The following is a 144,179-nucleotide window of genomic DNA, read 5'->3' as shown; positions in this document are numbered from 1 at the left end:
AATAAATTTCAGGTGATTATTTAAAATTGACACTTAAACAACTCCAACAAAAATTATTTAATATTTTCATCATATTTAAAAAAATGTATTTCTTAAAAATTTGGTTATTAACATATATGTTATCATATATCATTTTAAAGAGGATGTTTTAAGCTTTAATTTATGACAGAAGTCGTTTCTTAATTCCTAGAAATAAACTTCAAGTGATTATTCAAAGTTGACACTTAAACAACTCCATCAAATATTATTTAATATTTTCATCCTATTTAAAAAAAAATGTATTTCTTAAAAATTTGGTTATTAACATATATGTTATCATATATCATTTTAAAGAGGATGTTTTAAGCTTTAATTTATGATATAAATCGTTTCTTAATTCCTAGAAATAAACTTCAAGTGATTATTCAAAGTTGACACTTAAACAACTCTAGCATCAATTATTTAATATTTCATCACATTTAGAAAAATGTATATCTTAAAAATTTGATCATTAACATATATGTTACTATACATCATTTTAAAGAGGATGTTTTAAGCTTTAATTTATGATATAAATCGTTTCATAACTCCTAGAAATAAACTTCAAGTGATTATTTAAAGTTGACACTTAAACAACTCTAGCATCAATTATTTAATATTTCATCACATTTAGAAAAATGTATATCTTAAAAATTTGATCATTAACATATATGTTACTATACATCATTTTAAACAGGATGCTTTAAGCTTTAATTTATGATATAAATCGTTTCATAACTCCTAGAAATAAATTTCAGGTGATTATTTAAAATTGACACTTAAACAACTCCAACAAAAATTATTTAATATTTTCACCATATTTAAAAAAATGTATTTCTTAAAAATTTGGTTATTAACATATATGTTATCATATATCATTTTAAAGAGGATGTTTTAAGCTTTAATTTATGACAGAAGTCGTTTCTTAATTCCTAGAAATAAACTTCAAGTGATTATTCAAAGTTGACACTTAAACAACTCCAACAAATATTATTTAATATTTTCATCCTATTTAAAAAAAAATGTATTTCTTAAAAATTTGGTTATTAACATATATGTTATCATATATCATTTTAAAGAGGATGTTTTAAGCTTTAATTTATGATATAAATCGTTTCTTAATTCCTAGAAATAAACTTCAAGTGATTATTCAAAGTTGACACTTAAACAACTCCAGCATCAATTATTTAATATTTCATCACATTTAGAAAAATGTATATCTTAAAAATTTGATCATTAACATATATGTTACTATACATCATTTTAAACAGGATGTTTTAAGCTTTAATTTATGATATAAATCGTTTCTTAACTTCTAGAAATAAACTTCAAGTGATTATTTAAAGTTGATACTTAAACAACTCTAGCATCAATTATTTAATATTTCATCACATTTAGAAAAATGTATATCTTAAAAATTTGATCATTAACATATATGTTACTATACATCATTTTAAACAGGATGTTTTAAGCTTTAATTTATGATATAAATCGTTTCTTAACTTCTAGAAATAAACTTCAAGTGATTATTTAAAGTTGACACTTAAACAACTCTAGCATCAATTATTTAATATTTCATCACATTTAGAAAAATGTATATCTTAAAAATTTGATCATTAACATATATGTTACTATACATCATTTTAAACAGGATGTTTTAAGCTTTAATTTATGATATAAATCGTTTCATAACTCCTAGAAATAAACTTCAAGTGATTATTTAAAGTCGACACTTAAACAACTCTAGCATCAATTATTTAATATTTCATCACATTTAGAAAAATGTATATCTTAAAAATTTGATCATTAACATATATGTTACTATACATCATTTTAAACAGGATGTTTTAAGCTTTAATTTATGATATAAATCGTTTCATAACTCCTAGAAATAAACTTCAAGTGATTATTTAAAGTTGACACTTAAACAACTCTAGCATCAATTATTTAATATTTCATCACATTTAGAAAAATGTATATCTTAAAAATTTGATCATTAACATATATGTTACTATACATCATTTTAAACAGGATGTTTTAAGCTTTAATTTATGATATAAATCGTTTCATAACTCCTAGAAATAAATTTCAGGTGATTATTTAAAATTGACACTTAAACAACTCCAACAAAAATTATTTAATATTTTCATCATATTTAAAAAAATGTATTTCTTAAAAATTTGGTTATTAACATATATATTATCATATATCATTTTAAAGAGGATGTTTTAAGCTTTAATTTATGACAGAAGTCGTTTCTTAATTCCTAGAAATAAACTTCAAGTGATTATTCAAAGTTGACACTTAAACAACTCCAACAAATATTATTTAATATTTTCATCATATTTAAAAAAAAATGTATTTCTTAAAAATTTGGTTATTAACATATATGTTATTATATATCATTTTAAAGAGGATGTTTTAAGCTTTAATTTATGATATAAATCGTTTCTTAATTCCTAGAAATAAACTTCAAGTGATTATTCAAAGTTGACACTTAAACAACTCTAGCATCAATTATTTAATATTTCATCACATTTAGAAAAATGTATATCTTAAAAATTTGATCATTAACATATATGTTACTATACATCACTTTAAACAGGATGTTTTAAGCTTTAATTTATGATATAAATCGTTTCATAACTCCTAGAAATAAACTTCAGGTGATTATTTAAAGTTGACACTTAAACAACTCCAACAAAAATTATTTAATATTTTCGTCATATTTAAAAAAAATGTATTTCTTAAAAATTTGGTTATTAACATATATGTTATAATATATCATTTGAAAGAGGATGTTTTAAGCTTTCATTTATGATATAAATAGTTTCTTAATTCCTAAAAATAAACTTCATATAATTATTCAAAGTTGACACTTAAACAACTCTAGCATCAATTATTTAATATTTCATCACATTTAGAAAAATGTATATCTTAAAAATTTGATCATTAACATATATGTTACTATACATCATTTTAAACAGGATGTTTTAAGCTTTAATTTATGATATAAATCGTTTCATAACTCCTAGAAATAAACTTCAAGTGATTATTTAAAGTAGACACTTAAACAACTCCAACAAAAATTATTTAATATTTTCGTCATGTTTAAAAAAAATGTATTTTTTAAAAATTTGGTTATTAACATATATGTTAACATACATCATTTTAAAGAGGATGTTTTAAGCTTTAATTTATGATATAAATCGTTTCTTAATTCCTAAAAATAAAGTTGAAGTGATTATTCAAAGATGACACTTAGACAACACCAACAAAAATGATTTAATATTCCATCATATTTAAAAGATGTATTTCTTAAAAATTTGGTTATTAACATATATGTTATCCTATATCATTTTAAAGAGGATGTTTTAAGCTTTCATTTATGATATAAAAAGTTTCTTAATTCCTAAAAATAAACTTCATATAATTATTCAAAGTTGACAGTTAAACAACTCTAGCACCAATTATTTAATATTTCATCACATTTAGAAAAATGTATATCTTAAAAATTTGATCATTAACATATATGTTACTATACATCATTTTAAACAGGATGTTTTAAGCTTTAATTTATGATATAAATCGTTTCATAACTCCTAGAAATAAACTTCAGGTGATTATTTAAAGTTGACACTTAAACAACTCCAACAAAAATTATTTAATATTTTCATCATATTTAAAAAAATGTATTTCTTAAAAATTTGGTTATTAACATATATGTTACCATACATCATTTTAAAGAGGATGTTTTAAGCTTTAATTTATGATATAAATCGTTTCTTATTTCCTAGAAATAAAGTTGAAGTGATTATTCAAAGATGACACTTAGACAACACCAACAAAAATGATTTAATATTTTATCATATTTAAAAAAATGTATTTCTTAAAAATTTGGTTATTATCATATATGTTATCATATATCATTTTAAAGAGGATGTTTTAAGCTTTAATTTATGATATGAATCGTTTCTTAATTCCTTGAAATAAACTTCAAGTGATTATTTAAAGTTGACACTTAAACAACTCTAGCATCAATTATTTAATATTTCATCATATTTAAAAAAATGTATTTCTTAAAAATTTGGTTATTAACATATATGTTATCATATATCATTTTAAAGAGGATGTTTTAAGCTTTAATTTATGATATGAATCGTTTCTTAATTCCTAGAAATAAACTTCAAGTGATTATTTAAAGTTGACACTTAAACAACTCTAGCATCAATTATTTAATATTTTATGATATTTAAAAAAATGTATATCTTAAAAATTTGATCATTAACATATATGTTACCATACATCATTTTAAAGAGGATGTTTTAACCTTTAATTTATGATATAAATCGTTTTTTAATTCCTAGAAATAAACTTGAAGTGATTATTCAAAGATGACACTTAAACAATTCAAACAAAAATGATTTAATATTTCAACATATTTAAGAAAATGTATTTCTTAAAAATTTGGTTATTAACACATATGTTACCATACATCATTTTAAACAGCATATTTTAAGCTTTAATTTATAATATAAATCGTTTCTTAATTCCTAGAAATAAATTTCAAATGATTGTTCAAAGTTGAATATTTAAAGTTATTCACAATGATCAGCTGATAACATGAAATTGAAATGTTTAATGAAACATTTAATAAAAAAATTGCATTCATGATCTTCACGTCAATGAGATTAGATAAAATCAAGCCGGTATAATCATTTTAAAGTGTTTTGCATCGTTTTAATATATAAGTGCATTAAAACAAAGTCATATATCGATTCGAAATCAATCGAAATGAGAGTTTTTGTCGTTTCAATAATTTCTTTGTGTTATTTTTTGACCGCTTATGCAGTCGAAGAAGAATGCAAACGTAAGATTTCTTAATTAATTTAGAAGAAAATCTTAAATCCAAGTTTTAGCCGTGCTAACAAATCTTTGGATTCACGATAATTACCTGGTTGGTGTTGAGTTTAACACATGTTCTAATGCGCATAGCACAAAAATTAAATGCGTTGTTGGTGAAGATATTATTTATGGAAATACAACCTATACTGAAGGAGCGATTGAATTAAATAAACCGATTTCTTGTGAAGATGATGTTAAAATATCAGTTGTGGCTTATGATGAAGATGGTTTAAAACTTGGTGAATCAAAAATTGCGGATGTTCTTCCTTGTGGGGATTGTAAAGGTAAAGAAATTTTATTTTAAATATAAAACGATGTTTTTTGAAACATATTTTAGCAATTCGACAGGTTAGTTATGATGACGATTTAAAAATAACTGTTCTTATGACTCCGCAACAACCAGAATGCATCGCTAAAAAGTTTAAAATAAAATTATCTATATATAACGAAATAAAATACATAGATACATATCCTGACGAGTTAAACAATGTCATTAAATTATCGAGTGCGTTACCATGTAAAGCTGAAGTATCTATTGTAGGATATACCGACAATGGCGTACAACTTGTGGAATCACCAATAACAATCGTTCGAAAATCCGATTGTAAGAGGTAATGGTGTAAGCAGTGTCGGATTAATCCTATTTTAAACTTTTTATATCATTACTTTAACCCCTTAACTTATGTATTAGTTAAGTTTAACTCGGGAACATAAAAATTACGAAATTATGCACGCCCAAATAGTTATATCTTTTAAAATCAAAATCAGGGATCAAATGATCAAACCGCAGATGAAGATGAATACAGCTTGAACACAGTTCCGGTGTTTTTGGACCATGAGAATGATTCATCACTATTCACCATTCTTGACAAACTTGACATGACGAACATTGAGCAAATTTATAAAACATATAGCTGCTTGATGATGATGATGATTGATGTAATGTGAATAGCAATGCTGTCAAAAAGCAGCCTTCGTAGCCAAGCATAATACCAGAAGATCACTACAAAAGTCAAATAAATTTGCAACTATTATCGAAAAATAACTTATTATGGAAAACTTTGTTACACTTATGAGGAAAAGGCAGAAAATTTCGCAGATCATCAAACTCAAGCATTCACTACCTTCAAGAAGTGAATACCAAATCATTCCCAACATGTACCATATCACTTATCAAACAAGCTAGAAACGTATCATAAATATATAAAAAAATCATCAATAAGTAGATAGTCCAGACGCCATATAGGAAAGAAAAAAAAATTGGAAAACGAGATCAACCTTTCTGATGAAGCGATGAATATTGCTGCTCTCGGTGATGTCAAAGTTGTTTCAAAGACATCTCCTGTACGATATAGAAACTCTGACAATTGTCAAAAGACAAAAGACAAGAATTCCTAAGAGTTATAATGAAAGGTAAAGTTGAGAAGTTCGCGATCGCTGCCAAATGCAGCACAGGACAAAAAACGGTTTGCCAAACTTGTAACCAACCTTCTATGAAGATGGCATCATAAGCAAAAGAAGATAAACATGTTCGGTTGTTGGCTTAAAGAGCTGCCTGCAGTTCATATTTCTTTTCTGTAATGATAACTGCATTGATTACTGGTTGTAAATTTCGGTGACTTCACAAGCTGTCCAAGATGTGTTTTAAAATCGTATCTCAAGAACGAATGGAGATATCATCATGAAATAACCAACATTTTAAAGGTAATTTGATGAAGACTTAATGTGCCATAAACAATCTCTTATTTTCCATAAACATCGCTGTTATGATTTTTTAAATCCAAGTTGCTTGTTGGATTGTTATAGATATGAAATATAAATTTTGACAAATCGTATCTCAAGAACAAATTGAGATATCATCATGAAATAACCAACATTTTAAAGGCAATTTGATGAAGATTTAATGTGCCATAAATAATCTCTTACTTTCCATAAACATAGTTGTTATGATTTTTTAAATCCAAATCTGCATGTTTGATAGTTACAGATGTGAAATATAAATTTTGAAAAATCGTATCTCAAGAACGAATTGAGATATCACCATGAAATAAAGAACAATTTACAGCAAATTTGATGAAGATTTAACGCGCCATAAATAATTTATTATTATACATAAATATCGTTGTTATGGCTTTTTAGATCCAACTCTGCATGTTTGATTGTTATAATTTGAAATATAAAATTAAAGATATCGTATCTCAAGAAAGAATTGAGATATCATCATGAGATAAAAAGCAATTTAAAGCAGATTTGCTGAGGATTCTTAAGATTCTCGGATTCTATTATTCTCTGCATGTTTGATTCTTATAGATATGAAGTATAAACTTTAAAAAATTGTATCTCAAGAACAAATTGAGATATCATCATGAAATAACCAATATTGTAAAGGTAATTTGATGAAGATTTAATGTGCCATAAATAGTTTCTTATTTTCCAAAAACATCGTTGTTATGATTTTTTTAATCCAACTCTGCATGTTTGATGTTATAGATATGAAATATAAATTTTGAAAAATCGTATCTCAAGAACAAATTGAGATATCATCATGAAACAACCAACAGTTTAAAGGTGGTTTGATGAAGATTTAATGTGCCATAAATAATCTCTTATTTTCCATAAACATCGTTGTTATGATTTTTTAAATCCAAGTCTGCACGTTTGATTGTTATCGATATGAAATATAAACTTTGAAAAATCGTATCTCAAGAACGAATTGAGATATCATCATGAAATAAAGAACAATTTACAGCAAATTTGATGAAGATTTAACGCGCCATAAATAATTTATTATTATACATAAATATCGTTGTTATGGCTTTTTAGATCCAACTCTGCATGTTTGATTGTTATAATTTGAAATATAAAATTAAAGATATCGTATCTCAAGAAAGAATTGAGATATCATCATGAGATAAAAAGCAATTTAAAGCAGATTTGCTGAGGATTCTTAAGATTCTCGGATTCTATTATTCTCTGCATGTTTGATTCTTATAGATATGAAGTGTAAACTTTAAAAAATTGTATCTCAAGAACAAATTGAGATATCATCATGAAATAACCAATATTGTAAAGGTAATTTGATGAAGATTTAATGTGCCATAAATAGTTTCTTATTTTCCATAAACATCGTTGTTATGATTTTTTTAATCCAACTCTGCATGTTTGATGTTATAAATATGAAATATAAATTTTGAAAAATCGTATCTCAAGAACAAATTGAGATATCATCATGAAACAACCAACATTTTAAAGGTGGTTTGATGAAGATTTAATGTGCCATAAATAATCTCTTATTTTCCATAAACATAGTTGTTATGATTTTTTAAATCCAACTCTGCATGTTTGATAGTTATAGATGTGAAATATAAATTTTGAAAAATCGTATCTCAAATTGAGATATTATCATGAAATAAAGAACAATTTACAGCAAATTTGATGAAGATTTAACGCGCCATAAATAATTTATTATTATACATAAATATCGTTGTTATGGCCTTTTAAATCCAACTCTGCATGTTTGATTGTTATAGATTTGAAATAAGAACTTTAAAAAATTGTATCTCAAGAACAAATTGAGATATCATCATGAAATAACCAAAATTTTAAAGCTAATTTGATGAAGATTTAATGTGCCATAAATAATCTCTTATTTTCCATAAACATCGTTGTTATGATTTTTTAAATCCAAGTCTGCTTGTTGGATTGTTATAGATATGAAATATAAATTTTGACAAATCGTATCTCAAGAACAAATTGAGATATCATCATGAAATAACCAACATTTTAAAGGTAATTTGATGAAGATTTGATGTGCCATAAATAGTCTCTTATTTTCCATAAACATTGTTGTTATGATTTTTTAAATCCAACTCTGCATGTTTGATTGTTATAATATGAAATATAAACAAATCGTATCTCAAGAACAAATTGAGATATCATCATGGAATAAAGAACAATTTACAGCAAATTTGATGAAGATTTGACGCACCATAAATAATTTATTATTATAGATAAACATCGTTGTTATGACTTTTTAAATCGAACTCTGCATGTTTGATTGTTATAGATTTGAAATAAGAACTTTAAAAAATTGTATCTCAAGAACAAATTAAGATATCATCATGAAATAACCAACATTTTAAAGGTGATTTGATGAAGATTTAATGTGCCATAAATAGTCTCTTATTTTCCATAAACATCGTTGTTATGATTTCTTAAATCCAAGTCTGCATGTTTGATTGTTATAGATGTGAAATATAAATTTTGAAAAATCGTATCTCAAGAACGAATTGAGATATCACCATGAAATAAAGAACAATTTACAGCAAATTTGATGAAGATTTAACGCGCCATAAATAATTTATTGTTATACATAAATATCGTTGTTATGGCCTTTTAAATCCAACTCTGCATGTTTGATTGTTATAATTTGAAATATAAAATTAAAAAAATCGTATCTCAAGAACAAATTGAGATATCATCATGAAATAACCAACATTTTAAAGGTGATTTGATGAAGATTTAATGTGCCATAAATAGTCTTTTATTTTCCATAAACATCGTTGTTATGATTTTTTAAATCCAAGTCTGCATGTTTGATTGTTATCGATATAAAATATAAATTTTGAAAAATCGTATGTCAAGAACGAATTGAGATATCATCATGAAATAAAGAACAATTTAAAGCAAATTTGATGAAGATTTGACGCACCATAAATAATTTATTATTACACATAAACATCGTTGCTATGACTTTTTAAATCCAACTCTGCATGTTTGATTGTTATAGATATGAAATATAAAATTAAAAAATCGTATCTCAAGATTGAATTGAGATATCGTTGTGAAACAAAAAGCAATTTAAAGCAAATTTGATTAAGATTTAATGTGCCATAAATAATTTTAAATAATTCAAATAAAAATATTTTAAAGCAAGTTAATTAAATAATTTCTTATTTTCGTATTTGTTGTTAAGCGGTTAAAGATAAAGTTTGATCCGACTCTGATTATACTTCTCATAATTATTTAATATAACAATTTAAAACATTTTCTTTTTCGGATAATTTCAACATTTAAAGGCGAAGATTGCACCGGTAAGAAAAATAATATTAATTATTTTCGATGTAACACTAAATTAAAAATCATTTCTATTTTTTTATGTCAGCTACAATTGTATCAGTAGATTATGACGATGACTCACAAGAAATAATCGTTTCGTTGATTCCCCCAACATCGGATTGCACAACGGCTTTAAATTTTAAACTTAAAGTGAGATGTTCCATTCAAGGTAAAATAGTTGAGGGCGAAGTATTTGCTGATAATACAGTGGGAATCGTAAGATTATCTTCACAGTTATCTTGTGCGGATGCTAAAATATCTATTGTATCTTACCAAGAGATTTGGTATGACGCAATTCTTGGTGAATCAGATAGTGTTGATTTATTGCAATGTGAAGAATGTAAACGTAAGAAGATTTAATATGATTCTTAAATCATTAATTAATTATATTGTTTATATTTTAGCCAAGATTGCAGGTGTTACACCTGACATAGATTCAATTGTATATGTTTCGATAATCCCTCCATCATCAGATTGCCCCGCAACACGATTTAGTCTTGAAATGGAAGGTGATTGCAATATAATTTTTAACAACACATTGGGAATTTGTGTCTTAGATGACAGAGTACTTGATACAGATGTCCTCACCGCATACATCAATGTTTATAACGAAGACACGCTTGTAGGGCAGTCAGATTACGTCGATTTCAATTTATGTAAGACTTAGCACCCATAATTACAACCAAAACAACTAATTGAGTTATTTTTTTTTTCATAGGCAAAGAAAACTGCAAAGGTAAAAAATCAAAATATATTTATAAACAAATAACTTATTGTGTTTTCAGCGAAAATTGTGGGTACACGATATGATGGCGTCTCAAGAATATACGCTAAAATAACTATTCCAGAAGAAGAGAAATGCAAAAACGCTGCAGTATTCAACTTAAAATATACTATTGATGGCGAAACAAATTATGTGGATATAATTGATATAAACACGGGAATGATTCAACTTGCAAAGCCTATAACTAACGAAGATATTAAATTATCCGTGGTAACTTACGATGAGGACGGTATTGTACTTGCGGAATCGGATGTGATTAGTTCGCAAATACGACAATGTTTAAATTAATAAAATGTGATCTAAATTTGATGTAAATTTAATTTAGTAAAGTTAGTAATAAATACTTGCATCACAAAAATATTTTCGGTAGGAGGTGTTAACACCTCCTTCCAAACTTGCCTATCTCGATTACTAGATTTCTGTCATCTCTAAATGTAAGGAGAGGTTGGGACATAACTAGCTTCTTTATTGATATTAATAAATGATTTTTATAAGAAATTAAAGTTCTTGAAAATGACGTAACTGATTATGAGTTAAATAAGAAAATAGTTGAGTAAAAGAATTAATATAAATTATGTTAGGACAAGTTAGGACATTATTATTAAAAGTTTATTGTATACAGTAATTGTTTACAATTCTTTACATTATTCAAATATTACTTTCACTCTCTACCCTCTTCCTCCATTTCCATGCCCTCGGCTCCTCGGCCCAATCATCCCCTCACCCATCCCTTTGTCTCCTCACCCCCATCACCATTCTCATCCATCGTTTCCCCTCTCCCCTCTCTCCTAAGATCTGCCTTCGGTCCATCTCCTCCTCCCTCAACTCACTACACCCATTCAGCATGTGTTCTAACGTTTCCCATTCCTCCCTGCACAGCCTACACCACCTCTCCTCATCGGCCATCCAGTATTTGTTGGCTCTCTCCTCGTTTCCACAACGGAACCTAGCCACCAACTTTTTCCCTTCCTCATCTCTTTCCAATAACAAGTATCTAGGCAGCCCCTCCGTAATTATGTCCCTGTATCTTTCGTTATACCTTCCCTCTTTTATTTGTGTCCTTCTTTCCTGTCTCTGCACATTTCGGTTCCTGTCTCTCAACTCCCTCCACATCTCCCTACCCACCCTTCGTCTACTATTTATCTCCGTTACCGAGTAGCCCGCTCGTCTATAATAGTTGTCTCTGTGTCCTTTCCCATATCTGACCTTTCCCTCTCTAATTTCCCTCCAACACTCCCCCAGGATCCCGCAGCTTGGCCTCCCTTCTATTCTTTCTTCATATTTCACTGCCCTCCTGCCCGCCTCCACCCTGACCTTATCCACCTTTACCTCTTCCCTCACTATATACCCCGGTGTTTCTCTCGCCACCCCAAGCACCCATCTCCAATATCTAGCCTGCACGTCCTCCAGCGGTCCCTGCTCCCTCCATCCCCATACCTCTGCCCCATACATTATCACACTGCTAACCAGACCTTCAAACATAATCTTCCTCGCTGCCACATTTCTTCCAAAGACTCTCTTCCCCCAACCCCATACTTGTCGCATCACCTTATTCGCCTTTTTTGCCATATCTATCACATGCGACCCCTCCCTGTTATCCTCCCTAAACACATACCCCAAGTAAGTATACTCCCTAACCTCCTCGATCTCCTTTCCCTCCCATCTCCAGTTTTCTGTTCTTTTTCTCCCGCCCTTACAAAACTTCATCATCCTTGTCTTCCCCACATTCACTTCCAGCCCCTTCCCCCTAAAATATCTTTCCAATGTCTTTATCATCTCCTTCATCTCCACCGCTTCTCTCGCCATGACCACGATGTCATCCGCGTATGCTAACATATGCACCTTTCTACCTCCCACCACCAATCCTCCCATCTGCCCCTTCCCCAATCTTTCCTCCAGGTCCGCCGTATACAGTGCAAACAGACTTGGGCTCAGCGGACATCCCTGCCTCAGTCCCTTCATCGTCCAGAACACGTCGCTCAGCTTATCTCCCACTTTTATCCTAGCCATCGTCTCCATGTATATTTCCTTCACTCTCGCAATTAGGTGTTCCGTTATCCCCCTCTTCCCCATCTCCTCCCACAACTTCCCCCTATCCACCTTATCAAAAGCCGCCTTCAAATCTATAAACAGGGCGTACAATTTCCCTCCCTTCTTATCCAGCTCTCTATCTGCCAAATGCTTCAACACATACACGTTGTCGATTGCTCCCCTTCCCTTCCGAAAGCCTGCCTGCCCATCCGGCAAAATTCCCCCCAACTCCATCTCCTCCTCCAATCTTCCCAGCAGTATCTTCGTGTATACCTTGTATGCCGAGTCTAGTAGGTTAATTCCCTAGTAGGTTCTAGTAGGTATAAGGGAAGTGTAGAGAGCTACAGTCTCTACACTTCCCTTATTACCCTTTTTATATACTGGGCAAATTACCCCCACTTTCCATCCCTCCGGAATCCTACCCCCTGTCCATACGATATTCATCCCCTCCAACAACTTCACTCGCACCACCCTTGATGCTTCCAACCATGCTTCGTTATGTATCCCATCTTCACCAGGCGCCTTTCCCTTCTTCAATCTCCTAAGCAACGCCCCCATCTCCTCTTCTGCTATCTCCTCTCCCCCATCTCCCTCATATCCTTCCAACCCCGTTAGCCTCGATTCAACCCCTCCCAATAATCCCATAAAGTAACTCTTCCATTCTGTCATGTGTATTTTGCTGGTTATCGTCTCCCTTTCCTTTTTTCAGATACCTCCAGACCTCCCCTTCCCTTGTTATCCCCCTAATCTCTGCCGCCTCCTTCTCCCTCAATTCTGTTTTCTTTCTACTGCATAACTCTCTGTATTCTCTCATGGCTTCCCTATATCTATCCACCCCTATCTTCCCCCGTCTCCACAGCCTCAACCTCCTTCTCGCCTCCCTCTTCGCCTTCTTGCACTCGCCATCATACCAGTCGTTCCTCCCCACTTTGTCCCCCCTACGTACACACTCCCTTTTCAGTGTTGCCTCCCGCACTACCTGGGTAAGCTCTTCCAACCCGTTGATCTCTTGTATCCTCTGTTGCCAAGTGTCGAGGATTCCCCTGTAGAATGCTACCCCTTCTTCCGACCAATCTGTCCTGATGAACTTGCTACCCAGTTCCGCTCGCCTTCTGCCGCCCACCCCCTTTACCTCCACCTCCAACGATTGGTGATCCGACTCTACCGCTTCTCCCACTTTAAAGCTTTCCACCCTCTCCCACATTTCCTGATCCACCAATACATAATCAATCACAGATGTCCCCCTCGCCCCGATGTAAGTATACTCCCCTTCCTCTTTATTCCCATTCAGTATCTCCCATCCGTTCACCTCCACCCATCTCAGCATTTCTGTTCCTTCTCCATTCCGCACAGTATCCTTCGACCGCCGTCGTCCCTCCTCTCCCCATATCTCAACCCTTCCCCCCTCCTCGCCCACTCTAGCATTGAAATCCCCTCCCATTATTATATATCCCTCCGTCCCATCCTCTGCCATCTCATCCCATTGCTTTCTCGTCTCTTTCATTGACTTGCTATACACAGTAACTATCTGCCAAGTTAGGACATTAAAACTCTCAAACTTTAAACTATTGTATCTACTTCATCATCATCGTGCTTCGCTTTATAACTCGTTGTGAACCTTGGCCTGTCTTAACAGATATGGCCTATTGTTGATTTCTTCTTTCGGAAGGCGTTCCATTATGTGTTGTCCAATTGTGTCTAATTTAGTACTGGTATGGCTTTAATTGCAGCATATTAGACAACACATATTAGGCGGCAAGCAATCTCGGTCAAAATCAAGAGAGAGGATGTTATTGATTAAGAAGCCGAGGTCGCTCGCATGTAGCTCCATACCGATATTAGATGCATAACATCTGGAGGAAGCATAACATATAGTAGAACCTCGGCCGCAAGTGACCTCGGCATAATAAACACATATTATTCGCTCTTATTCGAGCCAAGAAACTTCATTACACAAAAAAAAAGGAAGATGAGGAAGAACACCCAACCAAAACTGAATATACTCCTCGCAAACCTTTATCACGAACAATTTTTATTAATACCATTCTCACTTAACTTTTTTAATTCTCTAGCTACAAACCGTTCTGTTGTTAATTGTAAAATTTGAAATTTTCGAACATTAAAGGCTTTAGATTAGTCATTTTAGTAACTACAAAGAACTTCGTAACTTTACTAATGTTAGCACTGAACGGGAAAGAAGGCATATCTTGCTCAGGTGGCTAGTAGCGGTAATAGTCGTGATCTTTGGAAAAGTTTTCGAAATATGGGAATAATTAGTTGGAACCAGCGATCAATACCTGATGGTCTTGGTAATGAGAATGTTATAAATGAATATTTTCTTTCAACTCAAGTTGAATCGTTGAGTGATGCCGATATGATAAATTGCTTTGAGACTCATACTGTACCATCATGATGGTATTAGTATCAAAATGCTAATTCTCTGTTGCCCAATGATATTACCATATATATGTCATATAATTAATTATTGTTTGGAAACGTCGATATTCCCTGATGCATGGAAGGTAGCTCTTGTTACTCCAGTGCCTAAACTAGCTAACCCTTTACATCTCAAGGACCTTAGGCCTATCAGTATTTTATCTTCCTTATCTAAAATCTTCGAAAAATTTATTGCAGGACAGCTGTTTGAGCACCTTGAAAATTTTAATGTTTTACCGACGCGTCAATCTGGTTTTCGCCCAGGGTATAGCTGTACAACGGCCCTTTTGGGCGTGACTGATGATCTTTTCCGGTGTATGGATGATGGTGATGTCATTGTACTTGTGCTGTTGGATTTTTCAAAAGCGTTCGATACATTGCATCATGAAACCCTTCTGTCAATTCTGAAATTTTCAGGACTTTCGGAACAAGGTACTCGAATGTGGGTATGATTTTCTCAGGGTTCTGTCCTTCGCCCTATTCTGTACCTAGTTTATAGTGCGTATCTACATAAAGTTTTACGATATTGCAAAGTTCATATGTATGCTGATGATACCCAATTGTACTCCCCATTTGATATCACGGATATGTTGGATTCACAAAATAAAATCAATTCTGACCTTAACAGATTAATTTCTGAGGCTGCTAAATTAAGTTTGTCTATTAACGCAGCGAAGTCGTCAGTCATGATCTTTGGGCATAGGAATGCTGTTACCATGCTAAAGGCAAACTTAATGGTTGAGATTGGTGGGGTGCAATTAAATATTGTTGATGATGCTCGGAATCTAGGTATAACATTGGACTCAACTTTAAGGTTCCGTAAACATATAATACATTAAACTAAAATTAGAATTAACACTAGAAACTTTCGGGTTTTGCCGTGCGTCTTTTAATAAAAGGTTTGACGTTTCGGATGCCATGTTGCAACCTTCTTCAGAAACTGGTTCGAAGTGACGAGATCAAAAATCGGTAACTATATATAAGTCGGAAAAACTAATTAATAATCAGTTAACGCTAATTACAAGCTAATTAATAACTAATTGCGTCGCGTCCGGTGTGAGGCGGGAAGAGGTCTTCGTGTTCACCACCATCTTCCATGTTCTGCTAAGCTCCCAGCCATCCTCTCTGTTAACGTTATTTTTATGTCGGTGGATCTCTATGGCTTCTCTTGTCAGTCTTTGGTAGTATCTGTTGTCCCTAGCCAGCACCTTTGTTTGTTCGAAGTCTATTCGGTGCCCCTCTGCATGGCAATATTCCGCAACCGCCGACTGCAGGATCTTCTTCAGCCTTACGTCCCTCTCATGCTACTTGATGCGGCACTCGACGTTGCGTCCAGTTTGGCCAACATAAACCTTCCCACAACTACACGATAGTCGATAGACTCCCGCTCCTTTTAATGGAGTTAGTTTGTCCTTGGCTATCGGGGGTGTGTTCCGAATTTTGCTGACCGTGCCGTACCGCACTACGATGTCGTTCTTCTTGAGGTGCCTAGCAATTCGTTCCGTTACACCTGAAACATAGGGAAGACAGATAAATCCAAGTGGTTTTGTACTTACCGTGTCCTCTTTCTGCTTTCGCTGCTTGATGGCCTGGTTGATGTCCCTCGAAGTGTATCCATTCTTCTGCAGCACGCCTCGTAGAAAGTGTTGCTCCTTCTTCAAGTTCTCTCCTTCACATAGTCTCGCTGCTCGCTGAAATAATGTACGGATCACGGACCTCTTCTGTTGGGGATGATGATGTGAACATGCCTGTAAATACCTGTTGGTATGGGTCTTCTTTCGGTATACACCAAGTTCTATATCTCCATTTGTCGTCCTGGTGACCAATACATCTAGGAAAGGTAGTTTTTTGGCAGTTTCTGTTTCCATGGTGAACTTAATCATAGGATGTTAAGAGTTCAAGTGATCCAAGAACTCTTGGAGCCGTTTTTGACCATGTTGCCATATCACAAACGTGTCATCCACATATCGTAGCCATAGTTTTGGTTTCCACTGGCTCTTCTTCAAACCGTCCTCTTCGAATAATTCCATGTAGAAATTAGCTATAACTGGCGATAGTGGAGATCCCATGGCTGCCCCTTCGAACTGCTCATAAAATTCTCCTTTCCAGCTGAAATACGTCGACGATAAGCAATACTCCACCAGATCTGGCACGTATTCTGGTAAACCCTCCGGAATGAGTTTTCGGCGAAGACCCTCTACAGCATCCTTAACTGGTACCCTAGTAAAAAGGGAGTCCACATCGAAACTTACCAACATATCCCCAGCCTCCAGCTTTACACCTTTTACCGATTCCACAAAATGTGTAGAATCCCTGACATACGATTCCGTGTTACCTGTAAAGGGAGACAGAATCTTTGCAAGATGTTTGGCCAGCTGGTATGTTGGGGAGTTGATGGCGCTGACGATAGGGCGGAGGGGGACGTCTGGTTTGTGAATCTTCGGTAGTCCGTAGATTCTTGGTGGTACCGGCGCCTGCACAAACAAACCTTTCTGCTGTTCTGCTGGAATTCCTGTGGTTTTTATCAGTTCCTTCATTTTTCTTACGATTTTGTCTGTGGGGTCCTTCTTGATCTTCCTGTAGGTGGCTGGGTCCAGTAGGTTCATCATTTTGTCGTCGTATTCTTTCCTGTCCATAACAACGGTGGCATTCCCCTTGTCTGCTGGTAACACGACGATTTCTGACTTTTCTTTTATAGATCGGAGTGCCTTCTTTTTACCAACCGTCAAGTTGGATTTTGGTGGTTTTGCTGACTTCAATACTCTTGCAACTATATAATACATCTTCTTCAACGTGCGTACTCCACATTTAAACTATTGTACAGCAGCAAGCACTTACTGAATCAGCGTATACGATCTCATCTTTGTGATGCTTTGGTGTTATCCATTTTTAATTACGGGGATGCTGTTTATAACTCGTAAAAAGAAGAAGAATATCTCATGCACTGCAGTGAGTTGGCTGGTTGTACATGTCTCGCCGGAGATTGTTACATTCAACCTGTCTATATCATCGAGTCATAAAGCTTATGAAACCACTCTATCTCTATCAAAAAATTAGATTTCGGTGTGACGTTCACAACATTAATATTCGCCGATATGCCCTATTTATACCGAAACATAACTTACACATTTTTAAGCGCCATTTCCATTTCACATTGTAAGGCGCACTTTTACGCAGACAACACTCAGCTGTACTATTCCTTCCTTCCGTCTGAGGTGGTTGATCTCTGACCGCCATGGGCTTCATATAAATCAGAGTAAGTCTCCTGCCATTATTTTCGACCCGAAGGGCCTCAGACAGCAAGTTGCAGACAATCTCCATCTATTTGTGAACAATGAACCGCTGCAATTTCATAAAACAATAAGGAATTTGGGTGACTTATTAGATGAGAATTTGAGTTTTAATGATCACATCAACAAATACATACAAAGGGCGTATGGGAGTTTGAAGGTTATCTACTCGAACAGACATTATTTGAACCGTAACACAAGAAAATGTCTCTGTGAAAGTCTGGTCCTGTCACTTTTTAACTATGCAGATGTCCTGTACTCTCCTTTTTTGTCCTATGTCTTAAAAGCAAAAATTCAAAAAAAGGAAAATTCATGTATGCGTTTACTGTTTGGTCTTCACCGAAGTGATCATGTAAGTGATAAGTTGCCGGAATTAAAATGGTGTGTATGTCTCTACCACCGAATCCTCCATCTTTATAAGCCATCTTACCTTTATAACATGATAAGCTTTCGCGGGGATGTACACACTGTAAATACTAGATTTAAAGGGAGATTATCTCCACCTCCTTTTCATACTGCTTTTTTCAAAAATTCATTTTCCTATCAGATCACTAAGACAATGAATGAACTTCCTCTTGAATGGACAGTGTGTGCATCATCAATAACTTTTAAAAGACACATCCTAAATTATTTGCATAGGCGGCAGTGACCTTCACGTTTGTAAAAATGGCTTTGTATCTGCATTATGTTTTTTCTTTTTGTTGTATGTTACAGTTAATGCGCATACTATTAATGTTTAAATTCTCTAGGGTATGGTGGAAGAACAACATGGGTTGAACCATGCCATAAGATTGTTCTCATGTATGATTTATTTAAATTAATATATTTTTTTGTATGCCATGAGAACAATAAAGCAATTTTTATTATTATTAAGTACTGAGATCTTCTTAATACATTGACTCGGTCCAAGTTGATGACACTAAACTGTTCTTTCTTCTCTTATTTACTTTGCTTTATTTGTATTTCTGTAAATGTCATCAATAAATAAATAATCATAGGCGGGTAATATAACGTTTCGTTGGTTTATTATAAACAATTTTCGTCCTCAACATTTTCTTGCATTATTTTTAGTATTAGTATTAAAACTATAATTTTGAGATTTTTGAGATTTTATGGTTTATTACTAAAAATTTTAAATGGTTGGAAGGAAATTATTTATACATTCTGTTTTTATACTTTATCACGAACAATTTTTATTAATACCATTCTCACCTACCTTTTTTAATTCTCTTGCTCCAAACCGTTCAGTTGTTAGTTGTCAAATTTGAAATATTTGACATATTAAGTGCTTTAGGTTGGTACTAATCATAGGCGGGTAATAACCGTTTGCGAATAACGTTTCGTTGGTTTATTATAAACAATTTTCATCCTCAATATTTTCTCGTATTATTTTCAGTATTCCAGTTATAACAAACATTATTATTCAAAAACTATAATTTCAAGAATTTTGAGATTTTATAGTTTATTACTAAAAATTCGAAATGATTGGTAAGAAATTATTTATACATTATGTTTTTGTACTTTACCACGAACAATTTTTATTAATACCATTCTCAGCTAACTTTTTTAATTTTCTAGCTACAAACCGTTTAGTTATTAATTGTGTCAAATTTGAAATTGTTGACATATTAAAGGCTTTAGGTTGGTGTTACGTTCTACAACCAGTAACATCTTCGTTAATTACTTTATCATAATTCTAGGCACATTTTTGACTCATTTTGTGGTTTTTACGTAAAAAAGTACTGTTAGTAAAAAATTTTAACAAGAACCGTTTTTGAAATAAATTATATTTTGTGGTAAGAAACCCACAAAACTTAATTGTATCTTCATTCAATAGTCTGTGGCATCCACGGCACTCATTAAATAATAATTCTGAGTATATTTTTGGATTCCTTGATGTATTTTTTGCAAAAAAGTACTCTTAGTTAAAAGATCTAACTCGAACCGTTCTCGAGATAAAAAGGTTTTTTGAAAAAAACACCCAAAATTATAACATTCTAAGACGTTTACGTTCTACAACCAGTAACATCTTCGTAACTTACTTTATTATAATTCTGGATACATTTCTAAATTATTTTGTGATTTTTACGTAAAAAAGTACTGTTAGTAAAAAATTTTAACAAAAACCGTTTTTGAAATAAATTATATTTTGTGGTAAGCAACATTAAAACCCACAAAACTTAATTGTATCTTCATTCAATAGCCTGTAACACCTACGTCACTCAATAAATAATAATTTTCAGTACATTTTTGGATTCCTTGATGCATTTTAAGCAAAAATGTACTGTTAGTTAAAAGATCTAACTCGAACCGTTCTCGAGATAAAAATGTTTTTTGCTAGAAACACCAAAAATTACAACATTCTAAGATGTTACGATCTACAACCAGTAACATCTTCGTTACTTACTTTATCATAATTCTGGATACATTTCTGAACTATTTTGTGATTTTTACTTAAAAAAGTACTGTTAGTAAAAAATTGTAACAAGAATCGTTTTTGAAATAAATTATATTTTGTGGTAAGCAACATTAAAACCCACAAAACTTAATAGTATCTTCATTCAATAGCCTGTCGCACCTATAGCACACATTAAAAAGTAATTTTGAGTAGATTTTTGGATTCCTTGATGAATTTTATGCAAAAAAGTACTCTTAGTTAAAAAATCTTACTCAAATCGTTGTCGAGATAAAGAGGTTTTTTACTAAAAACACCAAAAATTATAACATTCTAAGATGTTACGTTCTACAACCAGTAACATCTTCGTTACTTACTTTATTATAATTCTGGATACATTTTCTAATTATTTTATGGTTTTTACGTAAAAAAGTACTGTTAGTAAACAATTTTAACAAGAACCGTTTTTGAAATAAATTATATTTTGTGATAAGAAACATGAAAACCTACAAAACTCAATTCAATAGTCTGTGGCATCCACGGCACTCATTAAATAATAAATAAAACAAAGAAAAACTTCTTACTTGCTTAGTTTAATTAAATTTACTGTCGTACCGGTTTCGGGAACATTATCCCATCATCAGCGACAAGCTATATATTATAAAAATACAAAAAAAAAACAAAAAAACACACATTAAAATATTGCAGGCATATAAATATTTAATAACTTACAGTCAAAAGAAGCGTACGATAATTCGGAAAAGCACAAACATTAAAAAAGTATACATATCAAACGTGAAGCGTTAGGATATGTGATAAGACAAATGAATTAAAAATTTTTTTTTTTTTTTTTCCTTTGCAAATGTTCGGACGTTATATAATATGGTGGAGCGAAAACTCAGAAACGAGTTACGCTTGGAAGAGATGAGATGCGACCACAGTATATATAACAGACAGTACTCTCACTCAGTGGCGGCACGTTTGATGTGGCGAATTGATTTTCAATGACCTCGAAGCCATTATTCTGGCATAAAACACAACAGGTCCGCATTAAAAATATTTAAAACGTCGAAAATATTAAATTAAAAAAGTTATTCGCAATTAAATTTCTGAACTGATAAAAACATTAGTTATTGAGTTATATATTATATAAGTAATAACGTCATTATTTATAATATTTGATATTTTATTTTAATCTTTACACTTGTCGTTACGGCTCTGCACAAAAACAAACCTCACAGACACACTGGCGATTAGCAAGATTTAAACCAGCGTAATGGCCGCTCGCCTGCGTAATGAGGGCTGCGCATATCTTCCCGCCAAACCGAGTGAGAGTACTGTCTGTTATTTATACTGTGATGCGACTGAACAACTGTTGGGAGAACGAAGAAAACGGGGGGGTGTGAAAAGAAAAGAGCATGATTCCTATATAATAAATCAAAATATTAAAATAAACCAAAATAAACTAAATAAAAAAAATAAAAATTAATCAAAGATAAATACAAAATCCCCTGGAAAAAATATCACTCATTTTCGTAAATAAGTAAAAAGCGGTTTATAATTGTAAAAAACTTGATCATTTAATAAAGAGTATTCGTTGTTATTCTTGATCTTATGTATCTCAAGCTGTTCTAGAAGGTCAAGTCTATAACCCTTTTGACAATTATGAATGAGAGCAGCGTTATCAAAATCAATGTTATGACCAGTGTCAACTATATGTTTATTTATGTTAGATTGTGATTTAATTTTATGTTCGTGTAAACGAGTTTCCAATTTTCGACCCGTTTGTCCAATATAGATGGCGTTACAGTCAGTACAATTAACAGAATACACTCCGTTCCTTTTTAATTTATCATTGTTTTTGTAGTGATAATTTGATAATAAATTCAGTATGGAATTTCTGTTGGAATATGCCAAGGTTATATTAAATTTTTTAAAAATTCCTCTAGATTGCAAGGAAATGGGATTATAGGGAATAGGTTTATAAATTTGGTTGTTAATAGGTTTAGTAAATAATGGGTCTTTCTGTTGTTTAATTTTGTTCGTTAAATTATTCAGGACCTTCTTAGGGAAATTGTTCTGTATGGCTAAGTTTTGAATATAGTTAAATTCTTTTATTTTATTCTCATTTGAAATGGGATAGTTAAAAATTCTATTGACAAGAAAACGAAAATTAGCTAATTTGTGAGCTATTGGATGAGCTGAATCATATGGAATAGTAGTTGATATTGTTGTGGGCTTTCTATATATATTGTAAGTTAAAAATTCCGTTTGATCATGTGTAACAGATAAATCTAGAAAATTTAAGGTTTTGTCCTGTTCGATTTCTACGGTAAATTTAAGTTTAGGGTGTAAAGAATTAAGATATTTGTGAAAACCGTCAAGAGAAAACAATTCCCCATCCCAAACACAAAAAATATCGTCCACATACCGGATCCACTCATTAATATTATTATTGAAAGGGTTATTTTTATTAACAATGAAATCATTCTCAATATGGTCAAGAAAAATGTCAGAAAGAAGTCCAGAAAGAGGCATACCCATAGGTAGCCCTTCATTAATGATAAAGTTTTCATTATTGAAAGTACAATAATTCTGAGTTATAACATGTTTTAAAATAGTGTTCAAATGTTTTATAGTAGTATCATTATCAAAGAAGTTCTTGAATATATTTGAAGCTAATTGGAGTGTTAGATCTAGAGGGACGTTTGAATATAAGTTGGTAACATCGAAAGAGACAAGTAGTTTATTCTTGCAATTAAGATTCTTAGTCAGATTTATAAAATTGAATGTGTTTTTAATGGAATATCTTGGTTTGAAGTCAATACTCTTGAAAATATTCAGCATAAAGTTTGCTAATTTGTATGTAGAAGAACCATTAAATGAAGTGATGGGACGAATGGGCATGTTTTCCTTGTGCAGCTTGGGAAGAGAGTACAGCCTCGGGATGACGGGGTTCATATGTATAAAAAATGAACTGTTGAAAAACCTACTGTTTGAGTTTTTAAGAAAAGGAGTGTACTCTATCAGAGTTTCTTTGCATTGATTAATTATTTCTCTTGTTTTTCTAATAGTTCTCTCCAATGGACTATCATTAAGTTTAATATAATTGTTCGCTGACATGAATTCATATGTTTTTTCTAGGTACAAATCTTTTTGAATTACAACGACACCGGCACCTTTGTCGGCCTTCACAAAAATAGCATTACCTTCAGCAAGTTTTTTGCGTATAGACTTTATCAGTTTCCAGGAAAAGGAATTTATGTTTTTGCAGTTATTATGGTTTTGTTTTTCAAATTTTTTTAAAAAAGGAATAAGTTCATTTTTCAAATTATTTTCGTCAGGATGATTTTTTATAATGACATCAAAATCTATTGCGATTTCATTTAAAGCAGTATATGAACAAAGTGCAAATTTATGACCTTTATTGAGAAAGTCTACCTCATCCTTGCTGAAGACAACGCCAGTAAGGTTTTTAAATTGATCTTGTTCACCCTCTTCTGATGTCGTGGCAGGTTTGGTGTTGTGGCTTTTCTTGAGGATCTTCAATTTTCTTCTTTTCTTGTTAAGATCTTCTTGCTTTATATATTCGGATTCATACCTTGCATTCATAATTAATGAATCCATTTCCAAATGGTGAAGGTGAAAGTTTAATGATCTTTGGGTTTTGGCAAGCCTTTCATAAATGTCGTTTAGTATTTTAAAATGTCGTCTCTTCTCATTTCGTATATATTTCGTATATATTTCACACTTGCAACATGGAACAAAATCATCATTAAATAATAATTCTGAGTACATTGCTGGATTCCTTGATGTATTTTATGCAAAAAAGTACTGTTAGTTAAAAGATCTAACTCGAACCGTTCTCGAGATAAAAAGGTTTTTTGCTAAAAACACCCAAAATTAAAACATTCTAATATATTTACGTTCTACAATCAGTAACATCTTCGTTACTATCTTTATCATAATTCCAGATACATTAATGCCACTAGCAGGCATAATGTTAAGCCATACTGCTGAAGACTAGAAATCCATGGCTGAAAGCAGATATTACTAATGAAACGTTAGATACTGCTTGCAAATATTAATGGCAGAAGACTAAATGTTGATGGCAGACACTAGATATTGTTACTGAAAGGCTAGATACTACTGTTAGTAACAAAATATTACTAAAGGGAACCTTGATACTGTTGCCAGAAGACTAGATATTGATTGCAGAATATGACTAATGGAAGACTGAATAATGTGGGCAGAAAACGAAATATTGATGACAGAAACTAAATATTCTTAATGAAAGGGTAGATAAAGCTTGAAGATGACCAAATATTGATGGTAGAAATTAAATATATTATTATTATTATCATTATGATGATTAATTAACTTTTCTATTTCTTCGTATCCTTAAAATACCTTCAAAAATGTCAGAATTAATTTTTTTAATTATTTCAAGCTCGTCAAGTATTTTAGAGATGTCACTTTGATGTACATCAATTAGCTTTTCTCGTTGTCTAAACATGTTGAATGTTTTTACAATGCATTTAATGCTAAATAGGCTCTACTAGCCAGAATGGACTCGATTCCGACTGCAAAAAGTGGTATCGTTTCTTTGGTTAGGTTGCAATCGTTGTTTCAGAATATGTGGAATTCTGTGGTAGTTTTATAATGAAAGTTTTATCCCCTTTTTGTATATGAGACAAACTTTACCTGCACCAAGAGATGGTCCAATCCGCAGCAGGCTCCTTTTTTTGCTTTCACGTCTATGATACTTGTTGGAAATCTTTTATCATTAACACATGGTTTATTTGGTTCTTAGTGAAATAAGCTATTTGTATTTGTTTTTTCGTACTTTCCAGTTTTGAATATTCTGGAAAACAATCTCTTCAATGTCATTGACCTATCCTATTTAGCCTCTCTGAAATAACCATGAAGTGTTTCCGATTCAATTTGTGCCATTTGATACACACCAACAGCCCTTTTGTGTTTTCTTTCTTGCAAACTTGTGACGTATTTTAGAGTTGTTTCTAGTTGATTTTGATTTACACCAATTAGCTTTTTTTGTTATCATAAATTTTTTATTGTTCTACAAAACATCGAGTGTAATGTCACAAACTTATCTAACGCCTCTGAAATAACCACAAAGTGTTCCTGATACGATTCGTACCATTTTGATACACACCAATAAGCGATTTGTATTTTGAGGCAAATTTGAAGTATGTTCAAAAAACATTATAATCAATTTTTTTAAATTATTCAATCTTGTTAAGTATTTTTGAGATGTTTCTAGTCAATTAGTACTAGAATAAAATGAAAAATATGAAATTAGTGTTTATAATTTTTGTTTCTTTTTGTTTTTTCAGGTAAGAAAAAGCTTATTTCCAAGAAATTGAAAAAATTCATCCAAAATGGTATGTAAAACTTACATTTTACCACCGCTTCTCTTTTAATTATTCAATCCATCTTAATTTTGAGTGAAAAGTTTTAAAGATCGATACAATAAAAAATTCTCTCAAAACTTTTACCTGAAATATCACATTTCTTAAGAAACTTATTGAAACTTGATTACAGGGAGGTAAATCGATATTGCCTTACTTTCATCAACGACACAAAGCGGCTTTCTAAACTTTACCGTCTTTATACTTAGACTGATTGGGAGTTTAACGTTAAAGTTATCACACAACTTAAAATTAAGAGAGAACAACTTGCCCAGGTTGAAGGGGAACTAACGTAATAACACGATCATAACAACATTACAACTGAATATGGACGTTCTCCGTCTTGCTAGGCGAAGAAGACTTTGTAGCCCGGTAGTTTACAACACAGTAATGAGTTAATGGAGTACTTTCAAGCGAAATTTTCTACATTATCGTCTTTATTAAGAACAGTATAAGTGATAATTAAATTTCTTATGTAGAATTACATTTTTTTCTTTATAACAAAATTTGAATCTACAAAGTAAGCTTTTTATTCGAAAGCGTTGTACACGGCTTATGTACAGTCGAAATTATTCTACTCCACTCTTGAAAGTTTACCAACCTTAATGAATCAACTTTGTGCATACTTTGAGTAGGTAGAGGAAGTTCGTTTCTGTTTCTCGCGTTCCCTTCGCGAATTGAGAAAATATTCTCTTTTACAGAGTGGTTAATACGAATTCCAACTTTTCAGTTTCGTTAAATATTCATATTTTATTTTGTCGCAATAAAAATAGAACTAAAATCCTTATAACCCTTATAAGAGATGAAAACGAATGAGGTGTTATAAAACGACCTGTTGCGTTGTCATCGTCAATATGAAAACATTATGAATATTTATTGCTATTTTCAAAGTCCACGTCGGCCTCCCTCCGTTGAGACGGGATTTTACCTGCCGCTAAGGGTTGAAAGGTGTTATTGCTATTTGGAGAGGATTTGGCCGGGTATTGTGCGAGAAATTTGTGTTTGCTTAGGATCCTTCTTATCGTCACGACGCAGAACTTATCGGAAATGCTTCTCGTAAATATTCGCTGTTTGTGTTTAATCAATTTTATCGGAAAGTAACGCAAAAAAAATTGTCAATAACTTAACTTCTTAAGATAATTCAAAGTATTTATCAAATTATAAAAATAGAGAGTCGTATACAGATGACTAAATATTGATGGCAAAAACTAAGTATTGCTGTTGTGAGGCTAGATATTGCTTGCAGATGACTAAGTGGTGATGGCAGAAACTATATGTTATTAAGATAAGGCTAGATACTGTTGCGAGAAGACTAGATATTGTTGACACAAACTAAATATTATTACTGGAAGGCTAGGTATTGCTTGCAGATGACTAAATATTGATGGCAGAAATTAAACGTTACCTTGGGAACGCTAGATACTGTTGGGGGAAAACTAGATATAGATGACACAAACTAAATATTACTAAGGGAAGGGTAGATACTGTTGGGAAAAGATTTAACATTTATTTAGTTACTAAAATATAGAGTCATATACAGATGATGTGCAGTACAAGATGTGAAGGTAATAAGAGGAGCAGAACTAGGTACGCACCACCGACTATTGATAACTGATACCAACCCAAAAGCACCTTCGAAAGAAACAACAACAATATATGAAAGACTAAAACTGGAAAAATTGGAAAACCAGGAAAGAAGGAGGAATTAAGAAGGCTGGAAGAACAAGAAGTAGAATCAGAGGAACAGTGGAGTCTCAACGATAGATGGAAAAAGTTGAGAGAAACGATACTAGGGACAGCTACCAGAGCATGCGGAACTAAAATAATTAAAACAGGCCAAACTTCAAAGAGATGAAGATAGATAGAATAAGATAAAACAGAAGAAGCAAGCGTGGAGGGACTTTAGGAGAACGGGAGAGGCAATAGACAAGCAAAAGTACGGACAAAAAAGACAAGAAGTAAAAGAAGCTGTAAAGAGAGCAAAGCTGGAATCTTGCGAAGAATTCGGAAGGAACTTAAAAGATAATTATAGGGAAAATCAGAACGTAGTCAAGAAGTTAAAGGGGGCAAAAGTAAAACTTATACGGAACACAATGAATCAGAATAGGGCTCTACAGACGACCAGTGATAACATATTAAAAACATGGAAAATCCACTATGAGGAAAAATTTAAACAAGAAGATACAGAAGAGGGGGAGGAGAGTTGAGATAGTGGAAAAATTAATTTGTACCTAAAGGTAAATATACATTTAATATACACTTAATTATGGATCAGAAACTTGGACGATGTTGGACAAGCACAAATCGAAAATAACAGTATTGGGAAAGACTAGAAGAGGCAGGGTACGGAAGAAGAACGTCAGAGAAGATCTAAGGTTAAACCCCCTGGTACAGAAAATAGAGGGAACACAACTATATTGGTATGGTCATCTAGTTCGAATGAAAGTAGATATAATACATAAAAAAATGTTCAACATGACGCCAGAAGGAAAGAGAAAGCGTGGTAAACCAAGAGCCCAATGAGAGGGAGAGATTGAGAAGATGTATAGAAGATGGATCCAAAACGCAACACTGTAAGGTATAAATGGGAGCAAGAGACAGAAGAAGAAGATACAGGTGACTAAATATACATGGCAAAAACTAGATGTTACTAAGAGAAGACTTGATATTGTTGCGAGATGATTAGATGTTGATGACAGAAACTAATTATTACCAATGGAAGGCGATATACTTATTAGATATTATTGATGGAAGGCTAGAGATACTGCTAGCAGATGACAAAATATTGATGGTAGAAAGTAAACTTTACTAAAGGACGGGTAAATACTGTTGAAGAAGACTAGATTTTACTGGCAGAAATTAAGTATTACTAAAGGAAGCTAGATACTGCTGGTGGAAAATAGATATTATTGATGGAGGGTTAGATACTGCTTGTAGAGGACCAGGAATTGCTTGCAAAAGACTAGATATTGATGGCAGAAACTTTTCTTGTTCTTCAAATGCACATTTGCTAGTCATAGAAGATCAACTTAATGAAACTTCAAATATAATCTCCAATTACAAATAATGTATGTGTTAAATAATGTATGTCTGAGGTTGAAACTTTAAAACATCGTATCTCAAGAGCTAATCGAGATATAACGATGAAATAACTAGCATTATAAAGCAAATTTGATTTAGTTTCAGCACCTACATAAGAAACTATTTCTTAGTCTCTATGAAATTCGTTATTAGCATTCTCGAGATCCATGTCTGCATGTTAAATAAAGAAAGTCTACAAATTGAAACTTTAAAGCGTCGTATCTTAAGAATTAATTGCGATACAACGATGAAATAAACAGCATTTTAAAGCAAATTTAATTTAGTTATAGCACCTAAGAAATTGATTCTAACATTATATGAACCTCTTTGATAGCAATTGTTAAATACAAATCTGCGTGTTAAATAATGAATATCTAAGGTAGAAACTTTAAAACATCGTATCTCAAGAACTAATTGAGATACAACCATAAAATAAACAGCAAATTTAATTTAGTTTCAGCATCTAAGAAATTATTTCTGATACTGTATAAAACTCGTTGGTAGTATTTTTTAAATCAATCTCCGTGAGTTAAATAATGAATGTCTAAGTTTGAAACTTTAAAGCATCGTATCTCAAGAACTAATTGAGATATATCGATGAAATAACCAACATTTTAAAGCAAATTTAATTTAGTTTCGGTACCTAAGAAATTAGTTCTAATACTGTATGAACCTCGATGTTAGCAATTGCTAAATATAACTCTGCGTGTTAAATAATGAATATCTAAGGTTGAAACTATTAAACATCGTATCTCAAGAAGTAATTGAGATACAACGATAAAATAAACAGCATTTTAAAGCAAATTTAATTTTGTTTCAGTACCTAAAACAATAATTCTTATGCGTTTTGAATCTCGTTGGTAGCATTTTAAAAAAAAAATGAATATCTAAGGTAGAAACTTTAAAGCATCGTATCTTAAGAACTAATTGAGATATAACGATAAAATAAACAGCATTTAACAGCAAATTTAATTTAGTTTCAGCATCTCAGAAATTATTTTTGATACTGTATGAATCTCGTTGGTAGCATTTTTTAAATTAATTTCCGTGTGCTAAATAATGAATATCTAAGGTTGAAACTTTAAAGCATCGTATCTTAAGAACTAATTGAGATATAACGATAAAATAAACAGCATTTAACAGCAAATTTAATTTAGTTTCAGCATCTAAGAAATTATTTTTGATACTGTATGAATCTCGTTGGTAGCATTTTTTAAATTAATTTCCGTGTGCTAAATAATGAATATCTAAGGTTGAAACTTTAAAGCATCGTGTCTTAAGAACTAATTGAGATACAACGATGAAATAAACAGCATTTAACAGCAAATTTAATTTGGTTTCAGCACCTAAGAAATTATTTGTTATACTCTATAAATCTCGTCATTAGTATTTTTTTAAAAACAACTCTACATGTTAAATGATAAATATCTGCAATTGAAACTTTAAAGCATCGTATCCCAAGAACTAATTGAGATATATCGATGAAATAATCAACATTTTAAAGCCAATTTAATTTAGTTTCAGTACCTAAGAAATTAATTCTAATACTGTATGAACCTCGTTGTTAGCAATTGCTAAATACAACTCTGCATGTTAAATAATGAATATCTGCAATTGAAACTTTAAAGCATCGTATCCCAAGAACTAATTGAGATATATCGATGAAATAACCAACATTTTAAAGCAAATTTAATTTAATTTCAGTACCTAAGATATTAATTCTAGTACTGTATGAACCTCGTTGTTAGCAATTGTTAAATACAACTTTGCGTGTTAAATAATGAATATCTAAGGTTGAAACTTTTAAACATCGTATCTCAAGAACTAATTGAGATACAACGATAAAATAAACGACATTTTAAAGCAAATTTAATCTACTTTCAGCACCTAAGAAATTAATTCAAGTACTGTAAGAATCTCGTTGTTAGCAATTTTTAAATACAACTCTGCGTGTTAAATATTGAAAAGCTACAAATTGAAACTTTAAGCATCGTATCTCAAGAACTAATTGAGATATAACGATGAAATAACCAACATTTTAAAGCAAATTTAACTTAGTTTCAGCAGATACCTACGAAATTATTTTTTATACTCTATGAATACCGTTTTTAACATTTTTTAAATACAACTCTTCCTGTTAAATAATGAATATCTAAGGTTGAAACTTCAAAACATCGTATCTCAAAAACTAATTGAGATATAAAGATCAAAAACCAGCATTATAAAGCAAATTTAATCTACTTTCAGCACCAAAGAAATTAATTCAAATACTGTATGAATCTCGTTGTTAGCAATTTTTAAATACTAATCGTATCTCAAGAACCAATTGAGATCTAACGATGAAATAACCAACATTTTAAAGCAAATTTAACTTAGTTTCAGTATCTAAGAAATTATTTTTTATACTCTATGAATACCGCTGTTAGTATTTTTTGAATACAACTCTGTGTGTTAAATAATTAATATGTAAGGTTGAAACTTGAAATCATCGTATCTCAAGAACTATTTGAGATACAATGATGAAATGACCACCATTATAAAGCAAATTTAATCTACTTTCAGCACCTAAGAAATTAATGCATATACTGTATGAATCTCGTTGCTAGCAATTTTGAAATACAACTCTGCGTGTTAAATAATAAAAATCTACAAATTGAAACTTTAAAGCATCGTATCTCAAGAACTAATTGAGATATAACGATGAAATAACCAACATTTTAAAGCAAATTTCATTTAGTTTCAGGACTTGAGAAATTATTTTTTATACTCTATGAATACCGTTGTTAGCATTTTTTTAATACAACTCTGTGTGTTAAATAATGCATATCTAAGGTTGAAACTTTAAAGCATTGTATCTCAAGAACTAATTGAGATATAAAGATGAAATAACCAGCATTATAAAGCGAATTTAATCTACTTTCAGCACCTAAGAAATTAATTCTAATACCTTATGAAGCTCGTGGTTAGCAATTGTTAAATACAACACTGCGTGTTAAATAATGAATATCTAAGGTTGAAACTTTAAAGCATCGTATCTCAAGAACTAATTGAGATACAATGATGAAATGACCACCATTATAAAGCAAATTTTATCTACTTTCAACACCTAAGAAATTAATGCAAATACTGTATGAATCTCGTTGTTAGCAATTTTTAAATACAACTCTGAATGTTAAATAAAGAAAGTCTACATATTGAGACTTCAAAGCGTCGTATCTCAAGAACTAATTAAGATACAACGATGAAATAAACAGCACTTTAAAGCAAACTTAAGTTAGTTTTAGCACCTAAGAAATTAATTCTAATACATTATGAAGTCCGTTGTTAGCAATTGTTAAATACAACACTGCGTGTTAAATAATGAATATCTAAGGTTGAAACTTTAAAGCATCGTATCTCAAGAACTAATTGAGATATTACGATGAAATAACCAGCATTATAAAGCAAATTTAATCTACTTTCAGCACCTAAGAAGTTAATTCAAATACTGTATGAATCTCGTTGTTAGCAATTTTTAAATACAACTCTGAATGTTAAATAATGATAATCTATAAATTGAAACTTAAAACATCGTATCTCAAGAACTAATTGAGATATAACGATGAAATAACCAACATGTTAAAGCAAATTTAACTTAGTTTCAGTACCTACGAAATTATTTTTTATACTCTATGAATACCGTTGTTAACATTTTTTGAATGCAACTCTGTGTGTTAAATAATAAATATCTAAGGTTGAAACTTTAAAACATCGTATTTCAAGAACTAATTGAGATATAAAGATGAAATAACCATCATTATAAAGTAAATTTAATCTCTAAAGGAAATTATTTCATGTACTCTATGAATCTCGTTATTAGCAATTTTTAAAGAAAATTCTCGAAAATGAAGTGAGATGAAATTTTAAAATCAAGTAAAAATATTTTTGGTTTTGTATTATGTGGAGAAGAGATATTTGGCGTTGAAGTCATAAAAATTCCGACCACGTGTATAAAACTCTCTGTGTATGGTTTTTCTTTTTCTTACGTGGATTGGAGTTTCCTGGGTTTTATGTAAAGCAATAAAATCTCCGGAGCAGATTTACTCGGAAATGTTCCCGATTCATCTTTAAAATTTAAATATATTTAAATTAACCCAAAAGATATCTTCCAAATCTTTTCTGTATGATAATGTTAATAATTTCATTAATTGCTTAATTGTTGCTGAACATTCAACAATGACAAACAGACCAAAAAAGGATGGCTGTTTTCATAAAAACAATAGGTGATCAAACCGGTGTTGAAAAAGATCGATCATTTTCCCTTTATAGGTATAATGACTGACGAGGGATTGGGAAATAAAAGAAAAGCTGAAAATAAAGAGAAAGAGTGTGTATGCGGGGAAGTATCGTTCGCGAAAAATACAAAAAGGGACACAATTACTATCTACCGTTACACACGGAAATTTGCAGGACACAATGGGCAAAAAACCCCATGGAAGTACACCTACAGTTCGTGAACGCATTGTTCGCATCCAGGGCCGTAACACCTCCGGTTCGTAATTATAGGGGGGTTTTACAATTTTTCCCTGGCTTTTTTTTGTAGGCACACTCTTTTTATTCGTCGTCGTTTTTCGCGTCCGAACAGCACGCGAAATAAAAATTCCGCTCGAAACCGGCGTAGAAAACAAAAGGGGGCCCTGCGCTATTTATCGTCGAGTTGCGTTCTTTTACGGGAAATCGCCTTTTATTATCACTTTTTTTTTTGGCAATTTACTACTGGTCCCCGGAAACATTATAAATGACCTCAAACAATGTTTTACATAATTTTTATTTTTATAAGCAAAAAATTTTATAATAAACGATCCAATCTAGAGAAACACAAATGATTTAGATATCGGAAAGTTCGTACCTAAATCTTAGACTCGGCCGGAATTAATGCAAACATAGCGGGGATTAATTCGAAAGTTTTGACCAACTTCGTGTTTCAGGGAGTTTCAGCACCGAAAGGGTTGGTTCGGTCTGATTAGGTGTTATTGAGAAGTTCTTATCAGCCGAAAGAGCGCTTCCTCTTTAGAGAACCTCGTTACTCATACAACGTTACTCCATCCCTGATGAAAATCTTTCATGGTATTTGTATTACAACTTTTATTTCCTAAAAAAAAATCTCGCTTCGTTTATTGTTCTTACCCCGCGTTGATTTGAATATTTGATTCCGAAACGGCACAATGTTTGCTAATCCGAAGGCTCTCGGGAAGAATAAAAAAAATGTAAATTCTCGTTTTGTATTCAAGAACGGTAGTCGCCGACGGCGGCGACGACGGCAGCTTTCGTTTTAACTACAATGCACGCAATTAAGAATTCGCGCGGCAAAGATCGAAGTTTCTTCTTCGCCTGGGATCTCTTCCCTCGAGGGGTCCGAGGAGAGTTTGTGAAGGAAAATTAGTTCGCGAACCACCGGCTTCAAAGTTCTTAAGCTTCGCCGAAAAGCGCCTTTTCGAAATTTCAATGTCGGTACTCTATGAAATAATAAGAATTATTTGAATCAAAACATGGTGTTTTGATATAATTTTATTTTGGTATGAACATTCTTATAGGCTATGTTTCTTTACGTAATATGCAACACTTTTTATACAAAACATTTCCTCCCATCTCTCTTAATTAATAATAAATTAAATGATTTTGTTGAGAAAATAACAAATTTAATAAATTCACTTTCCAGGATGGCTTGGGTTGGTAGCAATGAGCGATGGGTTAAAATCCTTTTTAGGTTATGTTACTTTTTATGCAAAATATTTCCGTCATTTCTCTTAATTAATAAAAAAATAAGATGATTTTGTTGAGAAAATGAAAAATTTAATAAATTCACTTTCCAAGATGGCTTGGAGTGGTAACAATGAGCGATGGGTTAAAATCCTTTTTAGGTTATGTTTCTTCACTTAGTAAGCAACACTTTTTATTCAAAATATTTCTCCCCAACTCTCTTAATTAATAAGAAATAAATTGGTTTTGTTGAGAAAATGATAAATTAAATGAATCTACATTTCAAGATGGCTTGGGTTGGTAACAATGAGTGATGGTTTAAAATCCCTCTCAGGTTATGTTTCTTCACTTAGTAAGCAACACTTTTTATAGAAAAGATTTCCTCCCATCTCTCTTAATTAATAAGAAATTAAATGATTTTGTTGAGAAAATAACAAATTTAATAAATTCACTTTCCAGGATGGTTTGGATTGGTAACAATGAGCGATGAGTTAAAATTGTTTTTAGGTTATGTTTCTTCACTTAATAAGCAACACATTTTATAGACAACATTTTCCCCCATCTCTCTTAATTAATAAAAAATTAATTGATTTTGTTGAGAAAATGGCAAATTTAATTAATACTTTTCAAGATGGATTGGGTTGGAACAATGAGCGATGGTTTAAAATCCCTCTCAGATTATGTTTCTTCACTTAGTAAGCAACACTTTTTATGCAAAATATTTCCCTTATCTCTCTTAATTAATAAAAAATAAGATGATTTTGTTGAGAAAATGGCAATTTAATAAATTCACTTTCCAAGATGGCTTGGATTAGTAACAATGAGCGATTATTAAAAATCCTTTTTAGGTTATGTTTCTTCACTTAATAAGCACCACTTTTTATAGAAAATATTTTCCCCACATCTCTCTTAATTAATAAGAAATAAAACGGTTTTGTTGAGAAAATGACAAATATAATAAATTTACTTTCCAAGATGGCTTGGATTGGTATCAATGAGCGATGATTTAAAATCTTTTTAGGTTATGTTTCTTCACTTAAGCAACACTACTTATGCAAAAAAAAATTCCCCCATTTCTCTTAGTTAATATGAAATTAAATGATTTTGTTGAGAAAATGACAAATTTAATAGATTTACTTTTCAAAATCGCTTGGGTTGGTTACAATGAGCGATGGGTTAAAATTCTTTTTAGGTTACGTTTTTTCACTTAATAAGCAACACTTTTTATACAAAACATTTCCCCCATCTCTCTTAATTAATAAGAAAGTAAATAACTTTGTTGAGAAAATGACAAATTTAATGAATCTACATTTCAAGATGGCTTGTGTTGGTAACAATGAGCGATAGTTTAAAATCCTTTATAGGTTATGTTTCTTCACTTAGTAAGCAACACTTTGTATGTAAAAAATTTCCACCCATTTCTCTTAGTTAATATGAAATTAAAGGATTTTATTGAAAAAATGACAAATTTAATAAATTTACTTCTCAAGATCGCTTGGGTTGGTTACAATGAACGATGGGTTAAAATTCTTTTCAGGTTATGTTTCTTCACTTAATAAGCAACACATTTTATAGAAAACATTTTCGCCCATCTCTCTTAATTAATAAAAAATTAAATGATTTTGTTGAGAAAATGGTAAATTTAATTAATACCTTTCAAGATGGCTTGGGTTGGTAACAATGAGCGATGGTTTAAAATCCTTTTTAGGTTATGTTTATTCACTTAATAAGCAACACTTTTTATTCAAAATATTTCTCCCCATCTCTCTAAATTAATAAAAAATTAAATGATTTTGTTGAGAAAATAACAAATTTAATAAATTCAGTTTCCAAGATGGCTTGGATTGGTAACAATGAGCGATGGATTAAAATCCTTTTTAGGTTATGTTTCTTCACTTAGTAAGCAACAGTTACTATTCAAAATATTTCTCCCCAACTCTCTTAATTAATAAGAAACAAAATGGTTTTGTTGAGAAAATGATAAATTAAATGAATCTACATTTCAAGATGGTTTGGGTTGGTAGCAATGAGAGATGGGTTAAAATTCTTTTTAGGTTACGTTTTTTCACTTAGTAAGCAACACTTTTTATGTAAAATATTTTCCCCCATCTCTCTTAACTAATAAGAAATTAAATGATTTTGTTGAAAAAATGAAAAATTTAGTAAATTCACTTTTCAAGATGTTTTGGTTTGGTGACAATGAGCAATGGGTTAAAATTCTTTTCAGGTTATGTTTCTTCACTTAATAAGCAACACTTTTTATACAAGACATTTCCTCCCATCTCCCTTAATTAATAAGAAATAAGATGATTTTGTTGAGAAAATGACAAATTTAATTAATTTAGTTTTCAAGATGGCTTGGATTGGTAACAATGAACAATGAGCGATGGTTTAAAATCCTTTTTAGGTTAAGTTTCTTCACTTACTAAGCAACACTTTTTATGCAAAATATTTTCCCCCATCTCTCGTAATTAATAAGAAATTAAATAATTTTGTTGAGGAAATGACAAATTTAATAAATTTCCAAGATGACTTGGGTTGGCAACAATGAGCGACGGTTTAAAAAAATCCTTTTTAGGTTATTCTTCTTCACTTAATAAGCAACACTTTCTATAGAAAACATTTTCCCCATTTCTCTTAATTAATAAGAAATTAAATGATTTTGTTGAGAAAATGACAAATTTAATAAATTTACTTTTTGAGATGGATTGGGTTGGTAACAATGAGTGACAGGTTAAACATTTTTCTAGGTTGTGATTTTCACTAATAAGCAAGATTTTTTATAGAAGCCATTTTCACTCAGCCCTCTTAATTATTAAAAAATAAAATAATTTTGTTGAGAAAATGACAAATTTAATAAATTTATTTTTCAAGATGGCTTGGGTTGGTAACCATGAGCGATTGGTTAAAATTCTTTTAGGTTATGTTTCTTTACATAATAAGCAACACTTTTTATTGAAAACATTTCTTCCCATCTCTCTTAATTAATAAGAAATTAAATGATTTTGTTGAGAAAATGACAAATTTAATAAATTTACTGTTTAAGATTGTTTGAGTTGGTAACAATGAGCGATGGGCGAAAATTTTTTTAGCTTATGTTTTTTCCCTTAATAAGCAACACATTTTATGCAAAATATTTCCCCCATCTCTGTTAATTAATAAGAAATAAAATGAGTTTGTTGAGAAAATAACAAATTTAATAAATTCACTTTTCAAGATGGCTTAGATTGGTAACAATGAGCGATGGGTTGAAATTCCTTTTAGGTTATGTTTTTTCACTTAATAAGCAACACATTTTATAGAAAACATTTCCCTGCATCTCTCGTAATTAATAAGAAATTAAATAACTTTGTTGAGAAAATGACAAATTTAATGAATCCACATTTCAAGTTGACTTGGGTTGGTAACAATGAGCGATAGTTTAAAATCTTTTGTAGGTTATGTTTCTTCACTTAGTAAGCAACACTTTGTATGTAAAAAATTTCCCCCCGTCTCTCTCAGTTAATATGAAATTAAATGATTTTGTTGAAAAAATGACAAATTTAATAAATTTCCTTTTCAAGATCGCTTGGGTTGGTAACAATGCGCGATGGGTTAAAATTCCTTTTAGGTTATATTTCTTCACTTAATAAGCAACACATTTTATAGAAAACATTTCCCCCCATCTCTCGTAATTAATAAGAAATTAAATAACTTTTTTGAGAAAATGACAAATTTAATGAATCTACATTTCAAGATGGCTTGTGTTGGTAACAATGAGCGATAGTTTAAAATCCTTTATAGGTTATGTTTCTTCACTTAGTAAGCAACACTTTGTATGTAAAAAATTTCCCCCCATCTCTCTCAGTTAATATGAAATTAAATGATTTTGTTGAAAAAATGACAAATTTAATAAATTTCCTTTTCAAGATCGCTTGGGTTGGTAACAATGAGCGGTTGGTTAAAATTCCTTTTAGGTTATGTTTTTCCACTTAGTAAGCAACACTTTTTATGCAAAACATTTTCCCCATCTCTCTTAATTATTAAGAAATAAAATAATTTTGTTGGCAAAATGGCAAATTTAATAAATTTACTATTCAAGATGACTTGCGATCTGCATAACAGTTGCCATGCAGATAAATTAATTAGTGTCATCGCTACCGTTAGGGGCTGTGATCAGATTGGAATATCCGGGGAGCAGATCTTTATGGCAGTTCTTTCAGCCCAACACAATAGCAGTTCACTGAAGATGAAAAGTAATAATCGGGGCACACCCTGGTGGAACGAATCTCTTAAGGCAAAAAGAGATTCTTGGAGGAGCTTCTGTGATGGAGTGAAAGACACACCCAGCAGTGCAAAAATCTACAAGGTCCTCGCTAGAGATCCGGCATTCTCCCTTGGCTCACTCACACAAATGGCAGTTTTATGGACTTCAGCGGAGCGTCGTTAGAGCTTCTTATTCTTCTTGAAATTCAAGAGAAGGTTATCATTAAAACTATATCTATCTCTGAAAGCCATCAAAAACCTAAAATTGTTGCGACTTCTAGTGGTATTACTGCTTGTTTTTGGCAAGATACAAGGGATGGAAGGGATGGATTTATCAGATAATCTCACAAGCCTATATGATTTCGATAGGAAATCAAGAGATGGTGGCGAAAGGCATTTCAGAAGCTCCAAATGACCACAGTTGATTAACGCTCACATAACACACAATGAAATTCAGCACAAGAATTCTGCCCTCAACCTAGCAATTTTGGATGAATGCTAGGTTGATTTGATTGTTCATAAAGTTAAAAATATAAAAGTCGGGCCGATAGGGTTAAAGGGCCCAAAGGTAGTGTTTTCTAATCGAATTATACCGATGTTTGCTTTGTGCAGGTCTTCAATCAGGTTTACCAAATGACTTAGAACTCCGATTTCTAAGAGAATATTCCAGAGGTAGCTCCATCTTACACAGACGACCGCCATTTTATAATCGATGAGGCCTATTATGCATTAGGGAGTTAAATTCTAATGATTTTTCTATCAGATATCGCATACCTATTGAAGATCTGATCTCTAGTTCCTCTATCTTTAACAATGCTTCTAATTGGGAATTGACTCTGGAGGGATTTGTCTTTCTAAGAAACTAATTAATCTTTGATAAACCTTTGATCGATTATTCTTAACAGGATTTTGGCAGTCTTCAATCACGCTAAAGCTGAAATTGAGTTTTATCATTTGCCTCCAACACTACTGAGCCAGATCTACTCTCTTCCATCAGATTCTGACAATCATGAGTCATTGTGCGTCCTCCATCATTTCGTCCTCCCATCGTTTTGGTTTCTTACCTTGCATCCTGTTGTTTAAGAGCCTTTTTTTGGCATTCTATCTGCGCTTATGCGTACCACATGAGCAGCTCACTGTAATCGTTCCAGCCTGACGAATTCGAAGATAAACTTCTTTGAACAAACTCTCTCCCTTTTCGTCTTATTGTCTATTTTCCGCATTGTCGTTTCTGACATTTCGACTTTGAGCTTAATTCAGTGCTTCTTAATCCTTGCTTCTCCCATACCTTCTCAATGTCCAGCCGTTGAACTGTCTGAGTATCGGATGGGAGGAAAAAATGATGGAGGACGCACAATGACTCATGATTGTCAGAATCTGATTTCTTTCCACACAACGAATTGTGTGGAAAGAAATTGATTAGGAATTCTCAATTTTCATTGGTATTCTCGTTAAGTCTACTGATAACGCTACAATAATTAATATTACAATTTATCACAATAATTAATATTTATTCACTCAATTAGAGGTTCTAAAATTGGACAAATTTGTTTTGGAATGGGTTTTATCCAATTATTCCGGTATCCTAACCGCGTTTCGTTAATTCGGGAACGTTAACCGCCGGTTCGTTACAGAGTTCAGGGTTTTGTGGAAGTACCACTGAATAGCGTAGGTACTCTGAAATTTTCAAACGCGGACGACCCGACGAAACGAAAAACAATCCCCAGGTAATATAATTAATCCTATGACCGTTTCGGCTCGCAAAACCTACGCTAAACCAATTACGTAGGAACCGAACCGGACTCCGAACCCAAAAATAAACGAAAATGCAAAACGTACACATATTTAGATAAACTTTATTTTCACTCCGCGGGCGGTGGCGAATTTAAATCTATTAACGAGATACGGTCCGGGATGGATACGTTTCAATTAGGACGCGTGTTGTTCGGTTATAAGTTCGTATGAACGCAATGAACCTTGGCCGAACGCGGAGTAAATCCGTTTTAGAGTTTGCTAAAACTAATTTACCGTGCGTACAACTGTAAATGTGCTCGTGATTATTCTCCGAAACACGAATAAAACTATTGCGGACAATTTACGAATTGAATGGGCGCAAACTGATTTTGCGTGATTACGATAAATTAGGAATGCGGATATAATGGGGAGAATGTGGAACACTTCGATTGTCAATAATCATATATTTTACGTTTGTGTTATGTTGATTTTGTGTTCATTTTAAAGCATAATCAATGTTGTATAAACTTGATTTAAATCATTTTTATTTTTATATTTGATTATTGGAATGTTTCCAAGAAGCTTATCAATTACACTAGTCTACAAAAAAAATGTATAAAATGTACATTTGACGCCACTGTATTTTTCTTATGTAGTTTGGTTCCCTAAACCCAAAAATCATATTTAAAATTTTTTCTATGGATACGTTTTGGAGCTATGATTTTTTTTAGGGGTAATTTGACTATTTGCAGCATATCTCGAGTTAGAGATGACCGATCTGGTCGTGCTATTCATCAAATTAAAGAGTATTGTATAGCCAATAAATGGTATTAATACTTATTCCAATCGGTTCGGTAGTTTTAAAACAATGGCCAATTTTTAGATAAAATGTGAACCAAAAATTCATTCAATATCCTTTTTTTTGCTCTTTTAAGAAGACAACAAGGAACGCAGGATAAGAATCTATGGAGAAATTACCAAAAATTATGATTTTCTATATGTGAAAGCACAGCTTTTTCCTGTACATAAAATTCCGCGCAACTAGACCGTTAGAAATTTGTAGGTTTCATGTTTCGTACGTTTCTGTTGTTTTATACAATAGGTGGCTTTCTGAAAATGCCCTTAGGGCGAAACCGGTAAAAGCTAAATAATAAAGGATTTTCCATTGCAAAAGTGCTAAATTGTTTTAATTTCATCCAACACAGTGGTAAGAATGAAGATTTCAAATATTAATAAAATAGTATGCACAAGTCTTAGAAATAACTTTGCTCCCCGCTTTGCCTTCTGTTTCTTTGAGAATCCTCAGCCTCTCTTATGAGGAACCAGATATAGTCTCCCATCATTCTTTCATCCCAAATTCCTTGATAACGCCGCTCAATGTTCTTCATTTGTTGGAACCTTTCGCCATGTTCGTCACTTACGTCACCAAGATTCTCCGGGAAGAAATTTAAGTGTGAGTGTAAAAAATGAATTTTTAGAGACATATTTACACCTGTTGGAAAAAATTAAAATAAAATTAAACATATAACTGAAAATAATGTAATAACGTGTATTTGTAAACTGCCTGCATCCCCGTGGCTTTTGAAATGTACATCAAAATTAAATTCAGAATAAAAAACGTCTCATTCCTTCATTGTTTTTTTGTTCTGAATCTAAATGTCTCTTAACTCGGAACCTGCTGGGATGCCGGTACTTTACGGATACCCGGAATAATAATGATAATGATCCATACCCATTTTTGCATAATTCTGAAGCAAATTTTCAACAATTGTCTCATAATTCGGGCTTTTATTGTTTCCAAGAAAATCAGAAACAGTTAACTGAAACGAATTCCAAGCTGCAGCTTCAACGGATGATAAATAGGTTTGAAATTTGTCATCTTTTAAAAGTTTTTTTATTTGTGGACCGTTGAAAACACCTTCCTTGATTTTTGCGAATGAAAGATTTTCAAATAAGGTTCTTAAATAAGCAAACGCTTGGCCTTCTATATCCAGCGCTTTCACAAAATTCTTGAAGAGTCCAAGTTTAATATGTTATGGTGGTAGAAGGATATTTTCTTTTTTAATAAGAGGCAACTATTTAATGTTGAAACAACAATATTTCGTGTAGCCGCTTTGTAAACCACACAACATGCCTGTGACTTTTAAATCGGCACAAACTTTCCATTCATGGTCTTCGTAATTAAGAGATTTTAATAGCTTAACCATTATTTCGTACGATTCTTTGGTATTTACAGCATGCGCGATGGGAATTCATGGTTCTCATTTCCATTATGCAAGAGAACTGCTTTCAAACTACTTTTATTGCTATTAATAAATAACCGCTACTCTTGTGCATTATGAGGCTGGCCAAGTTCCTCGAACAAACCGGGAATGTCTTTGCAAAAGCATATGTTATCAGTTGACTTATAATACTTTGTGAAAGGCCTGTCACGGTCTCTATAATATGTTACTTTAACACTCGTATCTAAAAAGTGATATATTGATTCATACGAGATGCATGTAATTCTGCTTTCTCTTTTGAAAGCTCCAAGTCTCTCACCCAATCATTCAGTTCTTCCTGTGTTGGAAGATGCTGTTCATGCTGTCCTTGACATTCAGTTAAATCACTTTGGAAATCTGACGTATCAGTACTTGAGGACTGAGATAAATCAGGGCAGTTGGGGATGGGACGTGTATCGGAATGCGGAATTGGAAACGTGACAGATGGTACATTTGCATAAACCCATCGCATATTTTTTCCAATTACACGATACTATATTACACGATACAATTTGTGAACAACTGTTTAACGCTGAATATGGAACTCGAATGAATAACTTTAGCAATCTTACTCTCCACGAAACCTTCCCTTACGGTACAGTGGGGGTTTTTATGATGCTCACTTTTTTCTTAACATTCCGGGAAAAAACCTTTTCATTTGTCCACGAGAAATATATTTATTTTAATATTGTTCAAGTAGGTAAAAAAAGATGGGAGAAACCTGTATGCAAAGATCCTTTGTTCTAAAACCGATAATTTTCCAAGAATAACAAAATGCACTGGTGCCTCAAATATCCTTTTTCAGGTAAACTTAATTCACTGGGTAAAACGGCAATATACTTTAGGAATACCGAAAAATATAGAAACAGGAAAAACCTGGGCATCTTCCTAAAAGTACAAACCCTATATAAAAAGTAAGACGGAATTTTTGCGGCTCTCCAAGGCGTTTGAGTGAATTTTGTATTGTGATGTTTGATGAAAAACTGTTTTACAATTCAAATATCCAATAAAAATTGCAGCATTCCGTTTAAAATAACGAAGTTGTAGGCTACTTCCGGTACACTGGATGTGGCAGCCATCTTGAAATTATTTTAAATCGAAAGATTGGGATGAATACCTCCTACACGTAAAATTTCAGAAACGTACGAAACATGAAACCTCAAAATTTTTATCGGTCTAGTTGCGCGGAATTTCATGTACAAAAAAAAGCTGTGCTCTCACATATAGAAGATCATAATTTTTGGTAATTTCTCCACCGATTCTCATCCTGCGTACCTTGTTGTCTTCTAAAAAGAGCAAACTTTACGTAGAAGGTAAAAAGAATTGTTCTGCGATTCTCCACGGATATTGAATGAATTTTTGTTTCACATTTTGTCTAAAAAAATCTCTTTTTCACATATTATGGGCCATTGTTTTAAAACTACCGAACCGATTGGAATAAATACTAATAACATTTAGTGGCTATACAATACTCTTTAATTTGATGAATAGCACGACCAGATCGGTCATCTCTAACTCGAGATATGCTGCAAACAGTCAAATTACCCCTAAAAAAAATCATAGCTCCAAAACGTATCCATAGAAAAAATTTTAAATGAGATTTTTGGGACCAAACTACATAAGAAAAATGCAGTGGCGTCAAATGTACATTTTATGATTTTTTTTGTAGACTAGTGTTAGTTGCTATCCTGGTTTTGCAAAACTACATCTCTTACTCCTACAACTCAGAAATTAATAGTGCTGGTTGAGAATGGTGTTAATAAAAATTGTTCATAATTAATCACAGAAATATAATCCATAAACGATTTCATATCAATTATTTCGTTTAATAATAATAATAATGTTTATTGCCTCAAAAACAAATATTTACATAAATATATACATTCATAACAAATATAGACATCAAGGCAAAAATAAGCGATATCTTCCAAGAGACCCAACTGATAACAGTGTATATGTAATTTTAAATAAATAAATTATGGCTACCAAAAAAGTAATACTAAATGCTGTGCCAATAAAAATGAGCGAATGAGCATATTTGAGTTATGTAACGGATCGACAGTCAGTTACTACAAGAAAGGAAATAGATACAAAAAAAAGTACAGTAAAAGATAGATGAAAGGCAGACTAGAAAAGAAAACAAACACGTATAGGTCAAGAAGAAGATAGTTGAAGAGGTAGCAGATGGCGCCTCAAGGCATTTTTAAAACTTATTAAACTAGCTGCATTGCGAACAGCGGCAAGCAAATCGTTCCACAACGCAATCGAGTGCACTGTAAAAGATCTGTGGTAGATTTCAGTACCATGGACTGGAATGAGCGAGAGAAAGAACATGAGCATAGAGCCCGACATTGATCGAGTGGGCAAGTCATGTGATGTTAAAAAGTGAAAGGCATCAGACAAATAAGCAGGAGTGCGGGTTTGGACAATTTTGTACAACATAGTAAGCACACGAAATGATCTCCGACTATGGCAAGTCATCATCTGCCGATTGTGGCCGCCAAGACATCGCCGAATCCATTACCACACCAAGATTTTTGACTGTATTAGAAAACGGAATAACGGTGTCGCCAAGCCTCAGGTAGTGAAGGAATTAAATTGTGGCAGCAAGGGCGATTGCAAAATGCAATGACTTGCGTTTTACCTGGATTCAGGTTAAGTCCATGACGTCTAGACCACTCAGCACGCTAGAGAGATCGTTGTTAAGATGCAACAAATCATCTGAAAGGTTGTTAACAGTTGACGAATTATAAAGTTGAACACATTGATGATTGACACATTTGATGTCAACCGGAGAAGAGAGTACAGAGTCCACGCGGACACGTAAAGACCGATAGGAAAGGTAGGACTGGAACCAAGAAACACAAGAAGAGGTAAAACCAATAGCAGAAAGTCTAGTTAACAAGAGGGTATGGTCCACAGAATCAAAGGCCTTACTAAAATCAAGTAACACTAGCAAGGTAACACAACGCTTATCACAAGCAGATCTAATATCATCGGTGATCTTAATCAGTGCTGTAGTAGTACCATGCCCTTCACGAAAACTAGACTGGAACTTGTTAATCAGATTAAACTCCACAAGATATTTCTAAATCTGTAAATAAGCTAAACATTCAATGCTTTTGACAACGTAGATAGAATAGAAATGGGTCGAAAGTCGCGAACATGGGACGGAGATTTAATTTTTGGGATAGGAATAACATGGGCGATTCGCTAGATTGACGGAAATATAGACCGTTCAAAAGAACAGTTGAAAATATGTGTTAGGGGAGTAATTACTATATCCAGAATGGGTAAGAGGAATCTGAGTCCAATACCATCTGCTCCGACACTAGTGGACTTGGAGTAAGTTAAATCATCCCGGACCTCAGCATCTACTATAACCAAGCTGAATGAAAAGGAAAGCACGTTGGTAGATGCAAGGATTTCATTAATAGTATTATGTTACTGCCTAGTTATGTTACCAACCACCACAGGAGGATCCACAAATTACTCTGCTAGAGTAGCAGCATCAATGAGTGGATAACACCAAATGATCGCATTATTTTCCAATATGTCTTATGAGTCGCTCCAGACAACCTCTGACAGTAGTGCAATCTTTTAGCGATTTTGCATCGATGATTACTTCACACCACAATTACTTCGTTTCTTTAGTTACGAACCATAAAATTCGCAAATTTTTATTTTGGCGTTTTTGGAAAGCAATTTTTGTATAACATGTAGACTAATAATACAGCAAAAAGTGCTTTATACAAAAATTGTTAATAATGAATCAACAAGTCGTAATCCATAAGCGGATGTAACCCACTCGCGATTGTTACCAACTTAAAGAATTTAAATCGCAAATATTTCAAATTATTCGAATTTAAAACCAAATTGGTGTGTAACTCAAAAATTAAAAGTGCTGGTTGAGAATGGTATTAATAAAAATTGCTCATTATTAATCACAAAAACATAATCCATAAACGATTTTATTTCAACTATTTTGTATCTTTAGTTATGATCCATAAAGATCCATAAATTAAAAGTGCTGGTTGAGAATGGTATTTGTAGTGTGCTAAAAAAGAATTCCAGCAAATGGTCGCTATGGGCATCTGTCGACCATCCTCTTCATCTACCAAAAAAAGATTCTGATGACTGGAGACCATGTGGAGATTACCGCCAATTGAACAATGTTACTGTTCCAGATCGCTATCCGCTACCTCATATACATGATTTCAACATTCATTTGCACGGATGCAAAATATTTTCTAAAATCGACTTGGTCAGAGCGTATCATCAGATATCCGTAGATGAAGAGGACATAACAAAGACAGCTATAACAACCCCTTTCGGTCTTTTCGAATTCGTTCGCATCCCTTTTGGCCTTCGAAATGCAGTCCAAACATTCCAAAGGTTCATCAATGAAGTACTTTCAGGACTAACCTTAATTTTTGTATATTTTGATGATATTCTTGTAGCAAGTCGAAATGAAGAAGAACACATACTTCATTTAAAACAATTATTTCACACATTAACTTTCTACAATATCAATTATGTAGCCATAACACATTTTGCAAAGCCAACAACTCTAAAAGAGTTACAAAGATTTTTGGGAATGTTAAACTTCTACCATAGATTCTTACCTAACATTTCAAATATTTTTGATCCCTTATACACACTTTCAAAATTACTTCACTATCAAAAACAAAAAACAATTTTATCAACTTCTTGGACACTGCAACACGGCAACGTTTTTTCTTCAGCCAAAGATCTTCTATCAAAATCTATCTTTCTAGGTCATTCCTCTTCACATGCTACCCTATCATTGTCAATTCATGCATCTAACACAGGTATGGGAGCTGTTTTAACGCAAACCATCAATGGATAATCTCAACCATTAGCATTCTTTTCTAAAAAATTTACTTCATGCCAAACCAAATATTCAACTTTTGATAGAGAACTATTAGCAATCTACCCTGCTATCAAATTTTTCAAAAATTCGTAACATGGAAATCAATTTACTGTGTATACAGATCACAAACCTATTGTCACATCAATTTTTTCGTCTACAGACAAAATTCCTCGTCAAACCCGATATCTAAGTTATATTGCACAATTTACTTCAGATATCAAATACATCAGAGGAAATTCAAATATTGTTGCAGATACTCTAACCAGAACAAACATCGGATCTCTAAATTCATCTTATCCAGATTTTCTAACCCTTAGCAACGCTCAACTTGCTGACACAAAATTGTCAAACTTACTGAATAAGCAATTTTCCAACAATCCTTCAAAATCTTATCGTTTGGCACATCAAACAATATCACAATCCGATATCAAACTGTGGTGTGAAACCTCTTCATCATCTCCAAGAATTTATATTCTGCAACAATTCAGACAAGCAATTTTTGACAAAATTCATAGCTTATCTCATCCAAAAATACGTTCCACCATTCATGCAATCAAAACAAGATTCTTTTGGCCACACATGTCGATGCAAATTCATGTTTCGACCAAAACTTGCTTAAAATGTCAACAAGCAAAAATCCAAAAGCATTCAAAATCGCCAATCATAAACATAAAAATTCCTAAAATTAGATTTGATCACTTGATGGCCAGAAGCTTTTCCGCTGAAAGATATCACATCTTCTACTATAGCGCACACACTCTTCCGGCATTATTTTAGTCGATTTGGTATACCTACCACAATAACACATGATCAGGGATGGCAATTCGTATCAAACCTTTTTTCAAAATTTAACACATTACTCGGCACACGACAAATACACACATCATCTTTCCATCCTCAAACAAATGGAATGTTAGAACGATTTTATCGATCATTGAAGACGGCTATCATCACTAAAGGAGACACTACCAGATGGAACAACAATCTACTCCTCATCCTACTAGGATTAAGAACATCACTTAAGGAAGATCTAGGTTGCTCCTCAGCAGAACTGCTTTACGGGCAACCACAAAGACTTCGTGGAGAGTTCTTCATACTTACTAATCCGTCTATTGACTATGAGCCTTTCCTCTCCAGTTTAAGAGACACTTTTTCAAAATTAAAACCAGTAAATACGTCTTTTCACTCTATTCAAAAACCTTTTATTCATGAAGACTTGCACAAATCAAATTTCGTTTTCATTAGAATTGAATGTTTGAAACCATCGTTATCTCCTAAAACTTGCGAATTTTGTGGATAATAACCATAAAATTCGCAAGTTTTTGTTTTGACGTTTTTGGAAAACAATTGTTGTTATAACTTGGACACTAATAATCACAGCAAAAAAGTGCTTTAGACAGAAATTGTTAATAATTAATCTGCAAGTCGTAATCCGTAAGCGGATGTAACCCACTCGGGATTGTTACCAACCTAAAGAATTTAAATCGCAAACATATCAAATTAGGCGAATTTAAAACCAAATTGGTGTATAACTGAAAAATTAAAAATGCTGCTTAAGAATGGCATTAATAAAAATTGTTCATTATTAATCACAAAAATATAATCCATAAACGATTTTATTTCAACTATTTTGTATCTTCAATTATGATCCATAAATTTCACAAAGTTCTGTTTTGGCGTTTATGGATAACAATTTTTGTTATAACTTGGAGACCAATAATCACAGCAGAAAGTGCTTCAGACAAGAATTGTTAATAATGAATCAGCAAGTCGTAATCTATAAGCTGATGTAACCCATTCGCAATTGTTACCAACCTAAAGGTTTTAAATCGCAAACATTTCAAATTAGGCGAATTTAAAACCAAAATGGTGTGTAACTGGAAAATTAAAAGTGCAGCTTGGGAATGACATTAATAAAAATTGTTAATTATTAATCACAAAAATATAATCCATAAACGATTTTATTTCAACTATTTTGTATCTTCAATTATGATCCATAAATTTCACAAAGTTCTGTTTTGGCGTTTTTGGATAACAATTTTTGTTATAACTTGGAGAATAATAATCACAGCAGAAAGTGCTTCAGACAAAAATTGTTAATAATGAATCAGCAAGTCGTAATCTATAAGCTGATATAACCCATTCGCAATTGTTACCAACCTAAAGGTTTTAAATCGCAAACATTTCAAATTAGGCGAATTTAAAACCAAATTGGTGTAGCTCAAAAATTAAAAGTGCTGGTTGAGAATGGTATCCATAAAAATTGTTCTTAATAAATCATAACAACATAATCTATAAACGATTTCATTTCAACTATTTCGCTTCTTTAGCTATGATCCATAAAATTCGCAAATTTCTGTTTTGACGTATTTGGATAACATTTTTTGTTATAACTTGGAGATTAATAATCTCGGCAGAATGTGTTGTAGACAAAAATTGTTAATAATGAACCTGCAGATTTTAGTCCATAAACGGATACAACCCATTCGCGACTGTTGCCAACCTAAAGGATTTCAAATTATAGGAATTTAAAACCAAAATAATAAGTCGTCTTATAAATAACGAGCCGAATACGATGTCGTTCTGAGAGCTGTTACAAGGTTAATGGTAAAAATTGAGAAGGATTAAGCTTTCGAATGAGATATTGTCACCAAAATCAGTGGAAACGTTCTCTTGTTATAATCAAATTACTATTAGTACACGTAAAATCCTGGTATAGGTTAAAAACTCCAATAAATTTGAATTAAGAAATATACAATTATATAAATAAATTGAGCCCTTATTAAGCCACCTTAACCCTTTCATTTTCCCCAATTTAATTCAACCCTCGTTTAATTTTACGGAAGTTAATACGAAAACGGTAGGAAAAAGAAACGACACGGAAACGTGGGGGGAGGGATCCAAAGCGCAACGAGCCGTCACAAAGCTACGACTCTTACACAAGCACTTGAAAGCTCGGCACGGTGCACTACGCCGGATACTTTCGTTGAGCTTTAGAGCCAGTTCCTCTCTCTACTACGAGAAGAGAACTACACCTTACTTGTATCAATCTTGCGCTTATCTGACACCATCTAATTCCAGTTTAGTTATTGTGGGTTTATATTTGAAACGGTTTCTAAAAGCTCTACTCTCAGTTTTTCTCGGATACTTTTTCATCCTAAACTTATTTTTTTTATAATTTTCGTTTAAGTTAAGATATATTCGTGTTTAAAATACGGCTTCATAACGTGCTGGTCTTCCATCAACCTTCCGGTTTGACCTAGTTTTTCGCACTCTCGCCAGACAATCGTTATCGATTCTTCTCTTGGCACCTTAAGAAAATAAAGAAAAAGAGTACGTTTTTGTTAAAAATATACAAAGTAATTATTTTTAGTGGAGAATGTGATTCAAAGAGTTTTAGTGGGGCGTTCGGTCAGAATCAATTTAGTAAAACAGGGTGCATTGCACATATTAAGTGGTTAGTATAATATTCAATCTGGGCATCCGGCAGATTGGTTTTAGCGTTCGGAAATGGACCAACGTTGAAATGCAATAAACGGAACGCTGTAATTGACATATCGTTGTAGCTGAATGTTAGTAACCGAGAACATAATTGCGCTGTCAGAGAGATTAAACTGGCGATAAAAGACAAATAAATATTCTAGTTAACTTCATTCATATCAATTTTTTATTGTGTTAATGTTATCAGTATCATATTTAACTCTAAAATGAGGTAGGAACTTTCTCCGATTGAAGTGTAGAGTTGGCCCAGAAAGGGGGCAGAGAGAATTAGACCTCCAAGTCTGCACAAAGCGGAAACAGAAGGGATGATGGGGTGAAAGGGGGCGAAGGTTGGATGGCCTGGTTGAAGCAAGGGTGTGGAGAGTTGGGGGATTTAGGGGGTAAGAGGAGGTTGGATGAGTTGACGGGAACCTCCCCGTGTCGAGCGTTAAGTGGCTACGAAGGTGTGAACAGCCCCTCGTGTCACACTAGTCATAATAACGGGGTCTACACACTTGAGTAAAGAACGTGTACAAAAAAAACGTTATCCTAGATATACAGTGTCTTAATTAATTATCGTACCCGACGTCATCATTACAAGTATGCAACCCAATACGCAAATCGCGTATTGCAATACCGATACTGTGATATTGGTTGCATAATGATAACGTCGAGTAAGATAATTAATTAACACTGTGTACTTGTATATCCAAAGACTGAAAATTAATAATATTAAAATAAATAATTAAACAGGAAATTAATTTGAGGGATGAGGCGATAAAAAAAAATAAATGGGTGAGCGTCAGAATACCTGCACCTAATGAAGTAATTAAGGGAAACAAAACGAGTCCATCCATTCTAGTGAACACCCCGCGGCCACAACGATACAATTAACCTTAGCCCTTCTGACTCTGTTTTCCGTTGAAATTAAAAGGGGAGTGACTTTATTAAACGTCTCTGGGCTTCCACGTAAAGTATGACTCTTATAATTTACTCTATAGAACCAATAAAAACACTTTTTTAATTATACGTATTTTTCTCGATGTTTACGCATCTGAGAGCACAAATTTAAAAGAGCAGTATTGTTAAAAATAAAGTTTTCTACAACTTTTATAGCAAAACATTTTTTCTAAAACGTTCCCAATCTCAGCAACGTCAACAACAAGATGTAAAACCCTGATTTCATCTAATTTTTACCTTTTCGAACTTTTCGCGATATTTATACTTTTGAGAGAAAACTATAAAAAAGCAATTACATTACATTACATAGAATACATATAGGGTAGGCGGACCAATTATAAATTTCACCGTGCAGTCCAATGCTCTTAACGAACATTAATACCTTGCTCGGTGAAAGGTCATTCAGATCTTTTAAGGAGATAAACTGCGACCCAAAAATCGAGAATCTGATACGGTTAAAGGCAGGGCAATGGCATATAACATGCTGAACCGTCTCTGTTTCCTCCGCACATAGTCGGCATTCAACATCGTCGGCTAAATCCAAAAAGTTGAGGTGTGCTTTTAATCGACAGTGTAATATGATGTTAATAAACACAGTCCAATCCTATATTTGGCCATCGCAAATGATACACCAACTGCTGGTTCCGGCCTCACAAACGCTTCAGCGCTGCCATCTCGTGCTAGCTTATCTGCCGCTGCATTGCCAGCACCCCCGGAGTGACCCGGGACCCAGATCAGAGACACTCTGTTATCACAACTCAGTTTGTTTAATGTTCTCTTACAATAATTAACCAGAGCCGACACCGTTTTCACGGCTTGCAGCGCCTGGAGAGCAGCTTGACTGTCTGAGAAAATTCGTACTGTCATCTTCTTCACCCCTCTTTCAAGAAGGATTTTAGCACCCATGTCAATAGCAAATACTTGCGCCTACAATACAGTACAGTACTTACCCAGGCTGTAAGCTTGCTTAATTCAAGGTGTCTGGAAGTATACTCCTGCTCCGACTCCTCTGAACCAGAGAATTTTCATTTTCGATCCAGAACTGCCGCTCAGGCAGTACAATCTGGTATCGAGCATTAATCACTGATAGTGATACCGCCAAATCTGACGGCATTGATAGCACAACATCAGTGCTTATAATGTCTTTCGCATCCCATTGGTAGGACATATCGGAACAGTTTTGAGCATATTGCTTAAATCTGTAAATGGTTGTTCTAGCCACTTTCTATATATGCAAATGCAGAGGAGATAGGCCAAGCAGAATCTTCATTGCTAGAGTTGGCGTTGTGCTTATCGCACCAGAGACTGCCAATCTAGCTACTCGTTGAATTCGTGAAAGTTTACTAATAACTGCAGTTTGTCGAACTTTCCTATACCAGGCTGCTGCTCCGTATGTGATCAATGATCACATCGATGTGCCGCAACTTAACAATACTGTTTGAATGCTGGTCTAAGTAACATTTGGGGGGGTTCTCCGCGGTGCAGCGTTCAATGCGTATTTGGCTGATTGTCCGACTAAAACTCAACCAGTGGCGTGGAGCGTTTATCGCTATGTAAAATTGTAATTTATATAAAAAAATAACAATTTGTTAATGTAAAAGGGCGTTTCCTGTTAATCTGTATTGTTTAAAATTTATATTTTACATTTTCTATAATTTTAAAGAATGAATTCTTTATGAAGTCTGGTAATATACGAAAATTTACAAGAAAATCACGTATCTAGTAGTAGATCCTTGTTACAAGTTGCTAGTACAAGTGCTTCTAAATGTTCAGAAGTTAATGATGTACGTTTTGACGTTAAAATGTCTTTGAAAGTCGAAAAAGTTCTTTCAACGTCGCAACTTGTTAGAGGGGCATATATAAAATAATTTGAATACAACTCGGAATGTTCAAACGTTAAACTGTTGTTAGAATGTAATTGTTGCAATGTTTTTAAATCCGGATTTCTATCAAATATTGAATTAATTTTTTTACTTAAACGATAAGAAAATTCACCTGGTACTCTTTCTAATTTGTTTATAATTTCTTTTAATTTATTTATTGACTCCTCCAGTTTTATGCCCGATTGCTCAAAATATTTGATGCCGTTATTTGTATCTGCAAAGTTTGTTTTAATATATAGCAAATGTTCTTTTAAAGATGGATTTTTCAATAATTCTTTGCATTCTACAATGCTTTTGGAATCATTGTTTAAATATTCGATAACGTTTGCTACCGATTCCAAATTTTCGGAATAAAATAAACTTGCCTCTAACCAAGTTCCCCAGCGAGTAACTATAGGTTCCGGTGGTAAAGATAAAAGTGGACACTTCTCTTTATATATTTGAATTCTTAAAGGGGCTTTTAAAAGAATTTTTTGGATTAAACTTATTAATTTATCCACAGTAAGGAATTCGGTTCGTATAAATTCACAAATACGATGTAAAGCATGTGCTACACAAGTCACATGTAACAAACGGGGTTATGTGTTCTTGAGCAGTTTGCCAACCTTTAGCATATATGCTGCTACATCGCTAAGGAATAAAAGTACCTGTCACGTTTCAGAGGTTCTGTAAAAATTTCGGACAAAGTTTTATTTATAATTTCTGCCACATACTCTGCATTAACCTTATTTGCTACCTTAGTAGCAATCAAAAAGCTTTTTGAATATCTTGTTGCATCCAAAGTACCTAAAACGACATTGACAATACTACGACCTAATAAATCAGTAGTTTCATCAGCACTCTCCCATACAAAACCATTATCAACTTTGCTTTTAATGGCATTTATGGTTTTTGAATAAATTTTTGGTACATAATATTTGCGAAGTGTAGAGGGGTCTGGAATGGATTTCTCAGTATATTTAGTAAGGAATGCTTTTAGGTTTGAATTTTTTAATTTTTCTAAAGGTATATTTGCGGCCAAAAACGCTTCACATAAATCCATATTGAACGTGTCTGGGGAAAAGTTTTTTCTTGGTCAATGTGGGATTTACATTTTATGTGGTTTAATAGGTGATTGTTTTTAGAACAACTTAATCGATTACAACAAATATTGCACTGTACTTCAGTTTCTCCAGTTACAGCAAAGACAGCTTGTAGATTGTATTTTGATATCCAGTCGGAGACTTTTTTGTAACCTTTTGAACGCAAATCAAAATCCATTTTAAAAAGCTATAAAGATGCTTTTGGAAACTTATAAAAAAATATATATACAAACTGAAATTAAATAAAAAAAAAACTTATTTGGAACGAACCCTTGAGATTTAAACTCAAAATGGAAAAAAATGATAAATAATGCGAAAATAAAATACAACAAGTAAAACTTAATAAGAACGAACAAATTCAAATATGAACCAAAATATGAAACTCTGTAAGAATTACTAAGAATAAATAAAAAAATCCTTAAACTTCTTAAATCTAAATTAAACTCGTCAAGAAAAACAATAGGAACAATAAAATAAGATAAACAATCAGACACCAGGCATATAAATTCGTTACTACTCTATTGAACGCTCGATATCTAACCGGCTGACCGCTATATGTGGCGTTATGTGGTCCAAGTCTCTACCGTAAGGCGACGAGCCGCCAATGAGTTGCCCAACGTCGTGGCTCTGGTGATCATCTAACCACAGTCACATAGAGCCAGTACAGTCTTTCAGGGGTAAGACCCCATTTTTTTCCACAAAGACTGCGACAAGTCCACACGACAAGTCCAGTAGCTTTGGACAAAACTCCCTGTAAATGGCCATTCCATGACAAGATTTTGTCTAGGATTACTCCTAGGTATTTGACTTCCATTAAGAAAGGAATTTCTTCACCTTGGATAGTCGGGTGGATTAGTCCATCCAACTTTCGTTTCCTGGTGAAGGGCACAACAATTGTCTTTTGCGGGTTTATTGAGAGGTTCTCTCCCTTACACCAAGCACAAATGGTATCTATGGTCACCTGGAGGACTTTAGATATCCTCGACAAACAGGTTCCTTTGACCATAACGACAATGTCATCAGCATAAGCTTGTATTTCTACACCAACGGCTTCGACTATCGCAATCAGATCGTCAACCAGGAGGGACCAAAGCAGGGGAGATAACACCCCTCCAAGTAGATACTATTCTATTATCAATCATATTGCGGATCCAACCCGCTGTAGTTGCACCCACTCCCCTGTCAAGAGCAGCTCTTTTAAGAGATTGTGGTATTGCGTTGTTGAATGCTCCTTCTATATACAGAAACGCATAAACCAAGATTTCTTTATCCTGCAGCGTCCTGGATACTCTACCAACTAAGTTGTGTAGAGCCAATTTTACTGATTTTCCCGCTTATATACCAATGGCCCGCTTTAGGTATATAAGATACTCTTACCTTAGTCCATTCTGCCAGGCGATACTCGCTCTGAAAATTTTTACCAAACTAGGCAACAACAGTGACATTCCTTGCTGTAGCAAAGCAGGAAAGATGTTACCTTCTGCGGGCGATTTGAACGGCTTAAACGTTTGAATCGCCTGGTCGACGGATGTGCACGTGACGACTTTTCTAGCCACACTCCAATCCGTATTTGACGGGCGCTTTGCCTTACAAGAATATCCCGCTGTGGCATTATCAGCCCTCATAATCAAGCTGCCTGGGAAGTGAGTCTGCACGAGAAGTTCTAACGAGGCTCTGCTAGAGTCCGTAAAACTACCGTCAGGCCGCTACAATACAAAATTTTAACTTTGTGGGCGTTATATGTGCTAGAATGTGTAATTTTTGTAAAAACTTATTATAGTGAATTCTTTTTAAGATACGAAATGATTCATTCACACCAAACGAGAGGAATAAAGAAAGTACCTTTTGTGCCGCCATACACTAACAGCGCAAGGTTGCAGAATAGTGTTCTTTTCTCTTGCATCCGAATTTATAACAACTTGGATCTTAGTGTTAAGAAACTACCATTACACCAATTGAAAAGGAAACTGAAGGGGTACTTGCTTGAGAAAACTTTGTATAACTTAGATGATTTTTTTAAAGAGAAAGTAGTATTGTGATTTTGACTGAATTATTGTATTTGACTTGTTCCACACCTTTTGGTATTATGTGAATTAATAAAAGATTATTATTATTATTATTAAGGGAGCCCAGGGGTAGTGCCGGATCTCTAGAGCCGGGAATCTTGTGAATTCTTGCACTGCTGGGTGTGTCTTTCACTCCCTCACAGAACCTCCTCCAAGACTCTCTTTTTGCCTTACGTATGTTTTTGGTGTAGTTCGTTAGAGCTTGTTTATATTTCTGCCATTCACCTAATGTCATGGCCCGGTTAAAAACGTTCCTAACGGTAGCGATGACACTAGTTATCTGCAAGGCAGATAACTAGTGTCATTAAATATGTGTTTAATCTGAACACGACGGTTCAGAGGATACCCTCCAGGAGGTCATCTTGGATCTTATTATAATTGAGCGGAACGTAATGTCAAGTACCTCTGCTCTATTTCTGGTAACAAAGGTTGGTTTGGCGCCTACATTATTAACAGTAAGCCCCTTCCCTAATAGGTAGTCAAAAAGCAACTCACCTCTTTCATTTGTGTTGGTGCTTGCCCACATTGTGTGGTGCGCATTGGCGTCATGTCCAACAACCACTTGTAGGTTATTCCTCCGCCTGTAGGCAATTATGTCTCGCACAGCGGCCGGGGGAAGATCATTATTCGTTTCGGGGAAGTACAATTTCTGTCCAGCCCTTCTCATCTTGGATTCTCAGAACCGCAGCCACACAATTAAATATCTAAGTCTTCAATCATATTCTATGCTGACGACACTACTTTAATCAGCAGACATAAAATCCTCATTGATGCTGTTGCAGTAGATCGAGCGACGCATTCTGAGGCTGAGACCAACAAAACAGCTGAAGCTATCTTTACACTGAAAGGCATTCAGCCAGATCTGATGGGTGGGCAATTCGTAGATTTTTTGGGTGCTCGCTTGGACCCCATATTGAAATGGAAGCAGTATGTAAGTATGCTTTACGAAAGCCTGAGCAGCAACATTTTTGTCTTACGCATTTTGGTGGCAATGTGTCGGGACCGGTTTTGAGAACTACTTGCTTACTTTGCACTGTGTCAATCGCTATTATCATATTCTCTGTTGGCCTGTTGGGAACTGCTCGGGTTGGTCTAGAATTTTCCGGTTAAAGCGACGTGTCATATGTGGTCTGAAGTATCGAGACGAGTGCAGTGAATTCTTTATAGATCAGAAAATACTAATATTTCCCTCGCTATTTATATTAGAGTGTCTATTGTACTTACACAACAATGTAGATAAATATACTGCCCACAGAGATATACACAGCTACAGAACCCGTACCAATTATAAACTAAAACCTAAATTTTGCAGACTCTCTAAGTTACAGAAAGGCGTAGTTTTACTGCGCTCAAGTTTTATAATAAATTACCTTTAACGGTTACACTTTTACTTGTGAGCAAGTTTGCAACATTGATAAAGCAATTTCTGCTGTTGACAGGTTTCTATTCTTATTCGGAGTTCCTTGAATATGAATTTTTTGAAAAATTTGTGGCATTGGGCGTCGATCGTGACAACATCAAATCATAAAATTTTGCCATATTTTCCATAAATTGAAGGAACTGAAATGGTTTAACATTCGTGATAGGGTCGTTTAGAAGCGACATTCATAATATTAATATTCGTAGAAAACATCTCATAACGTTGCCTGCCCATAATACAGCTTTGTTTAGGAGATCTTTTACATATAACATACATCCCATGTACAATTCTTTCCCTCAAGATGTTAAGGATGAAAATATTGAAAGGTTTAAGGGTGTCCTATGCAGATATATTTTTAGCAACAATGCGAGGTGATAGCGACTTTTCTTGTCTTTTTTTCGTTTGGCCAAATGTTTAATTTCAGTTTTTATTCTAAAACATTGCGTATTTCGTGCTCAATCAACAACAAGAAGTAAAGCTTTTTCTATTTTTTCTCGATATTTATCCATCTGACAAAAAAAGTATAAAAGAGCAACATTGTTAAGAATAAAATTTGCTACAACTTTTATACTAAAACTTCTCTTCTAAAACGTTCCGAATCCGGTGGTTTATCAACAGGATGTAAAAACACGATTTCTTCTAATTGCCATCTTTTCAAAATACTACCCATGTAAAATCCTATCTAATTGTGGGCCAACTTCGCATAGATTATTTACCCTCTCTTTTAGCTTTTAACTTTTAAAGTAAATGTTGAAATATTCATGGTGTTCAAAACTGGATTCGTTAACTTGGAAAAATGGGGCACAAACACATTTCAGCTCTTGCGATCAATCTTGTTCCTCGCGTTTTCGTTCGCTTCCACTACTACTACTACTAAGCGCATCCCTTCAAGCTTTTACGGAGCTTCCCGTCGAAAAGCTCTCGATTGTTAGGGCACAGGATATTGTTCTGGGTGTGCGAGAATTTGTCACGTGGCTTGTGCGGATTATGACGGATGGGTTTTCATGCTTACACCGAACTTTTCAGCTTATAAACACACTCCACTTAAAGTGCTGCATGTTTGACTAAGTTTTAATAAGAAAAAAATCTTCGAATTTCTAATTTATAAAGTACACGAAACGGAAGGTTTATTTATAATCGAGTGGGACGATAAAAATGAAATGAATTATCGATCGTGGACGCGGTTCAAAACAATTAAACTTTAAGCAGTCCAAGCGACCGGAAACGTATCGACGGGAACTTTTTCGAACGATTATCGCAACATCTGCCGTTTTTCCACGGCCGAAGGCACGAAACGGCCCATTCCCGATGGCTCGATGACCGACCGTTCGCGTTCCCGCGGGATTGCTTTACCCCCAAATCCCCAGTTAATCTCGTACGTCCCAAAACGGTTTGATCCCTTTTGCAGTTTTACTTTTTTCAACTTTTAAAGTTAAGGTTGACGACGACGACGCTTCGTTTTCCAACGTTTTATCTTTTAATCCTCGTACTTACGATGATGTTTGATGGTGACATATTTTTGTTCGATTTAAATCAGATTTAAATCGTTCTTAAAAAGTCTGTCAATATTTGTCATAATTTGTCATAAATCACAATGTCACAATTTCAATAAGATTATAATAAAATTATAAATTTTATTGAAATGGTTGAAATGAAATCGTTTATGGATTATGTTTTTGTGATTAATTATCAACAATTTCTATTTATCACTACTTGAAGTACTTGAACTCACCCTACTTGAAGCATATGAAATCGACAAAATCCGAAACACATATCCAAACACCGAAAATTTAAATGACCAGGTACAACTACAAAAAATCCCCTTGTACAGGTTCCTATCAAACCCATACAACATTAAATCCAAACCACCAGAAAATACATTTAACTAAATTTTTTATCCCCTAAAACCTCTACCTTTTATACACACGAGGAATACAATCCAACTAGTTCCCATATTCCAATCATTTCCATAACACTATTCTATAAGTAAATTTCCATTTTATTTTGCGCTCTTGGCGACACACTCACCTATGGAACATGATTATGTTCCACCCGACATTATATGTTTCACTTGACACATCTGCTACATCCCCATTCTCATTTTCTAAGTTTAGGTAATACATTAATTGTTAAAACTTTCTATTCTATTTCATTTTACAGTCCATTAATGATATATCAAAATTTGAATATAATTGAATGTAAATTTGAATGTGTTTCCTAACCTCAACCTTATACAACGAGGTAAAGTAACATTTTATATTTTTTAATTTTATCTTTAATTTATGAACGTTTAAAACCTTATAGACTCCTGACAATGGTCTAGGCCGAAACCGGTAGAGTTAATAAATTTATATAATATATTGGAGTATAAACATTGTTTATTTTTTAAAAAACACAATTTAATTGATATCATTCTCAACTAGCACTTGTAATTATTGAGTTACACATAATCTTGGGTTTAAATTCGTCTAATATGAAATGTTTGCGATTTAAATCCTTTAGGTTGGTAACAGACGCGAATGAGTTGCAACCGCTTATGGATTACGATAAGCTGGTTCATTATTAACAATTTTTGTCTACAACACTTTCTGCTGTAATTATTAGTCTCCAAGTTATAAAAAAATTGTTATCTAAAAGCGTCAAAACAGAAATTTGCGAATATTATGGATGATAGCTAAAGAAGCGAAATAGTTGAAATGAAATCGTTTATGGATTATGTTTTTGTGAATAATTATGAGCAATTTTTATTAATACCATTCTCAACAAGCACTTTTAATTTTTGAGTTGCACACCATTTTGGTTTTAAATTCGCCTAATTTGAAATGTATGCGATTTAAATCCATTAGGTTGGTAACAATCACGAATGAGTTGCAACCGCTTATGGATTACGATAGGCTGGTTCACTGTTAACACTTTTTGCCCATAAAACTTTCTGCTGTAATTATTAGTCTCCAAGTTATAAAATAATTGTTATCTAAAAGCGTCAAAATAGAAATTTGCGAATATTATGGATCATAGCTAAAGAAGCGAAATAGTTGAAATGAAATTGTTTATGGATTATGTTTTTGTGATTAATTATGAGCAATTTTTATTAATACCATTCTCAACAAGCACTTTTAATTTTTGAGTTGCACACCATTTTGGTTTTAAATTCGCCTAATTTGAAACGTTTGCGATTTAAATCCTTTAAGTTGGTAACAGACGCGAATGAGTTGCAACCGCTTATGGATTATGATAAGCCGGTTCATTATTAACAATTTTTGTCTACAACATTTTCTGCTATGATTATTAGTGTCCACGTTATAACAAAAATTATTATCCAAAAACGTCAAAATAGAAATTTGCAAATATTATAGATCATAACTAAAGAAACGAAATGGTTGATATGAAATCATTTATGGATTATGTTTTTGTGATTATGAGCAATTTTTTAAAATATCATTCATATGCAGCATTTTTAATTTGTGATTTATAAACGATTTCTGTTTTAAATGTGTGTAATTTGAGATTTTTGTGGATTTAAATCCTTTAGGTTGGCAATAGTCACGGATGGGTTATGTTATAACCGCTTATAGGTAAAGTTTTGCTGCATCCTTGCAAACTATTTTCGTCTAAAACATTTTCTTCCAGTATCATTAGTGTTCGAGTTATAATAAAAGTTATTATCCAATAACGTCAAATTGGAGATTTGTGGATTTTATGGTTCAAAACTAAAAATGGGAAATGATTGAAATTAAATCGTTTATGGATTATATTCATGCGTTTTAGTATGCACAATTTTTATTAATATCATTTATATGCAGCATTTTTAATTTGTGAGTTATAAACTATTTCGATTTTGAGTGTCTAATTTGAAATATTTGTGGTTTTAAATCTTTTAGGTTGGCAATAGTTGCGAAGGGGTTATGTTATAACGGCTTATAGGTAACGCTTTGTTGCTTCATTACAAACCACTTTCGTCCAAAACATTTTTCCCCAGTATCATTATTCTTCGAGTTATAACTCAAGATTTGGCATATTTGATATTTCTAAACTATAAGAACAGATTTTAAAAAAATTGTATCTCAGAAACTAATTAAGATATCATAATAAAATAAAAAACGGCTTAATGCAAATTTACATAGTATTTCATGCTCTCAAGATTACTTCTGGGTATCTTTAAATTTCGGAGTTATGATTATTTGGACACAACCTTGCATAATTATCATAATCTTAATCATAAATGTTAGGGCAACTCATCCTTACGTATCTCAAAAACTAATTGAGATATCGTTATGAAATAAGAAGCATTTCAAAGCAAATTTATTTAGTATTCAACGTTTTGAAAATAATTTTTTTGTATTCTCAAATTTTGGAGTTATGATTTTTTGAACGCAACATTGCATAATCTTCAACATAAATGTTGGGGTAATGAATCTTTACGTATCTCAAAACCTAAATGAGATATCGTTATGAAATAAAAAGCAAATTAAAGTAAATTTATTTAGTATTTAATATTTTCAAAATCATTTCTTGCAATCTTCAAATTTTCGAGTTATGTTTTTTTGAACTCAACCTTGTATACTCTTAAAGATATATGATAAGAGTAATTAATCTATACGTATCTCAAAAATTTATTGAGATATCGTTACGAAATAAGAAACAATTTCTTGCAAATTTATTTAGCATTCAAAAATTTTAAAATCATTTCTTGGCAGCTTCAAATTTTGGAGTTATGATTTTTGGGACACAACATAAATGTTAGGGTGATTAATCTTTACGTATTTAAAAAAACTAATTGAGATATCGTTATGAAATAAAAATTAATTTGAAGCAAATTTATTTAGTATTTCATACTTCGAAGATCATTTCTTGGAATCTTGAAATTTTGGAGTTATGAATTTTTGATTGCAACCTTGCATAATCTTAAACATAAACGTTAGGATTATTGATCCCTTCGTATCTTAAAAACTAATTGAGATATCGCGATGAAATAAGAAGCAATTTGAAGCAAAAATTTTTAGTATTTAATACTTTGAAGATTATGTCTTGGAATCTTGAAATTTCGGAGTTTTGATTTTTTGAATACAGCCTTGCATAATCTTAAACATAAATGTTAGGATTATTGATCCCTTCGTATCTCAAAAACTAATTGAGATATCGTTATGAAATAAGAAGCAATTTAATGCAAATTTAATTAGCATTCAAAATTTTTAAGATCATTTCTTGGAAGCTTCAAATTTTGGAGTTATGATTTTTGGAACACAACCCTGCACAATTTTAAACATAAATGTTAGGGTGATTAATATTTACATATCTCAAAAACTAAATGAGATATCGTTATGAAATAAAAAGCAAATTAAAGCAAATTTATTTATTATTTAACATTTTCAAAATCATTTCTTGGAATCTTCAAATTTCGGAATTATGATTTTTTGAATGTAACCTTGCATAATCTTAATCATAAATGTTAGTGTTATTGATCTATACGTATTTCAAAAACTGATTGAGATATCGTTATGAAATAAGAGGCAATTTAATGCAAATTTATTTAGCATTCAACAGTTTTAAGATAATTTCTTGGAAGCTTAAAATTTTGGAGTTATGATTTTTGGAACACAACATAAATGTTAGGGTGATTAATCTTTACGTATCTCAAAAACTAATTGAGATATCGTTATGAAATAAAAAGTAGTTTGAAGCAAATTTATTTAGTATTTCATACTTCGAAGATCATTTCTTGGATTCTTGAAATTTTGGAGATATGATTTTTTGAATGCAACCTTGCATAATCTTAAACAAAAATGTTAGGATTATTAATCCCTTCGTATCTCAAAAAGCAATTGAGATGTCATGATGAAATAAGAAGCAATATGAAGCAAATTTATTTAGTATTTATACTTTGAAGATCATGTCTTGGAAACTTGAAATTTCGGAGTTATCATTTTTGAATGCAACCTTGTATAATCTTAAACATAAATGTTAGGATTGTTAATTCCTTCGTATCTCAAAAACTAATTGAGATATCGTTATGAGATAAGAAACAATTTATTGCAAATTTATTTAGCATTCAAAAATTTTAAAATCATTTCTTGGCAGCTTCAAATTTTGGAGTTATGATTTTTGGAACACAACATAAATGTTAGGGTGATTAATCTTTACGTACCTCAAAAACTAATTGAGATATCGTTATGAAATAAAAAGTAATTTGAAGCAAATTTATTTAGTATTTCATACTTCGAAGATCATTTCTTGGATTCTTGAAATTTTGGAGATATGATTTTTTGAATGCAACCTTGCATAATCTTAAACAAAAATGTTAGGATTATTAATCCCTTCGTATCTCAAAAAGCAACTGAGATATCGTGATGAAATCAGAAGCAATATGAAGCAAATTTATTTAGTATTTATACTTTGAAGATCATGTCTTGGAATCTTGAAATTTCGGAGTTATCATTTTTGAATGCAACCTTGTATAATCTTAACATAAATGTTAGGATTGTTAATTCCTTCGTGTCTCAAAAACTAATTGAGATATCGTTATGAGATAAGAAACAATTTATTGCAAATTTATTTAGCATTCAAAATTTTTAAAATCATTTCTTGGCAGCTTCAAGTTTCGGAGTTATGATTTTGGGAACAGAACCTTGCATAATCTTAAACATAAGTATTAGGGTGATTAATCTTTATGTATCTCAAAAACTAATTGAGATATCGTTATGAAATAAAAAGTAATTTGAAGCAAATTTATTTAGTATTTCATACTGAGAAGATCATTTCTTGGATTCTTGAAATTTTGGAGTTATGATTTTTTGAATGCAACCTTGCATAATCTTAAACAAAAATGTTAGGATTATTAACCCCTTCGTATCTCAAAAAGCAATTGAGATATCGTGATGAAATAAGAAGCAATTTGAGGCAAATTTATTTAGTATTTAATACTTCGAAGATCATGGCTTGGAATCTTGAAATTTCGGAGATTTGATTTTTTGAATACAGCCTTGTATAATCGTAAACATAAATGTTGGGATTATTGATCCCTTCGTATCTCAAAAACTAATTGAGATATCGTTATGAAATAAGAAGAAATTTAATGCAAATTTAATTAGCATTCAACATTTTTAAAATCATTTCTTATAAGCTTCAAATTTTGGAGTTATGATTTTTGGAACACAACCTTGTATAATTTAAACATAAATGTTAGGGTGATTAATCTTTACGTATCTCAAAAACTAAATGAGATATCGTTATGAAATAAAAAGCAAATTAAAGCAAATTTATTTAGTATTTAATATTTTCAAAATCATTTCTTGGAATCTTCAAATTTCGGAATTATGATTTTTTGAATGTAACCTTGCATAATCTTAAACATAAATGTTAGGGTTATTGATCTATACGTATCTCAAAAACTGATTGAGATATCGTTATGAAATAAGAGACACTTTAATGCAAATTTATTTAGCATTCAAAATTTTTAAGATCATTTCTTGGAAGTTTCAAATTTTGGAGTCATGATTTTTGGAACACAACCTTGTATAATTTTAAACAGAAATGTTAGGGTGATTAATCTTTACGTATCTCAAAAACTAAATGAGATATCGTTATGAAATAAAAAGCAAATTAAAGCAAACTTACTTAGTATTCAACATTTTGAAAATCTTTTTGTTTTAAGTTTCATATTTCGGAGTTATGATTTTTTGAACTCAACCTTGTATAATCTTAAGCATAAATGATGGGGTAATTAATCTATACGTATCTCAAAAACTGATTGAGATATCGTTATGAAATAAGAAGCAATTTAATGCAAATTTATTTAGCATTCAAAATTTTTAAGATCATTTCTTGGAAGCTTAAAATTTTGGAGTTATGATTTTTTGAACGCAACCTTGTATAATCTTACACATAAATGTTGGGGTAATCAATCTTTACATATCTCAAAAACTAAATGAGATATCGTTATGAAATAAGAAGTAATTTAAAGCAAATTTGCTTAGTATTCAACATTTTGAAAATCATTGTTTTGAATTTTCAAATTTCGGCGTTATGATTTTTTTAACTCAACCTTGTATAATCTTAAACATAAATGTACCCTATCATTAATCTTTACGTATCTCAAAAACGAATTGAGATATCTTTATGAAATAAAAAGCAAATTAGAGCAAAATTGTTTAGTGTTCAAATTTTAATAATGATTTCATCCTTTTCTGATCTATGTAACAATAGAAAACAAAATTGACTTTTGGGCTTTAAATCAAAAAGTCATTTGTAAAAATGATGTTTTTTTAAAATCTACATAAATATGGCGTAAGAGAAAGTTTAACAAAATCCTAGTGTATCCTCCAAATTCATCAAATTGGTGCCTACAAAGTTGATTTAATAAAATGGGGGGTCAAAACAGTTCAATCAGAAATAACGAAACCGAAATCAACGAAAACGCCAACGACTCTTTCAACCAAGACGTTAACTCAACAATGACCGGAATTATTGGAATATCAAACGAGATTGTTGATAGATTGATGGTGCCAAATCAAAAACCGGTAATATCTGTTTTAATTTTAGTTTTTATGCCAGCTATATTAATGTTAATATTAAAAATTGACGAAGAATTCTAAATTGTAACTCGAAATAAACTTAAATAAATGTTTTTAGGGGATCGGTTTTAATTTATTATACAATAACTATATCGTTAATAAAATAAAAACGTACCGAAAAGAACGAGAGGGTATTGAAAGGGAGCTGCAAGAAGAATACGAGAAACAAGAAAAAATTAAGGATCTTAACCGAGCTTTCGTTGAAGGGATTATGTGGGTTAACAATAAAAGGCGATTAATGGATTGTTATCATAAATATCCTAAACACCCGATGATGTGCGCTGAAGAAGTGAAAGCTTTTACAGCATCCATTCCAATTTGGATTCAAGACGAAAATGTCGCAATGGAAATTTAAATAATTTAAGATTCAAACAATGTAATAATGAAATGGAGCCATAAGTTATGTATTTTAATTGCAAATAATATTATAAAAAAATTAATTCTATTTGAGTAAGAATTAATTTTTTAATATTAATTATTAAATTATTTCCAACAATAAAAAAAAATGATGGAGATGTCAAAAAATCTCTTCTATTTTCTCATCTAATTTTGACCATGGCAATTTTCCACTTCACGGCCGTTGCCCGGTTCCATTAATCTCCACATTTTCAGATCCGTACGATGACACTACGGACGGGTGAAAATAATTCCATAAAAGCTTCGAGTTTCACCCTTCCACCCTTTTGCACGTCTCAACGAAACCGGGAGCTCAATTTTCATGCAAAATCCCAAACTGTCACCGTCTCGCTATTCTTTGTAACCGTCCAAACGGGCGAAGAAAACCTTCCTCCTCCCTTTAGGTTCCCTTTTCGAGCTTAAATCCGCTTAAGTAGTGGATGGCGGAAGACGTTATATTTCACCACGTCCGAGGTGAGTTCGTATCCGGACCGCATATTAATCAATATCCGCGAAGACCCGACTTTAAAGTGACACTTTCGGGTTTGCGTTATATGATGATTTATGGAGTCCGCGGCGAAGAGGAGCTTTCTCGCTCATTTTTACTGGCCTCACTTTGATTCGAACCCATTAGGTGCCTTTAATTTACTTAAATTTTGATAGATGTCCTATTCACGTGGGGAGGATTTATCAAAATTTTAAAAATACCCAAAATCACTAAATATGAAGTGTTTTAGTATTTTAAATTCGTAACAACAAAAATGGAGTTGAAATAAATTTAAAAAAAATTAAAATGGGGTACAACTTAAAGTAAGTGTAAGATGTTCTGTGAGGTTAAGGTGGGGGGTGTCGAAAAAACGCCAAAAATGCAATTTGGGGATATAATTCATAACTTGTATAAAAATTGGATTGGGATCATGAAATTTCTATGAGTTATACAATAAAGTATGTAGATTCAAATAAAGAATACGATTTTGTGGTTAACCTTAAAATAAAGATGTTCTGTGAGGTTAAAGTGAGGAGTGTCGAAAAAACGCCAAAAATGCTATTTGAGGATATAATTAATCACTTCTATAAAAATTGGTTTGGGATCATGAAATTTCTATGAGTCCTACAATAAAGTGTGCAAATTGAAATAAAAAATACGATTTTGTGGTTAACCTTAAAATAAAGATGTTCTGTGAGGTTAAAGTGAGGAGTGTCGAAAAAACGCCAAAAATGCTATTTGAGAATATAATTCATATCATGTATAAAAATTGGTTTGGGATCATAAAATTTCTATGAGATACACAATAAAGTATGTAGATTCAAATAAAGAATACGATTTTGTGGTTAACCTTAAAATAAAGAAGTTCTGTGAGGTTAAAGTGAGGAGTGTCGAAAAAACGCCACTAATGTTATTTGAGGATATAATTCATATCTTGTATAAAAATTGGTTTGGGATCATGAAATTTCTATGAGTTACACAATAAAGTATGTAGATTCAAATAAAGAATACGATTTTGTGGTTAACCTTAAAATAAAGAAGTTCTGTGAGGTTAAAGTGAGGAGTGTCGAAAAAACGCCAAGAATGCTATTTGAGGATATAATTAATAACTTCTATAAAAATTGGTTTGGGATCATGAAATTTCTTTGAGTCCTACAATAAAGTGTGCAAATTGAAATAAAAAATACGATTTTGTGGTTAACCTTAAAATAAAGATGTTCTGTGAGGTTAAAATGAGGAGTGTCGAAAAAACGCCAAAAATGCTATTTGAGGATATAATTCATAACTTCTATAAAAATTGGTTTGGGATCATGAAATTTCTATGAGTCCTACAATAAAGTGTGCAAATTGAAATAAAAAATACGATTTTGTGGTTAACCTTAAAATAAAGATGTTATGGGAGCTTAAAGTGAGGAGTGTCGAAAAAACGCCAAAAATGCTGTTTGAGAATATAATTCATATCATGTATAAAAATTGGTTTGGGATCATGAAATTTCTATGAGTTACACAATAAAGTATGTAGATTCAAATAAAGAATACGATTTTGTGGTTAACCTTAAAATATAGATGTTCTGTAAGGTTAAATTGAGGAGTGTCCAAAAAACGCCAAAAATGCTATTTGAGGATATAATTAATAACTTCTATAAAAATTGGTTTGGGATCACGAAATTTCTATGAGTCCTACAATAAAGTGTGCAAATTGAAATAAAAAATACGATTTTGTGGTTAACCTTAAAATAAAGATGTTCTATGAGGTTAAAGTGAGGAATGTCGAAAAAACGCCAAAAATGCTATTTGAGGATATAATTCATAACTTCTATAAAAATTGGTTTGGGATCATGAAATTTCTATGAGTTATACAATAAAGTATGTAGACTCAAATAAAGAATACGATTTTGTGGTTAACCTTAAAATAAAAATGTTATGGGAGCTTAAAGTGAGGAGTGTCAAAAAACGCCAAAAATGCTATTTGACGATATAATTTGTAACTTCTATAAAAATTGGTTTGGGATCATGAAATTTCTATGAGTCCTACAATGAAGTGTTCAAATTGAAATAAAAAATACGATTTTGTGGTTAACCTTAAAATAAAGATGTTCTGTGAGGTTAAAGAGAGGAGTGTCGAAAAACCTCCAAAAATACTATTTGAGGATATGATTCATAACTTCTATAAAAATTGGTTTGGGATCATGAAATTTCTATGAGTTACACAATAAAGTATGTAGATTCAAATAAAGAATACGATTTTGTGGTTAACCTTAAAATAAGGATGCTATGGGACCTTAAAGTGATGAGTGTTGAAAAAACGCCAAAAATGTTATTTGAGAATACAATTCATATCTTATATAAAAATTGGTTTGGGATCATGAAATTTCTATGAGTTATACAATAAAGTATGTAGATTCAAATAAAGAATACGATTTTGTGGTTAACCTTAAAATAAAGATGTTCTGTGGGGTTAAAGTAATGAGTGTTGAAAAAACGCCAAAAATGCTATTTGAGAATACAATTCATATCTTGTATAAAAATTGATTTGGGATCATGAAATTTCTATGAGTTACACAATAAAGTATGTAGGTTCAAATAAAGAATACGATTTTGTGGTTAACCTTAAAATAATGATGTTGTGTGAGGTTAAAGTGAGGAGTGTCGATAAAATGCCAAAATTGCGATTTGAGGATATTATGATTCATATTTTATATAAAAATTAGTTTGGGATCATGAAATTTCTATGAGTTGTACAATAAAGTGTGCAGACTCAAATGAAAAACAAGATTCTTTGAGTAACTTTAAAATAATCCTAACATTAATGATTAAGATTATGCAAGGTTGCATTCAAAAAATTACAACTCCAAAATTTCCAGATTCCTAGAAATAATCTTCGAAGTGTGAAATAATAAATAAATTTGGTTCAAATTGCTTTTTATTTCATAACAATATCTCTCTTAGTTTTTGAGATACGTAAAGGTTAATCACCCTAACATTTATGTTTAAGATTTAACAAATAAATAAATTTAAACCATGTAAAAACTTCTAACTTGCATTTATTTATATAAAGTCGTACTAGTTTCGGGTTACCCCATCATCAACGACAAAGTCAATGAAGCTATAATAGGTGTAGACTGGAAATCAGATGAAAATAAAGCATTTTGCTATCTGATGGATAAACAAACTGAAGATAAAAGATGAAATAGGAATGGCAATGTTAAAAAGTGTAGAACGAGTAAATCTTTAAGAAGATGTGTTGGTGGAATGAAATGAGGCGAGACTCTAGTTTCGCTGATGTCGCTAGTGTCGCTGATGATGGGGTAACCCGAAACTAGTACGACTTTATATAAATAAATGCAAGTTAGAAGTTTTTACATGGTTTTTATCTGATTATTAATCTTGCAACATGGATAACTCTTTCAAATTTGCTTTAATTATGTCATAACCATGTCTCAATTAGTTTTTGAGATATGTAAAGATTTGTTACCCCAACATTTATGTTTAAGATTATGCAAGGTTGCGTTCAAAAAATCATAACTCCGCAATTGGAAGATTTCATGAAATGATCTTCAAAAGGTTGAATACTACATAAATTTGCTTTAAATTGCTTCTTGTTTCATAACGATATCCCAATTAGTATTTGAGATGCGCAGGGATTAATAATCCTAACATTTATGATTAAGATTATGCAAGGTTGTGTCTAAAAAATCATGTTTCCGCAATTTGAAGATGCCAAGAAATGATCTTGAGAGCATGAAATACTATGTAAATTTGCTTTAAGTTGTTTTTTATTTTATTATGATACCTTAATTGGTTTCTGAGATACAATTTTTTAAAAATCTGTTCTTAATGTGTAGAATAATCATATATGCAAAAGCTCGAGTTATAATAATAACTCAGGCAGATATGTTGACGACATACTTATAATATTTGACGAGAACGTCGCTAAACTTTCAGCCCTCAGGAACGTTGTCAATAGTCTGTGCGATCTGAATTTTACCACTGAAATTGAAAACAACTGTACACTTACTTTCTCGCCTTAACAATAAAAAGAGATATAACAAACAACAACTTAATCTATAACATCTACAGAAAAAGCACTGCTACAGACAACATCATACCAAAAAAATTCCTTTAATTGTATACAACACAAGAAGGCTTCCTTCAGATTCCTCTTTACCAGACTCATCACCTTACCCCTCAGCCTCAACAATTATAACAACGAACTGAAGTGAATACTAAAAACGGGATTCAACAATGCTATGCTTAGCTATAGCTTGGAAGAATGCAGAATGGATACAACCGAACCCACAACAGCTACATAAATAAATTAATATCCAGCACACCGAAAACCCACATCGTCGCACCTTTTCGCCCTTCCTATCAGTTCGACTTGAACAGAAACCTGAACATGTATAACATAACACCCGTCTTCAAGCCGGATCTAAACTTGGACAAATCCTTGTTAATAAGCACAAATTCCAACATTCATAGCTCAGTGGCATTTATAAGATAAATTGTGACAATTGCGAAAAATTCTAGATTGGTGATAGATCAAGATGTTCTGTAATGTCAAAGTGAGGAACGTAAAAAAAACACCAATACTACTATTTGAGAATGTAATAATTCCCAACTTCTATAAAAATTGATTTAGGGTCATGAAATGTCCATCAGTTATACAAAAGTATGTTGATTCAAATAAAAAATACGATTTTGTGGTTAACCTTAAAATAAGGATGTTCTGTGAAGTCAAAGTGAGGAATGTAACAAAAAAACACCAATATTACTATTTGAGGATATAATAATTCATAACTTCTATAAAAATTGGTTTGGGATCATGAAATTTCTATGAGTTATATAATAAAGTATGTAGATTCAAATAAAGAATACGATTTTGAGGTTAACCTTAAAATAAAGATGATCTGTCATGTCAAATTGAGGAGTGTCAAAACAGAACAACAATACTACTATTTGAGGATACAATAATTCATCATTTCTATAAAAATTGGTTTGGGTTCATGAAATTTCTATGAATTATACAATAAAGTGAATCTACATATTCAAATAAAAAATACGATTTTCTAGTTAACCTTAAAATAAAGATTTTCTGTGAGATTACATTGAGGAGTGTCCAAAAAACGCCAAAAATGCTATTTGAATATACAGGGTGTCAGATAAAAAACGCCCTAAGCTGTAACTCTGTCATTTACATTCCGATTTTCATGAGCGAGGTATCAAATGAAATGGTTTGATGAATACTATGATTCATGCTACAAATAAATTTTGCAATTTTAAACGATTATCAAACTTTGATTTTCAAATTTTCATTTTCAAATTGCTCGGCAGAGCTGGGTCGGATACAGGAAAAAGTATTCGAGTACCGGATACCGGATACTTACAATGTATCCGGATATTTTTTTAAAAAAGTACGGATGCTTTCTCCATAAAAGTATCCGGATACATATATCCGGCAGTTTTCGGATACATTCTCGGATACTTTTAAAATGACCTAAATTATAGTTAAACTAATATATTGTCATCCATATTTTACTTATAGGTCTCTCGCTTGGGAAATTTAATGTACACTTGCTAGGCAAAAAGTATCTGGATACCGGATACAAAATTTGACAAGTATCCGGATACAGAGTATCGGATACTAAAAAAGTATCCGGACTCTGTATCCCAGACTCTGTTATTGGATAGAGATTTTTGTTCTGAATCCATTAATGTACAATACATCAACATTAATTGTAATTGTAGTAGAGAAAAACATTAAAATAGTTTCCGAACATTCTCTTAAAGTCACTTCTGTTATACAGTAGTGTGCCATGGGAAAAAATAATCATTTACAACTGCTTCAGGCATTGAAATATCTTTTAATGACTTTTATCAGTTTTGCGCATTATTTTGTTCCATGGCACACTACACTATTACAGAAGTGACTAAAGACAATGTTCGGAAAATGTTTTAATTGTTTTTCTTTGCTAAAATTACAATTAATGTTAATGTATTGTACAGTAATGTGTTCAGAAAAAAATCTCTATCCAATAACGTGAAGAAAAACATACCGAGCAATTTGAAAATCAAAAGTTGATAATCGCTTGAAATTGAAGATGGCGTTGGAAAAAGTTTATTTGTAGCATAAATCATAGTATTCATCAAACCATTTGATTTGATACCTCGTTCATAAAAATCGGAAGGTAAATGACAGAGTTACAACTTGCACCATTCTTGTGTATACTTAGGTTAATATTACCAGATAATGCTATTAAAGTCAGTTTTCTCTGTGCAAGGTCTAGAGTAGCACCACTTAAAGTTACATCGTTACCTCGCCTGAAACTCTGTTCTCATATCCAATCTATCCTGCATCGTTCAACCAGAGGTGTTCGCATAGTGACACTCCACAATAGTTTTGGGTTGGCTGAAGTCATCCCTACATCGTTGGAAGGCATTTGTTGCCCACCGCACCAGCCACATTCAAAATATAATACCTGGCGAGTGTTGGAGTCACGTGTCAACATTGGATAATCCAGCGGATCCTAGATCCCGTGGTCTACTTCCAGCGGAAATTTTTGGATGTCAGTTATGGTGGAATGGTGCAGAATGGTTGAATGTCCATCGTCCGACTGGCCTACCTAAGTGATCGCAACCCATGACGAGAAATTACCCGAAGAGAAACATGTAGTGGCTGTCAATATAACCACGAAAACCTTACAACTTTTTACTTACATTGATGGAACGCTGTTCAACTCATAGCCTATGTGTTGAGATTCGATGCAGGTTGTAGAAAATTGAATCAACATCGTCATCTACCTATTATTATATTATTATTATTGCTGCCAGGCCCCTCTTGTTACCGCGACCTATAAGATCTATTGTAACTTTAGCCCTCCAAAAGTTTAGGGCAAATGTAGGTCCTTGATGAACTTTAGTATTGCCCTGAGGTCTTGAACCTTTATGTCGGTAGATGTTAAGAGAGTTTTACCGAAAATTTTGTGTCTTAGACGGCCTCTGGCGATGCAATTGCACAATATATGTTCCGCTGTTTCTGACTAGTCGTTGCAAAGTCGACAAGTTTGATCCTCAGCTTGTCCAATGTGGAAGAGGTGGTATTTTAGGGACGCATAGCCGGTCAGGTAATAAACCTCATAAAACCTTTTTGGTTTTGTTTCTGCTCCTGAACAACTTGTATATACAGGCTGTCTTGTCTCTGCTAAAATTACATTCAAAATGGATGTATTGTACATCAATGGATTTAGACAAACAATCTTTATCCAATGACGCGAAGAAAAATATATGGAGCAACTTGAAAAACAAAAGCAAATAATCGCTTAAAATTGAGGATGGCGTTGGAAAAAATTTATTTGTAGCATTAATCATAGTATTCATCAAACCATTTCATTTGATACCTCGCTCATAAAAGTCGGAATGTAAATGACAGAGTTACTGCTTGGGGCTTTTTTTATCTAACACCCTGTATAATTCATAACTTCTATAAAAATTGATTTGAGATCATGAAATTTCTATGAGTCGTACAATAAAGTGTGCAAATTCAAATAAAATATACGATTTTGTTGTTAACCTTAAAATAAAGATGTGTGAAGTTAAAGTGAGGTGTTTCGAAAAAACCCCAAATATGCTATTTGAGGATATAATAATTCATAACTTCAATAAAAATGTTTTTTAAAATGTTATTGTTATTTATTCTAACTATAACAGTTATTACAGTAACATGAATGCTTTCGATCAATAGTATATAACTAAAGCAACACGCCTCTTGGGATCGAACAGAGATGTCCATCTAAATACAACCCTGTTAAATGCCAATATATACAGAGGGAAAAGGGAGCAGAACAACAACCGCAACCATATAATGAAATGTAACGGTTGACTGCAAGAACAATACCCATGTCTGCATAATAGTTGACAGTTGATATCTAACCCCAGAGAGAACCCTCGAACTATTATATGCACAATGCGGTGATTTTTGAATGGCCTTCTCTCATCCTCTATCACATTATCTTTCGTTTTCACTCCAACTTCAACATATCTATCCATATTTAAACATATGTATATGTGGAATATTCCATGTATTGTTACTTTCGCATAGAGATTAAAAGCTTGTATGTAATTAACTGGTTCAAACGTAGTCCTCGCTTATTATATCGATGTTAAGCTGGATTTGAGGAGTGTTGTGGTTTCATATAGAAATAATATTGTACCTCGGGGAATGGAATCATTCAATTTGTAGGTAATCGTACACGTCAAGATTGCGGCTAGTGCCTACAATCCATAATCACAGCCCATACTAATAGAGGATTAAATTAATCACGTCAAGGGAACAACCCGCAGATATAATTGGAGAGTATTTGTCAAGATCGGTATTAATAGTATTAGGAAACCCGCACGATTCACGTTATCCTAAAACTTATTATAAATAAAAAAAATTATTTAAAAGTATCATTAAAATTAATAATAAACATTATCGTAAAAGTTTTCATTGAGGACGTCAATTAATTCAACTATGAAACACGATGTTCGAGAAGGAACCAAATGCGCCTTCCTAATTGGCCCTTAGAGGAACCCACTAAGAATACCGTCTTTGGGTATTGTGATCCAAATGGAGATCGTAATCTTCCTGAAGTAATATTCAAAAAATGAATCTAAAATTAGTTTGATCATTATAACTATTTTCTATAAGGAATAATATATCTCAAAAACTAATTGATATTTTCAACAACTGTCTTTTTCATTGAAAAGCCTTTAATTTTCTCTACACTTAATTGAGATATTGAAATGCGGTTTGTTTTTTTGAAAAGTTTAGGTTCTTCTCTATAACTGTCACAAATTGCATTGTGATATCTTAATTAGTTGAATTATCGCGATTTTTCAAAGATGATCAAAATTACGTTTAGCATAATAAAATCAAAGAAAAAATGGTGGTGTATTAGCGTTGATATCTCAAAAACTAAATGATATTTTCAAAAACTGTCTTTATCATTAACAAGCCTTTAATTGTCTCTATATTTGGTGATAATTTCATATTGTTTTATTAAAAATTGGATTTTATACGATTTTTTGAAAACGGTCGTATAAAATCTTTTCCTTAAAATCACGATTTCGGTTAAAACTTTCTATCTGAAGAACTAATTGAGATATTCAAATGCGGTTTCTTTTATTGAAAAGTTTAGGTTTTTCTTTATAATTATCACATATTACGTTGTGATATCTTAATTAGTTGAATTATTGCGATTTTTCGAAAATGATATAGAATTATGTTTATTATAATAAACTGAAAGAAACAATGATGGTGTATTAAAGGTGATATCTCAAAAACTAAATGATATTTTCAAAAACTGTCTATCTTATTGAAAAGCCCTTAATTGACTCTACACCTGCTGATCATTTCGTATTGTTTTATTAGGAATTTGATTTTATACGATTTTTTGAAAATGATCGTATCAAATTTTTTCCTTAAAATCACGATTTCGTTTAATACTTTGTATCTCAAGAACTAATTAAGATATTAAAATGCGGGTTCTTTTATTGAAAAGCTGAGGTCTTCCTCTATATAGTTATTGGAAATTGCATTGTGATATCTTAATTAGTTAATGATATAGAATTATGTTTTATAATAAAATGAAACAAGAAATGGTAGTGTTTTAAAGCTGATATCTCAAAAACTAAATGATGTTTTCAAAAACTGTATTTTTCATTGAAAAGCCTTTAATTTTCTCTACACTTGATGATAATTTCATATTGTTCTATTAAAAATTTGATTTTATACGATTTTTTGAAAATTATCTTAACAATTTTTTTTATAAAAATACGATTTTGTTTAAGAATGTTTGTTTCAAGAACTAATTGAGATATTCAAATGCGGTTTCTTCTATTGAAAACCTGAGGTTTTCCTCTATAATTGCCACAAATTGCATTATGATATCTCAATTAGTTGAATTATTGCGCTTTTTTGAATATGATCTAGAATTATACTTTGCACAATAAAATGAAAGAAGAAATGGTGGTGTATTAAAGTTGATATCTCAAACGCTAATTGATATTTTTAAAAACTGTCTTTTTCATTGAAAAGCCTTTAATCTTCTCTACACTTTGTGATAATTTCATATTGTTTTACTAAAAATTGGATTTTATACGATTTTTTGAAAACGATCGTATCAATTTTTTTCCTAAAAATCACGATTTTGTTTCAGAATTTTTATCTCAAGAACTAATTGAGATATTCAAATGCGGTTTCTTTTATTGAAAAGTTGTTGCTATCCTCTATTTAATTGTGATGTCATTGTGATATCTTAACTAATTGAATTATTGCGATTTTTCAAAAAGGATCTAGAATTATGTTTACCATAATAAAATGAAAGAAAAAATGGTGGTGTTTTAAAACTGATATCTCGAAAACTAAATGATGTTTTCAAAAACTGTCTTTTTCATTGAAAAGCCTTTAATTTTCTCTACAGTTGGTGATAATTTCATATTGTTCTATTAAAAATTGGATTTTATACGATTTTTTGAAAACCATCGTATCAATTTTTTTCCTAAAAATCATGATTTTGTTTCAGAATTTTTATCTCAAGAACTAATTGAGATATTCAAATGCGGTTTCTTCTATTGAAAAGCTGAGGTTTTCCTCTATAATTGCCACAAATTGTATTATGATTGAAAGCGCAATAATTGCGCTTTTTCGAATATGATCTAGAATTATACTTTTCACAATAAAATGAAAGAAGAAATTGTGGTGTATTAAAGTTGATATCTCAAACTCTAATTAATATTTTTAAAAACTGTCTTTTTCATTGAAAAGCCTTTAATCTTCTCTACACTTGGTGATAATGTCGTATTGTTTTATTAAAAATTGGATTTTTTACGAGTTTTTAAATAGGGTCGTATCAATTTTTTTCCTAAAAATCACAATTTTGTTTCCGAATTTTTATCTCAAAAACTAATTGAGATATTCAAATGCGGGTTCTTTTATTGAAAAGCTGAGGCTTTGCTTTATTTAATTGTGATGTCATTGTGATATCTTAACTAGTTGAATTATTACGAATTTTCAAAAAGGATCTAGAATTATGTTTATCATAATAAAATGAAAAAAGAAATGATGGTGTATTAAAGTTGATATCTCAAAAACGAATTGATATTTTCAAAAACTGCCATTTTCATTGAAAAGCCTTTAATTTTCTTCACACTTGGTGATATTTTCATATTGTTTCATTAGAAATTGGATTTTTTACGATTTTTTGAAAACTCTCCCAACAATTTTTTTCATAAAAATCACGATTTTGTTTAAGAATCTTTATCTCAATATCTAATTGAGATATTTAAATGCGGTTTGTTTTATTGAAAAGCTGAGATTTTCCTCTATAATTTTGACAAATTGCATTATGATATCTCAATTAGTTGAATTATTGCGATTTTTTGAATATGATCTAGAATTATGCTTTTCATAATAAAATGAAAGAAGAAATAGTGGTGTATTAAAGTTGATATCTCAAAAACTAATTGATATTTTTAAAAACTGTCTTTTTCGTTGAAAAGCCTTTAATTTTCTATATACTTGGTGATAATGTCATATTGTTTTATTAGAAATTAGATTTTATACGATTTTTTAAAACGATCATAACCATTTTTTCCTAAAAATCACGATTGTGTTTAAGAATTTTTGTTTCAAAATATTCAAAATCGTTTTTTTTTATTAATATCAACTTCTTTGTCAATTCAAAATCATAATTGTATTTGTAAAACTTTATTGCACTAAAAGCTTTGTTGTCAACGATTTTTGTCTGTTTGTTTCTCGTATTTATTCTCCTAGAAGACAATATGACGTACACATGCTATGTATATAGAAATTTTTGGTTAGGTTCGTATGTTTACATTCTTGAGCGTTTGAAATAGGTTTGAAATTGGAAATATCCCCGATCGATTTTATTGTGAACGCTTTCTGCAGTTAACTAGTTTCCTTTGATGTATACTGTAGCAATATCTCCAATTCATGTTTTATACAAGGGGGGAAGAAGGTAAAATTTCAAATGTGTTTTCATCAAAAAATAAAAGCGAATTTAATATTTAATATATTAAAATAATATAATAAAAAATATTTTCGGTATTGATCTTAATATATTTTTTTTTGTTGTTTTAGGTAAGAAGAAATATATTTTTCAAGATTTTTCCGACTTGGTGAAAAATTCTCTTTTGGTATGTAAAAGCTAAAATTTTTTTACCATCGTTTTGATTGTGTTCGTTGGGTCCGTCGTCGTTGGCGTCGCCAGTGGCGCTGGCATCGTAGACGCCAACTCTGATTGCAAATCTCGGACGTACGCGATTTGAATGTTGAATTATTAGGAGGAGAAAATAGAGCATTCGTGTGGAAAATCCCTCTACCTGAATACCACCACTTTAATTTTTCCCATCCTCTATTTTACTTTATTTACCCCACGTTTTTCTTCTTATTATAACCAATATAAATGAACTAATTAATTTATCTTGACCTACTTGTTTGCTAATCCGGCATAATGGTACTTTTAAATGGAATTTTTTTTTTGATGTTAAAGTAGGGCGCAGTTATTAATATGCAATCCATTTATTACAAAGTTTTTCGACCTAATTTTAACGTATCCCTAAAAACTTTTGTCGCAACGCTGTGAGTTTTGTGCGCTTTCGATCGGGTAATAACCGAAGCGCTCGTTTTTCATGAAAATTTAAAGATGTTTGCGAAACTTCGATGTCACCCGGTTTTAAAGCACCACGTTTCAACCGAGCCTTATTAAAAAATTATTAATAGCTTCCACCTATCTGACCCATTTACGACGAAGTTGCACCCAAAATTATATCATTCTAAAATATTCTATCTGCATAGTATTTCATTCGTTCAGACTGAGTATGGATGTAGTATCATGATAGACGAAGTCAAAGTTGCCATCCACACTCTAAGTAAAGGAAAATCTCTAGGACCAGCTAGTTCTTTTAGCTTCTTGACAATAGATTCATGTAATTCTTGACTGATATATTTAATAATATCTACAATACTAGTAACATCCTAGATGAATGGCTCATATCTTAGTTTATAAAAAATGGCCAACGAAGTATAAGTGCTGTAAAAGTAAGGTGTTGAAAACTGTAGTGTGTTAATTGCGGCGAAGCTTACCATACGAGGTGTAAAAAGAGCTTGCAAAGAAGCCAAAACAATAAAATCGAGCTTAATAAAGTGCTGCGAAGAAGAAAACCCCGAAGAATATAGGCAACTAATAGAAGTGTTATAGGATGTAATATAATGATATACCTAAATGTTTGTTAGACAAACTTTAAACTATTTTATTTATTAACTTTTTGTTACAACACTATCGCTCTAGCTTTCTTGTCTCTTTTCGGTCGCATCCTAATGGGAGTTTTCATTAGATTTTCCTTTTCTTCTTCCTTCTATGGATGAACATTGGTTGAAATATTTTCTTACATTATCTTTATACCTTTAGATTTTTGTTCTTCTATTCCTGCTTCTTTTTCCATCTTATTCGTCTCATCTTCATATTGTGTTGTTACGTCATGATGAGGAATAGGATTATTATACGAAACAGGGGTAGTAGCAAGGTTACTAGCAGCTGATTTGACATGAATTGCATTTCGATGGTATTCTTTACCTTCGACATTTGCGATATATGATCTGTCATTTAACTTCTTTTCAATTTTACCAGGTGTCCATTTTTTATTTAACTTTGGATTTAGTTGAACCATTACTGGCTGTCCAATGACTAAATTAGGAAGATTTTTTATTCTTTTATCACAGTAAAATTTTGCTTTTTGTTTGTTTTCTTCTATCTTTAACGGTACGTCTTTTATTGTAACTGGTAAATAATTTTTAGTTGCAGATGGCAATAACGTTGTAGTTGTTCCACTATACAATCTTTCTACAGGACTTGTACCGATTTTGTTTGGTACATTCCGATGTCTGATTTCTTAATTATTCGTTTCGCAATTTTTACAGTAGCCTCAGCTTTCCCATTTGCTTGTGGATAATGAGGGGAAGATGTGCAGTGGCAAACATTCCAAGTTTTTGTAAAAACTTTAAATTCTTCACTAGCGAAATTAGTTTCATTGTCCGTTATTATTGTTTGTGGAATTCCATGCCTACTGAAGTTCTGTTTGCATACATTAGTAAGTGCATGTGAAGACAAATTTTTCAAAACATCTTATTTAAAATAATCCGAGTAATGATCAATGGTGATAAGGAAATATGTTTTCTTGTCTTTGTATGTTGTGGTTAACACATCCATAGATATATATTGAAAAGGAAACTCAAGGTGTGTCTGCATGGACTGTTTGGACTCTTTGATAACATTCCTAATTTCTGCCGACATTCTAGGCCAAAACACATTCTTCCTTGCCATATTAATCATTCCTTCTATACCGTTATGGCTTGTATGTTCATATTTATAAGAATTGTATCTCTTTACTTCATCTGGTAACTCGTATATCGCATTGGACCATTCCGTCAAAATGTATTCTTTTATTTTGACAAGACATGGATTCATTACTGTTTCTTTTCTAATTTCGTTTAATCGTTCTTCAGACACGCTGATTTGCTTCGAAAGATCTATTCCATCTAAAGCTGTGCAAATTCTTTCTTCGAATGTTTTATATACCCTAGACAATATAACATCATTATTCTGTTTTTGAGTAGATGGTAAAGGTGCACGAGACAGTGCATCTGCTGTTATGTTTTCTTTGCCAGTAACAAATTGTAGATCTAAATTATATCTTTGCAGCGTCATGCGTATTTTTTGGAGTCTTTTTGGTACACTTATTAAAGGTTTCTGAAAAATATTGATGAACGGTTTTTTTATTGTTTAGGGGTTACCAACTATCATTTGATCGAACCTGATACACGCGAACACGATCGCTAACATTTCTTTTTCTATGGGCGCATAATTTCTTTCTGTGCTAGTTAGAGTTCTTGAAGCAAATCCTATTATTTTATTATGTTGATAAACAGCTGCTCCCAATCCATAGTCACTTGCATCACATTCGATAACAATCTGTTTTCCTTTTTCAAAATATTTTAGCTTTATATTGGAAGTTAGTAAATTTTTAATTTCTGACCAATTCCATTCTACAATGTTTTTTAATAATTTTCTTAAATGATGAATTTCACTGCTGAGATTCTTTACATATCTACTAAGATAGGTAATCATACCAAGAAAACGGTGTAAATCATTTTTGTTATTAGGCTCTGGAAAATTTTTGTGTGCTAATACTTTGTTTTAGTCCTTGATTTATCAAAATATGTCCGTAAAATTTTACACTATCCTTACAAAGGCATAATTTATCCAAATTCAACATACAATTATGTGCTTTATCAATGCTTCTTTTTGGTCGTCTCCATATCCAATTATCAAAATATCATCAGCCAACAATTCAATTCCCTCCAAACCATTCAATATATGACACATTTAATTTTTGAATATTTCGGGTGCTGGTGACATACCAAATGGCATTCGTAACCATTTATACCTTGCAAAAGGCGTCCAAAATGTTGTAAGCTTGCTGCTACTTTCGGATAATTTTATCTGCCAAAATCCTTTCTTAGTGTCAACGATACTAAAAACTCTTGCTTTTCCTAGTTCGGGATTATGATATTTTATTTATTAACTTTTTGTTACAACACTATCGATCTAGCTTTCGTGTTCGTAACCGCCATAATGGTTCATAGTTACCAACCGCTTAACATAGAAAATCACTATATATTATAACAAGAAGCAATACATGCAGACATTCGCGCGAAAAAAGAAACTATTAATGCAAAGGATCTTCTTATTAAGGAATTGTATGGCAAAATTGAATCTCGGAATCATGAAAAGCGTAATAATAATATAAATAGAAATATAAATAACATAACCTACAAAAAGAAGTTGCAAACAAACCTAAAAGAGGGCTCCACAAGTACTGTAAACAAAATTGTGGTAACTGTCAATAACCCATATAACCTACCGCAACTACCTACAATAGACAAAGAAAAAGAATGAACTTTCATACATCAAGTATAAAATGTCCTGCATGAACAACAAACTAAAATGTTAGTGGAAAAAATAATAAAGTTAGATAAAGATGACGGAGAATGGCAACAAGTTCCAAGACGATCAAACTGGAGAAATCAAAACCAAAAAAGGCTTGGGACAGCTAAGACCCCAGATGCCTGCTTTCAAGGTGCCGAAAAAAGAGTATATATTAAGTGTAAATATACAAGGAGTTTCAACAAAAATCAATCGTTTACAGTATAACTTGCAAAAACCACCCGGCTATGACATACTATGCATTATAGAACATTAGTTAAAGGAGTTGGAAGTTCAATCAATACACATCCAAAATTATTCAGTTGCAGCTTACAGCTGTAGAGAACCAACAATTAATGCACATGGAGGCGTTATAATAATCGTAAAAGACTCCAATATTTTTCAAAATATCGATATTTCTACTTACTGCAAAGAAAGATGTTTTGAGGTCTCCTCTGTAGCACTATAATGTAGCACCATAATAATTGCTATCTATCATCCTCCAACCGGTGACAAAAATGATACGATCAAAAGGCATATAAAACAAACACATCGATGTAAGAATATATTTGTAATTGGAGATTATAACATCTGCACTCATGAAAAAAGTACTATAAGAGACGATTAACCGCCCTTCTAGAATTAATGGGAAACAATGCATAGACAATGTATTCACAGACAGATATACCCATCCTATTGTAACATATACCATGAACTTGCAAATCTTGGAGATCACTTGGCACAGATTGCTACTTTCCAACTATCTTCTGAAACAGAAAAGCAAATACAAATAAAATGTAGAAAAATGAACACTAAAAACATGTTGACATTTAAAACTTTATTACAAGACATCAACTGGGCACCCATATACTCAAAAACAAATCGAAAACAAAAACATAGAACAATTAAAAAATAAATTAGACGTACATAGCAATTGAAGTCTCGGACGATAGTCGTTTAAAGGAAATATACAATTTATTGAAAACAGAGTACATCAAGCAAAGATGAATGCTTATGGCAAGTATATAAACCAGTCTGATAACAAAATTTTGGCGGCCTAGAAACTTGTCAAACAAGAAACTGGAAAATACAGAAAAACACCAATAGAAGATCCAGTATTAAATGTCGAAAACTTAAACCTCTTCTTCTCTCAAGTTGACCAAATTGATGCAATCAATTTGGTCAACTCGGCAAGCTTGGCGATGGAGTCACTAGGTGAAGTAAGGGAGCTATAGATCAGAAATACAATAAAGAGTCTAAAAGTAAAAAATACCAAAGATATATACGAACTGCCCACAAAGCTAATAAAAGAAGTTGAACCAATTATTAGCAAACACCTATGTTTTGTCATAAACAAATGTCTAGAGGAGGGAGTTTTTCCGAAAGAGCTCAAGTTGGCGAAGATAACACCTATATATAACAAAGGAGACAAAAGTGTATGCAATAACTATAGACCAATATCTATTTTACCAACCTTATCCAAAATATTTGAAAAAAATAGTAGACTATCTCAACGATAACAAATTGCATACAATCTGTCAACATAGGTACCGAAAACAAAGGTTTGCAATAAATGCCCTACTCAATATTGTTGGGCAAACTACAAAAATATGGAATAAGAGAAAATGCATTAAAATTTCTAGCATCATATTTACAAGGAAGAAAACAATCAGTTTTTTGGCGAAGTCAACAATCAACTTGGAGAGAAGTGGCAACTGTAGTACCCCAGGGGTCGGTCTTGGGACCGTTACTATATTAATGATTTACTAAAAAGTATCCAAACAGAGCTAATTTGTCTTTACGCGGATGACACATCTTTCGTTACAAGAAGAACATTGAAAAGGTGGAGCACTGGTTTTCCATAAACAAATTAAAACTAAACAAAGAAAAAACCAATATACTCACCTTTTACACAAAACAAAATGATGAGGTAACTGATAAATCCATAAAGTTCCTTGGAGTTACCATCTCCGAAACGCTTAAATGGTCCCAACACATATTCGACTTAAAAGGGCGACTATCAAATGCCTTATATTGTGGCATTGCGACGAATGGAATTATTGCGTAGGGTGCATTAAGAGAAATGGAAACCATTTTTATAATGCAAAAAAAAAGGCAATTCGTATACTAGCTGGGCTAAAACATTATGATTGACTTCAAAAAATTAAAAATTGTTTTATACTTACCTACCTTGAGTATATTCGCAACAAAAAAGACTCGTTACAAAACAATGCAGACCAGCACGATCACAACACCCGCTACAAGGAATTCCGTTTCACCGAGTGGCAAAATCACAAAAACTTACCACTACATAACCGTGAAATTGTATAATATGCTACCAGATGAAATGAAAAGTATAGACACCAAAGAATTTCGAACTTCTGTGAAGAATATGCTCCTGGAAGAGGTGTTTTATTCAGTCCAAAAATACTGTGATTGTTTATAATTTTAACCGACTCATTTTCTAAATGCAAGTTATTGTAATGTTTGTTTTGTATGGTTTTTGTACTTGATTTAAATAATATTAATACTGCTAATAATTTGACAGCTATATACTGCTGTCAAATTAACAGGAAGTTAGGGTTTGTAACGACTAAAATCGTTACCATCAACCTCAAGAGTCACATAAAGACCGAGATCAAATTCGCCTACCTGGGAATCGTGTTTAATGAGGATACAGGCCATTCTCGAGAGATAAGGTGCAGAATATGGAGAGCTTTAACCTCAAAAGTCACAACCACGGCATCGATATCAAAATGAAATTATTCATATGCTATGTTTTCTCGGTGCTTTTCTATGAAGTAGAATCGATATGTGACTCTATGGAAGAGTACTGACGATCTCTTAGATAGATACAGTAAATAATATATATAGATATTGACAGGACAGTGATAGAGCGAACCGGGGAGGTTTTGGAAGAGATAAACACCATCAAGAGAAGGAAACTGGAATATCTTGGACATATCAGGATAAATTGATACAAATATCATCTTATGATATGCGTCCTCCAAGAGAAAGTGTATGGTAGAAGAGGATTAAAGACCTGTTTAAGTAGCTGGAACATGTTGTATTGCCTTTGCAGTTGTTCAATCACCTTGTAGCGTTCTTTTAACCATCTTTTAGTGTTCTTTGGCTTCTCGACATCATCGACGGAAATGTTATATTTATTGCAGATCTCAATCAGTTTATGTTTCTCTTATTTCGCGTGTCAAGTTTTCTTCTACAACGTCTTTCCTAATTTTGGGGCTAAAATCTTCTGTTATAATTGTTGCTTTACCCTTTTTAGTCAGTTGGATAGCGTATTCGTTTAGAGTTTCTAATTCTTTCTTTGTCAACACTTGGAGCATATGCCTATATTCTGTCACAGAGCGATGGAAAGTGCAGATCTTTACTATTATTACTCTCCCATTTATTTGTAATCATTTCATGACGAAGTGGAAGAAACATACACACCAAATAATTCAAACTTACCTTCTCCCCAATATACAGAACAGACTGGTTTTATACTAGGACGAGGCACGAGAGATCAAATTTTAAATCTAAGACAGATTATTGAAAAGCATTATGACGATAATCTCCCAGCGATGTTCTGTTTTCTGGACTACAGTAAGGTATAATCGGTATATCGACATGGTATAAACTTGCCTATCTTATCAAACTCTATGATAAAAAGCTACCTCAAATAAAAATAAAAAACTAATTTTCACGGTACTTTAGAGCAGGATAAGTCGTAAGGCAGGGATTATTTTCTGCCCGATACTATTCAATATCTATGGAGAATGCATAATGAGGATACACAGATGATACTGTTGCAACGGCTAAAGATGAACAAGAACGACTGAATAGATCTAAATGGCACTCGATGGTTATTATTCCATGACATAAGGGTTAAGGATGAGATCATTTATCTGGGCACGATAATAATAAATATGGGCGGTTCAGAACAAGAAATTAGAATGGCAAAGGAGGCTTTGGGGATACTAGTTATCTGCAAAGAAATTAAAACAAGACTTTTGAAATCTGTTGTGTTTCCTATTGCAACATATGGATCATGGACTATAAATGCTGCATGCGGAAGGAGGATTGAAACTTTGGAAATTATTGTTACTACCAACAATCAAGCGTTGCATACTTATGGACGACATTGAAAAACTGATTATAAAGGGGAAAGTTGATGACAAAAGGTCAAGAGGCAGGTCATCGGTGGGATATATAGACCAAGTAAAGGATCTGGCACAAATATCCTTTTTCGTGATGCATACTGTAGAAGACAGAGAAGCATGATAAATTTTATAAAATTGTATGTTACGAACGAGTGGAGATATCATTATGAAACAAAGAACATTTTAAAGCAAATTTTATGCAGATTTAGTGTGCCATAAACAATTGTCGCACTCCTTCTTCTGCGCAATTGCTCTGCCAAGATGAATTTGCCAAGCTGTACTGGGTATTTGATTTCCCCAGTACCATCCATATCTGAAGGCATATCCTAATCCTCCACATGAGGAGTTTTTTCTCTACTCCACTGCAAATTAACTTCATTTTATCCAGCATGCTTACACATCTCTGTTCTATTTGACTTTTCTAATTCTTCTATTAACTCTTGTTCCTTACTATTCATCCCTTTTACATGCCATGTAGCATCTTTCCTTAGCTCCACATTTTCTTCTTCAATCCTTTGATTTTCTTATTTTACTAGACTCATTTTCTGGTGGTAGGTTTGCTGTTTCTTTATTCCATTTTTCATTTCTGTCATTAACTTTATTGGAGTTTTCATTACCTTCTTACTAGGTTTTAATTTTCTTTCTTTTACCCTCATCAGTAATTAAGAAATACTCATTGTCTGACAACATGCGAAAAAGTGAATTTTCTAAAGTAATTTTATTAAATTGTCTGAGAGAAAAATTGAGTGTAAAGGCGCCAATTGGAAACCCCTTTCAGGCGAAAACTGCAATTACTCCCAAGAGGGTTATCTCCAGAAAGACGAATGCACAATCAACACGAATTTTTTCTACTCGATTCTTTACCAAAATGAAACGAATTTTTATTAATTATTTCATTACAACTTAGAATTTAGAGAATCCCAAGTAGTCCATCGACCATCCCCTTAATTAACAATTAAAACGGTTGACTTGATCGAACAGCTAACTATAAAGAGAGAGGTTACCCAGACTAATTAATGAGGTCCCACAATTAACCCACCACTCCTTCCGACCTCATCATTATTTTTATATCCTCACATCAAGCAAAGATTTTTTTGTCGTGGCATTCTCCGAACAATTTCATGCGGCAATTTCAGGAAAAATTTGCATTTAAATATGAAACGAGACGCGATCGAAACCGCTATTCGCCCCGAAAATTGAGCGAAATCGCCCCGGAGGCGAGTGCATGAACGCTATTACCTTTTAGACCTTAGAATAAGTGAAAAAAAAGTTTGATAAAAAACGCAATTCCAATCGTGTTGATTGTGATTGCAAATTGTGTAACAAAATTGTTTTAAAGAATTGCTCGGTTTTTCGCTCAAAACACTATAAATCTTTGGAAAGAACTTTGGTAAAGCGGATTGTTAGTGGGGAAAGTAATAAACCATCTCCTCTATGTGGCGGGTATGTTCTTCTTCTGTTAGTATCGATTTCTGCATTAGCCTCGTCGCGGTAAAAGCTCTTTTGGACGTAGCCGGATGGCAATTCTTTTTCCAATTTCTCTCTCTACTACATGGCAAGAAAGGTATTTCTCTTCGGCGTTAACTAACGTCCGTGGAAGAATTAGCGCGATCAAAACAGGAAAAACCAGACGCACTCGGGTTCAAATCTTAATTACAATCGATGCTGTACTTTATCAACTTAACGGGGTCCTTCTCTCTTACTGAGGAGAACCTTCCACTTCTTCCCAGATAAGATCAAATAAATCTTTTTCGAAGAAGTGTTAGTTTTCACGTAATACGTTATTTGGTTTAATGGAGTTAAAAACTTTTTAAATTTGATGTTTTCTATGTTTGTTAAATTATATATATGTTATATATATATGTGATATAAAAACTATAGGATAATATTGAAATTTCCAAAAAAAAATTATTAATGAAGAAGTTGACAAAGTTTTTCATTTTTCCCTTTTCCTATTGCACGAGATTTTGCAGGAACAACTAAAATAATCCTACAGTTTTCTCAAATTTAACTTAAAATTTCGCAATGCAACCTTCATCTGAAGGGGATCAGACACACGTTGCAAATATAGCCAATGTATGCATAGCAAATGTATCTTTCCCGCATTCCAAATGATAAAACCAAGTACAATATGGTGGTTACCTATCTACCTACTAGAATTGTCAATGACATCATTTATGACCCACCTGAACGGGACACATATGGGTTTTTAAGGAAAAACAGATAAGATAAAAAAATAATGAAAGGTCTTCAACGTTTTTTGGGAATGTTAAATTTTTATCTGAAGTAGCAAATTTATCTTGTACTGTTCTTCTGAAGTACTCATTCCATTATATAATGTAGTAAATAAATTTCAGCCACAAAAATACAAAATTATTGCTCCTTGGATAAATGAACAAGAATCATCCTTCACTAAAGCAAAGGATTTATTGCCTAATTGTACAATTTAACTCATCCTTCATCAACAGGCTTACTTTTACTATCTACAGATGCCTCAGATACTTCAATAGGTGCTGTCTTATCTCAGACTAACAACAATGTAACTAGTGCTTTAGCATTTTTTTCAAAAAAATTAACAAAAATCCAATTGAAGTATTCCACTTTTGATGGGGATCTTCTGGAAAATTATTCTGCCATCAAACATTTTAAACATCTTTTACATGGCAACCAATTCCAAGTGTTTAGAGATCATAAACTTGGAATTAGTTCAATTTTTTCAAAATCAGAAAAATCTCCACCCCAAATGCCTGGATATTTCAATGGAACTTAAATTTCATGAGACTTGATACTACTTCTTTAAGCCATCGGATGTTGCGTTAGCTTCTAGTCAAATCAATCAAGACTTGAGCGGAATTCTCCGCTTTGCGAATGATCACGGTTTAGTGGTGAATTTGGATAAACCTGTTGGTTTGGTCTTTCCGAATGGAAGAAATAAACTGGCTGTACAGCGGGATCTGGGATTGCTTGTTGGAGGAGCTGATGTATCAGGATTCAGCCAGGTGTTTGGGAGTCTGGATAGATTCAGAATTAAGATTGAGGAAGTTTGTGTCCTGCCTGGTCAGGAGGGCGTTTGGCAGTTTAAAGCTGTTATATGCACATAAAACAGTTTTGAATGTCAAACTTAGAAAATTGTTATGTGAGTCATTTGTACTATCACATTTTGATTACTGTGATGCACTTTATCATTCGTTTATAGATCAAGTTAGTGCTGGTAGAATTCAGAGTGCAGAATAGTTGCTTACGATTTATCTATGGTATTAAACGTCGTCAGCATGTTTCTCATATGTTAGAGGCCGCCAATTGGCTAAATATGTGGAAGAGAAGGCTTGTACATATTATGCTTTGCTTTTTTCATAATGTGTTAATGACTTGGCGAATGCCTCTTTACCTGTACTGTCGTATAACTTACAGAACTGATATTCATAATCTCTGTTTTTGTAAAATTTTTGTTTGTTTGTTTGTTTTTTTTTTCTTTTTTTTATTTTATATATTCATTTTTGATTTCTTTTTAATGTTAAATATGTAAAGTATGTGGGTTGTGCCAATAAATATTGTTATTAAATTCGTTACATAAATTATATTGTAGAATATACTTCTGATATACATTATGTAAAACGTCACGTATTGTAATAGATTGCAACCTCAAGATGTTAACATAGAACTTCCACATATACTTCAAAAACAATCGTTACATACTTTTATGGTGTACCATTTATCTAAAATTAGAATTCATAATTCTAATTTAGATCTTATCTAATTTAGATCAACCCAAAAATCTTTAAAAATATCATCGTTAATAAATTTCATTCTCTAGCATACTCTGGATTTCTTTCTACTTTGCAAAGTATTAAAAGTCGTTTCTTTTGGCCACACATGACTAAAAATATAAAATGGTAGTGTAAAACTTGTATTCCATGTCAAATAACTAAAATTCATCGTAATACAAAACCACCGCTACAAAAGATAAATATTCCTAAAGGTAGAAAAAACGGTTTCCTGTTCTGTCTGAAAACAGAATGAGCTTAAAGGTTGAGATGGGTCCAACAAGACGCTAATAAAATTGCATATGTTTAGACTAATTGATAGATTGGAGCACATACACATTTGTTTGGACCATGTGATGTTCCCGATCAATAAAACCCATATTCGAACTCTAAATATAGTATTTTTTTTTAATAACTTTATTAACTAACAATAACTCAGCTCGCGCGTTTGTCTAAATACATAACATTACTTCTTCCTTCTTTATAAATATAGTTTTTGTGGTGCCTTTATGATTCTTTTAGATCGACGTAAGTTAGGGGTTTTAGGAGATTTGGGAGTAGAGGGATGATCTGAGGAATCCGATTCGAGACCTTGCGGTATCTTAAATTTCTCCATTGTGTCCATAGTCACAGGTACCTCATCATCTGTCTTATCTTCATTCTTCTCTATTGGTATTGATAAACTTTGTAATAACCATTGATATCTCAAATTCTTCTCATCCTCTGATATATTTTCACTGTGTTGATTTTAACTTTTATCCATTTTCAAATGATCTGCATGTATAAATCTAGTTCCATCATCAAATTACACCATGTAAGTTCTATATATTCTATTGTTTCCTCTTCATCATTATTGCCTTTTCTTCATCTTTAACAGCATGTGGATAAATTAATGTAAGGAGTGTTCTTGGAGCATACTTGAAAACAAGTTCTGTAGGCTTGAGTCCAGTTACAATATTTGGCGTGTTTCTATGTTTTAAAAGAAAATTATGCAATAGTAGTTGTAGAGATTTTCTACATTGCCTTTGTTCATTTTCCTTTAATTGTTTTGCCAAATTTTTCTAATCAATTGCTACATTTCTTTCTGCTAACCCTTTAGATTGAAGGTGGTATGGAGGAGAATGGGTTAACAATATATCATTTAACTTACAAAATTTGTTAAATTCTGATGATCCAAATGGTTGTCCATTATCTGTGACTATTTGTTGTGGCAACCCAACAATGGCAAAAATTGATCTTAGGGTAATTATTAATTCTTTGGCCGTTGTATTTTTCATTACTTTTACTTCCAACCACTTACTGAAGTTATCCACCAGCAACGTGAAATATCTCACACACTTCTGAAAAAAATCTATGTGCACTCTCTCAACATATCTGTTTGATTTTGACCAAGGTACAATAGTTGTTGTTGATGGTTTGCCATGGGTAAATTTGCAAACATCACATTTATTGCAATATATCTTGCCAACATTTTCATTCTTACCAATATGTTGATCATGGAGGAGTTTCAAAATTCTCATTCTAAATTGGTAGGGAATCACAACTCAATTACCAAGTAGAATACAGTTCTCTTCGATAGACAATTCATTTTGTTTCCTGAAATAAGACTTAATATTGTCATTTTCAACTTTCATAGGCCATCCATTTCGAAGATATTCTTTTATTCGGCATAATATAGTGTCTTGATTTGTGTTGCAAGCGATATCTTTTGCTGTAATTGGGAAATATATATCCAGAATATTTATATCAACTTCCTCGATAAGTTCCTTGTTAATGAGCAGCAACCTTGATAGACAATCAGCGTTTCCTATTTCTTTTGCTCTTTTATATAAGATCTTATAATTATATCCTGACAAGATAATGGCCCAATGGAATAGGTGAACCATTCTTTTCTCCAAACAATACCTTTGGTAGTTGATGATTACTAATCAATTCAAATGGTCTTCCATAAAGGTATTTATGGCATTTTTGTACTGTAAAAATGATTGCCAATGCCTCTTTTTGAACTTCAGCGTAGTTCCGTTCAGTATCGGACAACGTTCTAGAAACAAACACAACTGGTCTCTCTACACCTTCAACAATTTGGCTCAACACCTCCCCAACTCTGTTTTAGATGCATCGCAAGTAATGCGTGTAGGATGTTTAGGATTAAAATAATCAAGTGTAGCATTAGACTTTACTAGATGTTCCTTACTCCAGTGAAAAGGAATATCCTTTCGCTCCAGATCATATAGTGGTTGCAATAGAGTTGAAGCGTTTGGAATGAACTTATGATAATAGTTTAAAAACCCCAAATAAGAGCGTAACTCAGTCAAATTTGTGAGGACAGGTGCTTGTATTAACGCTTCTATTTTATTTTCTACATGGTGAATACCATTAGCATCCATTTTATAACCCAGGAACTCAACCGACAATTTATTGAATTGACTCTTTTCATAATTGATGATTACATTATAATTCTCAAGTTGTTTGCACACAGCATCTACATTTTTCTTCAATTTATCTAATGTACGACCTGCTACGATAACATCATCTATATAGCATGCGGTCATTCAAATCAACACAAAGACGAATGTTCTTCTCTTCATTATTTGTAGATTTCTTCTCAACAATAACAATCGGACTCTCCCATTCGCTGTGACGTACTGGGCTTATGATACTTTCCTGGATCAACCTCTTTATTACCTTTTCAATTAACTCTCTCTGTGATATAGGAACTGAATAGGCTTTATGGAATACAGGTATGGCATCATCTTTTAAAACAATTTGCGCCAGAAAATGTTTTATACAATTATTTTCATCTGTTTTGAACTTACTTTTTCCATTACCATAAACCGACAAAAGTTGTTTTGGACAACTCGGTAATTTACAATTTGGTAATATCGCATCAAATTTGTCTTTAGATAGCATGCTAACACTAGCACCTGAATCGAGCTGCATCACTACTAGTCTTTTATTAATACTTATCTTACTAAATAACTTGTCATGAACTGTATTAATGTTTATTTGTTGAATCGCTCATCGACTCACACTCATCATTGCTCTGTTCATTTCTTCGGATTCCATTTCTGACTCCACTCTATGTATTCTTTTTTTCTTCCTGCAGCACGTCGCTATGTGACCTCTACCTTGACAGGCATAACATTTCCAATTAATTGCCGGACAATCCTCGTGATCATGGCTACTTCTCCTACATCTATAACATTTCTTCCTGTTTTCCCTTGCGCTTGACCTTACAGACTGATCCCTTTTATTAATCTCGACTTGACGTTTCTTTTCTATATCACTTCCTTGACTACTTGACGACTTTCTTGATACATTTGACTCTTTTTGACTTTTGTTATATTTAAGATTGTTTTAAATTCTTTTACTTGGGAATCGGCTCACTCCATATTAATTGCAATTTTTTTTGCGTTTTCCCATCTTAAATTTTCTTCCGCCAACAATTTTCTTTGAAGTGCTGATGATTTTATTCCTGTTACGAATGTATCACTCAGTGCTTCGTTCAGGAAAACCCCAAAATTACTATTCTCACGTTCTTCTTCGGCTTTTTTTATTAAATTTGAATGTTTCAGCAATAATATTTTTAGTAGGTGAATTATTATATTAATTACATTAATTATGATATACTCTTCGAGGCGTTCGACATATTTGTACAAGTTTCTCTGTTGACTGACGCTTTATACATTATAGAGGGCGTGCTCGTCTGTCTAAATACATAACAATTGATGCCTTCATTAAGGTGCTCTTATGTTTTAACCGTTATTGAACGTTTCACCAGGTGGCCTGAAGCCTATCCTATTTTAGATACTTTTTCCTCTACTGTTGCTTCCACATTATTTACTCATTACTTTTCTAGATTTGGCATACCCCATACCATTACACACGATCAGGGAAGACAATTCGAAACTCGTCTCTTCTTTCATTTCGATAAACTTCTAGGATCTAACCAGATTCACACTTCCAGCTTCCATCCTCAGAGTAATGGTATGTTAGAAAGATTCCATAGAACTCTTAAAACAGCAGTACTGTCAGAGGAAGTAGCTACAGGTGGAACAACGATCGTCCAGTAATTCTACTGGGCTTTAGATCTTCCTTAAAAGAAGATCTGTGTTATTTCACCGTTGAACTCGTATATGGCCAGCCACTTCGCCTTCTCGGCGAATTTTTTATATCGTCACAAGAATTTTTAGAAGTTGAACCACTCTTAAACAGTCTTAAAGAAACTTTCTCGAATTTAAAACCTGTTCTGACAAGTTTTCATGGAACACAAGTTCAACTATCTTACTTAAACGATTTACTGTCACACTCCTTCTTCTGCGCAATTGATCTGCCAAGATAGATTTGGCAAGCACCTCAGGAGTTTTTCCTCTACTCCACTGCAATTTAACTTCATTCTATTGCCTAAGCTTACACATCTCTGCCCTTTTTAACTTTTTTTACTATTTGTTCCTTACTATTCATCCCTTTTATATTCTTAATGCCCACATGCGTTGTAGCATTTGATTTTCTTATTTTATTAAACTAATTTCCTCATGGTAGGCTTGCTGTTCCTTTCTTACTTCTTTAATGTATGTCATTAAGTTTACACCATTTCATCTAACTTACTTTCTTCAGCTTTCAATTTTACAGGAGTTCTCATTACCTTCTTACTAGGTCTAAATTTTCATTCGCTTTTTCCATTTCCTCTCTTTCTTTTCCCCCTATTAGTAATTAAGGAATGTTTATCGTCCGATAACATTATGCGAAAAAATGAATCTATTAAAGTAATTTTATTAAATTCTCTAAGAGAAAAATTAAGTGTAAAGAACAGGATGGCGAAATGGGCAGCTAAGAAGTCATCGGTTTCCCCAGAACTGTTTGTACCGCTAACTTTTAATACAGCATCAAAGCTGATCAACTCCATCTCCCATCGAGATTTTTGAGAAAGATGAGATGAGACTGCAGTAGGTGTTTTTGCAAAGAAAACTCAGTTTCTGGGAAAATCAAAAAGCTCCTCACTCACTTCCTGCTCGGATACTGTAGGTTACGTAAGCATATGTTCTACCCCGATACATAGAAAACAAAATGTTCAGATAAAATTTGATGTTTCTGGATTTTACTAAAACTAATTAGTAGTGTATCTTATTATTACATTTCTATTTTAGATTATTATAAATTCAAAGATTTCATTTAAGTAAACTAAAATTAGAAATAACTGATTATTGCCAAATTAGTTATTTTAAGTTAAATAATTGCCTTCTAAAAGTTGAATCGTTGAATAGTTTGAATGGAATTCGAGTTGACATCGTCGTTATGACAATTCTCCTTGGGTTTATTTCCTGCTGCAATGCCCGCACTCCACTTTAATTATAAAACATAGTTATACCGCCTCGTAGAGAAAAGAAAAAAAAATAATAATAAAACTTCGTCATATTTCATCCAGTCCGGCTGCCACGGTGCTGAAACGTTTGCTCTTCTACTGTTCTTTAGCCGGGCTGTCAGGCGAGTTCTCCATTTCTCCGACATTTTCGAGATTTTCTCCATAAATCCCATTTGATGCAGACAGTCGGTCCCGGTTCGTCTCTCTCTTTAATAGAGTAATTACTCGAGAAGCGACATTCCAATTTCATTCCGAGTTTGCCAGAAGTAAGGACGCGAGCTCTGGCACCTGGCCTAACTATTCTCGGCCAATTTAAATTAAGTAAAAAAAAATCGATGAAAATCGATGTCCATGCGCGTAGGCTTTTCCGCTGGCCGGTCTTATTCCGGCAGTTAATTTCCCGAGGGACGCAATAAGAAGGATGTGCTCTCGGCTTGATTGAGACCAGATTTTGAAGCGAATAAAACCACATTGTTCTGTTACCCAGTTTGTTTAGTGCCGGGGAAAAATGTAGAGTAAAAATTCTTGATTAGTAATTTCATTGTCAAACAATGTTGCACCATCTAGTTGATTTTACCCGAAGGATTGAGTCTATTTCGAAGCAATAAATTTCGGGGTTGATGTTTCGTGACACCCTTACGCTATATTTACGACCGACTTCCTTACTACCGGCAATATACGGTAATAAATAAAGAAAACTTTTCAATATTTCCTTACTTCCTATACGAAATAGTGGTATTTTCGATTTATGCGAAGAGAGTTCCGTATTTTTGTTGCCTCCCAATTAGAATATAGAGGAGCTTTTTTACAAAACGTAACAAATTTTAAAAAATTGGCGTATAGATGGTATTACAAGCTATGTCGGCAGTAGAATATTATACATCGTCAATTCTGGTCAAAGCGCTGTGTACAATTCTGATTGTACACATCAAATTAATGTTAGTTTCAAAACGTAACATATCCACAGTGTTTACTGAATCAAACTGCAACTTGTCCATATAATACGAATTACGGCTGAAGTTACAGCAGTGTCCATCTGCTTGTCACGCTCTTGTTGACAATTTCTGTTGTTTTCAAAATCGTTCATAACAATAATAATAATAATAATTCACTTTATTGCCCAATTACAGACAACAAAGATCAATTACAGGACAATATTACAAGAAAAAGAAAATAAGAAATAACACATGCCATAAAACAAATATAATTCACATAAACACTCTTACACTATTATTGATTGTTAGTTAGTTTACACATCCTCTGCACCGGGGAGTTGGCTAAAACATTGGATCTGCAATTCCTCAAATAAAACTGATTTGTACTACGTGTTGTACGCGTAGGCACCGCGAAAATGATCCGCGACAACAACCAACCACAATCCAATTCACCTTGCACTAATTTCTGCAAAAACTTGATGCACTGGTCACCTCTTCTTACGTCTAGTGCAGAAAAGTTGTGACGCCGCAGCAGGGATGCGTAATCCATTCCACGATCCGGGTATGATCCGTCCAGACGTAGAGACAAATATTTGAGAAATCTCCTCTGAATTCTCTCCAACATAAGTCTATGACACACATAATGTGGCGACCAAATTACAGAGCCATATTCCAATTTGGACAATACAAAGGTCGAAAATAGGATCTTGTACACACCGATATCAGAAAAAGCACGCGAGGTGCGCAAAACGAAACCAAGCATCCTCGCTGCAGAAGATGCAATATTTTCGATGTGAGGTACAAAACACAATTTGCGGTCAAAAGTTACTCCCAGATCCTTGATTGTAGATAATTTCTCAAGAAGAACACCTTCTATATAATAAGAAGATGGAAGAGGAGACAGCTTGCGTGTAAAACTAACCGCACCACACTTATTGGCATTAATCTTTAGCTGATAACGGTTACACCATTCCACCAAGACGTCCAAATCCGACTGAAGACTGACAACATCACGGTCCGCAAAAATAGGTCGGAATAGTTTCAGATCATCCGCATAAGCTAGTACGCTTGATGAAAATTTGTCTAGAAGGTCATTCAAGAAGATAACAAATAGTAGGGGGCCTAGATTTGAGCCAGGAGGAACACCAGACCTAGCCGTAAACTCCATAGACGCATAACCGTTGTAGTACACATAATTTATACGACCCGATAGGTAAGAGGCAAATAGTTTCATAAACTTAGGAGATAAGCCAAAAGCACTAAGTTTATACAAGAGGACGTCATGATGAATCATGTCGAATGCTTTAGAAAAATCAGTGTATACCACATCTACCTAACCGCCCCTATCCAAAGATTCACAAATTACCTCAGTAACCACCGCGAGGTTGGTAATGGTCGAACGACGCTTGATAAACCCATGTTGATATGGTGACACAAATGACTGAACCTGTGGATAAATCATCTTGTAAATAATCCGTTCAAATACCTTAGCGAAATTGGACAATAACGATATTGGCCGATAATCAGTAATGTTGTCGCCATGCTTGAATACAGGAACAATGCGTGAGCGCTTCCAAAGTTTAGGAAACGAGTAAGTGCTTAAGGATAGGTTAATTATTAAATGAAGCGGAACTGCGAAAACTGCACAGCAATCACGAATGAAAAATGCAGGAAGATCATCATCACCAGCAGTAAATTTATTAGGTAACCTTTTTAGGAAATGAAGAACCCCTTCTTCGGTGACATCGGCAACAAATACATTTTTCCGTAGTGTTTCGGTTTTTCTTCTTTTTGAACGATCACTTGATTCATTGAAAGATATAGCCGGACGTCCCGGTTTTATCAAGGTACAAGGTAATTGAAATTCGTCCTGAAGAAACACTTTGTATTTTTTAAGAAATTAGTTGTAGTTTATATGGGTTGAAAGTAATTTAAGGTTGAATCAACTTTTTAAAATGGACTTTTGTCCATATAGAATTGACAAATACCCCATTGTCTAGTTGTTTTAACAGGTATTTTTCATAATGCCTCCTCTCATGGTTGCAGGGTTGGTGTTACGGACTTTATCCAGTCTGCTGTGTCTTGGTTCTCGCAGTTGACCACCAACTGGAATTTAGGATTGATTTCGCCTTCGTGTCCCTCGCTAAGTTCCACTATTCTTGAGATGATAACCTCTTGCATAGCCTGCATTTGGGTAGTTCTGAGGTTCACCTCTGGAAACAAGGAATCTGTAATTCCCATCTTTTTACCTTCCAACATCTGCTTGAAGCTAGCAGCTGTAGGCTTTTGTTCCTGTGAAGAATGTTCGTTTGATATCGACCCCTTTTGGCATTGTGCTCTCGGAGCGAGGTCTTTTGGCCCTTTTCTCCTCCTTACTTATAGACTGTATGGCCTTTGCCCGGGCTTCCTCAAGAGTCAGCCCTTGTTTAACAGCTTAATTTCTTTTCTTTAACTTGGTAGCTTCTCAATACTCTCCTGATGTTGTTGAGACACCAGTAGCTGTGGAGGAGGAGACTTATTGAAGGCGATTTCTGCCTTGATGCGCTCGAAGTTACATCAACCTCTTTTATATTTTCTTTACTCAGTTCCATAGACGACACACGAGTAGATAGGGAAAGAAGGTCTACCACGTCAGAGTTCTACATGACGCAGTAAGGGGATTTTGTTGAAAGGTATTCAGAGCCTGCTTATTAGGAACCAAGTATTTCCCTCTTGGCCAACGGAATACAGCGATAAAAGTCTTCGTCATAAGCTGTTCCATTTTGACTTTGGGGTTTTTAATGAGGTTGTCTCCTCTCGATCCGGCCAGATAACCTAAGATCTCCCGTGCTGGATTCCAGCACGTTGCTGTAATCAATAGCTGGCGCCGTTGACCTTCTGTGAAAGTCCTTAGCCACGACACGACAGCTTGGACAGGGCCGTTGGAGTGTCATTTATGTAATGAATTCCCTTACCCCATAGGAGTAGTGGAAGCCACACTTCCAGTGGTGTCACAAGGAGGCAAAAACTCGATGGGGCGCTTCCTCCACCCACATAGAAAGCTACACTAACCCACTATAAAGCAAACTATTCTCCAAACAGTAGCTAGTACCGCTACCAAGCCCACCCTCGTTGATGATGCATCTGAGAGTAAATGTGCAAAAGAACAATGTTGTTAAGAATAAAGTTTGGCACAACTTTTCTACTCAAGAGGTCAAGAGGAAAAATACGATTTCATCGAAATTTTTACTTTCTCGAATTATTCTCTAGTTGCTTTTCGTTTCCATCTCTACCAAGTAATTATTGATTTTCACAAAAAGTGTAAAAAAAGGAAAGATATCATCTCGGTATTTTGATAGCGTGGGCCCAGATGTGCATCTCACCGAATTAGGTCAAAAGCTCGAACGGAGAGCTTGAAAACTTTCGCTAAAAACATCCTTTAGACGGCCCCGGAGATTATCGACGATATATATCACTGGGAGAAATACGGTCACCGGGCGATGACAAAAGCGTCCTTTTAAAAAAGCCTTCGGGCGCGTTCGACAAAAAAGGCGTAGGAAAGCGTATAAAAAGTGTTATCAAAACACACATTTCGCGGGGTGGCTTTTGTCCAACTGCTTGCTTAGGGAGCGATATCAAACAGCTCGTCATATGTTAGGTGATAAGGGAGTTTTTTTGGATCCATTAATCATCCGGTATGTTTCTTCCGAAAGCTTTTCGAATGTATATTATGTAAAAAATTTTTTTTGATGGATGAAAAACATCTCCACGTCTTCATAATTGTTGATTTCAAAATCCAAGTTTTTATTTTTACAAAATAAGGTGATGAACCTAAACTCTACAGTTTAGGTAGAGCTTTGACATGAAAGGTACAATCTGTTCCGGTCTAGAAACTTCCCACAAATTCATCATTTTTCAGACCATCACGGAAGTTCGTAATCGCTTATAATGTCTACTTTACGTACTTCCTCTTCACGATGCTTTTGATAAATCGTACCGGTTATTAGCTCTTTTTGTTTTATTATCGAATCTTTAGTTTAAACGCAAAACTATTTTTATGGTCTATTTGTTAATTAACTAAATAACATTTTGAGAAAAAAAATTGAATATTATTTATGTAGTGTAAAGTGTTAAAGAGAGAACAAAAAACTGTTGAGCTAATTGAAACCTGGCAAAAAGTTTTCGGCGAACACTTCTGGACCGTTGGCTCGTAAGAGTGACTAATGACTAATGAAAATTGAAAAGTTTTTTGCTTCTCTCGTGCCCCCATCAATCAACTACTAACACACAAAGAACTCGCGTTTCCTCTACAACAACCTCAACCATTCTACTTTTTTCTCATAACAATAATCGAGGTGAAAAAAATTTTATTCAAAATACGTTTATGGATATACCGTATAGATAAATATCGGTCGTATGTATTCAAACGGTGCGTATAGAGACTGTATTATCACACATGACATCTCGTACAAGGAACAATATATCAATATAATAGGCTGCCCCCGGCGCGCAATCAACGGACTACTACAATACAGAGGCTCGGTTATTTGAGAGATAGCCTTTTACGGTAGAATGTATGGTATTTATGCGAACTATACTGCAATGCGAGACATTTATTGCACTCTCCGTAACCGTTTTCGCATTGGATGTTATAGATCATTGTAATTGGCAAGTGCTGCGTGTACGATTGCGTACATTTAGTGTTGGTGCTTAGAAATGTTTAGATTTACATAGATTGAGAGAAGGAAAAGAATCGTGGAAAGGTTATTTATGGAAAAGAAAAATTTGTTTTCATGTCAAATTAAAGCTAAAGATGTTCTCTTTATGATGATGTATAATACATGTTGTGTTGGATCATAAAAATGTTTAGTTCGATGTTCTCAAAATGGCTAAACAAAAATGAGCTTTAAACAATTCATGAAATTATGAAATAATTTTAATATCGGATAAAAGCTGAAGATTTCTTCTTTAAAATAATATATTTCATATGTTGGGTTCAGTTTTTTTGCTTTTTTCAAAATGTTGATTTGAAATGATGAGAGACATTAAAAAATTCAGGAAGGATTATTCTTGCAAATTATGAAAGATTTTTGATATCAGATTAAAGCTGAAGATTTCTTCTTTAAAATAACATATAACACATGTTCGGTTAGATTATAAAATTTTTGAGAAAAAAGTCATAAAGTTGTTTTGCTTTCCGAAAAATGATAAAATGAAGATGAGCATTAAATATAATCTAGAAGGGTTATTTTTGCAAATTATTCAAGAATTTTGATTTCAGATTGAAGCTGAAGATTTCTTCTTTAAAATAACATATAACACATGTTGGATTAGATTATAAAAATTTTGAGAAAAATGTCATTAAGTTGTCTTGGGTTTTATAAAATGTCACAATAAAGGTGAACATTAAAAAATTCTGGAAGGGTTCTTCTTGCAAATTATGAAATAATTTTGATTTCCGATTAAAGCTGAAGATTTCTTTTATAAAATAAAATATAATAGATGTTAGATTATATCATAAAAATGTTGAGAAAAAAAATCACGAGGTTTCGCTGCTTTTCTCAAAACGTCAAAATAAAGGGGAACTTTAAAAAATTCTGGAAGGATTATTCTTGGATATTATGAAAGAATTTTGATTTCAGGTTAAATTGTCTTGCTTTTTTAAAACGTCACAATAAAGGTGAACATTAAAAAATTCTAGAAGTGTTCTTGCAAATTATGAAATAATTTTGATTTCAGATTAAAGCTGAAGATTTCTTTTATAAAATAAAATATAATACATGTTGGATTAGGTTATAAAAATTTTGAGAAAAAAAATCATGAAGTTTTGTTGCTTTTTTAAAAACGACAAAATGAAGATGAGCATTAAATATAATCTAGAAGGGTTATTCTTGCAAATTATGAAAGAATTTTGATATCAGGTTAAAGCTGAAGATTTGTTTTATAAACTAAAATATAATACATTTTATAAACTAAAATATAATACATGTTGGATTAGGTTATAAAAATTTTAAGAAAAAAAATCATGAAGTTGTGTTGTTTTTCTAAAAACGACAAAATGAAGATGAGTATTAAATATAATCTAGAAGGGTTATTCTTGCAAATTATTCAAGAATTTTGATTTCAGGATGAAGCTGAAGATTTCTTCTTTAAAATAACATATAACACATGTTGGATGAAATTATAAATATTTTGAGAAAAAAATCATGTAGTTGTGTTACTTTTCTCAAAACGTCAAAATAAAGCTGAACTTTACAAAATGCTGGAAGGGTTATTCTTGGAAATTATGAAAGAATTTTGATTTCAGGTTAAAGCTGAGAATTTCTTCTTTAAAACAACACATAACAGATATTGGGTTAGATTATACAAATTTTGAGAAAAATGTCATTAAGTTGTCTTGGGTTTGAAAAATTCTAGAAGGGTTGTTCTTGCAAATTAAGAAAGGATTTTGATTTCAGATTAAAGCTCAAGATTTCTTTTATAAAATAAAATATAATACTTGTTGGATTAGATTATAAAAATTTTGAGAAAAAAATCATGAAGTGTTGCTTTTCTCAAAACGTAAAAATAAAGAGGAATTTTAAAAAATTCTGGAAGGGTTGTTCTTGGATATTATGAAACAATTTGATTTCAAGAGAATTTAAAGAGAATTTGATTTCAGGTTAAAGCTGAAGATTTCCTTATTAAAACAACACATAACAGATGTTGGGTTATATTAATTAATTAAAAATTTTGAGAAAAAATCATAAAGTTATCTTGCTTTTTTTAAAACGATAAAAAGAAGATGAGCATTAAATATTATCGCGAAGAGTTATTCTTGGATATTATGAAGGAATTCTGATTTCAGGTTAAAGCTGAAGATTTCCTCATTAAAACAACACATAACAGATGTTGGGTTAGATTATAAAAATCAGTCATAAAGTTATCTTGCTTTTTTTAAAACGATAAAAAGAAGATGAGCATTAAATATCATCTAGAAGGGTTATTCTTGCAAATTATGAAAGAATTTTGATTTCAGATTAAAGCTGAAGATTTCTTTTATAAAATAAAATATAATACATGTCGGTTTAGCATCTTTTTTGACACTTTTAGGTTATACGAAAATGGAAGTTTTATTTCAACATCTTTTTTCCAATATTTTTCCAATCCAACCCAACAACTATTATACATCGTTTTAAAGAAAAAGCTTTGAGCTTTAATTTAGAATAAGTCTCATTCCTTAATTTCAATAAATACGGCTTCCAGGAATTATTAAATTAGCATCTTTTTTGACACTTTTAGGTTATACGAAAATGTAAGGTTTGTTTCAACATTTTTTTTCTCAATATTTTTCCAATCCAACCCAACAATTATTATACATCATTTTAAAAAGAAAGCTTTGAGCTTTAATTTAGAATAAGTCTCATTCATTAATTTCAATGAATACGGCTTCTACGAATTTTTAAATTAGCATCTTTTTTGACACTTTTAGGTTATACGAAAATGTAAGTTTTATTTCAAAATGTTTTTCTTAATACTTTTCCAATCCAACCCATCAATTATTGTACATCGTTTTAAAGAAAAAGCTTTGAGCTTTAATTTAGAATAAGTCCCATTCCTTAGTTTCAATAAATACGGTTTCCAGGAATTTTTAAATTAGCATCTTTTTTGACATTTTTAGGTTATACAAAAATATAAGTTTTATTTCAAAATTTTTTTTCTTAATATTTTTCCAATCCAACCCAACAATTATTATACATCATTTTAAAGAGAAAACTTTGAGCTTTAATTTAGAATAAGTCTCATACCTTAATTTCAATAAATACGGCTTCCAGGAATTTTTAAATTAGCATCTTTTTTGACACTTTTAGGTTATACGAAAATGTAAGTTTTATTTCAAAATTTTTTTTCTTAATATTTTTCCAATCCAACCCAACAATTATTATACATCATTTTAAAGAGAAAGCTTTGAGCTTTAATTTAGAATAAGTCTCATTCCTTAATTTCAATAAACACGGCTTCCAGGAATTTTTAAATTAGCATCTTTTTTGACACTTTTAGGTTATACGAAAATGTAAGCTTTGTTTCAACATTTTTTTTCTCAATATTTTTCCAATCCAACCCAACAATTATTATACATCATTTTAAAGAGAAAGCTTTGAGCTTTAATTTAAAATAAGTTACATTCCTTAATTTCAATAAATACGGCTTCCAGGAATTTTTAAATTAGCATCTTTTTTGACACTTTTAGGTAATACGAAAATGTAAGTTTTGTTTCAACATTTTTTTTCTCAATATTTTTCCAATCCAACCCAACAATTATTATACATCATTTTAAAGAGAAAACTTTGAGCTTTAATGTAGAATAAGTCTCATTCCTTAATTTCAATAAATACGGCTTCCAGAAATTTTTAAATTAGCATCTTTTTTGACACTTTTAGGTTATACGAAAATGTAAGTTTTATTTCAACATTCTTTTTCTCAATACTTTTCCAATCCAACCCAACAATTATTATACATCATTTTAAAGAGAAAACTTTGAGCTTTAATTTAGAATAAGTCTCATTCCTTAATTTCAATAAATACGGCTTCCAGGAATTTTTAAATTAGCATCTTTTTTTGACACTTTTAGGTTATACGAAAATGTACGTTTTATTTCAACATTCTTTTTCTCAATACTTTTCCAATCCAACCCAACAATTATTATACATCATTTTAAAGAGAAAACTTTGAGCTTTAATTTAGAATAAGTCTCATTTCTTAATTTCAATAAATACGGCTTCCAGGAATTTTTAAATTATCATCTTTTTTGACACTATTAAGTTATAGGAAAATGTAAGTTTTGTTTCAACATTTTTTTTCTCAATATTTTTCCAATCCAACCCAACAATTATTATACATCATTTTAAAGAGAAAGCTTTGAGCTTTAATTTGAAATAAGTTTCTCCTTTATTTCTCCTTAATTTATTGCCTCCTCTCTTTATTGCTCCTTAATTTCAATAAACAAGGTTTCCAGGAATTTTTAAATTAGCATCTTTTTTGGCATTTTTAGGTTATACGTAAATGTTAGTTTTAACTCAATGCTCTTTTTCTCAATATTTTTCCAATCCAACCCAACAATTATTATACATCATTTTAAAGAGAAAGCTTTGAGCTTTAATTTAGAATAAGTCTCATTCCTTAATTTCAATAAATACGGCTTCCAGGAATTTTTAAATTAGTATCTTTTTTTGACACTTTTAGGTTATACGAAAATGTAAGTTTTATTTCAACATTCTTTTTCTCAATACTTTTCCAATCCAACCCAACAATTATTATACATCATTTTAAAGAGAAAGCTTTGAGCTTTAATTTAGAATAAGTCTCATTCCTTAATTTCAATAAATACGGCTACCAGGAATTTTTAAATTAGCATCTTTTTTGACACTATTAGGTTATACGAAAATGTTGATTCCAAAGGCCTTTACTGAGTGTATTTTGATAGCGTTTTAATTCTGTCTGATTCTGTCACAAAGTTTCAAAATGTTTGACTTCTTGGGACACAAAGGGTTAAAGCTGAAGATTTCTTCTTTAAAACATCATATAACAGATGTTAGGTTAAGTTATAAAAATTTTGAGAAAAAAGTCATAAAGGTGAACATTAAAAAATTCTAGAAGGGTTTCTAGCTGCGTCGGGAAAAATGCTTTCTAAAAACGGGTTGAGGGGTTTTTATAAGCAGCTTTTCTAGTTTTAAAAACGTATCTTATTTATTACCAGTAATTAAAATTGCGCCCGCTAGATGTCTGCAATGTTAGGCTTGCATATCCTGCAGGGACCATTGGCGTGTAGGATTTCTCCTAAACCGGAAGTCGAATAATCAAATTTCAAAAACGATTACTTTTCTAAACTCAAAAACTAAGGAACTACGTAGGATTTTTAAAAAAATATTCATTTTTGGCAAAATGGTGCTGATTTTACCAGAATTGTTGCAAAAGAGACAACTTTAGATACATCGAAAAACAGCTACGTACTTCCCTAGAGTGAGATGATACAAACTGATAAAAAACTATGACTTATTTCAATTATAGTTTCAAAAAACTATTTAACAAAAAATATTAATTAGAATTCTTAAAGTATTTTAAAGAGAATAAGTAAGAAGTTAAGTAGAGATATCATCACTGGAGAGGGTGACGAAAAAGATGAATATGGATGCTGACAATTAAATCAAAAACTTGGGGTAAGCACTGGTCCGTGAAATAGTCACTTTGCCGTCAGAAGGGCGAATTAGCAAGGCAAAGGAGATTCCCGGATCTCTGATGGCCGTTAGATCCCAGTTGTCTAATTAATAAAGTTCTTTACTCAAGTTTACACCGACTCGCAATACAACTTCGAGATACCTAATTGAATGCGTCAAAGTATTAAAAAATATTTAAGGTAACTATACAAAGTATAATATTCAATTAACAATGAGGAAATCTTAACTACCTCCACAGTTAAAACATCCACTTATCTTTTCATTGTTACGGTTGAAATTCAACGATTTTTGCTTTGGAAATCCGAGGTAATTTCATTTGGAGAACACAAAGGGAAATTCGTGCAAGGCCGGTTTAAAGCCCGATGCAAGAATCGCAACCGCAAAGTCTCCACGTACAAACGTAGCGCCGCGCTTTGGCCCCTTATTCGAGTGGGGCCAATTACATAGCACAGCAGCCGAGAGAGGGAGTCGAGTGTACGCATTCAAAGCTACTACAATCGGCACATTACAAATATTATCCTTAATTTCCCTAACCAAAGAAAACCGTGCTCCCCCTTTTCCCAAACTACGTAAAGCTACCTTAGAGATTTAGTTTTGTATAACGAGGGCTTAAGGAAATGTCTATATTTGAATACCCTTTTCAAATAAGAATTAGTATTAACTCAAAAATACTTTATTTTAAATTAATTCCATTTGAAACTCAGTTCAAAACTATCCCACATGCGGAAGTACGGATGGCAACATGCCAAAGCAATCGTGCAAAAGCTCCATATGTGTGGAGGACGTGCTCGAATGGGTTTTGATACCCTTCTCCAACTGCAAACGACAAATGCTCCTTCAAGAGACAGAAGAGACAAAAGTAAAAGAAGTAACAAAAGTAATAAAAGTAAAAAGAGTAAGACAAGTAACATAAGCAGACTTCTACCCATATAGAAGATAGTTTACCGATTTTCAAAACTTCGATTATTATTTTTCTCGATATTTATGTGAAAACAAAAGTGAAAGAGAGCAATATTGTTAACAATAAAATTTGCTACAATTTTCGTTCCAAAAGTTTTTTTATAACATGCTTCGTCTCCCGAGTGTTGCTATTAACTTCAAAAAGCCACGAAATTCATCAAATTATCATATTACCATATTCTTCTCGACATCTATGCATCTGAGAGCATAAACAACAAGTAAGCCAATGAAATACATCAAATCTTCATATTTTTGTATTTTTCTCGATATCTACGCATCTGAGAGCAACAGTAAATAAGAGCAATATTGTTAAGAACAAAATTTGCTATAACTATTGTTCTAAAAGTTTTTTTATAACATCTTCTGATTCGCGAGTGTTACCATTGACAACTAGTAAAACAACGAAATACATCAAATTTTCATATTTTTGTATTTTTCTCTATATCTATGCATTTGAGAACAAAAGTGCAAGAGGGCAATATTGGTAAGAAAAAAATTTGCTATAACTATTGTTCCAAAAGTTTTTTTATAGCATGCTTCGATTCCCGAGTGTTACCATAGACAACTAGTAATACAACGAAATACATCAATTTTTCATATTTTTGTATTTTTCTCGATATCTATGCATTTGAGAACAAAAGTGTAAGAGAGCAATATTGTTTAGAATAAAATTTGCTACAACAATTGTTCTAATAGTTTTTTTATAACATGCTCCGATTCCCGAGTGTTACCATTGATTGCTAGTAAAACAGCGAAATACATCAAATTTTCATATTTTTCGCTATATCTATGCATTTGAGAACAATAGTGCAAGAGGGTATTATTAGTAAGAATAAAATTTGCTATAGCTATTGTTCCAAAAGTTTTTTTATACCATACTTCGATTCCCTAGTGTTACCATAGACAACTAGTAAAACAACGAAATAAATCAAATTTTCATATTTTTGTATTTTTCTCGATATCTATGCATTTGAGAGCTAAAGTGCAAGAGAGCAATATTGTTAAGAATAAAATTTGCTATAACTATTGTTCCAAAAGTTCTTTAATAACATGCTTCGATTTCCGAGTGTTACCATTGACAACTAGTAAAACAATGAAATACATCAAATTTTCATATTTTTGTATTTTTCTCGATATCTATGCATTTGAGAACAAAAGTGCAAGAAAGCAATATTGTTAAGAATGAAATTTGCTACAACTATTGTTCCAAAAGTTTTTTAATAACATGCTCCGATTCCCGAATGTTACCATTGACAACTAGTAAAACAACGAAATACATCAAACTTGCAAATTTTTGTATTTTTCTCGATATCTATGCATTTGAGAACAAAAGTGCAAGAGGACAATATTGTTAAGAATAAAATTTGCTACAACTATTGTTCCAAAAGTTTTTTATACCATGCTTCGATTGCCGAGTGTTACCATTGACAACTAGTAAAACAACGAAATACATCAAATTATCATATCTATGCTTTTGACAGCAAAACTGCGAGAAAGCAATATTGTTAAGAATAAAATTTGCTACAACTATTGTTCCAAAAGTTTTTTTATAACATGCTTCGATTCCCGAATGTTACCATTGACAACTAGTAAAATAATAAAATACATCATATTATCATATCTCTCCATTTTTCTCGATATCTACGCATCTGAGGGCAAAAGTAAAGAAGACCAATATTGTTTAGAATAAAATTTGCTACAACTATTGTTTCAAAAGTTTTTTTATAACATGCTTCGATTCCCGAGTGTTACCATTGACAACTAGTAAAATAATTAAATACATCATGTTATCATATTTCTCCATTTTTCTCGATATCTACGCATCTGAGAGCAAAAGTAAAGAAGACCAATATTGTTTAGAATAAAATTTGCTACAACTATTGTTTCAAAAGTTTTTTTATAACATGCGTTATAAATTTGACTGTTAGTAAAGCAGCGAAATACATCAAATTTTCATATTTTTGTATTTTTCTCGATATCTGCGTATCTGAGAGCAAAAGTAAAGAAGAGCAATATTGTTAAGAATAAAATTTGCTACAACTATTGCTTCATAAGTTTTTTTATAACATGCTTCGATTCCCGAGTGTTACCATTGATTATTAGTAAAGCAGCGAAACACATCAAATTTTCATATTTTTGTATTTTTCTCGATATCTATGCATTTGAAAACAAAAGTGCAAGAGGGCAATATTATTTAGAATAAAATTTGCTACAACTATTGTTATAATAGTTTTTTTGTAACATGCTCCGATTCCCGAGTGTTACCATTGATTACTAATAAAACAACGAAATACATCAAATTTTCATATTTTTGTATTTTTCTCGATATCTATGCATTTGAAAACAAAAGTGAAAGAGAGCAATATGTTTAGAACAAAATTTGCTACAACTATTGTTCTAATAGTTTTTTTGTCACATGCTCCGATTCCCGAGTGTTACCATTGACTACTAGTAAAACAGCGAAATACATCAAATTTTCATATTTTTCTCTATATCTATGCATTTGAGAACAAAAGTGCAACAGGGCAATGTTGTTTAGAATAAAATTTGCTATAATTATGGTTCCAAAAGTTTTTTTATACCATTTTCTGATTCCCGAGTGTTACCATTGCCAGCTAGTAATACAACGAAATTCATCAAATTTTCATATTTTTGTATTTTTCTCGATATTTACGCATCTGAGAGCAAAAGTAAAGAAGAGCAATATTGTTAAAAATAAAATTTGCTACAACTGTTGCTCCTAAAAGTTTTTTTATAACATGCTCCGATTCCCGAGTGTTACCATTGACAATTAATAAAATAGCGAAATACATCAAATTTTTATATTTTTCTCTATATCTATGCATTTGAGAGCAAAACTGCAAGAAAGCAATAATGTTAAGTACAAAATTTGCGACAACTTTCATTCCAAAAGTTTTTTTGTAGTATGCTTCAATTTCCGAATGTCACCATTAACATCTTTAAATAGTGTTCCATTTAAAAATGAAAAGTTGACTCTTTCCGGAAAAACTAAAAGCGATAAACAATTTTTTGGCAACGCTGCATAAGTAACATTATCCCAGTTTAGAATAAAACAGTCAACAGCTTTTCCTGTTTCTCTTTCTCCTCGGGTATGATTTTTATTGTTTCCAGTTTTCAGTATGAGTTAACTTAATAGCTGTTTCGAATCGATTTAGATAGTTTTTGTAGAATTTTCCACAATACCTTAAAAGGAGGGATCGTAATTCGATTCTTAATGGTTCATAAAGCTTATCAAAGTGGTGCAGTTCGATTGTTCGGGTAATAGTTTGGACCCGGGGGGTTGAAGGGGTCGTTTTCTTTCACCTTCTTCTTCCTCTTCCTTCTTCTTTTACCCAAGTCAAAATGCGATTACGAACCCTACGTGCTTTCGCTTGGGAAAACGGGTGTTGGTGGCGAGCGTTGCGATTCTGCAGTATCCGACACGTTGCGGCGCCGTTATATTACGCCAGTAATATATTTTCGTTGCTTTTGGACGCCTTTTTCGAACGAGAGAAAGGGGGCGTAGTAAAACGGGGCGAACATGTGACCAGACCGGATTTTACGACTGGTGGCAATGCGGACAGTTTATATCTAAAGGGTGCATAATATTACTAGGGATTGTTTCCACACTGAAAATATTGATCAAATACAAACTTAAAATAATTAATGTGTTAAAGATGGAAAAAGTTGATCTTTATGTTTCCCAACCCAATTTCTCCCGTTCAAAGCGAATTTACAAAAGAATTTTCACCTCACTCTTTGCACTAGACGTCAGAGGCGTTAATGAGGTATGTGTCAAAAGTGATGGTTCGTACTCATTAGAAAGAGGCGTCCTGGAGAATAAAGGCACCCAGGTGCGGGCTACAATTTCTACATGGAAAAGTGAGGGCTTCATCTACCCCTTTCCCTTTTCCTTCATCTTCCCTACACCTTAACAAAGACTGTACTTTCATGCTATCCAGGAATTGCAATTGACGTCTCCTTGTGCTCACTAATTGCAAATACTGTAATTATTAGGGTAAGTAGTTGGGTTTTCTCTACTATTAAGGTACGTTTAGTAAGTGCGTTTATTTTATGGGGTGTGTAAATGTTTTTTGGGTGTTGGGGAGTTAGTGGTGAAACGGTTCGTCGTCGCGGGTTTAATTGACCGTATAAAAATGCAAATTTAATTACCGTTTCTCCCCAGGTGGTGGTCATTAATTTAATCAACGAGACCGCCACGCGCGCGAGAAGGAACTTTTTAATTACGAAGTAATTCCCGAACTGTCCGACGACTATTTGAATTATTCCCTGGAGGGTGAAGTGTAACTTTGGGGGCGGGTAAGAGCTCGGACGACGACAAACCATCGTCCGCAGTTAACGTAGATAGAGAATTCCTCCCGGATTCTAAGCATAGAAGATAGAAGGAATGTACAACGTTGTCAACGTAATATTTAGTTTAAAAGTATAATTTAAATTAACCAAAGAATTGTTTAAGAGGGAGGAATTTCATTAAACTCTTTTGGAGGGGTCATTTATGTAAATTATGAAAAAATTTTGTTATCAGATTGAAGCTGGTGATTTCCTCGTTAAAACGTGTTGAATAACACTTTTATATAGTATAACTCTTATCTCATTATGATCTTATTATGTATAGTGTTAAATCATCTATAATCCCTGAACAGCATGGCTTCTACCGAGGCAGGTCAGTAGAATCTAATCTAATCTCTTATTCCAACTTTTACTAAGCTCTCTTGATGACAATTGCCAGGTAGACGCCATATACACCGATTATAGCAAGGCGTTTGATAGAATTGATCATGGGATCCTTTTAACTAAACTTGCTAATTTTGACATTCCAACTGGTTTAACCCATTAATGCCCAGAATTATAAAAATATTTGTACTCCTTTAATGCCCAAAGGGTCGTTTACGACCCAACCTGTTAAATACCCAGAATTATAAAATCGTTTTTATTCAGTTAATACATACATTTATTTGTGTTTAGTGGTTTGTACATGTAAAACAATATAATAAAGTAAGATTTTAGAATTCTGATGTAAAATTAGAACTGGGTCTGTAACGACTCATAGGGCCTCATAAAGATCGCAGCTCTAAGTGGTAATAAAAAACACACTACATATTTAGAACGAAATTTATTCGCAATGGTACACTGAAAAACATTTATCATGCAATGGTACTTTACAGGTTTGGCATGCTTTTGTTGTTTTATTCTTGCACACTTGGCATCGGAGCCTATGTTGACTCGTTACGATTATATGTCTGCCATTGACTACAGATAACGGAACTCTTACTGATGCTCTTTTTCGTCCCGGTTTCTCACTTTTACTGCCATATGTGTTTAACAAATGGTTTGCAATTTCTCGTCGAAATTGAAGATTATCTTTTTTACAGTTATATTCTCGAGCTAGAATGTAGGCATTTGTTGCACAAACGTCAAGTAACCAGTATACTATTGGTGTGTACCATTTTTTTCCGCGGAAACCTATTCTATAGTTAGAAACATGATTGTCTAATTGGTCTACACCACCCATATAATTATTATACACTGTTGGAAATAATTCACGAGCACACCCTGTATAATCTGAACGCGTGTATCTAGCGCAATAAAATTTGGTATGGAAGTAGTACAAAAGTTGTGTAACTTACTCTCACATGGAGAGCGGCACAACTCTGCTGGGAGGAGAAACATCAATAGCGAGAGTATCTCCCGTGAGCTTCGCGTACCATCGCTACACGACGTGGCATGGAGTCTATAAGTCGCTGTATTGTAGCAAGAGGGATGGCCAACCATGCCACCTCAACTCAACTCCATAGCTCCTCAACGTTAGCCGAGGAAGCCGGATAACGTAGAAGTCTCCGACCAGTCATTTCCCAAACATGTTTCATTGGATTCAGATGCGGAAACCGAGCTAGCCATGGAAGCATTCGTATACGGTGCTCTTCCACAAAGGTCTGTACAACACGCCCGATGTGCTGTCGTACGTTGTCGTGCATGTATAGCAGACCTGGGAGCCGCCGAACGTAGGGAAGCACAACAGACCGTAACACCTCATCTACGTATCGTTGACCCGTCATGGTCTGCTATACATGCAGCAGACGTATACGTCCACCATATGTAATCGCACCCCATACCATAATGCTCGGTTGTCGGTGGATAGGGCGTTCTTGCACACACTGCTCGAGTAGACGATCACCACGGCTCCGACGAACTAAAATTCGCGCATCACCGGTGCTCAATTCGAATCTTGATTCGTCGGAAAACAAAATGTCCCTCTACTCGACAACCTACTAATGCCTAGCGTCGACCCACTCGTGACGTATGCTGCGGTGCTCGGGTGTTACTGGAATCCGCTGTATCGCACGACGCGCGCGCAGTTCACTATCTAACAAACGCCGCCGTACAGTTCATGTAGTGAGTGCGCCTTCCCCTGCCGGTGGCCAAACAGCTTCAAGTTGCCTTGAGGAGGACACACACGACGCTAAAGCACTGAGCACAAGAGCGCGATCCTCTTGAGCTGGGGACGCGCAGGGCCGTCCCGGCCGCGGCTTGAAGTACCTATGTCCTATCTCAGACCATTCTCGCCATGCCCGTTGCACTGCCGATAACGACCGCTCCAGACAACGTGCAATTTCACAGAACGATACACCCTCAACGTACATACCCACAAACATTCCTCGCTCAAACTCGCTTAAGTAACGCGATCGCCCATCCATTGCGCACAGAGTATGATAACAATGTGGTCCCTCACACCACACTAAAAACGACCGGTATTTTCCACCCACTTCGGTCTCCATAGCGACGGAATGTTCCACTCGGAAGGGCGGCTCAGTCAACAATGCCGCGACGGAACAACTCAAAACTCCCTGAATAAACTCGTCTACAGTAAACCTTTGTGCTCCGCAAATATTATGGATTTATCTTCACGCGTTCAGATTATATAGGGTGTGCTCGCGAATTATTTCCAACAGTGTAATATGATATCAGATTAGGTTGATCTATAGATATTTTCTTTTTATTCTTTACAGAATATCTATAACATTTTTGTAGGGGATTTATTCCAAATTTGTTTGACAGCATTGTAACAACATTGTTATCTTTCCAACGTACACATACTATATTATTTTTCTTATCAACTGCACTATCCATAGAACCACGGTCTAGTTTCTTCATTTCATTTTTGCCTTTTATAAAACACTTTTCCGTACGATTATCACGGACAGTTCCAGTTCCTCCAAACTCTCTGCTCGTGAGACTTCTAATAAGCTTCGGGGAAGTAAAAAAACTATCAAAGTACAAGGAAAATTTCTTGTTGTAATAATTTTCTAACATTTCTGCAAAGTTTAGAACAACAGATTCCCCCAGGCCCATTACTTGCGTTTGTTCGCTTCTTTTTCTCCCCTGGTAAATTTCAAATTGGACACAATATCCTAATTTAAGAGCAGCTACCCAAGCCTTGTAACCAAATCGAACAGGTTTACCTTTTACAAATTGTTTACATCCATGTCTACAATAGTATGGTAACATAAATTCGTCGATGGAAATGTTATTCTCAATCGGTGCGTATCTGAGGAACTGTCGATTCAAACAATCTATAAGGGGGCGAATTTTACCCAGTTTATCATCTTTAGAAATGGTTTCGTTGTTACTCATATGTAAATAACTACAAATTTCTTCAAATCTGCTCCTCCTCATCGCATTAGCGACTAAAACATTGTGTACATCCTCGCTTTGTTCCCAGTACATCCGTCTGCGTGGAAGTGGTACGTAACCACTCAACAGCAGAATACCTATAAAAGTATACAGTTCTTCTTCTGTTAAATTGAAGTATTCTTTGTTCTTTTGTGCCGCATAGGTAGTGGTGTGTTCTATTATCATGTTTACAATTTCAGGCGTTATCATTAATGAAAAAAATTCGAATGGATGACTGCTAGGTCCCAGGGAAAGGGGAGGCAGAAATCGGAATGTTTCTTCTTGGCAGGAGGTGTTAAGGTCCCCTTTTCCCCATTTTCATTTTACGTACTCTTCCTTGCGCCTATTTTGGAATGTTGAAAGCGGTATACAGTCTTCTTCATCCCACTCTGATTCCACTTCATCAGCGTATTGTAGTTCGGCTTCAGCTTCTAGTTGGTGACGATTTAAATTATCTGGATCGTTACTCTCTTCATCACCCGAATCGCAATCTGTATTATCGAAACCATCTGGAGGGGTAATGATCACTCCATCTGGTATAACATCATCTTCGTTCAAATTCTAAACATAAAAGTTAGAAAATCCAAAAACTCATAAAATATGTACGTGTACAGCTCGATGGGTCGTTAACGACCCATCTAGGTTATGCGACATAGCTTTGGAATAAAAAAGGTAATATCATCTACATTTATGGACAATTAGAATAGACAGACTTTGTATTACATCCGTTAGTAATGAAAACATCAAAAATAATTAAAATTTCTTACTTACCATTCATAAAGCGTTGCCATGTTGCATAATTAAAAACACAACCAACCAAAACGTCAACAAAGATGTTACTTTTATTATCTGCAGAGTTCAGGATGAGTGCAGGTGTTCAACAAAACTTAAGTCTAGTAACTATATGAAGAGATGAAGCGCCTAGTAGTAACGGTATCTATGTTACTATAATCAATGTTACTATAATTTCGGTCATTAACGTGCTATTGTACTGTTGGGTCGTAAACGACCATATAGGCATTAATGGGTTAATTTCCTGGATTTCATCTTACATCTCCATCAGATCGCAGGCTGTTAGCATAGGTAATTAACGCTGTGCATTTAGAGATATTTCTTCTGGCGTCGCCCAGGGTAGTCATCTGGGACCGCTTTTCTTTCTACTCTACATTAACGATATCCATGCATGTTTTCACCATTCAAATTTGAAAGATATTTAGCCGCATCTGTTCTACCGACGACTGTGCAAAACTGCAAGATGATTTAAACAGGTTACATGAATATTGTTTAAGAAATAACTTGTTCTTAAACCTTGATAAATGCAGTAAAATTACATTTACTCGTAAACGCTATCCTGTCGTCTTTGATTACTCCCTTGGCTCAACTATCCTCAGACAATCCGAATGCGTGAGAGACCTTGGAGTTATTTTTGACTCTAAACTCTCTTTTTCGGCTCATATTGACTATATTGTTAACAAGGCTTCTCGCATGCTGGGATTTATATGTCGCATATCCCGCCCTTTTTCTGATCTGTCTTGTATTCGTTCACTATATTCTGCCTTTGTTTCCTCTGTCCTTAATTACGCATCTGCCGTTTGGAACCCTCAATATCATACCTACATCGACCGCCTGGAACAAGTCCAGAAGCGTTTTGCTCGGTATTTGTCGTATAAATTTTGCTTGCCGTATTGTAATTATACGCAGCGATGCACAGTTTTTGGTCTCATGCCGCTCTCTTCCAAACGCAAAATTAATGACTTAACGCTACTTTATAAAGTGTGCAATTTGGCCATCGTAATATTTCTCGCAACTGCAAGATAGCCGGTGGACTCCAGCTCCCTTTAATGGGGTTCGGGATCGGAAGAGCGTTTTGTCATTTCCTGACCGTACCGTATCGTACCACGATATCATTCTTCTTCAGACGCCTCGCAATTCGCTCCATCACACCTGAAACATAAGGAAGGCAGATAAATCCGGCTGGTGTCGTACTTACCGAGTCATCCTTCTGTTTGTGTGGTTTGGTGGATCGTCGGATATCTCTCATCGTGTAGCCGTTCTTCTGCAGCACATCTTCTAGGAATCTTTCTTCTTTTCTTAGGTTCTCTTTATCGCATATCCTCTCTGCTCGCTGGAATAAGGCTTGAATCACGGACCTCTTCTGTTGTGGGTGGTGGTGGGATGAAGCCGGTACCTATTCGTATGTGTCTTCTTTCGATATACTCCCAGTTCCATGCCCTCATCTGTCTTCCTAGTGACTTACACATCCAGGAATGGCAACTGTTTTGCATTTTCTGTTTCCATGGTAAATTTTATAATGGGGTGCTGTGAATTGAGGTGGTCTAGAAATTCCTGGAGTTGCTCATTTCCATATTGCCAGATCACGAAAGTGTCATCGACGTAACGGAGCCATAGCTTCGGTTTCCAAGGACTCTTCTTTCGCGCCTCCTCTTCAAACATCTCCATGTAAAAATTGGCTATCACAGGAGACAGAGGTGATCCCATTGCTCGTAGAATTCCCCCTTCCAGCTGAAATATGTCGACGATAGGCAGTATTCTACTAGTCCTGGGACATACTTGGGCAAACCCTCCGGGATGAGTTTCTGGCGAAGACCATCCACGGCATCCTTGACTGGTACTCTGGTGAATAGAGATTCCACGTCAAAACTTACCAGCATATCCTGAGGGTCTAGCTTCATACTCCTAATTGATTCTACAAAATGTGTGGAATCTTTGACATATGACTCTGTTTTACCTGTAAAAGGAGACAGAATCTTGGAAAGGTGTTTTGCTAGTTGATAGGTGGGAGAATTTATGGCACTGACAATAGGGCGTAGTGGGACGTCTGGTTTATGGATTTTGGGTAATCCATATAACCTTGGTGGTACTGGAGCCTGTACGAATAAGCTTTTTTGTTGATCTGCTGGAAATTGTGTGGATTTTACCAGTTCTTTCATCTTCCTTACTATCTTCTTGGTTGGGTCCTTTTTTATTTTCTTATAGGTGGCTGGGTCCAAAAGGCTCTTGATCTTGTCGTCGTATTCCTTTCTGTCCATAACCACGGTCGCATTCCCCTTGTCCGCTGGTAGGATAATTATGTCTGGTTTTTTCCTTATCGTTCGTAGTGCTCTTCTTTCGTTTATTGTTAAGTTTGATTTTGGTGGCTTTGCTGTTTTAAGCACTCTCGCTATGTCTTGACGAATTTCCTCTGGTTTCACTACAGGTATTCTGTGAATAGCCGCTTCCACTTCACATATAATTTCTTCTTTGCGAACCCTCTTTGGAGCGACTGCATAATTTAAGCCTTTGGCGTGTACCTTAGTTTCCTCCTCTGTTAATGAGACGCTTGATCGGTTGATAACGACTGTTTCAATTGGCAAATCGTTGTTTTTCCTTTTGTGGGTGCGGCGGTCCAACGATTCGAATTTCTTAATCTGCTTATCCCGACATCTTTGGAAATCACGTTCAGCCTTCTCTATGGTTATCCTGTCTACTTTGTCCCAGTCTTCTCTTGCCATGGAATTGGAAAGTTAGAGGTGGAGTCGTAGTAACCTCTCACTTATTCTCTGCAGATCTTTAAAGGTTTTATGAATTCTTTCTCGTAACAGCGCCTGTTCTGTCTTCACCAAGATCCTACGTGCTGCAGCGGTGTCGATATGGTGCTTCACTCTGAGGAATGTTGGCGTTACCCTCTTTTCTCTGCAGTTTATTATTATTATTATTTCCACTTCAAAGAGTTTATTTCACTTATTTATACTATAACTAATTTCCTTGCGTGTCGTCTTCTCACATCTGCTTCTCAACTTCTTATGTGCATGTCGGAGCATGTCGTTCCAACTTTAAGAATTTGTAATTGAGTACGAGAATGAAATCTATGTCACTTTGGATACAATTTCTTCAAAAATAAGTTTCTCTAATAAAACTTCTCCTCCTACTGAATCGCACAATTTTCCAAATAATTCGATACCCATTCCCAATAATAATTCTGCTCTACGTTTTTGAGCATTCGTCAAATTTTCCGGATCTGGTTCGGCAATTCCAGTTGCCACAAAGTGAAGTTTACAAAACGGTTCCAGGTTTTAATTGATGGCTGGTATTTTTCTAATTTTGAAGCCATTTATAAATAAATTTGTATTCTAACTATGCACATTCAACTAATAAACAATATAACATGTGTGTTATTCAAAGACGTAATAGATTTTACTTCTATGGGATCTGTTAAGTAGGGTCCAAATGATTTTTTCATAGCTATATTCGATTTAACAATGTTCTGTATATTTGTTTGTATATTCTTTTCAGCCGCTATATTAGCAAACTAGACATTTATTTTATTTAAAATTTCTTTGTTATTATTATATATATCTTTGAAATTAGAAAAGTCAAAAGCAGTGGATGTCTTACCTCCCCTGAGTGTATTTATGATGTTACTTTCTGGTTGGTCTTTTTAGTAATTGAGCTATTTATAACTCCTTAATAACACGTTATATGACTCTTCAGTATTATCTTGGCTCATTGTCGTAGTCCAATCAATCATTATTTCAGCGTGAATTTCTTGTAAGATCTTTTTATTAAAAATGCGTTTATTTATAATTTTAATATCGCGAAGGTCAGTTGCTAAATTATTTTTTGAGCATTATGGCCAGAAATTAGCATTCAACAGCTAATTTGCAATCAAAATCGTTAAGGAAATAATTTATTCGTTGAATACATATATTTCCCATCAACATTTTGTTGAAAGATATTTCACGATTCTTTTTTCGCTCATAAAGAAAACGAAACGAAAAAAAGAAAAAAAAGTCTGTTTTTTGGGGTTGGAAGTTTCTTATCCAGAGACCCAAGGGGGTGGAGCACGTCATTTCACGGGGGATGAACAATTTTCATTCAATCAAAATCGTCCCCAAGTCGCAGGGTCACGTCTTCGCGACAGCAAATTCCGTCACAACGCCTCGGTATCATCACTTTTCCTCATTTTCGTCCCCCAGTCGATGGTCAGGTCACCCTTGCGGCTTTTATTATTTTTCCGAGAATTCTTTTTATAAAAAATTATAAATCAACAAAGAGTATTTTAAATTTTTAAAGTAAAAAAAAGGAAAAAGAAAAGTTTTAATTGATCATTAGAGTCCGGTTGGTTCAGGTGGGACAGAAGTTCCCCATTTAAATAATTCAGCAATCCTTGTATAAATAAAACGGGCTGCTGCAAATTACGCGAATTGACGAATTGCGTTTTCTCCTCTCTTTTAACTGTGGGGTTGGGGAGGTTTCGTTTGCCCAAAAAGACGAGATAAAAATTATTTTTAAAAAATACACTTCATTTAGTACGAAAAATTGTATCATTTAATTAAAAAGAATTCAACCCAACTCTATTCAATTCAATTCAACAAAAGAATCAGTGCTTTTATTAACAAATTAATTAAAATCACAATTTTAAATTTACACACAAATAATTACTGTTTACGTAATTTCATTTCGCTTTTACAAAGATATCCCAATTCTCAATTATCAAATTTATTTCATTAATTAATTTTTGACAATTTAAAGGGATTTATCGAATTTAATGAAATTATACGATGAATTTAAATATCAGATTTCAATTTTAAGCCACGTTAAAAGCTTTATGTTGATAATTATAAACAAATTTATCAAAACATAACTAGAAATACTGTTTCAGATTCAAATCAATATTAGTTTATTTATATTTACTTGGTTATAACTACTTGGCTTAGATTTTGATTTTCTTGTTGTTTATCTTTAACTACCACTAGGTCACCAATTTGGATAGTGGGCGTAGGTTCCATTTATATCGCTGTTGTACTTCATGGGCCAACGTCCCCAAAAATCTTGAACCATTCTTTGCAAAAGGTTCCAACGGCTCAATTGATTTATTGGAACATCTGGGTCTGGTATGGTAGCATTTAATGGACCTAAACATAAAAAGTGGGCAGGTGTCAGTGGAGATAAATCGTTCGGATCACTAGATGTTGAGCAAAGTGACCTGGAATTAAGCACAGCTTCACTTTGGGTCAACACAGTGTATACTTCTTCGAATGTTAGTACAGTGTATTAATTAATTATCGTACACAAAGTGTGTCATATAAAATTGTTTTAATAAATGATTTGTTATATAATTTACAAAAATAACAAATTAAAAATATAACAAGTTAATGTAGTAGAAAATATTGTTTAAATATTTATTTTATAAATTCAAATATTGTACATGATAAAATATCATCGTACAGTACCCAACGTCATCATTGCAAGTATGCAACCAATTTCACAGTGCAATACGCATCATATGCAAATCGCGCAATTGGTTGCATACTTGCAATGATGACGTCGGGTACGATAATTAATTAACACACTGTATTTGCGCCCCAATTACTCCTATTAAATGATTTTTTACTGATTCGACACCAGCATCAGCGAGTCCATTAAAATGGGGTGCTCATGGAGGGTTGAAGTGCCAACGAATACCAAATGTTGAACCTGTAGCGTTGGCAAGATCCTGGAGTTTATTATTGGCTCCAATAAAGTTAGTTAGTCGAGAGCGGCAATAAAGGCGTTTGTAGTAAGGTCTGTAACTAATTCTACATGAATCTGGTCTGTATGATTTTACAGACCGCACACCCTTTGTTCGATGCATCACTGTATAAATCGGTCCAGAAAAATCCACTCCACGGTGAATGGTTTAAGCTGTGTCACACGACATTTTGGAAGATCAACCATCATTGGACTATAGGATTTTGGTTTGGCACGGAAGCAACTGACACATCTTGCTAGGACTTGATAAACTACACTTCTCGGTGAACAAATCCAATACTGTTGAGCCAGAAAGCAGGATAATGTTCGATGTCCAGAATGTGCAAATTCGCGATGAGTTTCTTTTATGTGAAAATTTTTTGGTAGTAATAATTGATGATTTTGATCAAATAACATTCCGGAGTTACGTAATCGACCACCCACCCTGATTAACCCATCTCTATCGAAGGGAGTAAGCTGTCGAAAAGGTTTTTGAGGTACTTGATTCTTAGTGAGTGATTGGATGAGATCGGAAAAATGCTGAACTTGCAGATGTTCAAAAGCCGAGGACATGTTGGTAAATTGTTTCTTTCTTTGGGTTCGTTGAATAAATCGAAGAACGTACGCAAGAATACGTTTGATTTTAGATAATGATGAAAACCGATTAAGTAAATCAAGAAATCTCATCAAAGAAATGAGTTTGAGTAGTGAAAGAATTAATGGATTTGTTTGTTGTCTAACTGTCAACATTAATTGAGCCGGAAAAAGGGCATCATCCGCAGGATTTTCCACCGATGGAATGTAACTTCCAATATTTGGAAGGTAAAATTTCTTGATTTCGTATTACCCTGTTTGCCACAAAGACTTTCCAACGATTAGGACAAGATGATATGAGGAGAGGATAACTTGAGTGTAGAACCAAACGAAGACTGAATCAAAAGTGATGTTTAGTGATAACGCTTCTTTTATGGTCTGAAATAAATCAGTCAAGAGAACTTTACTACAGAGTTCAAGTCTAGGAATCGAAATTATTTTTAAAGGAGCAACATCTGCTTTTGCACAGACGAAAGAAGTTTGAATATCAGTTGAAGTTTGACATCGTAAGGCGCAATACCCTAGTTGAGAGGCATCACAGAATAAATGAATATGGACTTGGTGTCGATTGGAACCATTAAACGAGGCAAAATACAAGTAGTGGTTACATTGTCAAGGATTTTTCATGATTGTTTTTGCTTTAAACGTGCACGGAGTAAGAAAACCAAGAGGATCGTAAATGTGAGCAATTTCTGATAGAATCGAACGTTTAGTACAGGAATTATTACGGAAGGAGTAGAAATAATTAAATTGATCAGTTGTAAGATGACCCAATACCTTGACATAATTGAGTTCACCAGAATCCATTGATATCGGCTTCTGTAAATTAGTTTCTGAGACGACTAGTAAAACGTTGACATAGTTTGCCCATTTTCATAGCTAAAGTTCTCCTTTCTTTAATAAAACAATAAATTCTTGCTTTTCTTTGAGGAAGCGACAGATTAAAACGTCATCAACATAAATGTTACTTTTCAGAACTTCAGTCACTTTTGGACATTCATCGACGTAAAGATTCGCAAGTTCTTGAAATGTACGTAATGCTAAAAAAGGTATTCAACGCGTACTCTTGAATTGCCTTAGTTTGAGAGAAACACCATAAGATACGTTGGTAATCACGATCTGCTGGTGATATTATGATTTGTCGGAAAAATTAAAAACATCGGAAAGATAAGAGAATCTTTATGATATCTTTCTGGAGCTTGGGACCAACTAAAAGGTTATCATTGAGGGATTGACCATTGGAAAATATAGCTGATGCGTCAAAGATAACACGCAGTTTAGTGGAGAGGCTTAGAGGATGAATAATACAATGATATGGATACAATAATGTCATTAAATTTGATAGACAAACATATCGATGGCTAAGAAGGTAAATTGGAAGAAGATCTTCCCATTACAATCTAGCCAAATATTGAATTTACAGCCATTGGATCGATTGGACTCTCACGAACACATCCTCGACATTCGGCCTGAGTCGATGAGAGCGTACACCTTGTGAGAAACACTAAACTTATCTTGAATTTTCAAAGTAGCGATACGTAAAAGTACATTGGGATGATTTCCAGAAATTGAGGTTTGAAGTTTGTTGCAGGATGTGACCACATGACTAGTAGAGAGATTCATGGAACTGAGATAAAGTAGTGTATGGTGGTGTTGTTGACAGGTACAGCATTTGTGTGTGGACATGCAATTATGAGTATTATGATTCTGCATAAATTGTGATCTCGCGACAGTGTTAACCGTTCCGATGCAGATTTAGACAAGAAATTTTGACATTCATAAATTGGATGAGATTGTTGATATAAATGACAATTTCATCGATGGGACCGACATCTGATTTTCTTCAGTTTTTAAGGTAACTAATTTTCCGTAGGTTCCGTTTTAGTCAATGCAATGGATTCCAATGCCTTTGCATTTGTCTTTTAAAGGTTTTAAACTAAAGGTTTCGTTAAAATACAGTGTCGCCAATTTAAAGCTAGAGCTATTTGAATTTTAAGATTGCGTTTTTAAAAGTTGGGGTTGGATTTCGATTTTTTAGAAATTAATATTGACAGAGTTTTGCATAATAAATAATTCCAGCTTAATTTATTGGAATTAAAGAACGAGTTATACATCAAATTAAAGCTAAAGCTCTAATTATCATTCCCTAAAAAATCAATTTTTTCAATATCATAAATAAAGCTCAATAATTTTTTTGAATTTTAATTTTGCATTAAGGGGTCAGATTAAATAGAGTTTTCTTAAAAAAATCATTTCCGGTGTATTTATAGGAAATATGGAACGAGTTATACATCAAAGTAAAGCTTAAAACCTAAGCTTTCATCCCACTTAAAAGCGCTTTTTCGATTTCCTAATTAAAAAAGATATACTTCTTTAAAGTTGGTCTATGATTTCGATTTTTTAAGAAATTAATATTGATTGAGTTTTGCATAATAAATAATTCCAGCTTAATTTATTGGAATTAAAGAACGAGTTATACATCAATTTAAAGCTAAAGTTCTAATTATTATTCCCTCAAAAAGCAATTTTTTCAATATCATAAATAAAGCTCAATAATTTTTTGAATTCAGAGTTTGCGTTAAAGTGTCAGATTAAATAGAGTTTTCTTAAAAAAATCATTTTCGGTGTATTTATAGGAAATATGGAACGAGTTATGCACCCAAAAAAAGCTTAAAACCTAAGCTTTCATCCCACTTAAAAGCGCTTTTTCCATTTCCTAAGTAAAAAAGATATACTTTTTTAAAGTTGGTGTACGATTTCGATTTTGTTAGAAATTAATATTGATTGAGTTTTGCATAATAAATAATTCCTGCTTAATTTATTGGAATTAAAGGACGAGTCATACATCAAATTAAAGCTAAAGCTCTAATTAACAATCCCTCAAAAAGCAATTTTTTCAATATAATAAATAAAGCTCAATAATTTTTTTGAATTTTAATTTTGCATTAAGGGGTCAGATTAAATAGAGTTTTCTTAAAAAAATCATTTCCGGTGTATTTATAGGAAATATGGAACGAGTTATACACCAAAGCAAAGCTTAAAACCTTACCTTTCATCCCATGTAAAAGCGCTTTTTCGATTTCCTAATTAAAAAAGATATACTTTTTTAAAGTTGGTGTACGATTTCGATTTTTTTAGAAATTAATATTGATTGAGTTTTGCATAATAAATAATTCCAGCTTAATTTATTGGAATTAAAGGACGAGTTATACATCAAATTAAAGCTAAAGCTCTAATTATCATTCCCTAAAAAAGCAATTTTTTCAATATCATAAATAAAAGCTCAATGATTTTTTGTATTTTAAGATTGTAATAAGAGGTTGGATTAGAGTTTTCATATTAGATTTCAATTTTAAGTCACGTTAAAAGCTTTATGTTGATAATTACAAACAAATTCATCAAAACAACTAGAAATACTATTTCAGATTCGAGTCAATATTAGTTTATTTATATTTACTTAATCATAACTACTTGGCCTATATATTCATTAATAGAAAGTTTCGTCTTGGTCGAGAACGAGAAGTAAACGGAACCGAAGCATTCCGATAATTGGCAGGAAACTTGATGTTGGTCGAAATTCTGGGTGTGTTTGAAAAGCACCCTATCCCACGTAAACCCCACCTACTAAACCGTTCGATATCACAAATGTTGCAATTAGAACGTGCGCCGACTAATTAAGTAAACAATACTGGGCTATACGCACCAACTTGGGTTACCTTCGGTACGATATTGGCGATGTTTGTACAAGTACACACACGTTAATAGTACGAGCAAGCGACAGCAAGTTAGAACATAAACTTTACATGAAACGGTTAATTTAAAATTGTAATTAAAAAACATTCGTTACTCAACAACAATTTTAGAATGATTATTAAAGGTTTAAGAATCCTTTTTCGCACCTTCGCGTTTCTTGTTTAATCTTCAGTTGAAAGAAAAAGCGGTATAAAGCGTAAGGTAGTGGAGGATTTTTCTAAAAGAAGGCAGAACGACTCAGCGAAAAAAGACTTAGACCTGGAGGGGTGGTTCTTTTTTATTCTTTAACTCTCGAGAACGTCGAGGATTTTTTTTTTTCAGAAAATACCATGATTATTTACACTGAAACGGAGTCAGCATCTTGAAGTCGCTTTGAACTTAACGATTTTTTCTTGGGCATATCAAGAAGACTTTTTCTTATATATCCGTAAAAATGAATTTTCAATTAAATTTAACTCTTAAATATCTGAAATATTGATAGCAAATGTACGAAGAGGGAACGACTGCAAAAGACTAGTTGTTAGACGATGCTATGTATTTGTGATTTACATAAATTAAACCCATGTCAGGATGCTTGATATATGAAAAAGCTCTTTATTAATGAACATGATTAATGAACAATGAGGTGGTCAATGCTGATTTTCAAGACAGAACCGCAAGGATACAGAATTTTAGGGCAAGATATGCGATAAGGAAACTGATTCCTCGGGGAAAAAAGTTTATCTTTGGACATTTCTGACACAGAATCTTTCAAGAGAAAATTTTTTAATTTTGTATGCAATAATGGCTTTGCTAAGAAAGTTTTTGCAGCTGTAACAAAACTGCTTTGGTTTGTGCAAATAATATTGGAAACCATGCACTGCCCCTATTAGTTATTGGAAAAAGTAAGAAATCAAGTTGTTTCAAAAATATAACCCAGCCTTCAGTGTCTTATAATGCAGGGAAAAGTGTTTAGAAAAGTGAACGTTTTACAGATTGGTACAAAACTGGTACTCTCTATAAGTCTGGAGATCAAGACGACAGTGAAAGTGAAGAAGACTGTCTTGGCAATTCACCTTCGCATGTTAAGGTGTTCACGACATTGAAAGCAATATCTTGGTACACATGATTGACACATTTAAAGCTGGACATATTTTCCAAGACATACTGAGTAGAATTTAAACATGAATTTTGTGATTCCATGACTACTCGAATCTCTGCATCTGTACTTCATCTGTGGATGTTTTGAGGTTCATTGGAATCAGGTGGTATGTTAGGTGTCAAACCTATCTTGCAACGCAAATTATACATTTACATAACATTGGATAGACTATAATGTGGCGCATCTGCCGCAAGTTGCCTCGGTTTAATCGGAGAACATCATACGCTTTTCATTATAACATCAATTAAGGCAATTCAAACGAAATCGTACATTTTTTCTTCTACGTTAAGCCGAGGTACTATATGATGCTATGATTTTTTTAAATAATAATAAATGCTTTATTCCTACAGGTCTCCACCCAATTACAGTAATACAAAAAGAAAAAAAAATACAAATGTAGTAATATACAAAAAATAATAGGTAGTAATGATAACAATTGTAAGAAATATGAATATATCAACATAGAAAAATAGTATTGTACATATAATGAATGGCAATCAAGGCGAAAAATCTCACAGCGATTGTTATTTTACGTGTTGACAGTGACACTACATCAAATAATAATAATAATGTTTATTAATCGGATAAGATATATGTACAAATAGAAAAAATAATAATAAAATTATAAAAAGGCAGTTCCTATTAAAAAGGGTCATGTCAGGTCGACCCTTTGTCTCATTGTTTTTCAATGACCCTCAGCAAAATAATAAGACAAAAATTGAAAAATAAAATAATTGAAATGAAATCAAGCCGATTATAAGCGCAAAAAAAATTAACAAACTTAAAATACACAATAAGAAGCATACTTACATATAACAAGCATACATATATATATATCTCAATCTCTGCCAGCCCCCAATCCTCCCCTCAGGCTATGAAACCACTTTAAAATAAACAAAGAAGAAGAGTGCTCAGTCAACTTGCCGCTCACTTAAATAAGCCCTAATCCTTGCCTTAAAGGAAATCAGAGAAAGACTCTTGAAGGAATCAGGTACCCAATTGTATAAGTTAGGCATACAACACGTAAAGCTGCGTTTGAAAATTTCTAAGAGGTGTGAGGTATCGTTAGCGTATGTTTATGCCTAATATTAATATTATGGATATCTGTGCGAAATCTAATTTTATCATAAAGATATGGCGAATTTTTGTGTAAGATAATTTTGTGGTAGAGACACAAGCAGTGAAGAGTCCTACGCCGTGTCATGGTCAGCCAACCAGCCCATGCCAGCGTATGTGATATACGCTCCCTTCTACGGATACCATATATAAATCGCAGATAAGAGTTTTGTAACTTTTGAATTTTAGCAGTGTGAACGCTGTCAAGGCAGGAGTGATATATTACGTCACCTTAATTGAAGATGAACAACACCAAGGTATCACACAGATGCGTTCTAAGGTTTTGGTTCAAAATGTATCTGTTGTTGTAAAGCAACCTTAATGTAGAGTAAGCTCGCCGTAGAAGGCGAAGGAAGCGAAGGCGCTCATCGAAACATATACCCAATTTTTTTACATTTTCCCCAAAGCTAAGACGACTTCCACCCATCACCAATTGCAAGTTAGTTTTTACAAACTCAGATGAAGCTCTATCCCCAAAAACCATAACCGATGACTTACTAGAATTAATCCGTAGACAAAGCTTGCCAGCAAGTTCTGCGACCTTAACTAAGTCATGATTAATTTTGCTTTCAGCGTCTTCCATATCAAACAGTTTAAAAGAGTAGACCGGTTGAGTATCATTAGCATAAAAGTATGGCATGCAGTGATCCAAAACATTAGCGAACCCAATTGTAGTTATTAGATATAACAGAGGACCCAAAATAGAGCCCTGTGGAACACCCAACTGACAACCTACTGTTTTCGTCCAGACAAATAACTTTGTACTAAATGAATCGAACCTAAAGATAAGCCTATATAATGGAGCGCAGCCACTAGAGTATCATGATGTACTCTATCAAAAGCCTTAGAAAAATCCAAAAGTGTTAAGATAGTAGCCGTTTGTCGTCAATTGCTTTGAACATTTCATCTGACACACCCAGAAGCGCAGTTGCGATACTAAATCCCCAACGAAAGCCAGACAACACATTATAATCATCAAGATGATAGCGAAGTCTGACCGTCATGACCCTCTCACAAACCTTGGATAATATAGGCAATATACTAATTGGCCTCAAGTTCCCCAATTCATGAGGAATTGGGGTTTTTGGAATTGGGGTCACCAGGGCGATCTTCCAAATATCAGGGAACACAGAACATTCAATGGAATAGTTAATTATATGGCACAAGAAGGGCAAAATATTAACACTTATGCCATCCATACCAACAGAGTTTGATTTGAATCCACATAGAATATTGAAAATTTCAATTTCATTTGTAAGAGAAAATGTTAGTTTTTCTGTAACTTGTGGAAGTATGTTATTCCAATAAAAGTCAATCAACTCAGCACTTTCCGTTGAATTAGTTTGAATCCTGAGAAGGAAATTATTAATAGTATTAGCATCAAAACCAGTATCAGTCAATACTTCAGTCTTATTTTTGACAACACCCAATTTCCTAAAACTCATCCACAGATCACGAGATAATCGCTCCTAAAACAATGTGTTTAAGGACGCCAATTTTTCTCTCAGAATGGCCGAGTTAGTGTAATTACGTAGTTGTTTATAATACTGGAAGTGATTCGAAATCGGTTCAGTAATATACTGCAATCAATACCTCTAGGGGGATATATTTGGTCAATTCGGTAAGACAAAAACTTTAAGAATAATCTTTGAATGCGCTCTAATAAGTTAACATGTACAGCATAAAAAGGTTGCCAAATAAAAGCTGCGTATTCAAGGCGCGAACGAATTAGAGCATTAAAAATGGTAAGAAGGCAAACGGTTGAAAATTCTTTGCAATTGCGATGTATAAAACCATAAGTTCGATAACATTTCGCGCACAGATTAGTTGCATGGTCTAAGAATGTTAGTTTTGAATCAAAAGTTACTTCTGGTGTAGTAAACAACGACGCACTTCGACACATTTAGAGACAATCGGTTGTTCGCCCACCACTCCATGGCACTATCCAAACCACTCTGACGAACAACACTATCCGCTGAAGAGCGAACTGAGGTAAACATTTTTAGGTCATCAGCAAAAAGTAGTTTACCGCAATCAATGGAGTCCGTGATGTCATTGATGAAGATGAGAAATAGAAGTGGGCCCAGGTTTGAACTTTGAGGCACTCTCGATGTTGGCCGAATAGGATACGAACTTCAGTTGAAGTATCTGACGCTCTGCTCTCTATCTCGGAGGTAAGACTCCATAAGGGAAATCAAAGTTTTACTAAATCCAACGGAACTCAACTTGCGTAACAACACATAATGATCCAACTGATCAAAGGCCTTCTGAAAATCTAGGTAAACAACATCTACTTGGCCTTTATCATCAGAGCCATCGGATATTGGTGAAAAGCGACACCACATCCAAGGATGCCAAGACGAACCCTGGGGGCAGAACCAAGTCTCTGACCCGCGCCGCGAATATAAATGAATCCTTTATGTTATACTCGGTACGATCCGAGAAGGCTTTGACAAGATTTCAGCCAAGAAAGCAGACATAGCATATGTAGGGGATCCAATGAAAGAAATAATCGGCCGTAACGGGGCGTTATCCTCGTGGATCTTTGGAAGACCATAATATTTAGGTATGGTAATATTGTGGCAGCTTAAATTTCTGTAAACATCCCTCGGAATGAGCTCATCATAGAAAACACTCTTGCAGATGGAGTTTGAATTTCTCTGGATCACAGAGGTTGGATCGGATTTTATAATCTGGTAAGTATGTGGGTCCTCCAAAAGTTGGAGGGATTTAGATATGTATTGGGATTTATTCATTACCACTGTCACCTGACCCTTATCAGCAGGCATCACGAGTAGGGGATCAGCCAGTTGAGACCTTAATCTGATCGACAAGGGGAACCTCACTTAGAGACGGAATTAGTCAAAATATTGGTAGAACGAGCTCTATTGATGTTGGTCCTCTCTGGGGGTAGAAATCTATGGATGGTCTCCAACTCGCAGAGTAGTCTCGGTATAGATACATTCCCAGGTTGGATGGGGAGCCCAAATTTAGGACCCAAGGACAAGCATTGCTTAACACTATCAGGTAATCCCTCAACCAGAGGAGAGGTTAACAATTCACAATGAATTATCTGCAACCATGTCATGGAACGTGAAACCCTTTAAACTTTTTTACATTCTTATTTCTTACATTATTGAACAACTTATTATAAGTTACCGAGAGACTGTTCTTTAATTCCTCAAAGATATCGGCATTGAGTACTGTTTTGAGAGAACAAAACAGCAAGTTCATCTCAGATGTTGAGCATTTAACAGTTATAAAACTGTTCTCTATCTCAAAATTGAGAACCCTAATCGCTAACTTATTGTTAAAGGTATTAATTCTCTTCAATGTTCTTCCTTCGGACTCAGACAGCAGTTGTAAGAGCCCCTTTGATCCATACCTGATGTGGTTGGGAAGAATACCCTCCCGTCTACAACGGAGGAGGATATGTTTCCTGCTCGTATAGGAGGCCAGCTTGCGGTTAAGGTTCCTCAATCATTTGATTTTGGAGGAAGTTTCTTTTCCAAGCGTTATTTCTTTTTGTTTTTTTAAAAATAATAGCGTTCCTCTGATGAAAAATTAAATAAAATTCGAAAGCTAAGGTAGTAGTAAAGGAGGTTTTTTATTCACCCCCTGGTTGACAATCGTGGTAAGGGAAACAAGAAAATCTTTAAGATAGGAGAGGTGCCTGTGATTCTCAGGATTGTTGTTGGTTTGGTTGATTCTCTACTTGAACTGGAGCAAGTGTGTTTTTTACTGTCGATGCGTAACTCCTGATATTAGTCTTTGTTTGAGGTGTTGCTTGTGAGCTCTAGGTTCTTTGCGCAAGATGAACTGAAGTTGTTTGAGGATGGTATTTGTTCTGATATTCGATTTTACAGCCTCGATAGCTTGCTGGGCGATCTTGGCCACAATTGCAACACTTTGATGGATCAGTTTGAAGTTTTTTGCAGTTAGTGTGATTGTGATTTTCACCGCATTTGACGCACCTAGGGCTCATTGAGCAGTAATTTTTCATATGTCCATATCGTTGGCAGTTATGACATTGGGGAATCTTTTGGGAATTCCTCCTGGCTTCGACCATGATGATGAAATTTCCTTGACTTGATAGATTTATTTGGCGTTCTCTGTGGTTTCTAGATCTACTGCGCATAAAGGTATTGGGTATTTCGACTTATTGAGCAATCTCGTGACTCTTATGACTAGTAGGTTTAGTTGATTCAATTCGGATTTGATTTCTTGATCGGATATTGATATCGGGACATTGCGTAAGATCACAGAAAGAGGTTTACTGGAGGGATCTTGATAGGTATGGAACGGAATTTTGTTTTCTTTGTGGAATTTGGTGACCGCTCTGTAATCATCAGCATGGGATAGGTTTACTTTGGTATTTTTGATTTTTGTACGTAGTAGTGAAACTGTGTTTCGTGTTCGCTTTCAAGTCAGTAATTAGTTGCTGGTGGTAGTTTTCAGTAGGGCACTATTGATAAAAATAGGGGGAATCTTTTGGTTTTTATTTTCCTCTTTATTATTAGGGTTATTTGAAGCTAACTACTAGGTTCATTGCTCTCATCAGAAACATCCACTAAGGTTGTTGTGGGATCCCATGAGTACCTCTTGTTGAATTCCTTGATGGGAGGAGATACAGTACTTTGTTGGTCTGCCTTTTCAAGTCATTAGCGGAATCGCGAGTGCTTGTGATGTGCACACCCAAGTATGTACCTAAGATGACTTAGTCGATGAGGATGATGTTAATTACCAGCTTACAAAGGAGTCTTGTTGACTCCCTTGTTACTGGATTTAGGGATTTAGTTTTTGAAGAAGAGAGTTGGTCCTCATTACCCACTAAAAACTTTTTTCTTTTCCGGAATCGCAATACTTCTCTTCTTGCCTTTGATAATAGAGGATAATAGCAAAATTAAATGATTAACTTTAAGTTATTAAATAGAAATCATTTTTCCATTACCTAAAAAATGAATTCCTATAACACGAATACAAGATATTTACGTTCATTTCTCCTCTTTTCAACCTGCAGGTCGTATTATGCAATCGGTAAATGAATAAACCCCATTTACGGCGCCCAATAATTCACCGAAAATGTACCGAGCAGTCGTTGCGGCCGTCTCGGTATGGTCTCTCGAGCAACTAAATTGGCTGCCAGCTCTGCACACCACTCTGCTTTACCGACCGGAAACTTGGAGTGCTCCGGGAAAAGGAAACGGCATACGTGTGCATTGGTGTGCGCTTTCTCCACCACTTTTTATTGAAAATTTTCTCGCCATAGAATTTCCATCACAAAAAAAAATTAATCAAAAATTTGAATAGTATAAGCAACTCAATTATCTCGTTTTATTTTGAGCTTTCCGTCCTTAATGAAAACGGTAGGACGACAGTAAAAATTAAGGAAGCTGAATGAGCCCCTTCTCAAAGCACGAAACTCCAGGTTTATAATCTTCAAGATATCTCCCTTCAAGATATCATCCCACTTTTAAACGAGATTTTATTCTACGGTTTAGTTTACTACAAAATTAAAGTTATTAATTAAAATAAAGTTTCGACAACGATTTATAAAATTTAATAGAAATAGAAAGAGGTTTCAAAGTTAATTAACTTTAAAAATTAATTTAATAACCTGGGCGGAGAAGAAAAGATAAAGATGTCGTCCCATTAAAAAATATAAAAAGACTCCGTAAATTCGGACGGTGTTAAATTTGAAAACCAGAGAAGGCTTTGGGAAAACAATGGCCATTCGCAGTTTGTTTCAAAACAATAGAAGCGTCGCTCTGTGTAAATTAGTTCTGAAATTCCCTCTCTTTATTCCGCCTTTATCACATTCAAATATCACCCAACTCTTATTTATTATATTTAAACAAAATTCTAAATCAACTTTGTTATCAACTTTGATATCAACTTTGACATCAACGCTATTATTAACTTCCCATAGATATTTGCAGAATAATCCGATAACGGCGGTGGTGAAATTTAAAGCCATCCGGGGAGGGTTTGAATTTCAACGCGACTCGTTGCAGGGCATCAGTTTTTGTTAGTTTTGATGTGACGGGAGCAGTTGGATAAAATCGACAATTTGTGGCAAAAATCCATTATATTCACGTGGCTGTGTTTTGTTCATCCAGAGGGACAAAAAAGTTGCGGCATTTTTTAATATTAACGAAACAAAAAATGATTTTACAACATTGTACTCGAATTCACGTAGGAAAATGAAAAATGGCTTTTAGTGGGATGAAAGTTTAGGTGGTAAGCTTTACTTTGATGTTTAACTTGTTCCATATTTGCCTTCAATACACCGGAAATGATTTTTTTAAGAAAACTCTAATCTGACCCTTAAAATTCAAAACATTATTGAGCTTTATTTATTATATTGAAAAAATTGCTTTTTGCAAAAATAGTACTTAGAGCTTTAATGTAAATTTGATGTATAACTCGTTATTTAACTTCAATAAATTAAGCTGGAATACTCAATCAATGTTAATTAATATTGAGTTCTTAAAGAGTTAATGAAATCATACTTATTATTATTAAATTATAGTAAAAAATCATGTCAAAATATCATTCCTCTGGCATGTTATAACTGGAGACGTCTAACATTATGTACATATTAGACAAAAATCTATTAACTTTCTTCATTTGTAATTTTAACCTGAACTTTCAGTAAAACTAATCTAAAAATATGTTTCACTTTAAAACTCCCCTCAAAAATATGATAGAAACTGTTACCACCTTTAGCGGCCATTCCTCTGGCTCGCAAGAAGTACGTAAATAATGTGATGGTAGATGGCGATATGTCTTCGCACGCAACCAGATATGCTTTTCCTAACCTAGTTCTTGCAGAGTGTCAGTAAGCAAATGTTGTCGAACTAAAACAATACGTGTTCTTTTTAACGTTTTGTTCCAAATTGTTAATGTCACACGCAGATTGACCATTCCTCTGGTAAGTGTATTTACTTTATTTATATTTTTGTTGCATCCATTCCCTTATTTAAATACGAAATAATGAGTTTCCTTTCCGTGGACCAATCTGTAGGTTAGGATTCATTCAAATTTCCTAAACTAAAAACTAATCTGGATCTCAGTAATCCAGAGGACTGATGACAGACACAGAAGAATGACCGGTTCTAGAGATGTTTGAATTTTAGCAGATAAGAATGCCATTATCACGAGAAGAAAAACTAAAGCGCAAAAGAGAAGCTGAGAAGAGAAGATATGAAAGATTGAAAAGTGATCCTGAAGGAAGAGAAAAGCTAAAGATGAAAGAGAAATATCAGTATATTACGGAAAAAGGAAAATAAAGTAGTGCAACCAATCAGTGAAATGAGTAAACGAGATTAGCTAATGAAAAGAAAACAATGGCGTATAAGTTCTGCAAAATACCGAGAAAAACAAAAGATGAAACGGCAAATTGACGAGTTTGTAAGAGAAAACACGCCACCGGATTCTTCCTACGCCTCTCCTGATGGAAATAAAGCCAACCAAGTAGATGCGCCCCAAGTTTCTTCTGGAAAACGAAGAGCTGCAAGAAACAGAAAAGCTAGGAGTCGCAAATCCAGAGAAAAAGACAAAATTATTTCCAACTTGAAAAGCAAGCTTGCAGTTTATAAAACTAAATATCACAGACTTCGAATCAAAAGTGAAGAAAATAAAGCAAGGATGCCTCCAACATTAGCCGAAGTTTCACCGAACACAAGAGTAACTGAGATTATGAGTGATTCATCACAAACTGGGGCCGTCAGAAAACGACTTTTGTTTGGTGAAGTGATTCGTGATCAACTTAAAGATAATTACAAAAGACTTAGCAGTGACAAAGAGAAACAGAAGTTTAAAAGTGTATTAACAGGAAACATTATAAGAAAGTATCGTGTTAGGTTGTGCCCAGGAAAGAAAGACTATTGTTCAAAAAATAGACTAATTAAACAGAAAAGGTATCTCAATGATATCTTGCTAAATTTACATAGGAAGTTTCAGGCTCGTCATCCAGACATTAATGTTAGTTACTCATTTTGGTGTAGATATCGCCCTTTTTATATTGTTCCGCGAAAAGTGTCTGCGAGAGATACCTGCGGTTGTACCGTATGCTTCAATATTCTATTGTTAATTCAGTCTCTAACTCGACACAATGTCATTACGGAAAAGAACTTGAATGAGGTCATTTTGTGCTTTTGTTGTAACGAAAAATTTGAAAAATGTTACTACTTCAAATGGATGGCAGAAAAATGCACGTATGTTGACAAGACATCACAAAAAGAAAAGCAGGTTAGAAAGACATCAAAGAAGAAAGTTGAATGCCAGGTTTCTGATATTATAGCTGATTTTAAACAAAGTATTATACCATTTCTGAAGCACAAAGGCAGATCACACATGGATTTTAGTGAAAACTACAACATGAAATATGCAGAAGAGATACAAGCATTCCACTTCGGAGGATCAAGAAAACAGATTTCTCTACATACTGTTGTTGTATATACCAAACAAGATGAGGTACAGCAACAATGCTTTTGCACTTTATCAGAATCGCTTCTACATAATGTCAATAATAAAGTGCATAACAAACTCTTAACCAACAGTTGATACGCTTCACTTTATTAGTGACTCACCGTCGACTCAATACCGTAATAAAACCATGTTTTATTTCCTAGCAATCGAGTTGCCAAAATTGCACCCAAAAGTAAAAAATTTTACTTTGAACTATTTAGAAGCTGGTCACGGAAAGGGGGCACCTGACGGGATAGGAGGAGTTACTAAAAGGACGTTAGATAGATTGGTTGGTCAAGGAGCAGATATGGTCGAAATAAAAGCTATGTTGAATAACCTGTGCCAAAACATTCAGAACATTACTTACTATCAGATTGATGCAGACAAAATTGATGAAATGTACAAAAAAAAACTAAAAAATACTTCATTGGTTCCCTTGAATTCAACAAAATTGGGCTTAATGATGAACTATCTTCTAGTGACACGTCTAGTGATTCCATAAAAGTTCAAAACAAGCTAGAGTTTGAAGACGTTTATTCTGACGAAGATCAAGAAGCTGCTTGTTCAATTGTATTAATATTGTATTATTTTGCCGTATCAAATAAAAAAATCATTCCTCTGCATATCGTTTTTACAAAAACAAGTCAATTCTGGCTAGAAAATAATTGAACTGTTTGATCTTGAACTTTGCAAGGTTCATTTTGAACAAAAGTTCGTGTTTGTGTATTAAAAAACAAAATTTGGAACAAAAAAGCTATTTTCAAATTACCATGTGAAAAATGATAGTTTCTGTATAATCACCCTAATATCTAAGAAAATCGAAATCAAACACCAACTTTAAAAAAGTATACCTTTTTTAATTAAGAAATCGAAAAAGCTCTTTTAAGCGGGATGAAAGCTTAGGTTTTAAACTTTATTTTCGTGTATATGTCATTCCATATTTCCTATAAATACACAGGAAATGAGAGAGAACTAATTCTTTATTGGCTATCGACCGTCAGCTTATTAGGCCCTGGTCTTTCCGCCTTTTTAAACAGTTTATATAAATAATATAATAAATGTGCTTACAATACAATTCATGACAATAATATAATATATAATTTAAAATATTCTTCTTCTGTATCCATCGTAAGTGCTTCATAGATTGTCCAATGTTTATTGTCATTATCTTTAACCGCAATAGAAAAAATTTTATTCGGATTTTCAGTCAGCAATTTTCTTCAGAGCATTTTATTGCTAAAAGATATTATAAAGAAAAAACGTAAGTCAAGCCACCATATTTTTTTAAAAAACAAAAATGTAACTTACTTGTAACTCGAAGTGGCGTAAAATCTCGAAAATCGTCAAAAATGAATTGATCAAAAATATTATTAAAATTTAAAATTAAAAAAACACATTAAAATTGAAAAATGAAATATCAAAAAGTTATTAATAAAACGTGGAACAAATAGAGGCAAAATGCACGGTCAAATATAAAAAGGGAAAACCCGATTTTGGAGCGAAAACACGATTCCCTAAAATTTTAAGATGTACAGGGTGGTTCAAATTCGATGTCCGAATACGCTAACTTGAAAACTATAAGAGTTAGAAGGAAAGTAGCTGACATGTCATGATCTCGTTTTTCGAGAAACTGCTAATGCCGAAAACCTCATAGCGCTATCGTCTTTTGTTTTTCCGCAAGAGGCCAAAATTGAAAATATCGTAAAACCCGCAAATGTAATTATCTTGGTTATTATTATAGGTGGAGTATTATAACTAACACATTATATGGACACTTTTTTACAGAGAATTTGATGACGTAGTCAAAAAAGTTTTGTCGGTTTTAGATTTTGAGATATTATCACAATTTTCGTTTTTTTTAATGGAAGCAACCACTGATTATTCGCTTAATAAATTCGTTATTTTTTTCTGATTACAAAAATATAGGGTTTGACAGGTCTATTTCTTATTGTTTTAGAATAAAACTAAAAATAAACTTTTTGTTTAGTGTCGTCAAAGAAATTAAATTTACAGTTTCCTGTAAATTACGGTTCTATAACTAATAATTAAAAAAACATATTTCTGACATTTGAAACAAATATATTTGTTGAACTGTTTAATTTATATATGTTTTACACAAAAGTTGGAATAGATTGCATTATTTCATATTGTTTATTACGATTTAATATTATTTTTAAATAACTTAATAAATTATCGATATATTTGATACGATGTTTTTTTTTTAATTCAAATAAACATGGCAACTTTTGTTTGTATTCAAAAATTTTCTGAAGTGTAACTTTAAAAATCCTGTTTTTAAGATCAATTACGAAAATTTTGAAAAGTTTGACATGTTAGAATGTTACATATTAAAAAATTATTTGTTTTTAAATACCAGAAGTTATCTTCGTTTAATTGTTAACTTTTTAAATTTTACCTACCGCCCCGCAACTTACAGGAAACTGTAAATTTAATTTCCTCGACGATACTAGATGGAAATTTTATAAAAAAAGTTTATTTTTACCAGTCGAACCCTATATTTTTGTAATCAGAAAAAAATAACGAATTTAATAAGCGAATAATCAATGGTTGTTTCCATTTAAAAAAACGAAAATTCTCAGGATATCTCAAAATCTAAAACCGAAAAATTTGTTTTGACTATGTCATGAAATTCTCTGTAAAAAAATGTCCATATAATGTCGTAGTTATAATACTCCACCTATAATAATAACCAAGATAATTGCACTTATTGCTTTTAGAATATTTTCAATTTTGGCCTCTAGGGGAAAAACAAAAGACGATAGCGCTATGAGGTTTTCGGCATTAGCAGTTTCTCGAAAAACGAGATCATGACCTGTAAGCTACTTTTTTTCTAACTCTTATAGTTTCCGAGTTAGTCTATTCGGACATCGAATTTGAACCACCCTGTACAGTGTACAGAGAAAATTCATCAAACATATGAGTGTTAAACAAAAATAAAATTAATTTATAAAGAATTTCTAAATTTCTTAACAATAATAAATTAACTCAAAATAATCAATATAAAAGCAATTAAAAGGCTAAAATAGCATATCATTGGAGAAATTTGAGGTGTTATTAGGATTGAAACCTTGTAAGTTGCGTGAATTATTATGGTTAAACCTATCTAAGGCAAACAAATAAGCATAAATGTTGCTAAGGTTCTGAGTATCTGTTTTGAAATTTACAGCATTCTGTGTATAATTGATGTGTACCATCTCCAAGAACAGCCTATTATGATAATTGCTTTCTGAATCCAAGATTTTTACATCCTTAAAATCAAACTCATGTCTGCACTCCAAAACGTGTTGGGATAAAGCATTACTGGATTTTTTAGTCTACAGTCACTTGCATGTTTTGAGATTCTACATTTCAGCCACTGACTGGTCTGACCAACATACTTTCCATCACAACAATTGCATGAAACACAGTAAATCAAGTTGTATCTAAAATTATCATCAGTCTTATCCTTAAGTTTAGTAAAATGGTTTCCTAATTTGTTATCATAACAATCAATGATCTTTGTGTTATCAATACATTTCAACGTATTCTGTAACTGGTCGCTTAACCTTCCTATGTATGGAAGCTTTCTGTACGTGAAGCGTTCTGTATTAATTAAATCTGGATTAGTTAAACTGATCTGGTTGATATTATTATAACCATTATTCACAAAATTTGTTCTAAGGAAGTTAAGATTTTCTTGTAAAAACTGATCATCACAAATATTCGAAACTCTATGCTTCATGCCGAGAATGGTGGAAATTTTATGTTTTAAACTGTGACTAGAAAAATAATTCAAATAGCGTCCCGAGTATGTTGGCTTGACGTACCAGTTAAATTGAATGACGTTATTTTCATTTCTTATCATTTTTGTATCAAGGAAAGAAATGCAGTTGTCTTTTTCGATCTCAATTGTGAACTGAATGCTCGGATGAAAACCGTTAAACAAATTCAACGTTGAATCTATATCATCTCTATGTATTCCAATGATCAAATCATAAACATACTTTTTGATAAAACTGATGCGAAAACCCGAGTTGTTATTAACCAAAATCTCATCCAACGCGAAATCCATCACCATCAGAGCCAGAACCGGTGATATTGTAGAGCCCATAGGGGTGCCCTCTATTTGATGATAAATTACATTGTCAAAGGTGAAAATTGAAGTATCAAAAATAAGTTTCAAGCCAAGCAAAAAGGTGTCTTTGTCCCATGAACAATGATCAGCAATCAAATGCCATTTTTCCTCCATAATTCTGTTAACCAAATCCAACGGAATGACAGTAAAAAGGCTAACAACATCTAAAGATATTAAAATGTGATCCGGAGGTAGGCTATAGCCTCTAAATTCATCCAGAAATTGAAAGGTGTTAGTAATGTTGTAGTTAGTTCTATTATTAAAAGCTGAACTCAAGATTGCAGCAATGTGACCACACATTGACACATTGCGTGAAAAAAAAACAAAAATTACAAAAAATTCAAGAAATTAACAATTGACCGAATTATAAAGAAAATAAAATTAAAAACTAAATAAGTGAATTTACATGTATAAGTGAATTTACATGCAGGTGATCACTGATTGTCTGGAATTCTGTTGCCCACTTTACAGAGAGTGTATGTTGGCGCCCGTCTCATAATGTTTGTCCCAGCATAAGGAATGACGAATACGCAGCTATATCTTGAGTTACTCCTTGGAACAAGAAACCCTAGTCGCTCAAGAATGAAAGGGCAATCGATGTTATATTCGATAAGCTTTTGTAGAAACCTTTCATAA

At 33.2% G+C, this 144,179-nt stretch overlaps 3 protein-coding genes across 3 annotated transcripts; 2 read left to right on the top strand and 1 right to left on the bottom strand.

Annotated features, from left to right (window-relative positions):
- Nucleotides 1–4,786: 4,786 nt before the first annotated feature.
- LOC111417087 (uncharacterized) lies at nucleotides 4,787–11,168 on the top strand. Its single transcript, XM_023049266.2, has 8 exons — nucleotides 4,787–4,888; nucleotides 4,938–5,207; nucleotides 5,261–5,527; nucleotides 10,002–10,016; nucleotides 10,088–10,387; nucleotides 10,446–10,697; nucleotides 10,760–10,777; nucleotides 10,827–11,168. Exons 1-8 carry the CDS (start codon nucleotides 4,813–4,815, stop codon nucleotides 11,111–11,113), a joined length of 1,485 nt encoding a protein of 494 aa, XP_022905034.2. The 5' UTR covers nucleotides 4,787–4,812; the 3' UTR covers nucleotides 11,114–11,168.
- A 56,323-nt stretch (nucleotides 11,169–67,491) lies between these two features.
- Nucleotides 67,492–68,262, top strand: LOC111417089 (uncharacterized). The gene is made up of 2 exons (XM_023049268.2): nucleotides 67,492–67,770; nucleotides 67,883–68,262. Exons 1-2 carry the CDS (start codon nucleotides 67,615–67,617, stop codon nucleotides 68,177–68,179), a joined length of 453 nt encoding a protein of 150 aa, XP_022905036.1. The 5' UTR covers nucleotides 67,492–67,614; the 3' UTR covers nucleotides 68,180–68,262.
- Nucleotides 68,263–82,156: 13,894 nt separating this feature from the next.
- On the bottom strand, nucleotides 82,157–118,008 carry LOC139429508 (piggyBac transposable element-derived protein 1-like). The gene is made up of 3 exons (XM_071195276.1): nucleotides 117,505–118,008; nucleotides 83,112–83,517; nucleotides 82,157–82,455 (listed from the first exon to the last, which is right to left on the bottom strand). The coding sequence occupies exons 1-3, from the start codon at nucleotides 118,006–118,008 to the stop codon at nucleotides 82,157–82,159; spliced, it is 1,209 nt and encodes a 402-aa protein (XP_071051377.1).
- Between the last annotated feature and the right edge of the window lie 26,171 nt (nucleotides 118,009–144,179).

Source organism: Onthophagus taurus, chromosome 3, assembly GCF_036711975.1.
Source record: "Onthophagus taurus isolate NC chromosome 3, IU_Otau_3.0, whole genome shotgun sequence".
Taxonomy (NCBI): Eukaryota; Metazoa; Arthropoda; class Insecta; order Coleoptera; family Scarabaeidae; genus Onthophagus; species Onthophagus taurus.
Note: the sequence above shows the minus strand (reverse complement) of the source record. Positions and strands in the feature narration are given on the sequence as shown.

Excerpts from the sequence above, each read along its gene's own strand:
- LOC139429508 (XM_071195276.1), bottom strand. The coding sequence starts at position 118,008 with ATGATAATAGAACACACCACTACCTATGCGGCACAAAAGAACAAAGAA. Across the intron at positions 83,518-117,504 it reads AAAGAAGCGAACAAACGCAA|AAACCTTTAATAAGTGTACC; the intron begins GTAATGGGCCTG and ends AATATTTTTCAG. Across the intron at positions 82,456-83,111 it reads TGAACATACAAGCCATAACG|TCATTGGACAGCCAGTAATG; the intron begins GTATAGAAGGAA and ends TTCCTAATTTAG.
- LOC111417087 (XM_023049266.2), top strand. The coding sequence starts at position 4,813 with ATGAGAGTTTTTGTCGTTTCAATAATTTCTTTGTGTTATTTTTTGACC. Across the intron at positions 4,889-4,937 it reads AGTCGAAGAAGAATGCAAAC|CCGTGCTAACAAATCTTTGG; the intron begins GTAAGATTTCTT and ends TCCAAGTTTTAG. Across the intron at positions 5,208-5,260 it reads TCCTTGTGGGGATTGTAAAG|CAATTCGACAGGTTAGTTAT; the intron begins GTAAAGAAATTT and ends AACATATTTTAG.
- LOC111417089 (XM_023049268.2), top strand. The coding sequence starts at position 67,615 with ATGGGGGGTCAAAACAGTTCAATCAGAAATAACGAAACCGAAATCAAC. Across the intron at positions 67,771-67,882 it reads TGGTGCCAAATCAAAAACCG|GGGATCGGTTTTAATTTATT; the intron begins GTAATATCTGTT and ends AAATGTTTTTAG.